The 144,179-nt window shown below is 36.4% G+C and overlaps 2 protein-coding genes across 4 annotated transcripts in view; both read right to left on the reverse strand.

The window, feature by feature from the left end:
• Window positions 1–13,146: 13,146 nt before the first annotated feature.
• On the reverse strand, window positions 13,147–109,482 carry grik1a (glutamate receptor, ionotropic, kainate 1a). The gene is given in 17 exon segments (XM_056466739.1): window positions 13,147–13,586; window positions 22,382–22,632; window positions 23,574–23,799; window positions 30,790–31,007; window positions 37,338–37,456; window positions 44,905–45,128; window positions 45,960–46,163; window positions 46,632–46,739; window positions 52,848–52,955; window positions 65,875–66,018; window positions 67,662–67,835; window positions 70,564–70,617; window positions 70,865–70,914; window positions 70,917–71,045; window positions 80,893–81,150; window positions 82,848–83,015; window positions 109,149–109,482. Coding segments are annotated over 17 exon segments (2,712 nt in total). The 5' UTR covers window positions 109,273–109,482; the 3' UTR covers window positions 13,147–13,433.
• Window positions 109,483–122,580: 13,098 nt separating this feature from the next.
• tiam1a (TIAM Rac1 associated GEF 1a) overlaps window positions 122,581–144,179 on the reverse strand; it is a 96,789-nt gene continuing 75,190 nt past the window's right edge. For 2 of the 3 annotated variants that reach the window (XM_056467580.1, XM_056467578.1), the window contains 12 exons: window positions 140,171–140,398; window positions 138,351–138,419; window positions 138,060–138,185; window positions 137,811–137,919; window positions 137,200–137,379; window positions 134,618–134,736; window positions 134,432–134,540; window positions 134,009–134,067; window positions 132,285–132,381; window positions 131,853–131,940; window positions 124,823–124,995; window positions 122,581–124,522 (listed from right to left, as the gene is read on the reverse strand). In XM_056467580.1, coding sequence (XP_056323555.1) covers window positions 124,014–124,522; window positions 124,823–124,995; window positions 131,853–131,940; window positions 132,285–132,381; window positions 134,009–134,067; window positions 134,432–134,540; window positions 134,618–134,736; window positions 137,200–137,379; window positions 137,811–137,919; window positions 138,060–138,185; window positions 138,351–138,419; window positions 140,171–140,398 — 1,866 coding nt within the window. In that variant the 3' untranslated portion in view covers window positions 122,581–124,013. Of the gene's footprint in view, window positions 124,523–124,822; window positions 124,996–131,852; window positions 131,941–132,284; window positions 132,382–134,008; window positions 134,068–134,431; window positions 134,541–134,617; window positions 134,737–137,199; window positions 137,380–137,810; window positions 137,920–138,059; window positions 138,186–138,350; window positions 138,420–140,170; window positions 140,399–142,676; window positions 142,916–144,179 lie in introns of those variants that run through there. The other variant, XM_056467579.1, reaches the window with a different exon arrangement.

The raw sequence follows: 144,179 nt of genomic DNA on the forward strand, positions 1-144,179 counted from the left end.
TACTATTTCAGTAAACAAAAAAAAATTTACAGTAGAAACAACCTTTACTATATTATTCATTTACATTTTCTAGAAATTGCTTGTAGATTTAACCAAATAGTCTGGACTATTGGAAACCAAAGCACCCATAGGAAACCTACACGAAAACAGGGAGAACTTGCAAACCCCACACAGGAAGGCATTCTGGGTCAGAACTTGAACCACAGACCTTCTTCCTGTGAGGCAACAGTACTAACTAAAGAGCCACCAGTTTAGTTAGTTATTAAATAAAGTTATTTAGGATATGATGAATTCAAACCCACATGACTTCTTTTTTTTCATAAAACACATAAAGGAGATGCTTAGCAGAATTTCCAGGCTGTACTTTTCTGTACAATAAAAGTGGAAAAGACACTAATCTTGTCACTTAAAAAACTATATTTATGTTGCTTGAATTTTTCATGATTATTTTCAAATCCATTGATAAATACTGTTGAAACAATTTTCATTCAGAAAAAAAATGACCAAAATAATTTGATAACATCATGTAAAAACTTTGAATTAATCATGACATTTTGAAGTAGAAAAATGCCAATCTTTTCTTGTAAAATTAATTATATAATATATTTATTCTACATAAATAAATCTAATATACAATAAAAAACATAAAATAAAAATAATCAAAACTCATCATTTCACTTCTGCTGTAGAGCTCAAAATGAGATGTTTATCAAAGTGTTCAGGCTGCACTATGCCAGTAAACACATTTTATGAAAAAAGTAACTTATTTTTTTCTCCACACAGAAAAAAAATGACATTAGAAACAACCTTTACTGTTTTATTATTTTACATTTTCTAGAAATTCCTTGTAGAGTCAACGAAATATAACATTTAAAAGAAAAAAAAATTCCTGCTAAACGTACTCCGTTTTTTTATTTACAACTTCGAAGTGTCGTTTTTTTCAGCGCACTGCAGAAAAAGTCATGTGGGTTTAGAAGAGCAAAAGGGTAAAATTGTGATGGTCAAAATTTCACGCTGTTGGCCTGTTTCAAACTATACAACCTCTAGACCCTCTGTGAGACAAATTGATTTGCTGGACGTTCGCCGAATGTGACTTTCTTTTACGTCCAGGTGCAATGGCTTTCGTGTATTTCCTTTTAAGTCCATCACTGCTGCGACATTCAGGTGAGATCAGCAGTGATGAGAGAAATGTTGAATGCACATAATCTGTGACCTCATTCATTCAAGATTACAATGTAGAAAAAAAGAGAAGAAGAGAGGAACGGCTTGTGGGTTTTTGATTAGGAGTTATGAGGTTAGCAGATTAGGGACAGGGAAAACGGTATTACGGCAGTCTAAACCGAATCCCAGAATTAATCAAAATACCAAAAAGAAGAAAAAAAACCTTAAGCTGGCAGTAAACATCATCGCATTCAGCAGCACAGTAATATTATGCCATCTGTGTGGATTTGAATAAAAGCTCTTATTCACTGATGCCCTACAGAAATGCAGAGATATGATGCTGATATTTGATTGGTGTAAGTCAGCGATACTTTGGTGAAATTTGCCTAACTTCCATGTTTTTCAGATTAACACAAGCTCACCTCCATAATCCCGGTGGTGTCTCGGCGATGACAGGAATGATGAGCTTGATCTTGAGAGTGTGTAGATGATTCTCCATGCTGCTGAATTTCTGAAGTTTATTAAGGTAACAGCACACACTAAACACCATCTTGACCTCATAGACTGCTGGATCTTGGGGTCTGTTTCTGCAAAACAACATCATAAAGAAGCTCAATCACCAATTTGAAGAGATAGTTTGGCTAGAAATGAAGATCTGATGTTAATTTACTCACCCTCAGATGTACAGTGAGTCCTGATCTTCAATAGACCAAGAGGTAAAAGTAATATAAAATGAATAACCATGACTTCTGACGATACGTTGAATTTTATGAAGTAAAAATTATTGGGTGGTGCAAAAAATCTAATATTATTTACAATATTTTCACCTTTAATTTCTCAGCAAAAGGGAAATCAGGTTTGACAAACTGGTTCTTTCAGATCATTGTTTTCTGGCTCAAACAACAGATTTATCAGTATGTTTAGTGGGGAAGGTTACAGATATATTTCTGCTGCTCTGAAAGTTCCAATGAGCACAGTGACCTCCATCATCCGTAAGTAGAAGATGTTTGAAACCACCAGGACTCTTCTTAGAGCTGGCTGGCCATCTAAGCTGAGTAATCGGGGGAGAAGGGCCTTAGTCGGGGAGGTGATCAATAACCCGATGGTCACTCTGTCTAAACTCCAGCGTTCTTCTGTGGAGAGAGGAGAGCCTTACAGAAGGACAACCATCTGTGCAGCAATCCACCAATCAGACCTGTATGGTAGAGTGGCTAGATGGAAGCCACTCCCGCCTGGAATTTGCTAAAATGAATCTGAAGGACTCTCAGACCATAAGAAACAAAATTATCTGGTCTGATGAGCCTAAATTTGAACTCTTTGGAGTGAATGCCAGGCGTTACGTTTGGAGAAAACCAGGCACCGCTTATCACCATGCTACCATTCCTACAGTGAAGCATGGTGGTGGCAGCATCATGCTGTGGGGATGTTTTTCAGCAGCAGGAACTGGAAGACTAGTCAGGATAGAGGGAAAGATGAATGCAGCAATGTACAGAGACATCCTGAATGAAAACCTGCTTCAGAGTGCTCTTGACCTCAAACTGGGGAGACGGTTCATCTTCCAGCAGGACAATGACCCAAAGCACACCGCCAAAATTTCAATGGAGTGGCTTCACAACAACTCGGTGAATGTCCTTGACTGGCCCAGCCAGAGGCGAGACCTAAATCCTATTGAACATATCTGGAGAAATCTGAAAATGGCAGTACACCATCGCTTCCTATCCAACCTGATAGAGCTTGAAAGGTACTGCAAAGAAGAATGGGCAAAAATTCCCAAGGACAGGTGTGCCAAGCTTGTGGCATCATATTCAAAAAGACTTGAGGCTGTAATTTCTGCGAAAGGTGCATCAACAAAGTATTGAGTAAAGGCTGTGATTACTTATGTACATGTGATTTTTCAGGTTTTTTATTTTTAATACATTTCCAAAAAATCTCTTTTCACATTGTCATTATGGGGTTTTGTGTGTAGAATTTTGAGAAAATAAATGAATTAAATCATTAATCCATTTTGGAATAAGGCTGTAACATAAAAAATGTGGAAAAAGTGAATACTTTCCAAATGATTACTTTCCAGATGCACTGTATGTAAGAGATTACGTAGGAGCCAAATATAAATTTAGTGATGTCTGTGTATGTTTGTTGACTCTGAAATTTTCCTGTAGCTTTTTTCCTTGCAATTTATGAATCCAAATAAAAATCTTCTTTGAAGCAAAGGAGTGCCATTTCCACTGTCAAAATTACCAAAATAGCAAACCATAGCATACAACGTTTTTGGACTGCTTTTACAGCAGTACAGTACCATTATGATAGAGATAGACTAGCAGTTGAATGCTGATTGGTTTACAGAGTATTCAACACAACAACAGGAAGCACTATTTTTATATACACAGCCAAAACATGACACCGTAATAATAAGCAAGAACAGGATCTTTCACTTTTGTTTTCGAGGCTTTTCACATGCTGCATCTAAATGTGTGGAAAGCACTGTGCTTACTATCTCTATTTATATGCATTTGCCATGTGTCTACATTTAAAATAATGAACGTTTGTGCAAAGAATGATGTTGATCACAACTTTCTGTCAGACACCATGCCTACCTAGTAAGGATACTATTGGCAGTAGAAACACAAGCCTGATCAAAGTGACCTGTACCGAATCATACTGTACTGCAGCGTCTGGAGCAGGGGTCGGGAATATTTTTTGCAGCAAAGAGCCATATCAAATTTTTTTGGCAAATGCATTTTTTTAAAGAGTCATTGGTATAAAAGGTCAATTTATTATTTTTTTTCTTTTCGCCATCACCACTCATTAATGTTTGAATTTACGTGTGCAAGGTTACAATAGAAATGTAAGTTGCATGCCCTTTAGAGGTGTAGCGATTCAAGTTTATCCACATCACCACACATGCGAATTGGTTGAAATGTCTTTTTATTCTTATTGTTATTCTTGTTCATTTTGCTGTAAAAAATACAATAATAATGTAATTGTAATTGTATTTTCAGTAGAAAACTGGTTTCTAGTGAGAGAATTTTTTATTGAAGGGAGACAGCTGGAGAGCAACATACAGTTTTAGTCAAAGAGCCACACATGGCTCCCGAGCCATAGGTTTCCTGCCCTTGGTCTAGAGGAAATGGGGCAAATTTATGTTTTTGGGTGAACTATCCCACAGTAATGTTACATATGGACACAATTGGTAAAAAAAAAACATTAAGATCAGAAAAAAAGAGGCTACTCACCTTACTGTTGTTCTAATCAGCTGACATTCAATGAGACACAGCATCACTACCAAATTCAAGATTAAAATGAATGATTTTGTGTGTGTGTGTGTGTGTGTGTGTGTGTGTGTGTGTGTTTTTTTGTTTTTTTTGGTAAATCAACAAGTAACAAGTAAATCAAAACCAAACTGGTCATCCAGTTAATTCTGATTCCTAAACAAATGATTCACAACAAGGTTATTCTTTAAAGCAAAATAAAAAAAACAAAAAAACATTTAAAAACAATCAGTAAAACCAGATTCCCAAAAGAATGATGCCTGCAAGCCTTTCTTTTTAGTGAAGCAAAAGCACACTGCACTCATTTAGAACTGAATTGAAGAATGAAAAACATGAGCTGGTTCTTTTTTGTGAAGGAGTCGAAAACAGTTACGTCTGATTCCTGAACAACTGACTGAACAAATCAATTATTTTAAGTGAATCATAAACATATAATACAGTGAAATAATCAAAGTTCAGTTCTTGAATGAACAATTCTTATAGGCTTTTTAGTGAATTAGAAAGATCCAGCTAAAATTGGTAAATTCTTGAAAAAACTTAATTCAAAAACACACAACCATCAGTGAACTCTAATCCCAAACGAACGACTCTTCTTTTTTAGAGTTTCTTGAAAGTGAATAAAAAATACAACACAAACAATGAATTCCCAAACAAATATAAATATATACAAACTACTTTTCTTGTGCGAATCAAAAATGATCAGCCCAACAAGTAAAGTCCAATTCCCTAATGAATGACTCTTATGAGCCATGTTTTCTTAATGAATTAGAAAAATATACAGCACAACCAGTTTGACTCCCAAGGAGTCAACTTTTTGTGAGTCAGTTCTTTTACCGAGTCATAAACCTGTAAAGTGCTAACTGGAGTCTGATTCCCTACCAAATTGCTCTAATATGTCTGTTCTGTTTATAATAAAACAAAAAATACAGTGAAACCAGTTAAATCTGATTCCCAAACAAATGACTCTAATGAGCCAAGACTAAATTAAACACATGCAGATGTAGGTCAGTGTAATTAAGCTAAACGATGACCAAAAAAAAATCAATTGTGTACAACAATCTCTCTAATAGCCTGCTGGTCACATTTGGATTCATTTCACCAATTACAAGCCAACAGAACAAGACCAAGACATCCATTTGTGTCTGAATTGCCTTTCAGCTACTCAAAGTGAATCTCTGTGCTTGATGTCCTCACAGTTAACACACAGACTCGCATTTCTCCCAAAGGTGACTGTTATTTGGCATATCATCAGCTCTAATGGAGCACCTGGACTTGTGCATGTCATCTCCCATGGCTTAATGTGTATTTGAGGCTTCCCCTGAGAGCAATAGAGAAGCCCCGCACCTGTAGTCCTCATTCAGAGTCTTAGACAGGACGGTTTTATCACAGCCAAATGGTATAGGGAGCGTGGCGTTCTGGATAACAGGGCTTGAATGGGCATCTCATGCTGAGATCAAATAACCCAGCAGCTACTGCATGCATCTGTCGTAATGTCAGACTGCAGGTGTACAGCTTTAATTTCGGTGAAAAAATAATTCCTGTATGAATCATCGAAGGGAATCTATCAATCACTAAAAATGCTGGCTTCTACACAACTGATTTGTGTTGAGACAACATGAAGAATTAAGTTAAAGGTGCTGTATGTAAGTTTTTGACTCTTCTAAAGCATGAAAATACCATCATATGTTATATGCAGATCTTTAAGAACATGCCAAATGAACTGTTAATCTGAAAAACAATGCTAAAGTCAGATATTCTGCTTTGAAAATGTGCGTTCCGTGCTGAAACGTCTGTCTTCGTTTTGTTACCTTTAACCCACCCAATGCTAGTTTAACCAATTATATTTCAGCATCCTGGGTTGCCTTTGTGGAAAACAGCATATTTCATTCATTCAGTCAGAAAGGCTTTTAAAGTATGCAATGACCATGTCTGTGACCGTGACCGAAATACGAACTTCGGTGGACAGTAGCAGACTCCGAAATGAGACGCAGATTCAGAGTTCCACATAGTTATTAAATAGCAAATGATATAAATATTTCAAACGTAAACATTAGATGAGCAGGTTACATTGTAATCCCATGTCCTAACAACTCGCTACGTGACGAGATTGGCAGTGATAAGCAATTTGGCTGTTTGCACAAGACGAAACACGACAGAAATTTAAATACAGCCATGCAGAAGCACAAAATAGTGCACTTACTGCACTCCAACAAAATTGTAAGGTTTATATCTAATTAATACATATTAAACCTCTTTAACATTATTAAATGTACATGCTGAATTATTAATATGTGTTGGTTTACACTGAGTCAAAGTTCTAAAGTTCAATTTCAAATGTTTTATCTTATTTTCAAGATCTGAGGTTAAGCTGTCTGCTGCTGCTTTCAGTAGTACAGCTTACATGTCATGTAAAAACTCACATTATTAGCATTTAACACTGAATAAAGCACATGAGGTTTACCTGAGATGATCATTGTCAGTTTATCCTGTTGTTGAGCTGCAAGAAATAGAAACTGTTTCTAATATATACATTTTTAGGTGTTGGTTAGAACACCTGGTTGCTATTTTGCTGTTGCTATTTTTATTTAAAACATTATTTAAATCAGCCTTTAGGCTCGATAGTCAGGCGCACTCCTGTTGGTGTCGTCAATCTGGCAACCTGCACTTGCATGTGTTTTGAACCAGGAATGCAATACCTAGTTCAACCACTGGGTGTCAAACTGACGTACTGCACCTTTAACTTACTAGTTTTAACAAATTTAGGTGGATTGAACATAAAACAATTAAGTTGTCCCCCCCAAAAAAACCCAAGAATTGTGTTGTTCCAGCTCCTTTTGAATAAATAGATTGAACAAACAGCAAACATCGTTTTTTGAATGTTGAAAAGACCCTCTTATTTCGCATTATAAACCTTTTATGCAATTTTGTTGTATTTTGATTGATGATGTAGTATGTGTAGTAGTATGTGTGTAGTATGGTGTTTGGACTGTTATTGGTGCCTTCTCTTGTCGATAAGCACCACATTGTCTCACTTGCATAAACACAAACCATACTAAAACCTTTTAAGTATGCTGAATCATTTTACATACAAAATTAAATCCAAATGAAATGTGTTCGGAAACATGCTAGAAATTATTTAACATGTTGTTTTGATCATGTTTATTTTTTTTTAAGTATTTGTAGTAGAAACCATTAGAATTTCTGTGATGCTTTCTATTGGTTTTTTTTATTTTTGTCATTTTACTTTTTTATTTTTGTTCTTTTATTTTTTTTATTTTGTTCTATTGTTTTTTTGTTCTATTTTTTATTTTTGTTCTTTTTTTTATTTTTGTTCTATTGTTTTTATTTTTGTTCTTTTATTTTTTTTTGTTCTATTGTTTTTTATTTTTGTTCTTTTATTTTTTTATTGTTCTATTGTTTTTTAATTTTTGTTCTTTTATTTTTTATTGTCCTATTGTTTTTTGTTCTATTTTTTGTTGTTGTTGTTTTTTTAATTTTTGCTTTATTGTTTTTTACTTTGTTCTATAATTTTTTTTTGTTCTTTTATTTTTTATTTTTGTTCTTTTACTTTTGTTCTATTGTTTTTTATTGTTTTTTTGTTCTTTTTTGTTTTTGCTCTATTGTTTTTTTTTGTTCTTTTTTATTTTTGTTCTATTGTTATTTATTTATTTATTTATTTATTATTTATTTATTTTATTTACAAAAGTTGAGTTAAAAATTTTACGTTTTATCATTATTATCGCAGAAACACTAATTCTTATCATGGGGTGAAGATTGTTTTTAATGTTAAGACATTTCCCTTCTAAAAATTTGTTTTAGAGAACACTTCATTGGTGCAAAGTCATACAGATTTGGAAAAACATTTAGGTAAAATGACGACACATTGTTGAGCTAATTGTCTATTTAAAGAAGATAATGTAAACACAAAATGCCTTTATCTGGAAAATACAGAGATTCTGAAAAGTTCACCACGCATACTGACTTTACTTGCGACACTAGGGAACAACCTGATGTCTTTGTGTCTTTCTGTCTCTCTCTCCATTGCTTTTTTGCTTGAAAAAACATGTTTGGTGTGTTTGCTTTGACATGCAGCATCCCATAGAGACGCCCAACAGAGCCTTCAACAGGCAGAGCTGGATCAGATGTGTCTGTGCAGTAACAGGTGAATGTGAAGTAGAAGAACCATTTCCTTCTGTTTTTTAAACAAAAGCTTTCAAACTGAATTGAAGGCGTTTGTCAGATCACACGAGTCCAAACTCATCACAGAAATAAAAAGAAAACAGCCTAAAAGCACTGCTGTTTTCCCAAATGCCATCCATTAGCATAAAAATATAAAGTACAAGACTGATCTGTCATTAGTGTGAAAGTGACACCATATTCTGACAGACTGATAGTCTCTGTTCGCATGTGATGTTCCTATTAATCATCAGAGAGGCACTTAGTTGCGCTCGGATCAGATCTGCTAGGTTTGTTTATTAAAGCTTATCACATCTGTTATCAGGGGACATCAATCTGACCCTCGGCTATGACGGAGATGATGTTGCGCTGCACAGACATCATATACTTGATCTAAATTTAGCAGACAAATTGGGGAGGGGGGGGGGGGTCATTTACATTTTAGTGGATTGGTTCTGATTTGTACAAAGTTCTATAAATATTTATTTAAAATATGTACTGTTACTATTACATTAGTAAAATCACGGGATTAATAAATTATTATATATGACTGAGTTACTATTAATAGAATGTGAGCTTTCAGGGGCAGGTTTAAGTCCATTAAACTACTAAAAACAATTGGATGGATGGATGGATGGATGAATGATAGATAGATAGATAGATAGATAGATAGATAGATAGATAGATAGATAGATAGATAGATAGATAGATAGATAGATAGATAGATAGATAGATAGATAGATAGATAGATGGAAGGATGGCTGGATGAATGGACGGACAGATGGATGGATAGATGGATGGACGGACAGACAGACAGATAGATAGACAGACAAACAGGTACATATATAGACAAACAGATAGATAGATAGATAGATAGATAGATAGATAGATAGATAGATAGATAGATAGATAGATAGATAGATAGATAGATAGATAGATAGATAGATAGATAGATAGATAGATAGATAGATAGATAGATAGATAGATAGATAGATAGATAGATAGATGGATAGATAGATAGATAGGTTGATGGATAGATTGATGGATAGATTTAGATATATTGACAAACTGACAGATACGGACAGATAGATAGATAGACAGTCAGAAAAAAATAGATATACAAATAGAGATAGAAATCTAGATGGACAGACAGATAGATATAGTCAGTCAGACAGACAGAAATAGGTAGACAGATAGAACTAGATATATAGACAGAAAGACAGATACAGACAGACAGAAAGAAATAGGTAGATAGCAGAAATAGATATATATATATATAGATAGATAGATAGATAGATAGATAGATAGATAGATAGATAGATAGATAGATAGATAGATAGATAGATAGATAGATAGATAGATAGGCATCCTTTTTCACTCACATTTTGTTGAGAACATTATTTAAATAATATAATACAATAAAAAATAACATCCAGACAGCACTGAGCAACACCTAAAAGCGAGGACTCTATGAAAGTGGTCACGTGTTCAGTGAAGGCTGAGGCCTTTGAAAGCGCCTGCCAGACCTGAACAGCCTAGAGCGGTCTTATCTTCTTCAGTGTGAATAGCCCTCAGCCTCTAGCGTCTCTATACGTCTGCCAATAGACCATGAGCGTCCACTCACAAACATCTTTCATGCCGAAATTACCGGAGGCCAAATATGAGCTTGAAATCGCATTGTCTTTGCCGACACGGGTGATCTGTATTTGTATAATCCAATTTACATACATTTAAAAGAAACACCATAATGTCCAAGCATACAGACAGACAGATATAGATAGATAGATTAAAATGTCTGTCCTAACTAAACGTTATTTCATTGCAATCATGTTATTTCATTCCTCTTTCTCAATCCGACTTATCGATAAAGTCTTACTCTGCCCACCGCAGCCTCCAGACACTCGGTTTCTTCTGGAAAGAATTTGTAAGCTGTAACTTTGTCTTAAAAATAGAAAACTAAAGACTTCTCAGAGAGGAAACAGACGTGGTACTACTATAGGCACTCAAGATTAATATGAGATTGGACAAAGTGAGCATGTTACACCCCTATAAGACTCATCTGATGTATTTTTGCAGAAAAAGGGTGTTTAATCTTCAGAGAGTCGTTTGTCTGGGTCATGGAGCAGGTAGATCTTGAAGCAGAGGTTGATCTTTGAACTCCAGTTGATTGTGCCTCAGTCTGAGGAAGAATATTTGGGTCATTCCCTCGAGGACATCACTTCGTGTGAAGCAGGCACAAAGTCTTGAATTGTTCGCAACTGCACAGGGACTCTCACAAGATTGACTTCAGCAGTCACCTTATTGGATGAAAAGTTGCTTTTAGGGCTGCACCCGTCCCAAGATTATCCTAGTCGACTGATAGTCATTCATTTAAATCATTTAGTCAAATTCACATGACCCAAAATAAGCACAAACTTTATGTCTTTTTGATGTTGGTTGTCATGATAAATCATTTATGACTGAGGTTCGGGGGTGAGGTGTCTGAATAACACTGTTGAGAACTGGGTACTGTGTACTGTGGTGTTAGTAACTACTATGAAGCATGTTTCAGCGGCCACTGCAATCAGATCCTATACCAATGTTGGCGACCCGGGGTTTCACAGACCGTACCAGAATGCTGATGACCAAAAAACTGATTGGGGTTTTCCGGGAGAAATAACAAAACGGGAGGGTGGCGGGAGATGAGTATAAAATACTGGAGACTCCTGGGGAAAACATGAGTGTTGGCAGGTATGGTTGTGTCACACCATCTCTAAACACTCAATTCTAAACAACTTTGAGGAATACGGACACCGTCGTCTATGCTAGGCGTTTGTTCTTGTTCTTAGCGACAAGCTTAGTACAGCGCATCCGGTAAGCAAATGTAAGCATCAAATAGCATTCTAAAGTATAGCTATATTACGTTTACATGGACACCAATACTCCAATTTTGATATGATTAAGACAATCATCTGATCAAGATTCTACCATGTAAACAGCATTTTTTGATTACCTTAAGGCACCACAGACACCGGCGTCACAAAACCGAAACGCTAAGGTTTTTTCTTTCCATTCGGTGTGCAGTATCAAATTCTATTATAACAACACTTTTCTACTAGTCCTTACTTAATACTCGCATCAAATACCTGAATGAAATGTTCCTGAATGAACGTGAAACTGCCAAACTGCAGTTAAAGTCGAAAAATTTAAAATTAAACACTTGAAATTACATGAAACTCCGGAGGAAACCTGAATAGCCTGGTGATGTAACAACGTTAATGGATCTATGTGCTATAAAATGTAAAACGGTTTCATGAAAGGAACATTCAAAAAGCAACTCATGTAAACACCTTAATCATATTACTGTTTTATTCAGATTTAGCCAAATAATTTGATTACTGATGTCCATGTTAACGTCGTCACAAGCCCCAACCCTAGAAAAAAAGTGTTCCCTGATTTGAATATTATGAATACTTTAAACTTTGATTCAAGAGTTCACACTTAGATAATGCTTGACTATGATAGCAAGCTTGGCATGCTTTCCCGGGAGAGAACCCTGAGCTCGGAGATAGATGAGCCTAAGCTTGCCGCCTGGTCAATGAGCATTAGGAGAGATACGAGACCAGGTATTTCTCGAGAGCCCTCCAGTTCATTTTTTACCTATACTTTGGTTAATTTGGTTGTTTTAATATGCATTAAGTGCTTATGACTGTTATTACAATTCGTTTAAGTACATGTTTCCAGACGGAGTACCCGGGGAAAACCACATGAACACAACCTCCGCACAGAGAGTACCGACTGGCTCAATTAGAACTTGAACCACTGGCCCTCCAGCACCAGCCACTGAGCCGCCATGTCACCCGATCATAGAATTGAGAAGGAGGGAGAAGGGAAGGATAGAGGGGGCGTTTTCCAAAATGAAGATAGGGAATGAAGTTTAGGCTGGATATTTATTGTAATTTTGGAATGATCCGATAGGCTAGCTAATGATTAGCGATAAGGATCAGCTGTAGTCGATCGTTTCATCTTCACTTGATCACACAAAATGATTAAAATATTTTTTTTCATTAAATGAAGGATTTTTCGAGAGTCATACTCCATAATTTTGTGGCTCAAAAGTATCGGTTCAGGCTCGTTTTGGCACTGGTACCGTTTTAAAAGTATCGATTTAACACTGGTATCGAAATAACCCCAAACGATAGCCAACCCTATTTATGAGTTTACTTTTGTTAAATACATTCACATGCATAATTTGTCCAAGAAGCTAATCATGAACTATAGTTACGTTAAAATGAATTAATTATTTAAACAGTCTACATTTTTTTCTTATTTTCAATTTAAAAAGTAACATTTTGGCATCTGTCAGAGGATACAATTCATATAACTGAATTGTTAGGGTCAAAATGGAGAACAAAAAGCAACAGAGAAACATTCATCCATTAAATTCCCAGTAGAACCATCCCAGAATAGATTCTTCTGCATTATTTTCTGTGGTTACGTAACATTGCAATTAATAGAACCCACGTCACCGATAACAATAGAGCAAGATGAATTCCCCAAGTGTGTGTAAAATATGTATGCTTTTATTTATGAAATCAAGGACTGCACAATAAAATGCTACCAAATTACGCCATGTGCTTGTACGTTAGTAAATATCTCAAAATAAATTATTCCTTTCGTCTCCAGTTCCATCGGCTCAAGATATTTCCAAGGTCTATGTGAAATTACCACAATCCACTCATATAAAAGCCTGCAAATTCATGAATAAAAAGCACAGAGATTGAATGAAAAACACACAGCCTCAGAGACTGATTTCACCGGCAGGTTGTGTGGCGGTTGGAGGAGGATCTAGGCCATTGTCTCTTTCCTCGGGATGCGTTTGGGGTTACATAAGACTCCAGACAGGCCTGCTCTTCCTCTGTGTCTGCCTCTCTTCCTCAACGCCTTGTGGCACCTGAGGGATATGCCCAGGTCTTCCATCACAGCACTGAAAGAGACACACTGTCAAGAAAGAACACGAGGGTTTGCGTGAGTCTCTACACACACACACTCAAACACACCCACGCACAAACTCACACTCACACACACACACACGCGCGCACATGCAATCTAACATTGTGCAGTTGAGCTTTTCCAATGGATTTGACGCTCGTAGTGTGAATTCACTGGAAAGGGTTGAAGACTTGATATGATACGTGATGGAATGATGGAAAAGAACGATGAACAGGAAATCGAGAACTTTACGGTTGGATTAGTTGGATGGTGTTGAAACAATAGGAATTGACGAGGAGAACAGGGTCGTGACTACACAGGGAATTTCATGCTATGAAACTCTCACAGGATTGACTTCAGCTGCCACCTTTTGGGATGAAAAGTTTTTCATTGGATTTTATGGCTGATAGATTTTCCTAGTTGACTGATTTTTGACCTAGTTGACTGAGTCATTCGTTTACACCATTTAGTCAGAGTTACACAACCCAAAATAAACCTGATTTTGGAACAGTCCTTTGGATGTTAGTTAACATTGCAAATCATTAATGATAATGGACCCTTTTCACATTTGCGGGTTTCTCAGTATCGAAAGTCGTCATAGTTAAGTAAACTTAGGCCCCGTTTACACTAACACGTTTTAGTTTTAAAACACATAACTTGTGCTACGGTTACGCCTTCCTTCCACTCTACCCTGGAGTTTTCAAGTCCCAAAAATGGAGCACTTTGGAAACGATGAAGAGACCGTTTTGGTTTTAAACACTCCTGCTGCATGTCAGTGTGAATGGGGGAAAACGGAGACATCTGAAAACGGAGATGTGGCTGCAGACATTCGCGCTACCTAACTGGAGCTTTTTTCTCAATATCAAGTATACAAAGTTCAGACTTGCATCCTTTTCTTGTAAGTTCAGACTTCGCAAATTTATAACGAACTACCGAGGACACATCGGGTAAATCTTAAAATGTAACGGCAGTGCACTTTTATAATATAAAACATTAGGCTCACTGTGTGGTTTTGGCAATTATGTGCTTTATGTCAGGCTATATGCACACAATAAAGATTATCATTGCATGATGAAATATGAAATAGCCGTCTCTTTTGTTAATTATAATAATCAGCAAGCTATAATTTTAATAATCCATAATAATTATAACAATATAAAGTACAATAGGTTTATACAATGTAGGAAATAAAAGCAAGCAACCAGTCAAACTTGCGGAATCATTGTTCATGGTTACATAAATCAATAGGTATATTAATTTATCTTTGCGCTCAGCCAAAATATTTTACCTGAGAACAAGTAGGCTAATAGATTCAAAAGACTGACTTGTTAGATATAGGTCTACACAAGATGAATTATAGATCGCGTTTCACAACTACAGAGAGATGAGATACAGCAACAAATTTGAGATCGACTGACCGATATTCAGCTGCTTTCTGCTGGGCAGGTGTGCTTAGTGACTGCCTGAAGCTCAGATGCAAGAATATGCTGAAGCAGCTTTCAGCGCATGCCAAAGTGTGTGTATGGTCATGATATGTGCGTTTTTATCTGTGTAGTGTCAACGGAGAGCTTTTCAGTAACGCTAGATGAAACTCCAGTGTGGACGTGGATCGATTTAAATTGTCGTTTTTAAACAAAAACGTATTAGTAAACGGGGCCTTGGAGCGCAGTGAATGGGAGAGTACAACAATCATATTTTTTTTACAATCATATTTGCTGAAATAACAAAAGAAAAACTCCACGATGGTGTTATCAAGACTTTAAGAAAAAAAAAAAATAATAATAATGCGTGAGACTGAGTTCTGCCCATAAACTCTGCATTTTAAACACCTGGGACAATTTCTAACTAGTTTTTTTATGTTTACTTTGTTATTTGATGCAAAGATGATGTAATATATACATAAACACATGTAAATGTGGCTAAGTTTTTTTTTTAATTAAAATATTAAAAACTTTCAAGGATTTAAGATGCTGATGATGGCGATGCGGTGGCGCAGTAGGTAGCACCTTCGCCTAACAGCAAGAAGGTCGCCAGTTCGAGCCTCGGTTGGGTCAGATGCCGTTTCTGTGTGGTGTTTGCATGTTCTCCCCGTGTTCGCGTGGGTTTCCTCCGGGTGCTCCGGTTTCCCCTACAGTCCAAAGACATGTCGTATAGGTAAATTGGGTAGGCTAAATTGTCCATAGTGTATGTGTGTAAATGAGTGTGTGTGGATGTTTCCCAGTGATGGGTTACGGCTGGAAGGACACCCGCTGTGTAAAACATGTGCTGGATAAGTTGGCAGTTCATTCCGCTGTGGCGATCACGGATTAATAAAGGGACTAAGCCGAAAAGAAAAATAATGAATGAAGATGCTGATGACCGTTAAACAAGTCATGACAGTCTTGTAAAAAAGGGTCTATAGGTGTCACAGCACAAATATCTAGAGTTTACTCTTGTAAAATACATTCATACAGATAATTTGATGATGAATTAATTATGAAATATAGCTATGTTTTAAAACACATTTTTATTTAAACCGTCTCCAAATTTTTTCCATATTTTCAATTTAAAAAGTAACTTTTTGGCATCTGTCAGAGGCTTTGGAAAACAATTTTTACAGTCTACTCAAGCATTTTCACTCAGGATTTTAATACTTTGTGGTAAAATGTGTTCCATGGGATTGAACCCATGATTGTTGCACTATAAACTCAAACCTCTACCATGAAATCTTTGTCCATGTTGGACACTAAGACTCATTTATTCTCTTTAGCCTATGGTGTCTCCTAAGAATAGTGGATTATATTGTTGTTTATGATCTATTGTAATTTAATTTATTTGTATTTTTTTGTTGAGATTTAGTTTGTTATTGCTTTAGATGCTATTAAATCACGGGTGGTAGAACATTTGTAGTTTTTAAATGCGCTCTAAATGTGAACTAGCAAAGCAAGCTACACAAAAAAACAGACTTATGAAAGGGCATAATTTTCCTGTTGGGTCAGATGCAACGTAATTTCGTTCTGCATTACAATTTATTGTGATGTTTTGATTGACAAAAATAAAGGAAACTGAAACTAGATGTATGTCAGAACACAGCCAAAAGTTTTGTAACTGACTCTGTAAGCAGCCATTCACACAGATTGTGATTTTCCATTCTAATGTGCTAATTTTCCATTGTTTTTCTACGTAAATACTCCTGATGGATGTGCATGACCTTTACACTCGAGTTATCTTTTAAAACACCTCGCACATTTGCAGAGTTTTACATTTCGGCATAATTTCGGCTAATACCAAGACCACACAACATTTTTGTGTTCACACAGTTTTGTAGTTAGTTTTCAGTTGTAATGATGTATAATTTTATTTCTACCCATCCTGGTCTTGTCCGTTATGAGATGCTGAAGGCATGAAGGCCACAGCGCCACTGGGCTTGTGGGAGAAAGATAAAGCTGCTTCCATGTGAGCGCTAAATTTGCTCCCAGCTGATTACGGTTATCCTGTGGGCTAATTTCAGACACGGTAATCTTAGACTTTTTTTAATTGCTCTTTCTTTTTGAGTGCATCAATATTTAATCAAGTCATTATGAAGACTCTCCTCTTGATGTCTTTTCTCATCCAAAAACTGCTAAAGTTAATTACATTTCAGGGACTGATATCACGGTTTCATGACTGTACATTCAGTATCAGGTGTTTAGGTAATAAAAACCTATTAAATAAATGGACAAAGTATTTTCCATTATTCTACTAGCCATTAGTTTCTGTATGTTTTCAATGTCAGTATTTCATTATCAAAACTGACATTACACACCCTCTATATTTATATTATACATCTCATTTTATCATTATTATTTACTATAAAACATATTTATACTTAATAAAGATAATATTTCCAATATCAATAACTATAATAACACATCAACCAGGTTGATATATTATATTATATTATATTATATTATATTATATTATATTATATTATATTATATTATATTATATTATATTATATTATATTATATTATATTATATTATATTATATTATATTATACAGTGTTTCTGCAGGTTTTATCAAGTCAAATTTAAAACTTTTTAAGACCCCTTTATGACTATTAAGTATGAAATTTTAGACTTATACAGGGTTAAACCCTAAGGATTTGTTTTTCTAATGGCCCGGTATTATAATAAGAAATCATGTAATTGTTTTTTAGTTTTCTTTCCCTGATTAGGGAATTTAATGGGGAATTTGCTGTAAGAAACAGCTGTTGTGAATTGGATCTCTTTGCAATAAAAAACTTAAATATTACAAAAAGGTTTTATTGAGATGTATTGTTGGTCATTGGATGATGCCGGCCCGATTCAGTAGCTTTACTTGGACAAAGCATAATTAAGACCTGTTTAAAATGATTTAAGACCCACAACACAATATTTCAGTGAATTTAAGATATTTTAAGACCCAGCGGACACTCATATTATATTATATTATATTATATTATATTATATTATATTATATTATATTATATTATATTATATTATATTATATTATAGCAATATTTAAGATTTAGTAATCAAATAATGATTATTTGTGATTTAAGATCTAGAACACAATATTTCATTGAATTTAAAACATTTTAAGACTTTAAGACCCAGCGAACACCCTGATTATATTATATTATATTATATTATATTATATTATATTATATTATATTATATTATATTATATTAAATTATATTATATTATATTATATCATATTATATTATATTATATTATATTATACAGTGGTCCCTCGTTAATTGCGTTATTAGCCAGCAATAGGTGAAATCCACAAAGTTTATTTTTTCAATTATTATAGATGTTTTATGGCTGTAACTGAAACCCCTCACTACACTCTTTATACACTTCTCTCAGACAGGCATTAACATTTTCACAATTTCTCTCTTGTTTAAACACTAGCGTAACTTCTACTACCTTCCTTTAGCATGTACAGAAGTCCTGAAAAAACTTTTTATGAATGTTTAGCATGTTCCTCTCCCTTTTGGGTGCTACCGCAGGTGCCTTTGAGGATGCAGAATATTTCGTCGACATTATGGGGTATGTTGGGGAGAAAAGTTGCAAACATACAGTACAGCGCTTCAGAGTCACACTGCTAGCGATCAAAAATGTATGTAAATTTGGCAAGCTGAACGCATTCTGTACTGTACATGTGATACAGCATTTGGTTGATTGACAGTGGTCTACAGCCAATCAGGACGCTGAACACAATGCTATAATCAGGACGCAGAACACAATACGCTGTATAACACTAAAATACACTAAAAATAATGATTATTTAATTAATGATTAGTTTGATTTTAGTAGCAGTTCAAAAGAGTTGAAACTGTCTCTCATGTAATCTCATTTACTAAAGTGAATGCTAGATTTGTCAGTAACTACAATAAATATTTACCATACAGTTTTTTGAATAGACGCTAGAACTGAAGAAAACTCAAATAATTGCTTTAAACAAACTTTGTTCTGTTCAGTCTCTGTACTCAAGAGTCAGTGGGCAGATCATTATCATAACCCTCATTAAAACAATCGTTACCCTCAGTAAGTAGGCCGATCATTTGAGGAAGCACCCAGAGGCAGAATTTAGGACATGTAGGAAGTTCACACTTAAAAAGTAGCCTCGAACGGCAATGATAAAATGGCTTCCACCAGTAAATAAAAGTTTCTGAGAGCACTCCATTTCTTATCTGTCTGCAGACAGAGCGAGCAAAGAGAAATGAAAGTGTTCTTCATCTCCTTGAAAAGCGTGCTAAATTTCTGAGCCGCTGGATTGAGGTCAAGGGTTTGGGCAGATGGTCTGGAAGTAACCAGTGCACGGGCGAATGGGAGAAAGGAGTTTCTATTTCTTTAAATAATGCACAGGCCTTACAGATATGAGAGTGTGTGGCTAACGCGAAGAACATATGTCATCCCCGAGGAGCCGCCCGCTCTCTAAATCTGTCGATAAGGACGTGCCAGTGGAGGAGATGGAATCGCTTCTTTGCAGCAGCTGCCGGCTTTGGTCTCCGTAAAAGAAACAGAAGGCCTTGTGCATGCAGATCAATGATAAAAATAGAACACAAAGACAAAAAAAGCAGGACAAGATCAGCAGCATGCAAATGTACAATGTGATAACCTAAAATAAACAGCAGTCTCATGCAAAATAAAATGTGTGTACAGTGTACTCGGTTAGCAAATGTAGAGTAGCAGTAGATCAGTACCTAAATGTTCTCTTCTCTACTTTAATACTACACTGTAAAACCCAACAGTCAACTTTATGAAATGAAATGAGTGTAGTTAACTCAAAATTGACAGAAAGTTAATTCGACTCATTTGAGAAGAGTTTTAAACTCAGTGTTGAAGGTAATGAGTTAATGAAATACCTCATTACTTCAACTTAAATGTAGTACGTTCACAGTACTCGTATAGATTAGTTTTTTTTTAACTCAAATGGTTTGTAGCAATCGGTTTCCTCAAACGGTTTGAGCTGCCTTAACTTTTTGGATTTTACAGTGTAACATCATACTCAACAAAAAATGTTCAGCTCAAATTTATAGCTGGTCAATTAGTACATTTATAGCTGGTCAATTAGGGATAAATTATTAGCCTTCGTGTGAAATATTTATTCTATTTCACGTATTTCTCAATTGATATTTATTGAAGCAATGAAATTTTCACAATTTTCCAATAATATTATTTCTTCAGGTCTTTTCTGTTTTTTTGTTTTGTTTTTTTGGCTGGAATAGTCGCATTTTTTAAATAAAATGAATATTGCTGCTAAATATGAAGACCATGAAATTGAACAAATCAAAACTCAAAGCTATTAATCTGCAGTAATTAAAATGACCGTTCCTCAGTATTTACTTGTAATATAAAAAAAACATTAGTGTTGTCTTACAGCCTTCTTATTAAGTTAAAGTATTTCTCAATTGACAGTAAATAAAGATTATTAAATTATTAAACACAATATTTCCAATAATATTTTTTCTTCTGGTCTTTTTGGTTTTATTTTGGCTAGAATATTTTTTTTTACATTTTAAGGTCAATAGTATTAGCCCCCTTAAACAATATATTTTTTCAATTGTCTACAGAAGAAACCATTGTTATACAATTACTTGTCTAATTACCCTAACTTGCCTAATTAACCTAATTAAACCTTAAATTGCACTTTAATCTGAATACTACAGTGCTATCTTGAAAAATATCTAGTAAAATATTATGTACTGTCATCATGAAAAAAGATAAAAGAAATCAGTCATAATAAATTAGTTATTACAATTATTATGTTTAGAAATGTGTTGAAAATTTCTCCCCGTCAAACAGAACTTGGGAAAAAAATATAAAAGAATTCAAATTTAACATGAGGGCATACAACAGTATAGTGATAAACATATCAGTATACATTTAAGGATACATAGAAAGACGTTATAATATTACTCGGATTATTCAACATCTGTGTATCTTTTTTGTATTTTGAATATAAGTAGGAATAGCAATACATAAACACTCATTAAAACATTCATGAATGTAAAAATAAGGTAGGGTAATTAAACATTTATAATTGTAAAAATGTATATTGGTATTAAGAATAAAAAGCAGTTACATTTAACAAATTTAATCATTTATTCTGATATATTGCTATATATAAATATGTATTACATTTTAATATGTATTTATAATAGTAATCCAAATATCAATAATAATCCATTAATTATAAGCTTTATATTTATTTAAACAAATTATATAAAATGAATATTGGTGCTAAATATGAAGAGAAATTTAACAAATCAAAAGTAAAAGCTGTTTAATCTGCAGTAATTAAAATAACAGTTCCCCAGTAACATACTTGTTATTAAAAAATAAATATAAAAAACATTATAGTTTTCTTACAGCCTTCTTATTAAATTCTGAGAATAGATCATACTTTCAGTAATGCATAATTATAATAATAATAACAACAACATGACAATCAAATGACATCCCATCTGGATTTAATCTATATATCAAATGAACCTACTGAAAACAGTCTAATTACAATACAAAATTTATTCTGATATTATTCTGATTATTAAATATATATTACATTTGTTTAGATTTATTATTAATAGCAATGTAAACAACAATAATAATCCATTATTATAACCCTTATTATTACATAAAAATATTACATAACATCAATATGGGTGCTAAATATAAAGACAATGAAATTTAACAAATATAAAGTCATCTATTTATTCTATTACCTACTATTTAGTCATCTATTTAGTCAACAGCCAATCTGTTTAATCTGCAATACCACAGACCTTATTTGCTCACAGCCTTTTTATTGCATTCTGAAAATATATTGTCAAATTTTAGTAGTGCATAAATAAAATAATACCAATAACAAACTCTGCAATTCATCAATTTAAAATGACATTCCATCTAGACTGAATCCATATATCAAATGAACTGTCTGAAATAGTCAAATATGGATAATGCATAACCGACATATTTAACGACTGTAATACATCACCATATTAACTTTAACGCTTCACATCAACACTGTCAAACGGTGCTGCACGTTATCATTCACTTCAGATAATAAATCTGGCATAAGGATTAAACAGTACTCATTTTTGTCATTTTGGTTCTTCTATCCCTATGCCAATAAAAGAGCTCCAGAAGAAGTCAAATGATAAACAGCATTATGCCTGCGACAGGTTCCTGACCAGCGGCCTGCTGCAAAAACATCCCACGAGTGACTTGTTTGTGTTTGCACGGCTCATTTGGGCTGTGACAGTGTTGAGGTAGATTAGACTCCACTCACCTCTTCAATATCGCTGTTTTTGTGTGATTTGTAGATGAACTCTCCGATGGCCACGAACACAGACAGCACGAGTCCGGCCGCCAGGACGATGAAGATGCCTCCGATATTCTCCACACCCAGGGCACTGGCCTCTTTGCTGTCCTCTTCTGGACAGCCATTTCCTCGCCACCATTTCTCTTTCATCATGTGCAGTTTTCCCTCTTCCTGGAGCTGCAGGATGGCGATGGTCACCTTGTCCCGGTACGGCGAGCCTGAAGAGAACAGCAGGTGTTTTATGTGGCAAGAAAACACACAGAGTAGTTTAGAGAAAACTTTAAAACAGCACAATTTATATTTAAAGCTAACGATAAATTACTTAGTGGAATGTATACAAAAGTTTTATGAAGAAAGACAAGGAGGATATAACCTGAGAGAAGAACAAAATTTTAGAAGGTTAAAAACTAGAACAACTTTAAAAAGTTTGTGTATGTCTGTATGTGGTGTGAAATTGTGGAAAAGTCTAGAACTGATTCTCAAACAATGTCAGGAGATTAATCTATTTAAAAAAGTTGCATAAATTGATATTATTAAAGGAATATAATGATGAAGGTGATTGGAAAAGGATCAAATGAGTAAGGTATGATGAAATTTCAGTTAATGGCTATTTGCAGTACTATGTATTTTTTGGGGGTCTGTTATAAAATGTAAATGTACAAATGGAATCAAACATATAAAATGTCAAAGATGCCAAAAGGATAAAATATGTCTTATGTAAAAATAAGAGAGAAGTAAAAGACGAAATAAGTTTAAGTAATAGACGAATGATGTGTGTGTTAATAGGGTGGGAAAATAATACGCTTGTGCTTCATCCCGCTCCATTTTCGACCATGTTAATATGTATTTTTTGTTGAAGAAATTTTATGTATGATATTTCTGTTCAAAAATGAGTAAATCAAATCAAATCAAATCAAAAGAACTACACACGTGCAATAAAAGCCATTTGATGTTGAGCAAACCTTTTTTTAATAAATCAAATTTACTAAACAAGCATGAAACTTCCTAGTCAACATGTGAAAAGCCTGTGTTTGCACTTTCTACAAAAATGAGGCATTCTCTGAAACGCTGTGCAAACGTGAGTCAACATATGTGTAAAAAAAAACTTTAAGCTTTAGGGAACATGCACCTCTTTCTCCAGCAGAGAGCAAACCATTACCTATCGGTGTGCCAACTCCATAGCCCTTAGAGTCGATCAGGCCTCCGACCTGTGTGAGGTTGCAGTTTCTCTGGGTGATGTACTCAATGCTGGTGGACTCCATCAGGAGAGCGTAGTCGGTGGTCAGGACTCTCGTAATACCATCCTTGCTGTTCTTCACCAGGGCTGTGTTCTTCCTGCTGCTCATGAATGCCCACATCTTCTCGTACGTTGATATTTTTGATTTCTAAAGTAAAAAAAACATTTACTTCACCTTCAACTTAATTTATGAAGCACTTTCAAGACCACAATGTGGAGACCAAAGTGCTGTAAAGACATTACAGCAAAAACAAACGTAAAATATGGTCATCGTATTCACACAGCAACAAAGAACAAATCATGAAACACTATCTAATACTAAAGAAAACATATGCGGTTTAAGTGCACTCTGAAATGTGTGCACTCTGGATGTGTTTGAGAAGTTTTCACAGACATGGGAAGAGCATTTCAAATTTTATGAACAGAAACAGTCATCTAGTGCATTTTAAACAAGAACGAGGGACCATCAAATCATTACAGCGCAAAGCCCTATTGAATTGATGCTGATTAGGTCAGAAGTATATTGTGCTGCTAAACCATGTAAAGCTTTCAAAACATAATAACACTTTCAGTAATGTACAGGAAAGCCTTGTAATTTAATAAGACCAGCAGTGATATACTCTCTCTTGGTAGCCTGAATTTGGCAGTGCAGAAAGAGTGTCCTTACTCGCACCAGATACAATGCATTACAGTAATTCAAACAAGAAGACACAAAAGCAGAAAAACATTCACAAAAGCCCTCGATGGAAAGGATGGATTTCAACTTAAATAGCTCTAAGATGTAAAAATGATTTTTAACAATAATATTTTAATGACTAAACTTGAGCTCAGATTAAAAATATTGTAATAATGTAATTAACCCCAGATATTCAGTGACATCCAACACACATCCATTTTTACCAAATAAAATAAACTAGCCAACCAACAACCTCAGCAAAACATTCATAAGAGACTAAATTGATAATTAATATGTTTCAATAGAAAATAAATATGTGAGTGATTGGAATAGAGATGTTGTTACCATCTATTAGCATCAATTGATCAAAACTTTCTTCTAAAGGAAACATATAAAAGGAGAACAAATCTGGACCCAATATTTTTAGGCACACAACATTATTTGTGTCATGTGTCAGCCCTTTCTGGCACTGATTATTTTTGACAATGAGTGATTTTGTCAATCTCATCTTTACTGTACTTTATCCTAAAGATTAATCAATCAAAATGTTATCCTAAAGTAAAAATATAAAGAGAGAACAAATCTGGACCCAAGACTGAACCTTGAGGAACCCCACAGTTTCAAAGAATAGATTCAGTTTTTTTTTGTTTTTTTGTTTAAAGCACAAGATTAAAATCATCACACCAAAGTCTTTAAATGTTTTTCTTTTATAAGCTACTATAGGCTTTTCAAGACCAATAAGTTCTCATTATGGGTAAAAATATAGATTTTTTTTTTTTATTATTCGTTCATTCATAAATTTTCCTTCAGCTTAGTCCCTTATGTATCAGTAGTTGCCAAAGCTGAATGAAGCACCAACTATTCCAGCATATGTTTTACACAGTAGATGCCCTTCCAGCTGCAACCCAGCAATCGGAAACCTTTTAGTGATGTTTTGTAAACAAATTTCGGGAGGAGCACACGCAGAAGTTTCAGTATCAAATACGTCATTGACAATTATTCTATTATCCAATCAGTTCTTGACCAAACCCCTATATATACCAAAGCTGTCTTACCTGCAGCATCTTACGATTTTAGCATCCCTCCACCACCCCGTCACCTCACCTCTTAAGCATTACAATCCCGGGGGGAGCGTTCTGGGGCCGGGCTAGATACTTCGCTCGAATCCCTATTCCTCTCTGTTTCCTGATAAGAGGAATAACTCGAGTTTGGGTGTCTTCCCCGAGCTCAGAGCCCTCTCCCCAGACAGCACGCCAAATACTCTTTATTCTGAAACTATTGCAAGTGTGAACTCGTGAAACACTCTCTTATTCACACACAAGAAATTGAGCCATGGTATCCATAATCCTGGACTAGGCCATATCCTGAGCTGATACTGTGGTTGTTATGGAGGAGAGAATGAGACTGATTCCTGAAAGACCACAGTGGCAGACAAGTTCTCGCATTGATCCTGTGGGCCAGCCTGATCACCCGACGGTGACCTACTCACATCGGCAGTTCTCCATGATGGACATCCAGTGTTCTTCAGCCTCCGGCGCCTAGACTGCAGCTCCACACAGAAAATTTGGTCAGAGGAAAAATGGTCGTGCCCAACAGAGCCTGGTTTCTCCTGAGGTTTTTTCCCCACTTTATTTTAGTCAATTGGTGAAGTTTGTTCCTCTCCACTGGCTTTACTAGAACTTCTAAGTTAAGCGGCTTTGACACGATCTACATTGTAAAAGGGCCATAGAAATATACATGAATTGAATTGAACGTACACTACAGAAAATTTAGTTCATCCAATTCACCTATAGCACATGTCTTAGGACTGTGGGGGAAACCGGAGCACCAGAGAAAATTCACACGAACACAGTGAGAACATAAAAACTCCATACAGAAATGCCAACTGATCCAGCTGGGACACGAATTAAATGTTAAATTTAACAAAACATTATTTTTCATAATTGTTTTAAATTGTTAAACTAAAAAAAGACAAAGAATCACAGCAGAAGTCACAGTAGCTAATTGAAGGCATCACTGGTGAAATTGAAGTCTAATGCGTGGAAGTATTTTGCTCAAAGGAGATTAAAGTAACGATGAGTTCAACTCGTTGTCATAAGAAAACAGTGCCCGAAAAGGCCATGACACAAACAACGTGGTGTGACTAAAAACAAGAAAGCCCACAATAATCAGTGAGCCTGTCTTCACTAGATCTGGCATGACTGATGCCCCATTTCATTTCTGACAGACTCCAAATACTAATAATATAGAATGGATCAGCAATTGTCTCTTTGCCACATTTACTCTAAAAAAAGTTTCTTTCTTTCTTTCTATCTATCTTTCTATCTATCTTTCTATCTATCTATCTATCTATCTATCTATCTATCTATCTATCTATCTATCTATCTATCTATCTATCTATCTATCTATCTATCTATCTATCTATCTATCTATCTATCTATCTATCTATCTAGCTATCTATCAATGTTAGATTTTGTTTTATTTCTTCTTTTAAATTGTAAATGAATTTAATGAAATTAACATTTGCAAAAAATGTAACATTTACGTAACATTTATTTACAATTTTACAATATTTTGTATACTAACGTACACTGTTCTTACCTTGTGTGAACTGTGTGCAGATATTAATGTTTTGTTGTTACAGTTTTTGTTACTCAAAGTAAATGTAAACAATAATTCAACATTACTCTGTAGGCTTTATTGTTAACATAATTGTATATTTTATAAATTTTTCTGAAGGTTTCAATTACCATCATTTGTATTTAAACACAGATTTCATCATATAAACCATATAAATACGGATTTATACAAACTGAATCGCCAAATCTGCCTTGCTCATTAGGGTGAAAAGAGGACAAATTGTCAAATTTGGTGTGTGAGCAGGACAGAAGGGGGAAATGGGACAGCTGTGTGCTAAATCTCTTACAGCTGATTCGATTTGTCCTGGTCTTCCACAGGCCTGTATTTTTCCAGATACATGAGGATGTAATCATAGCCTACAATCTTGGTGGATAAAGCTCACAGCGGCCTCTGTACATACTTCTGAGCTTTATCTGTCACTTGTTTGTCTTTTACTCTCTCTCTCTCTGATTGATGAATGGGGCATATGTGTGGATGGTTCTCATAAGATAGGCGACTGGATTATTGGAATTATGGGAATTTTAGATGGCTGGATTGGTAGAGGTAAACAGAGTTCAGGAGGATTCAGGCGGATTTGCATTTACTTGAGGTATTATCGGTGTCTTTCAACGAAATGAAAAGAATTGTCTTTGAATGAATGATTTCATGTGACTTAAAGGTTCATTTATATGTTATAGTTAGGGCCAGACGGAATCTGCAGATGTTTTTTGCAATTTCTGCTGAGAATTTTGGTAAACATCTGCTGAATGATTTTGGGAGTATCATCACTAAAATCTTAATATATGAAATAAAAAATAATACCTTTAATACCTTTTTAACTTTTATTTAATGTTTAAAATGCAAATCCAATTAGATTCACTTTATTCGGTAAACAAAGCAAGTCTCTCACATAATATATCTACTAAACGACAGAAAATATTACTTTATAAACTGCACTGTACATAAATCAGATGAACATATTCATATTAGTCAGTAATATTACTGTAATTAATTTAAAAACTGAATAAATATAGATTTACACACATTTACTCAAGTAAATAAACAGAATTAATGATGGGCTAAAAATCTGTGGAATTCTGCGGAAAATCTGCAGAATTCTGCGCGCGCAGATTCCGTGTGGGCCTAGTTATAGTCCATGCAGTGTCCCAGTGATGCAAATATATTTATGTTTCATTTTATGTGCTGCTATTTATTGTTTTTTTTCTTTCACATTTCAATTTCACTTGGTCAGAATAAGAAATGTTTTCAGAAGATTATTACAGCATTACTGATTTCTTAAAGGTGTAGTGGGTGATTGTCTTCAGAAACATTTTTTGTTGTGCTGGTTGAAAATCTCTTCACATTCCAATAGTAATGATTAAAGTAAATGATCTAAATGTATTTATATGTATTTTTATATTCTGGGTAAGGCATAAAACTAAAAAATGTTTATCCATTTAAATACTGTCGGGCCGATATTTCCCATAATGCCCAAACTGCTTGTCAGCAAATGTAGATTTGTAAAACTGCACACCTATTCACGCAGATCCGCCGTTTGTGCATTATGAATCAAGTTGATTCAGCATTTGTTTTTTGTCCACGTGAGAGCGGTAAAAACAAATGCTGAATCAAATCTTTTTAAAATCCTGAATCAATATTGGAGTTACTTTTGTATGCTGGAGGAAGATTGAAACCATGGCTGAAGTATTTTTTTTAGACAGGTAATGTTAGCTTATGTAGATTGTGTCGTTTTACAAATGGGCTATATGCACGGAAGTGTTGTTCAACCATTTTCAATTTTCATAAGGGACCTTTTACAGCATTCCATCATGTAGATTTTTATCTAGTCAAAACATAAGTAAATCGAACTATTCTGCCTAGCCTGCTTTACTGAAGTTGGTTTTATATTCACATCACATTAGTTCATTTTTGAACAATGACAACCTGTGACACGCTCCCTATATTGTTTACCATGCTACTCTGAATATTCGGTCTGAAATAACATTTAAGTATAGCTTAGTAATATGTGTAATTCCTGCACGCTGCCGGCCAAGCACTAAGCAACCAGTAGTCGCTTTAGGACAAAGCGCATGAGAAAGTGAGACCAGCGATCCTTGCATACAAGAAATATTGAAATTATGACAAGTTTTGCTTGCTAACTAAATAACTGAAAACATGCTAGATATAAATCAGTTTTTCATTCAGAATTATAGTATTATAAAAAACGATAAAGTTTTTTAACTGGCGAATGACATGATCTAGTGGGTCTGTGCCATCTTTAATTTGCACGTTCGTGTTTTAGGAGGCATGGCTTTGGACGGCAGGGGAGGGATTGTATTTGAAAAATATTATGCTAACCGGTTATGCAGATCACCTACTGCACCTTTAAATTTTCTCAAGTTAAAACATTGGCACTGTATACTCTAAAAAATGAATATGTATAAACATGGCCCATTTTGTCAACTCAAATATGTAGCTATAAATCAAAAAGCATAATATTTTATTATCTATGTTTTATAATTTGTATTTATATTTACATATATATATATATATACATACACTGCTCAAAGAATAAAGAGAACACAATGTAACCCAAAGTCAGTAAGAATAACACTGACTAAGTGAAATCAAACTGCCCACTTAGAAAGCAACACTGATTGACAATAGCATGCTGTTGTGCAAATGGAATAGACAACAGGTGGAAATTATAGGGAATTAGCAAGACACCCTCGATAAAGGAGAACACCAAGATTGGCAGATTTGCCACTGGCGCCCTGTGCTCTTCACAGATGAAAGCAGGGTCACACTGAGCTTGTCAGGATAAGATCCTCAAACGCCTTGTGAGACCATATGTCGGTGCAGTTGTCCCTGGGTTCCTCCTAATGCAAGAAAATGCTAGACCTCATGTGGCTGGAGTGTGTCAGCAGTTCCTGCAAGATGAAGGCATTGATGCTATGGACTGGCCTGCCTATTCCCCAGATATGAATCCAATTAAGCATATCTGGGACATCATGTCTCGCTCTATCCACCAACACCACGTTGCACCACAGACTGTCCAGGAGTTGATCTGAGGCCCTAGGGGGGACCATCCACCACCTTATCAGGAGAATGCTCATGTATTGAAGGGAGGTCATAGGCATGTGGAGGCCACACACACTATTGAGCCTCATCTTGACTTGTTTTAAGGACATTACATCAAAGTTGAATCATCTTGTAGTGTATTTCACTTCAATTTTGAGTGTGACTCCACATCCAGACCTTCATGGGTCAATAAATTTGATTTCCATTGATATCTTTTGTGTGATTTTGTTGTCAGAACATTCAACTATGTAAAGAACAAAGTATTTAATAAGAATATTTCATTCATTCAGATCTAGGATGTGTTGTTTAAGTGTTCCCTTTATTTTTTTTGAGCTGTGTATTATCAGCAAACTGAAATTAGTGCATATTGTGATTTAGCACTCTATGCAATGCATCAGCATGTGCAAATAACTGCCACAAATATCGAATGAGTTGTATTTGTACAATTTCTCTCTCAGTATGCTTTACTGGATGTGATATTTTGTGGTTAACAAACTCAAAACTCTGTGTGTGCCTCTGCATCCGATTTATTACTTTGTATCTTATCATGAGACAAGATTGATCTCTTTTTTTTCACAATTCCAAGCAGAAATCCAATAAACTCTCACTCCTAAAAGCTCCAGCTTCTCCTGTGCCCACAGCCTCTTGTAAAATTGATAATTTGCTGAGTGTTCAGACTGTTTCTGGCTGTTCCCTTTATATTTCAATAGCTTTTATGTGAACAGCATCGTCAATCCAGCATATAAAATCAGACCATGTTACCTTAAAGAAAGTCATTGTCGAGCCATCTCTCACTGCTCCATATTCAATTCTAGTCTGTTTAGCCAAATCGTCAGCCGAATCGATTGGGGAGTCCATTCTCTCTACTGTGAGGAACGCGGCCAGGTTGGCTGTGTAGGAAGATATGATGATTAAAGTGAAGAACCACCAAATCCCTCCCAGAATTCTGGTGGACAAAGCTTTGGGCATCAGCTCAGATCCTGAAAAAGCAAACAATCAAGCAACTGCTTAGCAGAACAGAGACACTGGCCCCCAAAAGTATTTGGACACTTAAGCCATGCTGAAAAAAATATTTGAATGTCACCACGATAGATAATAAAATACAAAACCAAGTGACATTTAAAGAAAGAGCTGTATGAGAAAATGACATTTAGTTCGTTTTTCAATTAAATGACAATAGATACGCCGTTTGGATGCGAGGAACACATCTGATATCTGTATTTACCAGTTCTTTACATCTAAAATGATTTGTTTTCCAGATAGACAACAAAACACAAAAAAGAAATGTATATTTATGTTTATATTTATTATATTTATATGTAGGTGGCACGGTGGCTCAGTGGTTAGCCCTGTCGCCTCATAGCAAGATGATTGCTGGTTCACGTCCCAGCTGGACCAGTTGGCAATTCTGTGTGGAGTTTGCATGTTCTCCCCATGTTCATGTGGATTTCCTCTGTGTACTCCAGTTCCCCCCACAGTCTAAAGACATGCGCTATAAGTGAATTTGTTTTAGTGTATTGGTCTTAGTGTATGAGTGAATGTGAGAGTGTATGGGTGTTATGAGTGGAAGGCCATCTGCTGCGTAAAACATGTGCTGGAATAGTTGGTGGTTCATTCCGCTGTGGAGACCCCTGATAAGGGACTAAAGGGGGACGCACAACGGATGCACCGCTCAGCATCGCACCATACAGTGCCTTGCATTTTAGAATTCTAAACATAGATTTCAATCAGGGTACACACATCGGTGTCGCAATTCGGCGGTTGTCGGTGGCGCCCAGCTATGACTCAGGACATTGTTTATATTTCTGCTGCACCACAGAGTGCCATCTGAATAGTTTCACATTAAATAACATTCGAATGTGTGCATCTGGTGTGTGATACTTCCAACTGTCATGTGCATGACCCACTTAAGCCGAATGAAAATGAATGAATGAATGAATGTTTATATATTGGTTTTGTATTTATATATAACTCAGAAATATTATTTTGGAAACCAGGGGAGGATACATTAAAACAGGGATGCTTAGCCCTGTTCCTGGAGATCTACTTTCCTGCAGAGTTCAGCTCCAACCCTGATCAAACACACCTAAACCAATTAAAAAGGACCTAAACAGCACTTGATAATTACAGGCAGGTGTGTTTGATATGGGTTCCAACTGAAAGGAAGTTAGATCTCTAGGAACAGGGTTGGTCATTCCAGCATTAAACTAAGGATTACATGAGTTTTTTTTTTTTCATTTTACAGTTCTCATGAATCACCTTACTTTATTCTCCAATAAAATTAAGACAAACTTTTTCTTGATAAGAATCTTTTCACAAAAAAAAAATCACTGTAAATAACTTCTGTCAAGTGCTAAATTAAGTTTGCAAATTGAATACAATTGGTCAGCAAGTTTTATTAGGAAGACTTTTCTCAATTTGCCAGAAAACACAGAAAGGCAGAACTACACCACATTGTATACATTTTCAGTGTTGTCCTCACTAACCCCTCAAGGAAAACAGATTCCTCTCCCTGATCTTTTATCTGCCGATGTTCAGAACAGAGTTACTTTACAACAGTGCTTTACACAACATTTCATCAACTGTTTCGCAACATTTGTTTTGTTTTTCTCTAGTACTGACAAAGACTTTCTCTTCTTATTTCTTTAAAGGCACTGCTTCCTCTGAGAAAACAACACTGATTCAGACACACACGCACCCACATATACTTGCCAGCTTTATAGACCATTTTAATGTGGTGATGTCATTGGTCCATGCACATTTCCTGCTTGTTGTAACTATTTTAATAACTGAAACGAGGAAATTCAATTATATCTCAACATTAAAACAGCTGTCATAATGTTATTTATTAATATGTGGACCTTTTAGGATTCTCGGGAGCTATGGAAATTAAAAATGTAAAACAGGAAATATGTTAGAACCATTGTTATTGTTTACATCCCTCAAAATGGTCTATAGGGACTTTCCATAGATGATGATTTTTATACTGTACAAACTGTATATTCTATCCCCCTACTCCTAAACCCAACCCTCACAGGAAACATCCTGCATTCTTCAGCATTTTTACATATTCAAAATACTGTCAAAATACAAGCCGTTTTCTTCATGGGACCAAAAAAAAAAAAATGTCCCCACAAGGTCAAAATTTACTGATAATGCAATTCTATGGGACATTTGGTCCTCGCAATGTTACAAATACAAAGTACACACCATTTTGGTTTTGTGAATTGTGGTCACATTCCATACCAAATTGTTTTTATACTGTGCAAACGTTCTATCACCCTACACGTAACCGGAAGCTTTGTGTGTTTTTACTTTCTCAAAAAAATCATTCTGTATAATTTAAAAGCCTTTGGAAATAATAGGAACATAGGGAAATGTTCTCATAAGTCACCTTCTCCTTGTAATACCCATGTCATACCCGTGACATTATACAAAATTGTGCTCTTAAACACATGGACACAAACACACATCCTTAAACAATCTCGCACACAAGAGACAAGAGTTACACACTAAATAGGTTTATTATTTCATAAGAGGCTCATATTGCTTTTGCTCTCATTGCACTCATTCTAGATGTTAACCTTTAACTAATGTGTGTTATTCTTACTGAGGGTTTTCACTGTGGCTGAATGCCTCAGAGCTTTGATAGATCGCTAGAAAATGAAACTGTCACAGGAACCATTCATTATCTTTACAAGAAAAACAGAATCTTCTTTTCTGAAAGAGCAATACTGAACCTGTCCTTATAAGCAAAGTCACGATTCAGATCAAACAGACGCGTTATTAAGATATATGGGAGGAGAGTTTCCTATTAACGGTTTAATATGTGCTAATTTTCTCATTAGAAAGACAGATCGCTAAGTCTGATGTATGATACTGAAGATGTCTTTCATGCGCGGATAACTGGGTGAGATTGTTCAGAAAGACAGCACGAATGTTCAGTATGTGCATTTGCAGGCCTTGGGCGCAACTTAAAAATTCAGTTTGATTGCCAGCTAAATTATTAGCTTTGATCTAAGCAATACACCTAACACCAGTTTTTAGCCGCTAAAGCAGTCAGCGAAAAAGCTCAACAAAACTGCCATACATGCTGGTTTTCCTTTAAATGAGCCAGTCATGAAAAATAACAGATAATATTGATTACCACCATCTTGCATTTTCCTTGAAAAGACAAAAAAGCTCAATGTAAAAGGTGGTGTTTACTGTCAAAGTGCTCTTTTAGCATTAGCGTAACTAAAAAGTGAAGACCAAAGACTAACCCTGCTACAAAGTAAAAGATATAAACAACTGAATGTTTTCGAGACAGTCAGTTTGATCTGTTTTGATGTTTTTTTTTGGCTAGGCAGCTAATCAGAGACCACTTTAAACTGACCTTTTAGTAATGCTAATAAATCCCTTTGAAAGCTACCCAACCAGCTTACATTAGCCACCTGTGGAGAAAGAGCTCTTTGACAGACACTGCGATGGGTGTTTGTTCCTTTGAAAATGCTATGTTGCAGATTGTGCATAATTAGCATGGCTAAATGCTAACTACTGACCTCTGGTTTACTCGTAAATGGCACACGTTGGACAAAGCTGTCAATCACAGTCATGATTTTATCACAGTCTAAGACAAGATTGCAATATGAATTCATATATTGAAGTAAATAATGAAGAAAATCATTTAGAAAGGTGTTGAAACGTTGAATAGTCCTCTTAAATATTGCTCTGTCAATTTAGGGATAAAAACAAACACAAAACTAGTCTTTTTTGTATGTTCTTAATGCTTTTTGTCAAAGGCTAAATAACTGGCAAAACCCTGTGGTTTTAATTGATGATATGTTTGAAAAAGATGACAAGGTTAGTTCTCTCACCTCATGTAGGAGGCTTAGTTGTGGGTTATAATGCAAAAGCACACTTTTAAACCCGCACGTGAATATGAATAAATCACACCAATTAGCACGCTGAAAGTGTTGTTTTCAGAAAGCTTGTTCATAATATTAATACGGGTTATGTCATAAATATCTGAATCACTTTTAAAAAACAAATGATAGTCAAGGTCATTTTCAAATAACAATACATTATTATGAATCAAAACTTCAATCAAATAATCATACGACATGATTCATTCATCTGTTTTCATTTATATTATTCCATGTATTATTTAAAACAATATTTTTTTCTGTGGATGTCCCAACTGGAGTACAGAATTTCCTGTTTTCAGAAATTTTTATTAAATGTTCATGTTGTTTATTTTGGTTGCATTTAATAAGTCAATAAAACTATGACTGGCTGTGTAATTTATGCACATTATTTTGTAATATTGATTTATCAGATTTATTATTTTACATCTTTTGAGGTATCAAGAAATATTTAATATTATCACAGAAATATACTATTCCTAGAATGACTGTCATGAACACGCTCAAGACTGTTTGCTGAGATTGTAGATTAAAAGTATTATTGTTGCAAATTTCCTTGGACATACTGACTGTTTTGCTTTATAATTTTATATGGCTTTATCATAGACATGGTGATATAGAGTCATATAGCATGGCTTCTCATGTGATATTGTTAATGTTGGTTCATTTAGTTCCCTTCACCCCAAAACAAATCTTTTAAATTTGCTAAAAATATTCAGTAGCATAAAAAAATAAGATAAAAAAAAAAAAATAAAAAAAATAAAAAAAAAAAAAAAATATATATATATATATATATATATATATATATATATATATATATATATATATATATATATATATATATATATATATATATATATATCTATATATATATATATATATATATATATATATATCTATATATATATATATATATATATATATATATATATCTATATCTATATATATATCTATATCTATATATATATATATCTATATCTATATATATATCTATATCTATATATATATATATATATATATATATATATATATATATATATATATATATATATATATATATATATATATATATATATATATATATATATATATATATTTGTATGTATGTACACTGGCCACTTTATTAGGTACACCTGTCCAGCTGCTCGTTAATGCAAATTTCTAATCAGCCAATCACATGGCAGCAACTCAATGCATTTGAGACATGGTCAAGACGATATGCTGCAGTTCAAACCCAGCATCAGAAAGGTGATTTAAGTGATTTTGAGCGTGGTATGGTTGTTGGTGCCAGACGAGCTAGTCTGAGTATTTGAGAAACTGCTGATCTACTGGGATGTTCATGCATAACCATCTTGTCATCCATAACCTCCATGTTTTACCAAGTATTCAAAGCAGAAAATAAAATGACAGTACATTTAAAACAAACAGAAAAGGTAGTGGTGTTTACTGTAAACAACATTTACTAAAAACTATAAACAATATCTATTACATTACACCAAAATAGTATTGCTTTGAGTATGTTTTGCTTATAGGATATTAACTTCATAACTGACAAATCACAGCACATTTCACATGATTCAATAACACCTCATTTGCATTTAACAGTATAAATGTATCACTAATAACTGAAATATCCTTTGCTATCCTATCCTGAAATGTCCTTTGCATTAAGAAATTTGAAAACCTATTTTAATATATGTCTGGTCTGAAAGTTACAATATGTTTACATTTTAACGTTAAAAGAGCTGCTTTAAGCATAATAGATTATCCTAAAATCCACCAGTGACACGAAATACCCGCTCCAGCACTTCACCATTTTTTCTGTACAATTCCTGTTAGCGTTTCTTCTTCATGGCTGAGCGGTCTCTCTGATGTAAATAAGATTTATCTAATATTTCAGCAGAAAACTCTCTGTAACGTGAGGTCAGACTACGCTGCATAATGATTTGTCTGGTTCTCCAGTGCTCATTAAGCCGCTCTTGGCGTTTCACACTTTTCTGCACACCTGACAGGTCATCCATTTTGTTTCATGCCTTCTGTAGCGGAACCAGCAAACCTCTCCTCACTAGCATCGGATCCATTACACCAGAGGAAACACAGCCAAAAGTTTGCAAGCCAGAACAAAAATCTATTTAATAACTGGTTGTGACTTATAACCATGCCAGAGGTGCATTTTCATGTTCATAGCGCTACAATTCTCTATTGTATGAATGTCACTGCATCAAATCTCCAAATGAAATTAAAAAACATCATTTTTTTGTATTCATTTAAACTGACTGGTCTCAAGGTGATTTTTAGCGAACGGATAAAGTTAGTTCCCCTTAAGCGCTTTCTCTAAATGAATGTCACTTGGTTTGATGTTGTTTTATTGTCAGGTGAAGCGATGTATTGTTGTGTGTAACGTACCTTGACGCATTAGAGCCGCGACGCCGAACCATAAACTATTCAGCAGTGTGAAGTTGTTTTCGACCACTTCAGATGAAGGGTTGCAGGGGTGTGGGTTGTACCATTCATATGGTGTGAACCTGCCAGGAGTCATAGAAAACAGGCTTTACACAGATAAAAAATGAAGAGAGCACCAAAGACCGGGTTTAATACTGCGTTTGAGAAGCTGCGTGTTTGGCAATTTCTGAACTGCAGAACACTTAAAAAAAAGTTTTCTTCTTGCTAAAGGCTATCAATAACTGCTCAGACTGAAGATTATTAAACATCCCGTTTTTGAGGAGGGAAGCCTGGAAACAGGTGTAAGGTAAACCAAAATGTGCTTCTTTGAACGGATTTAATGTTCATTAAACTCTTATTTCTAGGGTTGTCAATTTAATCTGTAAACTTTGTTATTAATTATAATTAACCTTTAATTAAAATGTATTTTAAACAATTATAAATGATGCTTTAATTAATACATGAATTAAGTAGTTTTTGCACACAGTTTAATTTAAAAGGCTGTAAATTGAATGTTAAAAAGTCCTTTTTTTAACCCTTGTGCACTGTTTGAATTTACTACCCTTTTGTTATGTAAGGGGTGAAAACATCTACCCAATTACACTGCTGTAAAAATGCATCAGACAATTTTTTTTTCAACTTCAATCAACGTTAATCAACTTCAGTCCTGATCAAAATACTAAATTATTTAGAAAATTAGAGGATTTTAACTCTTTAATTGCCAAATTCACAAATGATGTCACTGATTAGGTGAAAAAGCACACAAAATGATGTATTTTCAATATAAAAAGTAGTTGTGGTCTTGGACATGTGAACGATTAGTAGCAACATTGGCTTTGATGCATTGTTAAATTAATTTTTTTCCTCCCTATTTTACTGTTGGTGACTGTTTTTGCCCCATTGACTTCCATTATAACCACATTTGATGGTACATAAATACACAGTCTTTGTTTTTGTTTACTCTATGTAGTTCTGAGAGCTGAGATGCATATTTTGATTTTCTCAGACACATCAAGGTAAGTCATAAAGGTCACACTCACAGACACACACACACTTTAATTTGCTGTTATACTCCATATGAAATTCAGAAACTAAGCTTTTTTGCACAGGCCTATCTAAAGGGTAATGGTGCCAAGTGATGTTCAACAGTAAAAAGGACAAATTTTACCTCTTCCCAATAGTGAAAACCACCAACAATGATTTTGTAAACAAAAAAAATGTGGTTATATAGAAGTAAATGGGGCAAAAACAGCCACCAACAGTAAGTAACGGAGAAAAAAATGAAAATTAATTAAAAACAATGCATCAAAAAAATACACACTTAGGCCTCGTTAACACTAATACGTCTTTTTAAAATGCCATTTTAGAATGAAAACGATTAACATCCACACTGGCGTGTCATCTAGCATTTCTGAAAAGCCCTCCTTTCACACTATACCACTGAAAATACACATCACCTGACTACATACACACACTCTGTCATGCGCTTCAGCATATGCTCACGTCTGAGCTCCAAGCATTCAGCAGGTGCTTTGAGCAAAAAACGCCAGAGAGCAGTGCATGTCATTTATCAAGGATGTACCACTGGATCTAATCTCACTTGATATTTAATCAATATTGTCTCTATCTAACGACTCTTTGGTCTTTTGAATCCATCAGTTAACGTGTCACAGTGTCAGTACACCGCTTCAGTCTTTCGCTTTCACGCTTGTACTTAGTGAAGTTTATTTATAAACTAATTTCGAGAGGATCATGCTTATGATTGTTTGCAGCTGGTCCTGCATTATCAAATTTATGATTCACCAATCTGACCGTTCCTAAGTCACTATAAATACCCTAAGTTCCATATAACAGCCATCTTCATTTTGAAGAATCCTCCCTACTACCCATACTCCTCCTCCTTACCTAGAAGGGTGACACAGTGGCCCAGTGGTTAGCACTGTTGCCTCACAGCAAGAACGCCACTGGTTCGTATCCTTACCAACCCAGCTGTCGTTTTTGTGTGTAGTCTACACGTTTTCTCTGTGCTCACGTGGGTTTCCCCGGTTTCCTACCACAGTCCAAAAAAATACAACTTAAGTTATTGACTAATCCAAATCGGCACCATAGACGTGCTCCTAGTAAGTAGTTGTCTCAAAAGAGCAATCACTATCTGTTCATTAGCTACTACGGCAGGGGAGTTTCGAGATCTACCTGAACTCAACCTCCCCTCTCACCTTGCAAACGGGAGAGAGCCCCAGGCTCGAGGATCTTATGAGCGCAGGGCTCTCTCCAGGGACAGCATGCCAAACAAGCTTTATAATCAATCATCAGCTAAGTGTGAACACATGAAGTAAATTTTATCGAAAACCTCAGATACTGTTGGTTGGTTCCTGTTGGTTGTGCACCTTTTTTACCAACCAAGTTTGTCGACACCATTATAACAACACAGATCACCCCGCGAAAAAAGTGATTGACAAGTGGTGATTTGTGTGTAACTTATCTTTATTTATTTATGATTTGGCTATGGGTAAAACAAAGATCATGCGGGTCAGGTAGTTGAAACGGTAGGCTACAAATAATGAATTTGTTATGAATTAATTAATTATTCATAAATAATTAATTCACCGCTGCCTACGACGACGATGCCATCATCCATTGCGATGTTTCACATTAGAAATCGCACAATGCCAAATTGGTAGACATCACCCAACCCTAGTGGAACCCTGCATTTCTTTACAGTGTAACTACACTGTAAAAAATGCAGGGTTCCTCACAATTTATTCATGTTGTTCCAACACAAATAGTTTAAGTTAACTATTAATGATTAAGTGGATTGAACAAAGAACAATTAAATTATCTCAAAAAACAAAAAAAATCTCAAGAATTGGGTTGTTCAGCTCAATTTAAATAAGTAAATTGAAAAAGCAGCAAAAATCTTTTCTTTTGAGTGTATGTAAGACTAAATCAGTAACATTCCTTATAGCAGCCTTTAAGACATTTACTTTTTACACCTTACCAACTTTTCATTGCTAGAGAGCAGAAAAGAACACAATTACAGTTGCACGGCTAGCATCTGAAAGGCACATCCTCCGTCCTAGCACTCAATAATTGGGTCATTTATAAAAGCCCCACAGTGGATCGATGCCTGATCAGAACATGTCACAAGACTCATCCGTCATGCCTTGTGGTGTGCGGCCGCTCGCTCTGTAAACTGCTGTACATCAGCTATCAGAGCTGCCAAAATTCAAGATCACAGTTTAAAAGACCCCCAGCAGGACGTCACTGTGAACAAATGGGTCACTCGGCACAAATGAGCCCTCTGTAACACAGAGACCCCACCAGCTGTCCAGTAGAAGAGTCTGGTTGGACACCCATTTTATTGGCCATTTGCATTTTAATTGAAACGACCAATCATCTGGCTTGCTTCATGTTCTATTTGGGTAGCTTCTATGAACTAGACTTTAATAGGCTCGGATGCAGCCTTGTTCATCCTCATGCAAAAAACAAAACGTTACCGACTGAGCCGCTGCATTATGCACTCATTGGTGCACCAGGATGTCCATAACTGATTTTTTTACACCATTAATCCAAAACCCGTCAGCAATATAATAAAGTCTGGGTGCTGTTTATTACTTATTGATCTTTTTGAAGATCAAATCAGCATTTAGATTCTGGCAACTCATGAGCGCAGTAATATAATTTGAGAAAAAACACACTGCACTCCCACAACGCAACGTGATATCAATCGGCACGATCTGCAAAACAGCTTTAGATTGGAAATCAGACAGAAGTCGAGGGTGTAAAAACTTCTTGACAGCTTCAAAGAGAGATGTACAATGTTCCCTTAAGCAGCAGATAACAGCAATATTCTTCAAATGACAGCCTGATAATGTGGCTCTGCGTGTGATGTTAAACTATAAAACATTTGAAAGACGTTTCTGAAGAAGTGGGTCAATGTTCCTAGATCTAACAACCAATTTGCACATTTGCTTTGCGAATTTTTCAAGATGCATAAGTAATTGCTCAAAGTAAACTTACTGTAGTTTTTTTTAATGAATATTAGCATACACGTAAATGACAGCAGCTTTCAAAATGCTCGTCAATACCAGTATCTTTTTTGACCATTGTCAGTATGGGTGTACGATACTGACAAAAAAGTAATATTAAGTTAATAATTTAGTTAATTAATTGAATTAATTATTTAAACGGTTTGTTTAAAGGGCACCTATGATGAAAAAAATCAACTTTTGCAGCCTGTTTGGACAGAAGTGTTTGTAGGTATAGTGTGTCCACAGTCATAGTCGTATTAACATGTCTCAGTAGTAATGCGTATAATCATATCAAGGAGACAGGACGTGCGCAAAGCAGCTGGGACTAAAAGATCTGTTCAGCGCTCTGTGATCATCAATCATCATCAAATGTGATCAAGAATGAGTTTTACAAGTTAAAACTTTTTAAAACAGTGCCACATGTTTGTAATGAGTTTACAATATTACCGTCTTTATCCCCACAGCCACGAGTCACTACAATTACAAAAGAAGACGCTACAATCCCGGTTTGTGGATGATAAATTAGGTTTATTTTGTGCATTAACATAGCGGATATCCATACAGCAGTGAATATTAACGTGTATCCTGTCTAATTTGCTAAGCAAAAACAGTGCATGTGTATGTGTCTGCTGTGTGAGTGTGTCTGTGAACTTTGTAACGGCATTGTGTGTGACTCATCGAAAGGCTTGAATTAACTCCTCATCAAATATTAATTTGAAAGTTCTTACTGTGGTATTTAATCACAAACATTACGCGGGATCCGCTTCCTTCATGTCTGCCACTGTGTTGATTATCTGACGCAGCCAAGGCGGAGATTGAGGCACACTCTGATAGGCACGTGGGAACGGTGGGCGAAGAACTAGCAATAAATGCACAGGCAACAAAAACAGCTACATTGTGTTCGGAGTAGAACACTCCGATGTTCTGAAAGATATAATAAATTACCTGAGTTTTGAGCTGAAACTTTACAGAGAAATTCTGGAGACACAAAAGACCAATCTTAAATCTTGAGAAAGAGGTAAAATAGGTGCCCTTTATAACATATGATGATGTAGAAAAGATCATCCATGTTGCGTTAATTCCACACACATTCATCATATATTGTGATTAGGCTCTTGTGCTGATATTTAGGAAAACAGCACTTTTGCTTGTCTGATATTACGTAAAGATCCCCTGAAGTGTCTTGAAATGCCCATTGTAATTTTTTCAACGTGTTGACGTAAATTACAGTGAAACAAAAAGACAGTCTGGGACAAAAATAATGACCAGGACAAATGATGTCCTGAAATTTTGAGTCCTGTCCCACAAATTGTAAAAATGTCTATAAAAATATGAAGCTGTTATTGTTTTTTAAATATCCATTTGCATGGCTGCTAATTTCCAGTGGACAAAGATGAAACACATTTATTTATTTATTAAAATATTAAATTATTATCTTCACATTTCTATGACTGAGGATAACATACAGACACGTGTGGAGCAAAAGGACCAGTCAATTAAAAGTGAACTGCAACACTGGCCTGCACAAGTATTTCCCACTTAAAACAGTTAAGGTTAAAGATGAGTCCAGTAAAAGGATGAAAAGTCTATTTTATCCAATATATTCAGTTCTTTATGTTTAGTAGACCTAATAGTTCCTGTCAGGTAAATTGCATTATATTACTCAAACTTCCGAACTCAAACTGTTATTAGCGATTAATAGTATATTATGTAAATTATTTTAATAATGCTGAATGCATCTCTCGTCCATGTGTTTTAAATTGTCCCCCAAATTTACATCTGCTGTGCTGCAAGATAACATAAACATTTGGTCACTCAATTGACATTAAATTAAAACTATTAAAACACATTTTAACACCATTAAAACAGCTAATAGCATTTTATTATAATCACAACATCTCCAGAGGCCTTGAGGTTGATAAAGTCATTATAACAGGCTTTGACATCTAGTCAAAACTTTTGGGTTCCCAAGAGACTTGTTTTTCTGCAAAATGAGTGACATGGTTGATAATGTCAGCTTACACATTGTTAAAACAATGAAGATTTCCAATATTATTGTAAACAATTATGATCATCCACCTGTCTCATACTGTTTCTTTTCTGACACTGAGTATGTTTCAGAGCATATACGGGAATCAGAGAGTGAAATTCAATACCTTTTAAGACATTTTTTAAGACTCTTTCCATACATTTTAAGACCTCATAACCACTTTAGGTTTCAACTGGAAACAATGGCAAGATTTTAGCTAACATTTTATTTACTAAACATTAATGTAAGAAACTAATCCAAAACTAAAACATTATTCATATACTGAAATCTAGCTAATTCAGCATGTTGGCGCCTATAGATCTGTAGAAATAATGGTGTTGCCTTGGTTACTGCAGTAAACAAAGCAGCATGATGTCAAATCTAGCAGGATGCTATTGATTTCATAAACTACACAGCATCCTGATATTCACGGATTTAATTCAGGCAAACTTTAGCATACAACCATACATTGCATAATCAAAAATGATATCAAATTTAATACCTTGCAAAATAGCATTTAAGAGTTTATAATACTTTTTAAGGGCCTTAAATTTCTCTATATTGATTTATCAACTTTTAATACTTTTTAAGACCCCGCAGGCACCCTGTGTTTACATAGACACCAATACTCAGATTTTAATATGATCAAGACAATACTTTAATTAGGAGTCTACCATGTAAACAGAGATTTTTGATGACAATAATCTGACTAAAGTCATAATCATATTAAACACAAATCCAAGTAAGACATGGAATATTCCTATTGTAGTCTAATTAATAAAGTGCAGTACAGACATGTAAACACCTTAAACTATTATAGCCGTGTAGGACTTTTTCGCCGCATAATGTGCGACAGGATAGTCCATACACATGCACGACTGTTTGACACTATTCTCTATGCCTTCCAAATCAGTAAAGGACCACAGACATACACATTTCCAAGAGCACACACAGAGTGAACTCCTGGAAACTCGTCACACCCGTTATCATCATCACTGAACACACTTTTATGCTGAAATTATTCTTTCAATTTGGTGTGCTGTATTAAATTCCATTGAAGCAACACTCTCCCACCAGTCTTACTTCATTCTCGCACCCATTACCTCAGAGTATGTCAGGCGGCATGAATGAAATGTGGCTGAATGAAAGTGAAACTGCTGAAATGCAGTTAAAATCAAAAAATTTAAAGCCAAAATTACAAGAAAATCCAGGGGAAAACATTAGATAGCGTGTCTATGTGGTATAACATGTAAAACTGGAACATGAAAGGAACATTCTAAAAGCAACTCATACCTTAATCATATTGTTAGCTTATTTAGATTAAGGTAAATAATTCGATTACTGATGTCCATGTAAACATAGTCACTGAATCAACTCAATTCAAGTCACACAAACTTTATGTACTGTATGCCCTCCAATACATGAAAACCCAAGTGTGCTTTGGTCTTTAAGCCTAAATCTCCAATCGTACCTGGCAATCACAAATAGCACGCAGCTCACTCCCAAACAGGCCAACAGCACGTACATCCAGATATCTGGGGTGAGGGGGTTGAGGAAGGAAAACACCCCTGGATTGGTTCCGTTTGGTTTGCGGTACAGTATGCTGATCCCCAGGGTCATGAAGGGTTTGGAGAAGTCAATAACCTTCTCTCTGACATAAGTGATGGTCAGCGGAGCAACAGCCAGGTCTGCTATCTGAAAAGGAAAATAAATAGAACTAATTTCAACTGCTGGAAAAAAAAATGCAGATAGATGCAGCTAATATTGAAGTTCACTTCACTGACATGTAAACAAGTGGCGCCTGCAGGGATCTATCCCACAACAGGGCTTTGATAAAAAATGACTGTCTGTTTGAAGCCTTCTGTTGTTTGACGGAGTTCATTTAAAGTAAAATGGCTCTACTGTAGACAGTGAGATGTTTTTCTCCTATCATACTGGCAAATAAAATAGATTATGAAGGTCAAAAAAGAAAAATAAGATACAAAGCTATTTTTAATAAAATATAGAAACAGATTTTTTTACAGAGAGATGAAAGCACAAATGTCATTATTTATTTATTTATTTGTTTATTTATTTATTTATCTTATTATTTAAACATTGGGCTACTTGCACAAAACATGAAAGAAACCAAAATATTTTAGCTTTGAAAAATTATCAAATTACAAAAATCATTTATCACAAATGAAAATAGCTTGTTTAATTAGTTTTTACATAGCAATAAATCAATAGTTCAAACAAAAAAAAAAGCAAAAAGAAAACAAAAAGCAAAAATCAAAAACAAAATGACTTGTGGCATCATAGGATGTTTTTCAAACAAAACAAAACAAAACAAAACAAAACAAAACAAAAACAAAAACAAAAACAAAACAAAACAAAAACAAAAACAAAAACAAAAACAAAAACAAAAACAAAACAAAACTTATGTGGCACCATGGGCTGTTTTTCAAACAAAAAACAAAGCAAAGCAAAGCAAAGCAAAGCAAAAAACAAAACGACTGGTATTTGTGGCATCATGGGATCACTCACGTGGTCGATCAGCTCCCGAACCATGCCATTCCACTCGCCTTTGTCATTCTGAGCCCCGTATTTGCCATCAGTAACCAGCTTGACTTCGTAGGTGAATCCCAAGATGTTAGAGAGCTCCTTCAGCAGGTCCAGACAGTAGCCCTCAAAGCGTTCATTCCCATATAACACCTTGTCTGACTTCTTATACATAACATACGGGTTCTCCTGTTCACAAGATAAAAAAGCAAGTGGTGTATGCAAATGTATAGCGCATACAAACAAAACAGATCTCCAAGGTATAGTTAGCTGACCAAATGAGATTTTAAGAGAACTGCTCAAAATTACTTTACATTGCTGTTATTATACGCTATTTTTTAACAAGCTTCTATGTCTAGTTGAGGTTAATACCTTTACTTTTTATGCAACTAGTGTGTTGAAATCTGAAACCAAATCCAATTTAGCTACTTGAAATCAAATGTTTGGTAAGATTTTAAGCTATTTTCAAATACAGTATTTTTAATTTTCATATTGCTTATACAGAAAAACAAAAACTATAGACATTACTGTACACAACAAAACACAACAAAACTCACTAAAATTAAAGCAAAAACACAAAATAAAACAAATAAAAACAAGTGAGAGTGATGAAATCATAATTTACATTAAATCTGATTGTGTTTTTTTTTTTTTTACCAGAATTGTGGTGACGATAAGTGTCCTGTTGGCCAGAGAATCGGTGATGTTTTTATTGTCTTTTATCTCAGTCAGGTTGAGGCCCGTGTACGAGTTCCACACTCCAATCTAACAATACAGTACAAGAAAAAGCACATGAGTATAGACAGTCTTAGTCAGTGTAGACTACTGTTTAATAATAATAATAATAATGAATAGTAAAATAGTAAAATAGGCCAGGAAAGGAAAGGTAAAAATGACAAAATGAGAGAAAATTAAAGAATCTAGTCCTAATTCACTAAACCTACTTAATTGTATAATTACTTCTCAAAATCCCAGAAAAGCACTCAGGCACTCAGCTTTCATTTTAATACATGTTTTATGCATAAAATATTAAATCACTAAGGAAGAATTATATTGCTTCCTTTTACTTTAAAACATAAATATTCTGAATATTTTGTTTAATCAATCAATCAATCAATCAATCAATCAATCAATCAATCAATCAATCAATCAAATCAATCAATCAATCAATCAATCAATCAATCAATCAATCAATCAATCAATCAATCAATCAATCAATCAATCAAATCAATCAATCAACCAACCAATCAATCAACCAACCAACCAACCAACCAAATCAAATCAATCAATGTCCACTAAATGGATGCTAACAATAAATGTAGTGTCTAACATGCACACTTAAATAGAAAACACAATGACATAAGTATTGTTTGAGATATAGATGCAGCATCATGCTGTAAATGGTTCAATAATGTAGGACCTATGTCTGCTGTATTAAAAGGTGAAACAGTTGTTCTAAAATTTAAGACATATTCTATATTTCTCCAGGGCAATAAGGTAGAATAAAAGCTTCCCAGTAACTGCTTTTCGGCAGTAGCTTTTCTGTAACTGACAGGTCTTTCTGTTATCTCCATCATTATTCAAATGAAGGCCTTCAAACATGAATATGAAACACAAGAAGCATAAGGACATGAAAAATGTGTAAAGATGTGAAGATTTGGGAGCATGTCTCTGAAAGGTTTTGCCTTTTGAAGTGCCACAGATTCTCGAAAATGATCATTTATTTGTTTTAAAGAAATAGTTCAAAATTAACATTTACTCACCCTTAACATGTTTAAAACCTGTTTGGGTTTCTGTGTTCTGTTGCACACGCAGACTGTAAAAGATATGGACGAAGTATCCGTGACGTCACCCATAGGGTTCTGAAGAACGCAAAAGAAGCTACAAGTAGGCGTGGCCAACCGTCACCATTTTGTTCGCGCATCATCGCGCCGACCGGGGGACACCAAACAAGGGCAAAGAGGCAGAGCGTGAGCGGAGCTACAGACGCCTGCTAGCATTTTGCTTAGACTGGCTTTTCTTTGGGAGAAATGCTTATTACTTTATTACCTGCGACTCGTTTGTGTTCTGACCACGTGTTTGGTTGTACACTATATCAATAAAGTGTTTAGACTTTTATAAAACAGTGTTCTAATACAGCGATCAACTAAGCATTGTTTTTATGATGTTTTTCTCCAGGCGCAAAATGCTAATTACTTCCAAATACTATAAATATAGCTTGTGTTAGTAAATGCAAGGCTACTTCTGAAATCCAGGCATAACACAGTGTGAAAATGGAGGGAAATGGAGGCAACATGAATGGTTTGTGAGAACAGTTAAGTGTACACAGCATGCCATATCATCTGATAATTGTAGGAAATTGTAGGCAACTGACTGTGTAAAGCCACATAAAACAAAAAAAATATGATGTATTTGCTGAGTCCGCAGCTAATCAGCCAAAATCAGCTGAGGTGAAGTGATGGCGACCAGCGAGACCTAGCAGTCACTCAAGTGGCCATGCCCTTAAATATGAAGACTTAATATAACTAATTAATATAAATGGATGAGTTATTAAAAAAAACTTCACCTCCTCACAGTTGTCATGAAGGGCAATATTAGCTATATGAACCAAAATCGTTCTTTGTACCAGGCTGTAAACACCTTTTTTCTGCTGTAAAACTGGCCGTTTTAACAGTGGGGTCAATAGAAATTTGCTCAATTATGGAGCCAGGACTAGCGGAATTTGATGAATTGCAGTTTCAGTTACTTCCGTATTGGCTTAAAGAAGAAGAGCGGGAGATTGTCGCTTGGTTGCACACAAAAGAAGACAGTTGCTGGGACCCATTAACTTCCATAGTGTTGTATTTTACTGGAATTCGATGAATGGCAGCAACCAGCATTCTTCAAAATATCTACTTTTACGTTCAACAGAAGAATGAAACTCATAAAGATTTAAAACCACAGGATGGAGAATAAAGGATGAGGTAAATTTCATTTTGGGGTGAACTATTCCTTTAAAAACTGATTTAGAATAAGTAAAGAGTTTATTGTTATTTAAAAGTAAATGATTTCATCACAAAAGAAAATTATAGCTTATACATAATCACTTTTATTTAGGCTGAAAATGCATTAAAGGAATCAAATCTTTTGAGGGATTTTTTTCTCTCACACCTTTGCAAGCTTAAGTTCATAAATAATGTTCAATACAAACAGCCATTTGGGATTTTTTCCTAATCTCTTTATCTTTTTGAAGCATACTGTTTAATGTTTTGTTCATTTGTGTTGTAAAATTGAACAAAAGTTTGCAAATGACGAAATGATGTTCAGTGAAGCCCATTCATTTCTAATTATCTGAGAGAGAGTAAAAAGTGGCTTGTGAAGCTAAAAAACTAAAAATAACAAAAACAAAAATATGATCCCGTTAAAAGAGAAAGCTTTAAAAGAATTAAACTGCTTGACGAAGGGCTTGCCTTTCTGCGTTCGATAAACCCTTTGTTAGCACAAGCCTAATCTAGTCTGTGTTTATGTATGCCACTTGTCACACAGACTCGTACGGGTCTGAAATGAGCGACTTATTCAAATGAACTTTAAAAGTAGATTAGAACGGCTCTGCAAATATCTGCCTGAGGATTAATGCACGTTTTTTTTCTGCACGCCTGAGCTGGCTTTTATGGAGATGTATTACTTATTGAGGCATGAAGCATTGTGGGAAAAAGAGCGTCCGTTTTACAGTGCTGGATATGGAGCATGCTGATTTAACTGTCATAACTATAACTGGCACACATTATGCGTCTCTGCAAGGCGTTTTGGCAGAAGTGACTGGCATAAGGATTTTTCTGCAGGGAAAGGGAAGCCGATGAAAGGGCAGCGGGTTTGCTGAAGTGAATTTCACACAGGGGAGGAAATCCAAGCTCTCTACAGGTCTTAATCACAAACTCAGGGAATGAAACCAAGACTGGAACAAACCTTTGTCCATAATTTATTGGGTCGTAATGCGCCATCAGCCACTCGCTTTTAGGAAGAATTGAAGAGTCGTGTAGTCAGCATGAGAGCAGCAATTTCAAAACAAATCAACCGGCTAATACATACTTCTGATGTCAGAACGACACAATTAAGGGTCAATTCATTTAACCTCTTAACTGTCACCAGGTGGCACATTTTTTAGTAAAAGTGCACCTATTTTCTGTAGATTTCTGAACTTTTTTTCAAACAAACTATATATCTTAAGTAGAGTCAGAATTATTAGCCCCCCTGTTTATTCCCCCCCCCCCCCCCAATTTCTGTTTAACAGAGAGAAGATTTTTTTTAACACATTTCTAAGCATAATAGTTTTAATAACTCATTTCTAATAACTGATTGTTTTATCTTTGCTATGATGACAGTAAACAATATTTAACTAGATATTATTCAAGACACTTCTATACAGCTTAAAGTGACATTTAAAGGCTTAACTAGGTTAATTAGGTAAACTAGGCAGGTTAGGGTAATTAGGCAAGTTATTATAACGATGGTTTGTTCTGTAGACTATCGAAAAATATTATAGCTTAAAGGGGCTAATAATTTTGACCTTAAAATGGTTATTAAAAAAGTAAAAACTGCTTTTATTTTAGCTGAAATAAAACAAATAAGACTTTCTCCAGAAGAAAAAAATATTCAAAATATTAAAAAAATATCAGACATACTGTGAAAATTTTCTTGCTCTGTTAAACATAATTTGAGAAATATTAAACAAAAAAAAAAAAAAATCAAAAGGGGGCTAATAATTCTGACTTCAACTGTATAAAGTATATAGGGATGCACTGAATTCACAGCTGCAAAGAGAAATATGCTGTGCCGCCCTGTCCATCAGTGTTCAGTGTGCTGGTTTTATTCTCCCTCCAGCCATAACTGGGCAGTGTGAAGCAGCTTTCACATCAGATGCAAAAAACTAAGCACTATGAAACCCATTCATTTCAATGGCGTGCCAATGGGTCTGCTCTGTCTAATGTGCAAGAGCAGCGGAGCACACTGTCGACTTGCTTGGAAATGTGTCGCTGTCAAATTTCAAAATAGCTCAATATTATTCAATATGGATATTCCACTCATGTACAGATGTTATACATACAGTATCTATGCATGTACTGTACCTGCTCACCAAAAAGATAAAGCACTAAAATAACGCACTGACAGGGAATTTCTATGTAGTATACTTGTTCATCCTGTTTGTAATAGTGCTACTGTGCTGTCACTGGTAAAATGACACCTCTCGACTCAACACTGTTAATAAAATGTGATTATTTTATTGATGTTTTATTTTAAGCAGTTTTTTTTTTTGGAGGGGGGGGGGTCTCCTCATCCACCACCAGTGTGCAGCATCCACCTGGATGACGCGACAGCAGCCATATTGCGCCAGACCGCACGCCACACACCAGCTGATTGGTGGAGAGGAGACAGAGTGATGAAGCCAGTTATCATATGGGGATGTTTAAGAGGCCATGATGGACAGAGGCCAGTGGGCAAATTTAGCCAGGATGCCAGGGTTAAACCCCTACTCTTTTTTTTTTGAAGGACATCCTGGGATTTTTAATGACCACAGAAAGTTAGGACCTCGGTTTAACGTCATCAATATTCTGGGGTGTTAAGACTCACACAGACCGCAGGTTGAGCGCTGACTAAAACCACTTCCGGCAGCAACCTAGCTTTCCCATGTGGACTCCCATCCAGGTACTGACCGGGTGCAGCCCTGCTTAGCTTCAGTTACTTTACTCTTAGATTACTCTAGATTATTTCATAAAATAATAAATAATTATTGTGAAGCATTTCCAGTTTCTATTTTGGTTTTCAACCAAGTGCATCCAGAATTTTTTATTTCGGTGCATCCTTTCATACATCATAAATCATTTTCAGGTATGAATTGAATAAAAAATTGAGTGACAGTTAAAGAGGCCATATGAAGAATAGTTCAAACAAAAGCAAAACAATACATATATACAAAATATGACAACTCAAAACATATAAATCATAAATTTGTCTGTAGTAATGCTGTCCAACAGTCTGATGTTGGTCACTAAAAAATGATTGAAGTAAAGTCATGAGAGAGGAGGCAATAGTTGCATTACACTATAAATTTGTTTTGGTTCATGTAATAAATCCTGCCTCAGTTATTTGTAAATTGCTCTGTTTCCAAACCTAAATTAACTAAATAATGCCACTCATTCTGTTACATATCATTCCTCTAATAAAATAAAACGTGACATTATCAGAAATCTGTTTCTGTTGGCTTGAAAAATTGGAAATCTGTATTAGAATCAGACATCTCAATCTCACAAGGAAATATAGCTATTTTTTTCATCTTACCAGAAAAGTGGCCAATTCATACAAATTCAGATGACTTTATTCATGCAATCTTTAAAAGAAGGTTTGCCCACAAACCCCACCCCTAAACATTGTAAAATGTACAAATGAGATCACACAAGCTCATACAAATTAGCCACTTTTTATTTTAATTAGCCACTGGAATCAGTCAGTTTACTTCTGCAATGAAATTTTGTCACAAATTTTATTGTCATGTCCCTCAACTGGAGGTATTTTAATTCAAAATAAAAACAGATTAAATGTATTGTCCCCAAGCATAACAATAAGTGACATTTCAATGCCATTTTAACCACTGAACTAGAAAATCTGATCACCATACCATAAATAAACAAGACCGGTGCACCACTAAAGAGACTCTTTATGGAAAACTATAAGCTTTGTAACTTAAATCTTACACATGCTCATACAAAAACACTAGACAGGCTCATGTGGCCTCTATAAGACACTTGAAGTCCCCAGTCAATGGTGTTTCTGTGTAAACCATAAGAGCAGCAGCAGACGTTGACCGTCTCTCATCAGTGTCCAGCATAGAGGACTCACCTTGGCCGTCCCATCCTCCTTCAGGCTGATGAGGTCTAAGTTGAACTCTTTCCGCAGCCCATCAGTCTTGTTAAGCACTATCCGTCCTGTCAAACCATCCCACTGGGCCTGAGGCACAAAAACATTGTACAATGAGAATGATGCACAACAATGCTTTCACTACCGTGTCTTTCAGTCATTGTGATAATAGAATATCATGCATCCTGAGGGTTTAGTCGTCTGTTGACAAAAAAAAAAAATAAGCCTCAAGAGTTTTAGCGAAACATTTTGCTTGTCAATTATATCTTAGCTGAATGGATTTTGTGGTGATAAATAGCCTGAATAAAAAACTTGGATGATGTGCTTTAGGTTTGGCTAAATGAAAAATAAAACTGTACAGCATATTACATCAAGTCATGCAACTGTTTTTACTGATTAGGCTGTGTTTAAATTTAGCAGATCGAATGTAAGGGAAAACAGAAAATGTAACATCAGTATCACAGTAGCTGCTATTTGTACTGACAATGAAATTATTATTAAATACAAGGGAAAACAGTAAGATTTAAATATGACATACAGGAGTCAAGTAAAAACGTCTCCCTTCTGTAGTTTAATATTTACTATTTTATCATTTACCCAAAGTGATGGACAAATAAGAAGAACAATAGAAACAACTAAATATGATTAATACATCAAAACAAGTACATTCAAAATGTAATTAAGAATTATGAATGTACTTAATAAAAAAATACAGTAAACGCAGTAATAATGCATTGTTATTGTACTTTTAAATAACTTTTTTTTTTTCAAAAATGTTGATTACAAATAGGCTGATACGGTGGCTCAGTGGTTAGCACTGTTGCCTCACAGCAAGAAGAATGCTGGTTCGAGTCCCAGCTGGGTGAGTAGACATTTCTTTGTGGAGTTTGCATGTTCTCCTAGTCTAAAGACATGCTCAATGGGTAAATTGAACAAACACGCTGGATAAGTTAGCATTTTCCCCCTGATGAATAAAGGGACTAGGCCGAAGGAAAATGAATGAATGAATAATTACAAATAAGATTATTTGCAACAATGATGTCTAACTTTAACTATAACTTGAATGTCACTACTGATCCATTCAACGATCAATAAATTAAACATTTTATTCTTTAAAAAATTCTGAATGGAATTTATAACTATTAAACTGCCATCTTATGTTAGCTTTTTTCTTAGGCCAGATTTCATACCAATATTATACAACATCTGCTTTATTTGATTAAAGTTAATGTAACAGCGGTTTCTAGTACTAGTTCATCTGCATGAAGATATTGCAATAACAAATCCAGTATGAGAGGTAGATTTTAGACTATTTTCACGTATCAGCACTTATAATGTATCTAAAAGATAAGTGTTTTTTACCATGCTAAATTTATATTTATTAACAAAGCTCATTTTAATATTCCATTTCTTAAAGAAATAGCCATACTGAAATAGCAATACTGTATTTTGAAGAATGTTGGAAACCAGTGGCAACTGACATCCATAGTTGGAAAACATCATGAAAGTCAATAGGTTTCCATCATTCTTCAAAATATCTTCTTTTCTTTGTGTGTGTTCAACAGAGGAAAGACATTCAAATAGGTTTAAAACAAGTAATAAATGATGACAGAATTTTTCATTTTTGGGTAAACAATCCCTTTAAGAGGTGTCTATCCACTTGTAAGTCTTGACGTATCAGTGATGTATGAAATATTGTTTCCGGGTCCAAGCCGCTACTCATTTGAATTCAGAAAATATTTGTTTATGGGCACTTTTTAGTCATAATCACACATTAAAGTGAATTTTACATTAAATCATGGTGTACACAACAATCTCCTGACTTACTGCATCTCAGATACTGAGGGCCCTATCATACACCCGGCGCGATAAGGCACAAGACGTGTTTGCTCCAACGTGTTGCTATTTTCACACCTAAATTTTCCCGTTTTCTGCCATGTTGTTTAAATAGCAAATCCATTTGCTCCACTTTGTGGACTCATGGGTGTTTCGGTCTAGAAAAGAGGATTAAAAAATTATCACTTGCTACATGAATATAAAAACCACTGCCTCCACGCCTTCTTCATCTCGGGGGGGCTTTTTGTTTAGTTTATTCATAAAAACTTGCTTTTGTATAATGTTATTATTATGATTAGTATTATTTATTATATCCACATTTATATTTGTTTTTATTAAAAACAAGCTTAGAATTGTCCACCTGTCAGGTTTTGGACCAGATGGGGCATAGAACATGTGTTTGGATATACGTTTTTTGAGCACACTTCGTTATTATTTAATTTATTCATTTGCTGAATTTAGAACTGAATTTAGAAATAGTTTTGAAACAAATCTTTGTGCGTAACAAACAAAATTAATTATGTAGGCTAATTTGATGTCTGTGCGTAGCTTACAACACCGTTTCCTTATCCACAAAAGAGAGAAAGTGAAAGTAAAGGCCAATTAAAGAAGGCTCTTTCTTTATCCTCGTGCTGCTGATACTCTGTTTATCTGTTTTCTCGCTAGTGAAGCGTTCAGTTTTTCCACTTACAAAGTGCGCCATGTAAATAGCAAATGTGCCATGGTGTGACTCAACTGACTCTTAAAGGGAATGGGAGATGAGACTCTGATTGGTTTATTCTCAAAACACACCTATAACTCATTAAGAGAATAAGCTCAACCCAGCATGGGCCGAGGCGCAGAGCATATTTTTCCGTCCTTAAAATAGCAAAGTGGATTCGCCCTTAACGCTTTAGCGCCCTGCACATTAGACTTTGCGCCTAGATTGTTAAAATAGAGCCCTAATACTTTAACAATTTATAACAAAACATATCACTTTCTGGCCATCTGATAATAGGCATGGATATATATATTGTGATCGTGATTTTCGAAAGTATTACATTGCTTTGTAAACGTTTATTATTACCATTTGTTGAGTCTCCCCATAGTGTTTGATATGGCGCTTGGACCCGGAAGTTGCTTCACGTGACATCACACTTAATAAGCGGATAGTCTGACTATTTGTTGGATTTGACTTTAGCATAAAATTCATTCATTCATTTTCTTTTCGGCTTAGTCCCTTTATTAATCCAGGGTCGCCACAGTGGAATAAACCACCAACTTATCCAGCACATGTTTTATGCAGCCGATGCCCTTCCAGCCGCAACCCATCTTTGGGAGTTAAAAAAATCATCTTTTTTAATGAACAGGGTTTTACATACTGTTTTTTATTTCAAATCTAATTCAAGCACTTTCAAGGATTTCTGTTTGTTTTTAAGTACTTTCCAGGCCTTGAATCCATCTGTCTGAAATTCAAGTACTTTCAAGAAGCTTGGGAACCCTGAATAAATCATGTCACAACATTTTTTTGTATACTGTTACCTCTAATTACCAATTGAATTAATTAAAAGTTAAACATACTGTATAATCCACACAGAATACAATGCAAACACATTCATGGTTGAACAAAAAATCAAAAGCAACATTTTCTGAATTATTGTCAAGCACTCTTCTCAACACCCTATACTGTAGTCAGGCCTCACTGTTTATTGTTTCCCCCCAAAACACCAGGAACATTAAGCTAGTGTACCGTCATTTCATTTCCCCCAGCTTTTGTTGTACCAGAAGCGAGAGAAAACAATCCCAGAATTCAATCAGCAGAGGCAACTAAGGAAGAGTAATAGCCCTGTTGGAGCCCTCTCTACCTTTGATAAGTGGCTGGCAGATCAGGAAAAACACTTGTGTTCTCAAGGTTGCTGCGTTTCTCTGAGCACGTCTCAAAATAAGAGGCAACGGCTGGCCTTCAACACGTCACCAGCCCTGCTCAGGTGGATACAGCTCACTATTTCCCAGAACACCTGCAGACTTCATACTGACCTCCAAGTGAACCGTTTCCACCTTTGCAGGAAGCTGAAATAATGGAGCCGCTGGAGACGAGTGCTGCATTGCATCCTAATGCCACTTTTTATCTGTTTAAAATGCTTTTGGTTTTAAAAATGACATTGGAAATTTACTGATGTGTCATTAAGTTGACCTCTGGAGCAACGCAGGTGCCTTTGCTCTAGGCCAAAACAGAAAGAGATCATGGAGAAGTTCTTGTGGGGTATGAAATCATAACCTTATGGGTTTTCGATACACATTCATCCACAAGCCTACACCAGCGCTTCTTAGATATAACATACCTGTCTGGGACTTTCAGCATCTCGACAAGATCAAGCCATGTGGGTGGAATACTGGTCTGTTAGCATTGATATACTGTCATCTCCACTGAAATGCAATGGTGGCTAAAAATGACCAGATGACCGGTTACTATAAATGTCTCTGCTTGCTGGGCTGAGGGAAGAAATGCTTACAGCAGTGGGCTACACATAAAAATAAATATATTATTTAAAAAAAAAAATGGAGGGAAAAACATTTGCATAAAATTAATATACTCAAGATTGAAACACTAATGAATCCTGGAATTAATTCTTTAAAATGTCAATTATTAATGATTTATTGCTTTTAAATAGCATTTATTATACTTAGTTGAATTGTTAGTGGTCAAAAATATTATGAATAAAATAATTGTTTATTCATTCATTTTCTTTTTTTGGCTTAGTCCCTTTATTAATCAGTGGTCGCCACAGCGAAATGAACCGCCAACTTATCCAGCATATGTTTTACGCATCAGGTGCCCTTCCAGCCGCAACCCATCACTGGGAAGCACCCATACACTCTCATTCACACTCATACACTACGGCCAATTTAGCTTATTCAATTCACCTATAGCAATAGACTGTGGGGGAGAACATGCAAAACTCCACACAGATATGCCAACTGACCCAGCCGGGGCTCGAACCGGCGACCTTCTTGCTGTGAGGCAATTGTGCTACCCACTGCACCACCGTGATGCCCCATAAAATATAATTATAATTAATATTTTTTAAATTAATATATTCATTCATTTTCCTTCGGCTTAGCACTTTTTTTCAGGGGTCACCACAGCGTAATGAACTGCCAACTACTTCAGCATATGTTTTACGCAGCGGATGCCCTTCCAGCCACAACACACTAGTGGGAATAATCAATATATGTTTTTCTAATATATTGCATTTGTTATTACAATTCACTTTAATTATTAATTGTTTAGCACTTTTTAAACATGAAAGTAAACATTTTAGGATAAAAATAAATTATATAAATCTAATAATTTATATTTAAGATTCTGCACTATTTCTAGACCCCTGATCAACTAAGCAAGTTTTTATTTGGGAAAAATGGAATAAAATGATATCTGAGACACTAAACTTTGTGGAATTTCTTATAAAAATAGTCATTATTTTTATAATTTCTAATAATTAATACAAATAATTTTATTTTTAAACATTAAAAAAAATTGAATGTTTAAAAAAAATTAAATGTGTTTTTTTAATGGGAAAAACTTGATTTAGGATGTTTTAATGACTAAAATAAATAATCAGTGTAATTTCAAAGTTATTGCAACTTTATTGCAACTATTTGCAACTACTTGATTATTGCAACATTTAAATGGCACCTGTTTTAACCCCTTTTCAAGATTTAATATAAAACTTTTGAGTCTCCAGTATGTGTCTGTAAAGTTTAGCTCAAAATACCCATCAGATTATTTATTATACTGTTATGACAGTGTAGCTGTTTTTGTAGCTTGTGCCTTTAATGCGAATGAGCTGGTTCTCCCCGTCCACCGTTCCCACGTGGCTGTCAAAGCCATAGCCTTCACGTAGGTAAACAACACAGTGACAGACAAGAATGAAGCAGATCTCCCTTACTACAGTAAGAACTTTCCCAATGGTTATTTGTTATATTTGTTGTGAAGTTAATTCAAGCCTTTCTGCAACAATGAGTCACACACAATGTTGTTATAAAGTTTGCTCGCGTGCACATACACGTTAATCTTTGAACTGTTTTTGCACGACAAATGTGATAGAATACTCGTTAATATGCTGTATGGACATTCATTATGTTAATACACAAAATAAACCTGATTGAAGTTCACAAACCTGGATTGAAGTGTCTTCTTTTATAAATCTACTGACACTATGTGGCTGTGGTGAATTTTACCATCTTTAATACAAACATGCACTGATTTAAAAATGTTTTAAACCTGAAAAACTCATTCTTGATTACATGTGATGATGATTGATGAACACAGCGAGCTCAACAGGTCTTTTCATCTCAGTTGCTTTGCGCACATTCTGTCTTGTCGATATGATTATACACATTACTACGGAGACATGTTAATATGCGTCTGTCAATCAATTTGGTGGGCGGGGAAACTGCACTCCATGATGGTCAAAGAAATCGAAACATTCTTTTCACCCCAATGCAATTTAATAGGGCACTATAAAGGCTAAAGACCTTAATTCTTTTATTTGCTTTTTGCAGCCTATGGCTATACTTCTCACCAGGTATCTTTTCTAAAACATACAGTATAGTGTAAAAGCATGTTTATTACTAAGAAAACTAAAACAAAATTATATTTTAATTGAACACATCACATCACATAAGGTACACATACAGAACTGTCTATTTAGTATTGTAAAAAGGCAAAGCTGAAAATCTGTGGTTAAAGCGCGGTCAAAAGCTGCTGGCGCATCAACTACCGCCGCCGCTGTGGTATGAATGGCGGCAAAGGGAACAAATTGAAGTAGTGACATCTGTACATCACATTGCGGTGGGCCTATTTTAACATCAGGGAATTAAAAAAAAAGACACTTATTGTCTTTATATCACACCAATATGACAGTGGACACACTATACCTACACACACTTCTGTCCAAACAGCTTACAAAAGTTGATTTTCATCATATGTGCCCTTAAAAAAAAGAGCTCTTCTGTGGATTACTTGATGATGACAACTTATATCTCTTACAGGTTTTGAAATGCAGAAGGTGGTAACGCAAATATGTGAGATCACAAAAATATGTAGTGCCAAAAATAACATAATGATACTTATTTTTCACTTCAACCCTATAATTTTCCCCCAAGCAGGAATAAACACCATGAAAAACCTCCACTACACGTCTAACTACAGCTGAGAGTCTCACATGCGATGCCCTTTCGGCAGAAATCATATGCACTGTAATACAATCAGTGCTCCTTAAATGAAGTGTAAAAACATTTCTCCCCTTCGCCTGCTAAAGTACAGGAGCGGTATAATTTGAAATTATATGGCACATAACCCATTCTGTAGGTTATTTCCTAATAAAAGCCGAACCAAAACAGCACTGATCAGCATCTCCTGCCCAGCGGGTCGACATAAACAAATACTACATTTATACTCGTTCAGCCTGCTGTCACAGTTGATTAGCGGCGCTGAAATACACATTATAGTACTTAAGTGAGTGAAAATGACGTAAATAGACAGGACAAGCAAGAACACAAGTAAACGAAATGAATAGGGCTTTTTTTTCATCCTGGCAATCTTTTTAAAACACTCCAGAATTTCAATGTCTACAGCACATTGAGGTAATTTTGCACCCGACAACATTTCATACATTAGGCATTCTCTAGCTTGGTGTCTGTGCTAGAGAGCCCCTTACAGCATAGTGTTTTATGGCTTTAATGGTGTTGTAATACAGAGTTTATGGGTCGTTAAAATGGAGCATCTGGACTCATTAGTGTCGTGTCTCGGTGTTGGCATGTATAGAAACTAACTCCGAGCTCGCTCAACTCAAAACAAGCCTAATTAGACACTTACACACACTTGAAGTCGAAGTGCATCATTTTTCAGATGCTCTGAATTTTCTCTCCATTCCCAGCTTGCCATGCGGAAATGAGTGATGCCTTTCAAAGGTTCATTTCCCTCAAAAAGTGTAAACACTGTGGCTCTGTGCCATTTTTAAAGCAGTTCTGTCTAATTGAGCATCCTGTTCTTGCCGACAACAGCAACACTGGCTCAACCCACAGGTTTGAGGCTAAAGCTGTATATTCTTTATGAAAGCGAAAATTGTTCTAGAAACATGTTTGATAACAGTAGCTACACGTTTGCGGTTTCATTTGACGATGCTAACAGAAGTCTGTTTCAACGATCTAGGTGCAAAGTCTAAAGTGCATGGTGCAAAAGCATTAAGGGCATGTCCAAATCCACTTTTGCTATTTTGAGGACAGAAAAGATCTGCGCCGCAGGCCATGCTCTAACAGGGTTGTGCTTATTCTCTTAATGAGTTTTGGGTTTGATTTGAGCATAACGTGCATTAAACCAATCAGAGTCTCATCTCACATTACCTTTAAGAGTCAGTTGCGTCATTTGCTATTTACATGACAGACTTTGTAACTGGAAAAACTGAATGGAAAAACTGAACGCTTCACTAGTGAGAAAACAGTTTAACAGACCATCTGCACGAGGATAAAGACTAAGGCTCCTCCATTCGGCCTCTTTACTTTACTCCTTTACTTTCGTATATAAGGAAATGGTGTTGTACGCACTCCACTGAAGACATCCATTAGCCTACATATTTAATTTCGTTTGTCAAGCGCAAAGAAGTGAGGTCAAGAACCTGATTATATCCAAACACACATCCTATTCTTATGCTCATACGGTGATGCATACGTCTCCAAAAACTGACAGATGGACAAATCTAAACTTGTTTTAAGCAAATATAAATATGCATATAATAAATAATACTGCTAATAATATGTCATGAATAAACTAAAAAAAGCCCCCCGGACAACAATGTGCCTTAACACACCTTATTTATAGACCAACACACCCATGAGTCCACAAAGTGGTGCAAATAGATTTGCTATTTAAACAAAGTGATGCAAAACATGAAAATTAGGGTTGCGTTGGTCTGAAAATAGCAACAAATCACGCCAAACATGCCTCGTTGTGCCAGGTGTATGATAGGGCCCACAGTGCGACATTCATTTCTGGAGGTGCTCAGGTTTGATTACTTACATACACTTACATACAGTCAAAATTATTATCCCTTCTAAATCTTTTACAAATACTTCCCCAATTTTGTTCAATGGAGAGTGTTTTTATACGCATTTTTAAGATAGTAATTTTACTAACTATATTTTATAAACTCATTTATTTTGTTTTTGCAATGGTGATAGTAAATAATATGTTTCTACTTATTTTGCTAGATACAAGTATTCAACTTAAAGTGCTATTTAAAGACTTAACTAGGTTATGTTTACTAGGCAAGTTAGGATAATTAGGAAATTTCTTAGACAAAAGTGGTTTGTTCTGTAGACAATCTGAAAAAAATATCTTAAGGAGGCTATTATTATTCACCTTAAATTGTTTAAAAAAATGTAAAACTGATTTTATTCGTCAAATAAAAAAAAATAAAACTTTCCCCAGAAGAAATAAGTATTATAAGTATTATTGAAAAGAATAAAAGTTTTACAGGAGGTCTAATAATTTTGACTTCAACTGAATGTATTAAAAAAAATCCCGGAGAAGATTGCAGAGATAGTTAGCAGGTTATGAATAGCTTTTTACGTGATAAGTAAAACTGAATCTGGTATTTAATCATTTGAAGTTTACGAAGAAGCTTTTGTGATACACCACTGAGAAGGGAAAAGACGAGACTAGACAAGTACGAGATGTAACTAGCGAATTTACAGGAACAGCTTGTACTATTAGCTGTAAGAGACAGTGAAAGGCAATTAATACTATGATACTACTCTGTCCGTATCCAGACTGTTAAAAGGATAGTTCACCCAAACATATGTATTTACTCACCCTCAAGTGGTTATAAAACTTTCTGAGTTTCTTCTTTTGAACACAAAAGAAGAAACTTTAAATAAAGCTGAAAACCTGTAACCACTGACCTGCATAGTAGAAAAAATACTAAGGAAGTCAATGGCTACAGATTTCACAATATCTTCTTTTGTCTTCAAAAAAAGAAAGAAACACAAACAGGTTTGGAACAAGTCAAGGGAGAGTAAATAATGAGAGAAATTGAAATTTTGGGTGAACTTCCCATTGATCTGATGGAAAGGGTGAGCTAACAGAATTGTTGATAGTCAGATTGTTAATTCAGTACCCATTATTAGGATCTCAGTTTCATCCATTCATTAATTTTCCTTCTGCTTAATCCCTTTATTCATCAGGGGTCGCCACAGCGGAACGAACCGCCAACTTATCAGCATCTGTTTTACACAGTGCCCTTCCAGCACACAAAAACACTACAGCTAATTTAGTTTATTCAATTCACCTATACCGCATGTTTTTGAACTGTGGGGGAAACTGGAGCACCCGGAGGAAACCCATGCAAACACAGCAAGAACATGCAAACTCCGCACAGAAATGCCGACTGACCCAGCGGGGACTCAAGCCAGTGACCTTCTTCCTGCGAGGCGACAGTGCTAAACACTGAGCCAGCGTGTCACCCTGGATCTCAGTTTCTTCATACTTAACTTCAACAAAATTGCAGGTACAGTCAACCATGATTTAATTTTAAAAGAGCAAAGCCAAAGAGAAGAGGGTAGTAATGTTGTAGGCTTTGAAGACAGACAGTTTTAACAAAATGTTTGAACAGTTTGACCTAAAGAATATAAATGCTTAAAAAGACAGAAAAGAGCCCGAAACTGATGAACACCATGAGTTATGTGAGAAATCTAAAATCAAAAACCTTAAAGAAATTAACCTGATAAATAAAATCTAAAGAGGAAATAGAGGGTAAATAGGAAATACCATGGATTTCAATGGTCTCTCAATTAAAATATTGTCCAAAACAGCGTTGCATAGTACAATATTATAGGCAGACTGAAAACGTTCAAACAAGTTATTAAGCCTTTATCTGACAAGCAGTTTTTAATTTCAGAAAAAAAGTGTCAAATTTACCTTAAAATCGTATATTAATACTTTTTAAATTAATACAGGCTAACATGCACAGACTATTTTCTATTGTTCCTGTTCTGTTGAGTTTAGGGCTTTCACAGAGGCATTCCTAAAAGCTAATAGCAGCTTTAAGTCTTGTACCTTTTTGTTGTCTGCTACTGGCACCCTGTGATCATGATGCAAACTGAGTGCAGAGGACTCAGGGTTCCAGTTCAAATACACATGAAAACTCAAGCATGCAAATAAATTCACCCTCTGCACCACTAAGCCACACCATGGTGCCCCTTCTCTAATGCACTGTGGCACTTTTCCTTTAAAAACAGCCATGAAGCTCCATTTCTAAAGCTTGCAACACTCAGACTGCCGAGACACTATGCAAGTGGAACTGAAAGCATATCTAAAAAGGATGTTGAAAAAACTATTCGGAACAAACTTTTGTTCCCTTAGACAACCATTTTGAGCTCTCATGGGCATCCCATTTTGTGTTGTCAGAGTGGATGAACATGCACCCCCACACTCCGACATGAAGGAGGAGTGTTATGACCCCTCAGTTCAAAAGCAATGAGAGCATCCAACAGTGATCTGGAACTTAAAAAGATCAAAACGCAGTGGAAGCAGAATCCATGTTTTTCATCTACAAATATATTTTTATGTAACCTGTGGGTCAAAATCGGAAGAAAACATCTAAAGTGTTGAAGTCTAAAAGTGTTTGATAAATTTTCCAACGTGTCAAGCAGCATTCTAAAAAAATGACAGAATTTATAGTGGAGATCAAATTGATTGAACCTGTTTTATTGAACACTTTATTTGTATTTACTTTTGTAATAATGAAATAATAAATCAAACAGTAATATGTAATATTCCTCAAAACAAAAGCCCTTTATTTTGTGGAAAAACTTGTGTGTTTAAAATTAAAATGAGCGCAGCAATGATTGTAGCACAAAGAAAGTTTACAACTTAACTGTTGGAAGGTTGTAGCAGTCAAAAATGAAAGAAAATATAGAGAGCCTTGCTTTGAATGACTACAGAACATCACTAATCTCTCACACTGCACTGTTGTGGTCTTGATCCGTTCTTCAGCCTCCACAGTTTGGTGACTGTTTCTTAACTATAACTTTGTCACCAAAGTGTGTCAGTACTCTGGGCTGCCTTTTCATTATGTCAATGTTTTCAGTTTTAATTTTGCTGTGTGACAGTGCTCATTTTCCTGCATGAAAATTGCTGGCTGGTTGGATGATGAACAGGGAAGGAACTGCATGTTGCTGAAGAAGCTTTTGATAAGTGAAGTTTATTCATAAACAAATTTTAAGAGGATCACGTGCTTATTATTGTTCACTGTAGCTTAAGATTGATTTACCAATAAGACGATTCCTAACTCACTATAAAAAACCAGAGTTTCTTATCTCAATATCTTTGTCTTAAAGAATCAACTTCCCCTACTCCCCCTCCTTTTCGATGAGCGACACGGGGGCCCAGTGATTGGCACTGTTGCCTCACAGCAAGAATATCTCTGGTTAAAGTCCTTACAAAAAAACAGTTGACATTTCTGTGCAGAGTTTGCTCGTTTTCACCGTGCCAAACAAGCTTTAGTATCAATCATCAGCTAAGTGTGAACTCTTGAAGAATTTGGTTAATATGTTTCTGCCATATAGCTCTAGAAGAGGCCAAACTCCTGCTCCAAACATCCCCCATACCATGACATGTCTTCCTCCACATTTCTGTAGACACTTCTGTCTGTACCCACTTTTTGGTTAGCATTTCCCCAATTTAAAGATGAACAAACAAGGGATTGACTGCATACAAAAAAAGGAAGCTGCCACCACACATTTGTTTTGTGTTAATCTGATTATTAAAGTTGTTAAAATGTTCATTGGTTTCAACCTCCTTTTTACCTTGAATTGTGAGTTTTACACCGTTTTTTATACTGTGTTTCTGAATATATGCAACTCCTGAAATATGGTTAAAGGCTTATAAATTCATATAGGACTAAGCCATGACATCAGAATTTAGGAAATTGTAGTTCCTTAATTTTGATCTCAACTGTAAATTTTCAAGGTGAATATTTAAACATTTAAATGTAATGAATGGAGATATTAACTGTGAAAATATTTCACAAATAAACTGTCAGCACCTCATCACTATTCCTCACAGACATAATCTAGTCTACAAATCAAATCAATCAAATGTGTTTTGCTACATAAAGCACAATATCCTCACCTCTTTAAACAAGTTCATGAAGCGCGGGCCGTACCTCCAGGGTTTGTGTCTGTGGCACTGCAGGGAGCTCACTGTCATCTGTGTGGCCCGCTGAGATGCCACAGCAACCATGAACACTGCGTCATACATGAGCGCAGCCGCTGTCTGTGGAGAAAAGATGATTTTACACACAAAACATACTCTTGGTATAAACAAATTCCACATTAATGCATTACACACAGAAGGTGTTTTTGTTTACCAATCCACAATACATTATGTAATGCCATTTAAGTTTAATTTAACCGAGAACTGAGCCCCTCCCTGGTCCCCTGCCACACATACCTTATGTTTTTCTGAATGCTATTCAGTGCTAGAATGTGACCTGGATGGTAAAAATAGATTTGAATAAATCTCCCGATGCTTTCTGCTTTAAGCCCTTCATGCATGTCTAATAAGTCTGAGTGTGCTAGCAGTATCTACAGTGCCTTCTGGAGGAAGGGTAGATTAGTCAACAGCGGTGAGACTTAATCCTGGTTATTCTAATTGTGAACGAAGGTCATGGGAGAAGTTAAAAACTGGTTTTAGTTATGTGAATGAGGATTTTGATCAGTGTGACTGTGCATTTACACTGCCAGTGTTTGGAACCGATGTGACTGAATCGACCTATTCATGCAATTATAAAGGATCAGTATGAACAAATAACTGAAGATTAAGACACTTTTCTATTTTTGCATTCAATGGTATGACTTGATTACAGCAAATGTAACCTAAAGGCAAAAGATAAATGATAAACAGAAAAGGGCCTAAAACAGAGCCCTGAGGTGCACACTATTTATGCGAGTTATAATACTTTTAATTTGAACAAACTGCAACCCAGGCTCATTTTGAAAACGTACCGCTTTATATATTTTTAGAGAATGTGAAATACGTCCCAGGAGCTATGTTTTTTTTGCAGGTTTTGTTTTCACAAATCCACCAGAGGCCGATGTGTATGCTTTTTGAGATCTCAAATTTCTCTTGATAATGCCATCCCTGTCTGCTGTTCTTGAGTGAATCCACCAGAGGCCGCTGTCAAGTGACTGACTGACTGACCAATCAACTGACGCACCCTCTTCCTTCCCTAAACCCAACCAATAGTGTTTTCAAAAGCACAGATTGAACCGTCCACCCACTTCCCTAGACCCAACTGACAGTTTCAAAGGCAATCCAGAAAAAGAAAAGCCCTTGCCAGATTTTTACCACATTTTCAGATTTTACCACATTCTCACCCTGTTATTTACTTATTTTATTTTTTGGATTCTGTTTTTTTCTGTTCTTCACCAGACTCGAACCCCGTCGTCATGGTCAACTACTCTCTGCGTCTCACATCCGCCAACCTACATGGCAAGCTAACTGGACAAAAGGAAACTGGACAGGAAAGCCGCCCATACAGAGGTAAGTGGTCAGCTAGTAAGCGCGAAAAGGAATGGCATCTAACCGCTCCATAGCATTCATTTTAAAGATGAAATGCATCCATACAAACTTCTGGCTACATAATTCGCAATCTCCAGAAATGTATATAGGGCTACGTTTTCAGAATGAGCCTATGTTGACAAACTGAGTTTAAACCTAATAAATAAGATCTAAACCAGGCAAAGGAATACTAATAAATTCCAAACTCTCCAATAAAATAATGCAAAAAGAATGATTACTGACAAAAGTTCTGAATCAGCAGCCATAAATAGTTTTTGCATTAAGTGAATAAGTAAATTTTTATAAATATTGTACTCAAAATATGGACTACAGCATGACAGCAGGCCGATCCTCACAGTCATGATGCCGCTCATCAATCCGCTCTCAGGTTTAGGGGGTGCCAGCTGGCGCTCCATGGACCACTTCTGGATCACAGAAGCCACATACGAATCATCAAGATTCAGGAGGCGGAAGGCAGTCATGTTGACTCCACTGTAGCGGTACGGCTCAAGATCCAAAGCAAATAGATCCTGCAAGGCAATAAGAGTTTGTATAGATTTAGCCTTAAGAGCTTTGCAAAACCTGCATGATATATATATATATATATATATATAGAGAGAGAGAGAGAGAGAGAGAGAGAGAGAGAGAGAGAGAGAGAGAGAGAGAGAGAGAGAGAGAGAGAGAGAGAGAGAGAGAGAGAGAGAGAGAGAGAGAGAGAGAGAGAGAGAGAGAGAGAGAGAGAGAGAGAGAGAGAGAGAGAGAGAGAGAGATTCTTCATGGTTTCTACACAGTAAAAGATGAAAAGTTTGGTTGTGCAGCCTTAAACCCCTGTTTATGAGATCACAAATCAAGACTGAAAAAATTCTACAGCACGTTGACTTGGAATTTCATTTAATAAAAGTAGAATTTACAGAATTTAACAAGTGATTTCTTGACAAAATGAATGTGTTTGTTTATGTGTAGATCAGTGAAATGATTAATTGTGATTAATTGCATCCAAATTTTTGTATTTAAATATTATAAGTGTGTGATTATTTATGATGTGTTATATATGTTATATAATACAAAAATAATATTATAAATATACAGTTGAATTATTATCCCCCCTTTGATTTTTTTTTTCTCTCTTTTTAAGAGTTCACACTTAGCTGATGATTGATTATAAAGCTTGTTTGGCATGCTGTCCCTGGAGAGAGCCCTGTGCTCATAAGTTTCTCGAGCCCGGGGCTCCCTCTCGTTTGCAAGGCGAGAGGGGAGTTTGAGCTCAGGTAGATCTTGAGAACTCCCCTGCTGTAGTAGCTAATGAACAGATAGTGATTGCTCTTAAGAGATAACTGCTTACTATGAGCACGTCTATGGTGCCGATTTGGATTAGTCAATTAACTTTAAGTTGCATGTTTTTGGACGGTGGGAGGAAACCGTGGAACCCGGGGGAAACCCAAGCGAGCATGAGGAAAACTTGCAAACTCAGCACAGAAACGACGGCTGGCTTGGCAAGGACTAGAACCAGTGACGTTCTTGCTGTGAGGCAACAGTGCTAACCACTGGGCCACCGTGCCACCCATCTAGGAAAGGAGGAGGAGTAGGGGTGGAAGGGGGGGATTCTTCAAAACGAAGATGGCTGTTATATGGAACTTAGGGTATTTATAGTGACTTAGGAACGGTCAGATTGGTGAATCATAAATTGGATAATGCAGGACCAGCTGCAAGCTAATAATGGGGCTATGGGGCTAATATTTCCGACCTCAACTCTATAAAAGACATTTATAACCCATAAAGATTTTATGCTAGAGCTGCAAGATATTTAAACAATTTGACATTGCAATACTTTTATTTCACCAGATGACCTAAATAGCTCTATTTAGAAAATATTTCATTAATTCATTAAAAGATTGAGTGAGATGATTTTTTGGGAAGTGAAACATAAATATATTTTTATGTAATTTATTATATACATACTGTATAATAAACAAATTACATAAATAAACAAATTTGAGCAAATATATAAGCGAATTAAACTGTGGTTTTTGGTTTTCTGGGAAGAGTCTAACAGTATTTGGTTGCAGAAATTGAATGATCAAATGTAAAATAACATTGCAAAGTCTTCATCATATTAATTAATTAATTAATTAATTCGTTCATTTTCTTTTCTGCTTAGTCCCTTTATTAATCTGAGTTCGCCACAGCGGAATGAACCACCAACTTATCCAGCATATGTTTAATGCAGCAAATGCCCTTCCAGGTGCAACCCATCACTGGGAAATATCCATACACACTCAATCACACACATACACTACGGACAATTTAGTTTACCCAATTCACCTATAGCACGTCTTTGGAAACAGGGAAACGGGAGCACCCGGAGGAAACCTACGCGAACACAGAGAGAACATGCAAACTCCACACAGAAATGCCAACTGACCCAGCCGAGGCTCGAACCAGCAACCTTCTTGTTGTGAGGCTATTGTGCTATCATATAAATTATTTAATAAAATAAATCTTTATTAAACTTCGCAATTAAAATGCTTCAAACTCTCTTAAAATACTCAAATATTCACAGGCCTTAAAACACATGCAGATGACAAACTTTCACTCTATCATGGTTAAATTCTGCAGTGTCTCCTGTGCTTTGACCTGTGGTTTCTGATCAACTATAATCCCAACTCAACATTGCATGTATTGCAATTGTGGACAAACACATTGCGATATCGATGCTAAAACGATATATTGTGCAGCCCTATTTTTTTGCTCTCGGAGGAAGCATTCATTTGTTCATAAATAAAGGAAAACTTGAATTATCATGAATTATGATTATAGTTTACAATAACTGATTTCAACTTTAGTATATTTTAAAATGTAATTTATTCATGTCATTCCTCATTATTCATTTCGAAAAGACAAATGCCCCTTTATTATAGCCACAGCAGACTCAAGAAACTCGAAACTGCTTTTCAACCTTTTCCAACATTACAATTGTCTGCCACCATTTCAGTTTGATTTGTCAATGAGAATGTCAGAATACAATTCGTGATATTTAACACCCATGGAGTGCTGCCAAACATAAATTAGGATGAACATTGTACAGTCTGGCATGAAAAACAATTGTTGCCCAGGGCGCATAAGGTTTTCCTGTCAATGGGGTCATACCATACGATCTAACAAGCACCAATTACGAAATTACAGAAAAAGAAGCCTGCTCATCATCTAATGTTATGAAAAGCCCTGATTAATAGCAAGCAGAGAGCTTTTCAGACTCACCAATGTAGTGAAGAAGAAATGATAGTACTCCGTCATCATGCCCATTGACATCAGCTGCAAGAGACAAACACAACAAACCATATTTTGGAAAGAATCCGGAAGAGAAAGAAAGGGCTGAGTGTGAATTAAGTCAGTTTCAGCAGAATTCAGAAATAAAGGCAGCATGGCACACTACTGTATTACATTTATCTGCTTTAAAGTACAACTCTGAAATCCCGATGGCTCTCAGCACGCAAGAGCACTTCACTCTCATTTTCAATCCATTTCAAACTGAGTTCAGGAAAAGTTCAGAACGCCGAACCTGTTTGAGAAGCTCGGCGGCTACTTGGTAGGAGCAGTCGAAGATGACGTAAACTCCTTCTCTTTCTTCATCTCCTTCAGAAGGGGGCGACTGTCGCCTCCTCCCGACGGCAGCTGGCGGATACGGATCTTCAAGTTGTTTTTAGATGGAGCTTTGATCAGTTCCTGCATACGCATTAAACCTTGAAACGGCAGAACACAAAAGAGCGATAGAAGGTAGGGAGCAATGGAAGAGAAACAAACTCATCATGAGCCGCAGTAATTACACTTTTGATTTCCCCAGTGTGATAGCAGATGTTTACGGGGACCATAAATTGGGACTCATCTATTCCGTTGATACATAACAATCAGATTCTTTTTTTCTTTCCAGCTTCTCTTTAATCAAAGCACTCAGTCTATAGTGGTGAAAAACGATGCGCTCAACTGAAGCAGGTCAAAACGTTATCTAAAAGTCAAACAGACCTGACAAAGGCATTAGTGAGTAAGAGTCACTCAGTATTATTAGATAATAATGTTCACCTATGATACTTTCACAAAAGTATGATTGGAGACAGCTCTAAATCGCTCTAATAATTCCATCAGACCTGAGAATAGCAGTGAAGGCTGAACAAATCCAGAAATATCCTTTTAAAAAGTAGCATGGTGAAAGCCTAATGGCTCCGTCTATGCTGGATCAAAAGACCAGAGGGCTGTGGGTTTCAGACATCCACAAAGCAACATGATGCAATGGCCTCCGAAAAAAACACAATCACAACCGCTGTTGGGCAGTAATGCCTTACTATAGTGAGTATTTTTAAAAGCTAATTATTGTTAAGATTTCAGCAACAATGTTACTGTGACTATTATAAATCAGCTCATTACGCATTATTTTTGTTGCCTCAGCTCCTGCTGATCTGAAACCCAACAATAAAATCATTATTCATTTTCATATCAAAAAGCTTATATTTAGAAGCATCTGGTTCAAAACATGGACATTTTGCTTTACGGAAACAACTGTTGTGAAATGTAATTTGAGGCAAACTTTGGCATCACGGCTTGCCCATCAATATCCTTTTGATTCCAATATATTATATACAATACATGACAAAAGTATTGTTGCCTATCCAAGTTTTAGGAACAACAAATAATAACATGACTTCTAGCTGATCATTTGGTATCAGAAGGGGCTTTTTTGAAAGGCAAAGGCCTCTAGATTCTCTTTATTTTACCAAAAAAAAAAATATGATCATGCCTTGATTTTTAATTATTTGATTAGAACAGTAAGGTCTGAATTTGCTTAACCGAAATATGTACAGTTTAGAATATCAAGTCATGGTGCAGTGGAAAAAGAATTATTATTGTGCATGAGCTTGAACGACTGCATCTATTCATCTCTGCAATGGCTCAAATATCTAAATAATAAAGTCATCTAGAATAGCAAAGAAAGCGTTCAAGCAGGACTCCCAGAGTTCATCAAGATTCTTTTAATTCATCTTCAACGCCTCCTCCTTTATCTTACCCCTAACATTCTTAATAATGTTCATGTCTGGTGACTGGGCTGGCCAATCCTAGAGCACCTTGACCTTCTTTGCTTTCAGGATCTTTGATGTGGAGGGTGAAGTTTCAGGAGCGCTATCCTGCTGAAGAATTTGCCCTCTCCTGTGATTTGTAATGTAACGGGCTGCACAAATGTCTTGATACCTCAGGCTGTTCATGTTGCCATCCACTCTGCAGATTTCTTGCATACACCCACACTGAATGTACAGTATTCCTAAGCCATGATTTTTCCTTCACCAAACTTGTCTGATTTCTGTGGGAATCTTAGGTCCATGTGCGTTCCAATAGATCTTCTGCAGTATTTGTCATGATCAGGATGCTGTTCAACAGATGATTCATCTGAAAAATCTACCTTCTGCCTCTTTTCCAAATAATCAACTAGGAGTCAAGTTATTATTTGTTGCTCTTACAACTGGGATCAACGACCAGACTTTTGTCAGGTAGTTTAGTTATCTAAAGGTTTTCTAGAAAACAAAGCTAAACATTTTCTAACAGCCTTATGTGAATTCTATTGTATTTCATGATACATGTTGTCAATTACACTAGCAGGAGACCTATATTTATAATAGTTTGAGAGTAATATTACACTTTTACTTAAAACTCCATAGTGGTTTGGAGTACTTCCAACTGCAATCTAATGTGGATTTTGGCTATATGATAAGGCAGAAATATGTAGTTTGTAGCATGTTATTTACAGTTCACAGTACAATATTTTTACTTCACTACTGTACTTATTTTTTATGTATTGTTTGAACATTTAGATACTTTCTTTAATGTCCATTATTTGCCAAGATAACACATTTCTGAATGTAATATTTTATAGTTTATTTTAATTAACAGCCTTAATTAACAATCACAACATTGCTTTAAATGAGCAGCCGCTGCATTAAAGAGGCTCGATCACCAATCAGTCAATCAAATGTAACATTTGCACATTAAAATGTGACAACACTGTGAATAAATACTGATTGTTTAAGACACTAATTTCCTCCTTATTAACTCATCAATTACTATAGTACATTAACAACCAGACAAGCTCAGATTCAGATGTTCATCTATCAAGTTTAGGGGTCCCTGTACACTGAAAAAAGTGTTGCATGCAAAACTGTTGCAAACAATTTATTTGTGTTGAATTTAAACAAACAAATTAAACTGAGCATTATTCAACTTAATTTGTTTGTTTAAATTCAACACAAATAAATTGTTTACAACCACTTAACGTAAAAAAAAATTGAGTAAATCCAAGGAATCATCTTTGAATAATTTTTTTCAGTGTACTCTTCAATGAGAGTCACAAAGCTACAATAAACTTCAATTCGATTTTTTGGGTTACACTACGTATATTTTAAGGTGACATGGTTACATTGTAACTATTCATTTAAATAACTTATTAACAACATATTATTAACATGTAATTACTATGTGGTTGAGGTTAAAATGTGAGTTAAGTTCAGGGTCAGTTACATGTAATTGTGCATGGAACATGTGTAACTTACCCATTTTTGTTTTTCTAAATATTATATGGCGGTATAAACTACTAGGGCTGCACAATATTGGAAAAAAACTGACATTGCAATTTTTTGTTTTTCTGCTGTATACTGTATATTACGATATGAATATAAGTTACCCAGATGACTTGCATTTCGAAATAATAGTAATTTTGTAAAAAAAAATATTTTTAAAACTTTTATATCATCGGCTTGCAATGATTTTGTAGGTCAGTGAATCTGCGTGAAATATAATAAACAAATTGTATGCATAAATATATAGAATGAAGCAAAAATAAATAAATAAATGAAATAATGTTTCATGTTTTTCTGGAGAGCCTAACTGGATCATCAAGGGGCCTTCTGCGCCTACTGGTAGGCTCAGAAGGCTGTTATCATCCATCCACATGGTTAATCAGCTATACTAATAGAGAAGATTCCAGATCCAGATCTGTTTGTACATTACTGTGAAGGTTGGGTTTAGGGTAGGGGTAGATGTTAATAAAATACAATTAACAGGAAAAATGTATACATTTTATATTTTATAATTTAAATAATTCTTGTTAACCTCCAGGCAACAGCCGTATGTGATCTATAGCTGATTAACCATGTGGATGGATGATAACAGCCATCTGAGCCAACCAGCCATATGTATCAGCTGATAACGGCCATTTAATCGAGTGATAACATTTGAATCGGATGACCAGATTCAGGTACAGAAATGTAATGATCAGATGTAAATAAGTTACACTGTATAATCTTTTTTTGTATAAAAAAAAATAATACAATTAATCTTTGTTAAAGCAACAAATTTGTTTGAAAATACACAGTTACAAGTCTTAAAAACAGAATTGATTGAAAAAATAAATAAATAAAATAAAAAAAATAAATAAATCACTCTATTAAAGTTAAACTTCACAAATGACGACACAATGTTTTGAATTGGTCAACTATAATCCCAACTCAACATTGCAGATTCTGCGACTGTTCCTGATGCACACATTGTGATATCAATGTTGAAACGACCATATAAACCATAATTAATAAACCATAATTTATGTTACATATTCATTCATACATTTTCCTTCGACTTAGTCCCTGATTTATCAGGGATCGCCACAGCAGAATGAACCGCCAACAATTCCAGCATATGTTTTACATAGCAGATGCCCTTCCAGCCACTGGGGAACACTTATACACTCTCACATTCACACACGCACTCATACATTATGGCCAATTTTGTTCACCCAATTCACTTATAGCGAATGTCTTTGGACATACATCACATATCCTTAACATAAATTTAGATAACATAAATAAACTTTCCAACTAGTACAGTTTGTTTCTGACATGAACATAACTATACACAAAATCCTCAAATCCTACCACTGTCGTTTCCTAGCAAAAGCAGTGAACAATTGGCAGATGATGCAAACATATTGTGATACAGAATGAATTGAACACGAATTCCAACCAGGCAATCGAACCTAGTGTCAAAGCATTCTAACACATTGTCCATTTCGTACAGCCTTCTAACCATTTAATAATTAATGTGGCTTTAATAATTAATTCTAAAATTCAGTAACCAAACTTCAAAGGCCTCTAAATTGGATTACAGAATAAAAACTCTATATAATTTCGAAGAAAGTGTTCCACGCAGTCCCCCGTATTGAAAATTCAATAAAACCAGTGGCAAACTAATATTAGAGACATGAATTTCTTATGAAGGCAGTGCTACTACACGAGTTCAGAGTAAATGACATGGATAAAGAAATATGCCAGTCATAATCGCACAACCAAAATGCAGATTTGGAGAACAGGATTGCTGTACTCCAGAGCAAGAAGTTCAATTTCTTTGATGCTCAGAAACAACGGAGGTATGAAAGCCTTTTATTTACAGACAACAGCTATTTGCCTTGATTTAGACTTGGCCATATAATGACATGCTTTCAAGCGATGATCATAAATCATGCTATCAAATAACATTTCCAGACATAAAGTTGTGCGTAATTTGTATTTTTCAAACAGGCGGACTCACAGGAATCCAAGACAAATCGCACACTACAGCTGAGACTGTGTGATGTGTAAATACTAGGGTAAATTTGAGCTGGCATCTGTTCCCTGAGCTCTCCTAATGATTTCGATCCAAGTCACTGGCTATGAATCAGACGCGCTAATCATTTTGAAACTGGTCAATCTGACACAGACTCTATCTGTTGCAAGCAATTTTACAATGGCTCTTGTGTCAGCATGTTCATTTTAAGCTGTAGTAATAGAACTGTTTGCCAGACAGTTTTCCATTTGCTTTGACTTGTGCTTGCTATTAAACTCTAGGCTTGTCTGTCTGCATTTGATTCACTCACCAAATTAGTTTGATGCCATCAGGGGATCGCATGAAGTGTGTTGGCGAATTTGCATATAATATGATTATTTTTTGATGCAGTGTGTTGGTGTTTTTAATCAACAGAAGAAGAGGAATTGACTTACAATGTGACACAGGACAGATGTTCATAAATACATAACATAAATACTAGAGCTGGGTAAAAACTAATTGCTGTTAATTGGATCCAGAATGAAAGTTTGTTTTGACAATTTATGTGTGTATACTGTGTGTATTTATACATACACAGTGTTGATTGGTTGGTTGGTTGGACAGACGGACTGTTGGATGTTGCTTTTCCGGGGCTGGGTCGCAGGGGCAGCAGTCTCAGGAGAGACATTTCCTCTGTCTCCTCTGAGCGGATCCTGGGTTGTTCCCAGGCCAGCCGAGAGACATAGTCTCTCCAGTGTGTCCTGGGTCTTCCACAAGGCCTCCTCCCGGTGATGCCTGTAACACCTCCCTAGGTAGGTGTCCAGGAGGCATCCGAAACAGATGACTTCCACATCAGCTAACTTCTCTCGATGTGGAGGAGCAGCGGCTCTACTCTGAGCTCCTCCCGGGTGACAGAGCCTATAATGGTGCACCCTGCCATCCTGCAAAGGATTCTCATTTTGGGCGCTTGTATCCGAGATCTTGTCCTTTCAGTCATGACCCAAAGCTCATGACCATAGGTGAGAGTGGGAACGTAAATCAAGAGCTTTGCCTTTTGGTATATGATACAAATTATATATAAATTTAAATATTTATGTAACAAAATATTTTTGTTTCTATGTATGTGTATCACATATACATTCATTCATTTTCTTTAAGGCTTAGTCCCTTTATTAATCTTAGCTCGCCACGGTGGAATGAACCGCCAACTTATCCAGAATATGTTTTACACAGTGGATGCCCTTCCAGCTGCAACCCATCACTGGGAAACACCCATGCACTCTCACTCCCATCGCTTATTTAATTCACCCGGAGCCTGAGCACCCGGAGGAAACCCACTCAAACACAGGGAGATCATGCAAACCCCACACAGAAATGGCTACTGACCAAGCCGAGGGTCAAACCAGCAACGTTCTTGCTGTGAAGTGCAGCGCTACCCACCGCACCGCCCATTATATATACATAATAAATATATATAATACACGCACATATATGTCAAAACAAACTTTTATTTTGGATACAATTAACTTTGATTAATTTTAATACATCATAAAATTGCTTTCAAATTAGGGCTGTGCAATTAATCAAAACTCAGTTTCGATCTCATTCATTCATTTTCCTTCAGCTTAGTGCCTTTATTCATCAGAGGTTGCCACAGTGGAATGAACCGCCAACTTATCCATAATATGTTTTACACAGCGGATGCCCTTCCGGTCGCAACCCAGTACTGGGAAACCCCCATACACTCTCAAATGCACACACATACACAAACATAACAGTTTTATAACTCATTTCTGATTTATTTTATCTATGCCATGATGACAGTAAATAATCTTTTCCTAGATGTTTTTCAAAAATAAAGCCAAAATAAAGCAAAGAAGACTTTCCTGAAGAAGAAATATTATCAGACATACTGTGAAAATTTCCTTGCTCTGTTGGGCTAATAATTCTTACTTCAACTGTACATGGTTTTAAATAATTACAATTAGGGATGCAATGATGAACTGATTTCACTATTAAATGCAATTTAATTCTTCCCGGTTAATTAATCTTATTCTTAAGTCCAACGATAAATGGACTATTGTTTGTATATTATTTTATTTTTGTGCTGTATTATTTGATTACGGAGCAGCAATAAATAACACTTAAAAATATAAGGAGTTTTCATTTGATTTTCTAAACTAGTTATTGTTTTGTCATTAATGAATGCATAAAAATCATGATAACCGCGAAACCATGATTATTCCTCAGACTATAATTGTACAACCAAAATCTATAAACGTTGCATCACCAATTACAATTATGACTATAATAATCATGATTATGATTTTTTCCCATAATCAACACCTCTATTAAAGATTATTGTGTTTGGAATAATATAAGGAGTGAAAGATTAGCTATTATATTTTATTGGATAGATTTATATTTCTCCATCTGTGTGTCCTTGATTACATCAAAACAGAAGTCATCTCAGAGGCAGAGAAAGTTATTACATTGTGATGCTTTTGATATTCTTTAGTATAATGCTGAATTATGCATAACACTGACCAGAGAAATGTATCAAAAAAATGTCACACTTGATGTCATGTTGATTTAAATCTACAGCTCTTGTTCCATTATTGTGGTAGAGGGTGCATAATGGGCACATTTTATCACCTCTATGAGAGAAATAATAATTATGATTGTGAATAACCATTTCAATGCTGATTATTTTTGGAATCTGTTGAACCCGAAGTTTATTAAACTCATGACTATAACCACTAGTAAACGACGTGGGAGGAGATGTTCAATATTCAGTCAATATTTCACAGCACCATTTTGATTTAGAAAAGGTCACAAAGTCCAAAAAAATATAGAAAATGAAAGACGGTCTGATGCTCAGTCAAATGGAAATAAACTGATAAGGGCAAGGGTGACGTAAACCAGAGTGACCTAGAAAAACAAATGAACACCTCCCTCTTCAAATCATGCTTTAAACTTGCCAGAGCCGCATCAGAAACGTTTCGTCGCTGTGCATTTCAATGCTTGGATTTAAAGTCAGGATGTTAAATGTAAAGGCTGTGAGTGACAGCTCCCTGCTAATTAAAGAAAAATCAACATTTACACAGTTATGAGCTCTGGCTGTGCGCAATCTCTCACCTTTAAGTTTGCTGTTATCAAAGCGGTTACAGAACTGTCCATTGGCAAAGAAAAGAAAACCCAGGAGATGATTAAAAAAAATCTAAGTTGACACAAATGTATTAAATGCATGAGTGGATCCTCTCTGAAATATACATTTATACCACTATGGATAAAACAGTGAGAAGATATTGCATGGATAGAGAAATCTTGACCCAACTAGGGGGATCTGAGGCATCCGCTGGCCATAAATTATTTGACCTATGGCATTTTTGTTTGAAGTAGCCTAGCACTTATTTCTGGTTACTTTTAAGGATATTTGCACCTTAATGACAACGCACAAAATTAAAGAACAAAGATGTAACTTCTTATTTACATACTGACTAGTGCAATAAATGTAGCATGTGTTTTCTTCTCTACAAGTGTTTAGTACATAGCGACAGTACAGTTTTAATACCCAATAGGCAGTTTGTTAGTAAATCTTGACAAAATTTGAACAGGTATGAGGTCAAATGGGATTTATTTGTTTTCTGTGGGGCAAAAATTGTACATAAAAGCAGAATTTATTTTTTTTACCAAGATCAAGATTTAATACTGTAAAAAATGCTGAGTTCCAAACAAATTATTTGTTAAGGCTAGGCAATAAATTGATTTTATCAATTAACTCAAGTGTGAAGCTTACATCGATTTGTTTGAAGGAACGTGGCTAGACAAGGAAATGCTTCATAAAGTTACAGACTAACAAGAGTCTTTGTGTATGAGGTGTCATTATAATCCTGGAAATCAATCAAGAATCAGCTGTGTCTGTGTAATCAGGGAGAGAACAGTAACTGGTGTGTGAGGTGCATGATGGGATTTGTAGTTCTCCATTGATCTGCAACTGCTAGATCGCTGCTGATCGTGAACACCTACGATCTAGGAATTAAGTTAACTTATTCGTTTGTACAATTTTAAGTGGATTGAACTTAAAACAATTGAGTGTTCCCAAAAAAAAATTCAAGAATTGTGTTGTTTCGGCTTCTTTTAAATAAGTAGTTTGAACAGAAAGCAAACATTTTTTTGAGTGCATTCAGCCTAAATCTCCAGTTATAACTGCATGAAAAATGACATGCAGTATGCTATTTAAAACAATGTATGCTAATTAGATGGTAATGCTCAGCTAAATTATGCAAACTAGAATTTTGAAAATAGGATCCATGATGGATTAACATCTATGCTGATCCTGGAAATGTAATCCATACTTAATCCCTACCCCTAAACCTAACCCTAACTGTAAATTATTCCTAAAATTACATGGGAATAATAGTAGGATAACAATGATGTAGAAGCACATAACCATAACTGTAAGCTAAAACTTACCATAAACTCTAAACTGATCCCTTAAATCTGATTGGCTGATTGGAATGTTGTTCCAGGATCAACATAGATGTTTGTTTGCCCAAAGTTTATAATGTCTGTGGTTTAACAGTATGCCGTATATTTCAAAACTTCAACTTTGAAATATACTTTTTAATATATTGGTGTCTTTATGCTGGTTTGATGTTCAAGAAAACTTGACCAGCATCCAAAACAGACAACTGCAGTAATGCTGGGGTTACTATTTAATTCAGTCGGAATTACCATTTGTTTTAAATATAACAGAATGTGGACATCAGTCACTTTTTCCAGTAAAAAAGAGAATTCAGAATAAATTTCCTGGCCTGCCAGCGTCTCATTTTAAAGCTGCTGAAGCACAGAGGTGTGAAGATCCCACTTCAAAAAGCCTCTCAACAAAACCTCAAAAAAGCACATTGAGCCGCCCTTCAAATAACCCTTTTCCAAAACTCACACATTTCTAAAACCACAGCAGTCACTTACCTGTGCTGTCCTCATAAACCACAGTTACACACTTCCATTTGTAGAAAATGACAATGTCCAGGATAGCCCTGCTTATGGAGGTGTACTCGGGGTAGAGGTTAATGTAAAAATTGTCTTTATTGTCCACAGACGGGTGTTTCCAGCGTGTCTGGATGTGCGGCACCTCTAGGGCATTGCAAATGGATTGAACAGCACTGACTGAGGAGCTGTGAGAGGGGCCGAAGACTGCCGCAACCCCCAGGGTCAACTGGTCACACACTGAGATGAGAGAAATGGAGAGAAACAACAGATTGAAGAAGACAGTTGACATGAGAAAACTTGTGATAGAGACAGAAAAGAGGAGAGCACAGAACAAAGCGTGCAGATACAGATTGAACTAGACCATAAACACACCTTCCATGACAATGTGTACAGTTTCTGTTATTAAGGATTAGATGCAAGTAAACTACATTTTCAACCCAGGCTCATTCTGAAAGCGTAGCCATATGTACATTTCTGGGGAGCACCAAATACGTCCCAGGAGCTACGATTTTTTGCAGTTTTCGTTTTCGCGAATCCAACAGAGGCCGCTGTGCATGCTTTTTGAGATCTCAAATTTCTTTTGCGAGTGCCATTCGCACCTGCTCTTCTCTCGTAAATCCACCAGAGGTCGCTGACCAACCGATCGATCGATTCACCCACCCACCCCCTTTCCTAAAACTAACCGATAGTGTTTTAAAAAGCACCGATTGACCTGCCCACCCACTTCCCTAAACCCAACCGACAGTATTTTGAAAAGCAATCCAGAAAAAGAAAAGCCCCCTGCCTTTTACCACATTTTCAGATCTTACCATATTCTCACCCTGTTATTTACTTAATTATTTAATATCTGGCTTTTGTATTACCTGCTTTCTGGAACCATTCTTTGCCGGACTCAAACCCCTTTGTCACAGTCAACTCCTCTCTGCATCTCAAGTCCACCTATGTATGCTGCGAGCCACTGGACAAACTGGTAACAGCGGGAAAGCAGTCCATAAGGCTACGTTTTCAGAATGAGCCTATGTTGAACAATTTCTTTTTGCCATCTTGACTTTGAGAATTTAAAATGACTATATAATTTAGTGAATAAATATTTATTTATTTTAATATACATCTTCTGTATTTTCAATAATATAAATCTCATTTTTAATCATCAGAAATGTACTTCAACATATCCAAAGTGGCTTAAATAATCCAATTAAAGTCAAACAAGAAAAAAATACTTTTGGAATGGAAGTGAATGAGAAACACATATTTGTGTATCTCAATTTCACATAAATAGCACTAATTTCACTTTGGCATTATTTTTTAAAATTGCTATTCATAATACATCTTGTTTACAGTGACTATAATTTCAGACAATGTCTTACATTGTCCCATTAGCTTTTCTGTTTTAATACTGTTTAATTTAAAGTATTTGTTGTGGAGTGAGGGGGAATAAAATACATCTTAAAATTACTGTAAATATTTTCTTTTCTTTACAGATTTCAGTTGCCAAGTTTACACTGTTTCGAAATTTAATTACAATCTGTGATTAATCTATTTTTGGCCCAATGCAAGTTATAGAAAGCTGCAACATATTATATGGGAAATATGGTAATTTTAAAACTTAAAAAGTAACTATAGACACAATTTCTACACATTTTATAACATTAAAATCAAATATACTGTGCTCATCATATATAAGTACACGACCACAAGTCTATCTTCTAAATTCATGTGTACAACAGGATGCTGTACAATATTATATTTGAGTATATACATTAGTTTAGTCAGTACTAAAAGCCAAATCTGGAGCTTATCTAACGAAATAACTTACAATAACAAATTAGCAGCCTAGTTTAATATGTTATGGAAAACTCAAGAAAAGAAGGTATATTTTTTAATTACTCAAAACTAATAGAAAGCCAAAAATAAAGATAATCAGAGAGTCTTACCCCTTCTGGAGGCTTCGAAGCTGTCAAAGAGGTTTACTCTCTGTATGTCATAGGTCAATGTGGTGTTTGGCATCAATGTTCTGTTTCGATTGATACTTGTAACAGCAAATTTAAAGGCAAGTTCATCCATACTGACAGGCTCATTTTCCCGTGTCTCAAAGATGCCTCCTTCAGCCAAAATAAAGAAGAAAACATAAATAAGCAACAGGAAATAACCAAAATACTTTTTTATGAATGCCAATAAATATGGAGTTTTGACTCATCTTGCTTATAGTAGCTGTCTAAACATGTGCTTTAAATATGCAATATATATCAAAACCAGCATCACAATAGTGTACTGTATGAGGAAAAGAATCCGGGCCATTGAATTGTTTGAAAAATAATGCACACCTAACATGTTGATGTTGGAAACTTTGAGTGTGCATTATTTTCTAATAATTCAATGGACTAGAGTTAATTATTCTGCTTATACTACGGTTACCACATCGAAAACACTGTTCAGGTGATGTTTTTCAAGATATTTGGACCTCAAACAGCTCCTGTTTGTAGAACAAGTTTCTTACGCATTTCATTCAAAGCATATTGTTTGTTTTAACAAGATTTTTGGTTGTTGCTGTGAAACAACAATGAAATTTAATTTGGTGTAGTGATATGGAACTGTAATACAATTAAAACCTGCATGCAACAAATTTAGCCGTGTTTTTACCTGAAAATAATTGCACACATTAGGAGCCAATCAGAATCAAGCATTCAGTATAAGTTTGAAGTGAACTGGAAGTTGCTGAGACGTATTTCAGTATATTGATATAGTTCCAAATGTAATTAAATATTGAGTAGGGATGGAACTTTCTTTTTACACATCCTTTCCTCATAGCAAACTAATGGTAAGAGGGGTGTGGTTAAAAATATTACAAATAATTAACTATTAATTAATAAAAAATATTGTGACTGAATCATTAAACTCACTGAGAAATCAACTGAGAAGGACCGCCACTCCAAACACAGAAGCATGTGGTCAGACTTTAATTGAAGAAACATTTTGTTTCATTAAATTAACTTGTTTGGATTAATTGTTCACCTAATGAATAACAATGTGCACTACCAAATAAACATTGAGAAATTTGATTCCACGAAGACCTTAAATAATTACCTGGTGATGCATACATTTCATTAAAATCCCCTTCTGCAACGAGCTAATAATAAATTCACACCAAATCACACACAAGCTAATGTTTAAACAACTAAAAAAGCTACATTAGGCCAAAATATGCAAAAAAAATGCTGGATTTTTTAAGTAAATTTTGCTGTAATAATTAATAACCCTTGAGCGATGGACACCATTTACAAAAACTAATTTTGCCTTGAAGAATTTTTCAATTAAATAAACATTGTCAGTAAACAGTCTGTAATGAAACTAAGAACAAAGAAAGCAATTACAAGCAAAAGAACAAAGAGTGCTTTGAGTCTTCAACATCAAACAGAAGAGGATTATTATTAAGTTACATAAGTAAAAATGAGTGTTTCTTGTCAGTGTTGTGGTTTGATTATTATTCAGAGCTAAAAAGACAGTGACAGGTCTGATGCTCATGAACATGTAAAAAAAAAAAAAAAAAAATCAAACCTACAACCTTGTTCTGAATGCATAAAGAGATTACAGCAGAGTGCTTTTGAATAATTTCCTGTATCTGATCCATCTGAAGTTAAATCCATATAAAAAAGTGATGTTCTCCCGAACTTTAGCAATGTTCTCAAACAGTTCTTCAAAGGTTTTTAAAATCCCAAAGCTTTACAGAACATGAGGGCATTACCTTTATGGTTATGTTTTGGTGACATGAGAACGTTACAAAAGAGAAATTTGGGATGTTACAGAATGTTCCCATATAGTCCAAAAATAAACCTAAAAAAGAATGTTCTGTGAACCCAAAATTAATTTTCTAGAACCAAGACAACGGACAGTTCTGCAATGCTGCAATATATCGTTAACTTAAAAAGTCGGAGTGACAACGGAGGTGAGGGTACAAATGCTTTTTATTAATTCTGAGTCAGACAGGCAGTGGTCAGAGCAGGAGCAAACGGAAGCATTAGGGTAATTCAAAAGCATAGTCATGTTAAAGGTAAATACAAGCGGCAAAACAACATAAAGAATGCAAGGGTCAAAAGCAGAGCAAGACTAGACAAGGGAACGCTTAAAACTGTTACAGCAAACAAGACTCAGCACTGTGTGTGTACAAGTGTGGTGTATTAATAGTCAAGGATATCAGTCCATGATAAGCTTCCAGCTGTGTGTACGTAATCAAGGGTAATCCGGAACTGGTTTGTGAATGAAGTGTGTGATGGGAAATGTAGTCCAGTTTGGTGGCAGAATTGTAGTTCGGGTGATAGTGAGTTTTTACAGCAATCTGCAAGGGCTAGATTGCTGTGATTGTGAAAATATCTTCCTAACTCTTGATTCTATTTATTTTATTGGATTTATTTTTTCTGGAATACTTTCAGTTACTGCAGGTACGGCAGTAAACTTTCTTGATTATTACGCCAGAATGAGAGTATAGTTCCTAACCATATAAGCCTAGAAAACAGCAAATTTTCATTAGTCTTATTTATTAGTTAGTCTTAGTACATGATTTAACTACAGAAGAGTCAAGATTTAATATAATATTGAAACTCAATATTCAGGTAATTTTTTGAGTGAGATGTTAATGGTCTAATCTTATTCAATGATTATGTTAAACTAAGCTAACTCAACCGTTAAACTGTAGGGGGGGGGGGGTGGGGGGGGTTGTAAAATTAGCTTATTTTCAAAAAAAGTGGACTGTTCCTTTAATAGTATGTGATGCCATTAGCTAAACAGGTTATACCGGGTTATTCAACAATCCTATAACATTTGGAAAATCAGAAATGGCAAATCATTCCGATTTCTCTGCTTAAGAAATGGGGACTAATTGGCCAACACAGAATTTGACCTTTAGCATGCCATTTTTAAATAATTTCCCTCACCGCCAGAGAGACTTATTCTCACAACCGCATGAGGTTAATAATCAACATCATCTCTTCTCAGCGTTCACATGCAAATCAGACAATCATGAAGATCCAAACAGAACGTTCACTCCTGAATCAGCAAACAATTATGATCAAAACAACAGACTCTGTTACTTAATATGCCAATCAAGACTCCATTTAACCCAGTAGGGTGCCAAGTCAACATTACATAAATGTCTGGACCAAGCGGTCATTCAAGTATATCTCCAGAATTATGCATGGGCATCTGTTACCAAGTGCATTGTCATCACATATTACTTTTAAAGACACAAGAACTGCATAACACGCAAACACAATGCAAGATCTGTCTGGAGAATATCCACCTGAGATCCCTCTCTATTCATAGATGGCCAACAAACAGGTCTCGGCAGGAAATAATGAGCCATTAACTCGCCAATAAACAGCCAACCTCCAGCAGTGAAAGTGACAGATTGGTTCTTTAATGAAAAGACTGTGAATGAAGATAAGAATAATTAAATGGAAATGTTAATGTGTGTGAGATGAAGCTCATCAGTGTGGATACGAGCTTCTGTGAAAGCCGGTCTCAGTGGCTTGTTTTGGCTGTTTGAAAGCTGAATTGGAATGAGCAGGACTTAAAGCAAAGCCAAAAAGTCCTGCTGTGGATAACACTGTCTGATGTTCAGATAGTCCCTCGGGGAGAGAGCGCGGGCCGAGAGCTCCACAGAGGGAGAAAGGAGAGGAGATCTCGTCTGTGAAAAACTGATTGCTTTCATATAGAGCGAGATGGTCAGACTGGGTCCGATCGGGGGGCTTGAGATGAGAATGAAGCCTGGAGCTTTTTTCGAGAAGAGGCAGATGCACTAACATCAAGGAGAGTTCATAACAATGAGTCTGGCACCAAACAAGCCTCGCTTCGTTTTTGAGGAACTATCCAATCGCGCTACGCTTATTTACTCTGTTTTTTTTTAGCTATGACTAAAAAGTCTGAGAGATTGATCTCTTATTATCCTGGAAACGCCAAATCAATCTGGCTTCACTCCTCCTTTAATTGCAATGTAAAAAGTCAACCACTGGAACCAGATAGATTTATACTGTCTTTAAGATGTCAGGCAGAATTAAAGTGGAATGAAAAAGCAGTGGGAGCGGGATATAGACAGTTGTGTATGTGTGCGTAGGCAATGATGGTTACTCGAAAATGCTTAATGCTTTATTTCTATTCATTGGAAAATGGTCCCCTAGGGATGTCCAAAGCCTTTCTAGTTCACCTTGGGAGACTGCAACTTTAATGAATCCATTTTCTGTCATGATGTTTGTGTCATTACGTGCATTCTGCCCTTGCAGTAAACATTGGAAGTTACGGGCTTTGGATCTGCACAATGTGCTTTTACTTAGGCATAGCTTTGCATATTTTTATGAATTACATTATGAACATATAAAATAATAGTCTGTAAATGTGTTATTTTACACACTGAAATGAACACCAAACTGAGAAAACAAATACATTTATGAATGTAAACTATATGGTATAGATTTGGACTCTTCACACTGAACTTAAATTTATTTTCTCACCATTTACTTGTTCCAAAATAGTTTTACTTTATTTCCTCTGTTGAACACAACAGAAGATATTTTAAAGAAAGTTGAAAACCTGTAACCACTGACATCCCTGGTAGGAAAAATCTAATAATATGGACATATTTGGTTACAGGAGTGGTTACAGGTTTTCAGGATTTTTCAAAATATCTTCTTTTGTCTTATCTATCTTATACAACTATTCACAATTCTAAAGTTGAATTATTATGTTTATGAGACAGACATATGCTTGTCATTTGTCATTGAAAACATTATTACAGGGTATATACAAAAATCAGAGATTGAAATTCAGTACCTTTTAAGACCTTTTTTAAGACTCTGCATACATTTTAACATACATTGTCACCACTTCAGGTTTCAACCAGTAACATTGCCAACATTTTAACTTGCAGTATATTTACTAAATACTGATTGCAAGAAACGAATCCTAAACTAAAACCGTGTTCATAAAAATTAATAAAAATGCTAATCCTGCAGGTGGCACCTTTACAACAGCAAGAATAACAGTGCTTCCCTTGTTACTGCAGTAAACAAAGCAGCGTGATGTCAAATCTAGCAGGATTTGTTTGATTTCATGAAAACACAACATCCCAATATTCAAAGATTAAATTCAGGTAAACTTTAGCATACTGATACAACATTTTATACCTTGTGAAATAGCATTTAAGACTTTTTAATACTTTTTAAGGGCCTTAAATTTCTCAAAATTGATTTATCAATTTTTAATACTTTTTAAGACCCTGAGGCCACCCTGTATTGGACCATTTTTTCACGGGTAAAATTAAATATTTGTTATTCAGATTTACATCAGCATCCCTCTCGCATTATATTCAACATTATGTAGGCTAGAGTTGTTATACTAACTCAGTAAACATTTATTCTCATGCACAACACTTTGTGTTCACTACGAAAGAAAAAACATATCAAATGCTTGTCGTACACATAATTCCAAAATACGACATGATCATTTAAATGTGCGCGCTTTCGGTTTCACTTTCACTTTCAATGAAAAAACATACATGCAAATCATACTTCCCAAACGATCGCTCTGTACAACAAACTGAACGTTATTTACAACTTTATTACCTGTTATTCACAATCTATGCTGGTGTTCACTAAAGTAGACATCACTGGTGGGCACGTGCGCATCCTATTGGTACTAAACAAACAGTGCATCAGCTCATGCATGTATTCGAGGAAATAAATACGTCATTACATTAAGACAGAAATTACATTTTGGGGTGAATTTTACCTCATAAATACAGTATGTGACACTGTTAACACCATTTGGAGGTGTCTATGTTGCTGAGCAATGTATATAAAACAACATGAAGATTTATGTGACCGCCTTTATGCTTCTCCCGAACTTGAAAATATAATTGGCTGAACCGTAGAAAAGCAGAATTAAGATCATGTGTAGAGTCGAATAGAGATCGCAATCTTTTTTCGATCAATCGTGCTTTCATACACCCAGCGCAATGCAGCATCAGGCACAACACAAGGATTTTTTACAGGTATCATTTTCACAGTCTCCCCACATTGTTTAAATAGTAAATGCATTTGCACCCATGGGCATGCTAGTTTGAAAAGTAGATGTGTAAAAACACATTGTTGGCACGTTGCTATTTTGAGGCAACTGAAATAGACAGTGCCACTGGCCAACTAAAAGCCCTCCAGTCAATGGCACAGGGTTTTTTTGGTTGTCGTTGTTCAAAGTGCACATTAGTGATGTGTGCCTGAAGGTCTGCTTCTTCACCTCAGGGGGCTTTGGTGAAATCTGGCTCATTCCATAGATGGTCTGTTCGCGCATTTTAACCTCGAGCAGATCTGTTTCCTCGCTAGTGAAATGTTCTGTTTTCAGCTTACTTCAGCAGGGAATGGGAGATGAGACTCTGATTGGTTTAATGCACGTTACAAAAACAGAAAACTTGTTAAGAGAATAAAGTGGACCTGTTTAGACTATGTGTTCGGTGCGCTAATCATTTGATTCCATCCTTAAAGGTGCCATATACTGCATTGATTCAATAAGTTAAATTGTTCTCTTATATCTACATGTGTGTGGCTTAAGTAAGTTAAAGAAAATATCCAGAAACGATTTTATATGCTCATTTATTTCCATAAAAATATCCCTAAAATCAGAAGATCCTAATTGACCATATTTGGATCGGTCGTGAAAATTAATGAGCTCTGCTCTGCTTGCAGCCTGCTCTCTGTTTGTGGATAAAATTTTGGCTCAATTGTAATTAAACTCAACAAAACAAATCGACAAAGATGTATCATGTTGCATTGTGAAAACTGAAAACATAGCTAGGAATTACTGTCAACATCTGCATAAACAGAAGACATTTAATAAAGTATATTGTGGTACTTTAACTTCAGAAAAAAGACAGCAAGAGTTGAGTGATTGACATGATTCCTTAACGTGTATTCACATACTCATCAGTCTACTGTGCATGTGTTTGTTAAAAATAACTTAGCAAATTTCACAATAAGCATGATCAATTAACACAAGATACAATTAAGCATACTTTATGCCTTTTCAGGGTAGAGCTGAATACATTTATAATCCGTATATGCCATATTTTGCACCTGATGAGGATGTAAACAGATGGCTCAAGGAGTCGTTGCATAGCAATGTATAGAAAAAAATCTGCATCTCTCATTTTCAAAATAAAAGTCCTGCATACTTAGTAAGTATGATATAAACTTAGATAAATATAAAAGTCCCTAAGGGAGGAAAATGATCATTGTTGTCTCAATAGGAAACTTTGTGGCTTATCAAACGTAGCCTGGGGTATGCATATTAATGATACATGGGTTCCGTTCTTCGTATGTGGATTACTCAATTAGCTGGATTTGGTTATTGACGATTTGACACGATCCAGGATCGTTTGTTCTTCAAAACGCATCCAAGAGTTGTTGTCATAGCAACAGTTCTGGTAGCTCAAACCTAATCAGGTTTTATTCCATATATATTTCATATAAACAGGATTTGATCGGCTCATTTCAAGCAAAAGTAATACTGAAAGTACGTACCGAATGCTGATATTTTCTTACAGTATAGTAACTTAAAGGTTATATACACTTGGGAAAAAAAGTTAAATAGTTCTAAAAAGTTTGTATATACACATTTATAATTGATAATGACTAATAATATTTAATATTAAATAATTAATAATATTTATGTTTATATACATATAAGTTTAAAAAAATATATAAATAAAACTTAGTAAATAAAAGTACAACAACGAGGTGGTTCTCCCCAAGGGGATCATAGAGGACATTTATTTATATATGGATTTTTTAGATACAAATGCGTACAATATAAAGGTACCCCTCTAGCTTTAGCACAATTTCTGAAAGATTATAGACATAAACAATATTCAACTGTTTTTTGTTTGTTTGTTTTTTTTTATAAAGGAATATTAATTCATGCAATCATGCAAGTTTTGACCACTAATTTGCTGGTGATTTAGAAACTAACTGATTAAGAAACTAAAATAGGCCTAGGCTACTATAATAAAAAAAAAAATCCAATCTAAAATGTAAAACTAAATAAACTGCCAAATACTCTTGACACATGAAAGTGTAAAGACTGCAGCTCACAACAAAGGTAAAAAGATATTACATATAATATTTAACAAACCTTTTACGAATTTTGTCATTTTGCTCACATGGATAATTGAATGTTAATCAGATGATGTCATTTTACTGCTGTGCCGTCAGCCAATGGTTGCATTGCTGATCATGATTTCGAGGATCGATAGACCTCACAGTGATCTCAGATCAGTTCATCCAGACATTTTAATCTGATTCGCAAACTTGGTTGAAGAACCAAATTAGCCAGACATCAGTTATCAGGATAAAAAGATCCAGGATCTGTCAAATCATCTTAGATTTGAGTGAGGTTCGAAGAGAGGTACCAAGAACAGACCCCAGAGCAACATCAGTCAGTGTTATGGCTGCTGATCTGATGACGCTGCAGCTCATTAGGTCTGGATGACGTGAAAAACATGACCTTATGTACATGCAAATAATGAAGGCATGCCCCGTGTGGCACGCAACAGTCTGTTTTTTTATTTTTTCCCCTATTTTTCACTGTGGTTTTACACTGAGGCTCACAGTATGGCCATTTCTATGTACTGAGCACTTATTATTCGATTATGACTAGGTATATGCAGATTTTATCAAAATATATCAAATCATCGAGTATAGTAATCATTGAATATTTTCTGGTTAATTTAGTAATATGCCATATATGTACATGACAATAATTTCAGGACAAAAGCATCCTGAAAAAAGGGTCTCATTGATATTTTATCACAGCCCTGGTTCAATCATAGCTTGACATACTATACACCGGACATTATCCACAACAGCAGCGAATATTCCCATGGGACAATGCATTTATGCAGTTCATGGAAGTTTAATGAAGAACACGTCCTATCTCCTCCCAGAACCTGGGCGGCTGACAGGTGACATACGCATAATGCAGTATGCAATGCCTGCTCTCTGGCTTTGATCAACAGACAGTTCAAAGACTCCAAGTGCTGGTCTTAGCAAGTGGGAAGAATGTTTTACCAGCCAACACAAACTCCAGTGTTTGGCACAAATTATAGCCTACAAGTATTGCTATAGGACAGAAGTTTACAGTCTCTTAGATCAACGAATCCCCCAAATATGGGCAAAGTAATTTTTTTTTTACAAATATAAAATGCTCAGTATGTTTTCATTTATCAAGATGTAATTTTATTGTGTGAACATAATATAAATGTGTAAAATATTATTTGGAATATATTTAGTTTCTATTAAATGATTAAGACTTTTTTATCATCAGTACAACAAAGTAATTAGAAATATAATATTTATTTATTTATAATATATTTTATTATTAATTTTAATAAATTGTATTATGTATTAAATCAATTCAATTTATTCATTTATTTAAATGTATTTATAGTTTATCAATCTTTTACATTTTTCTATTTTTATAGAATATAGACCATTTCAAAGTGGTGATGTCATTGGCCCATAAACATTTCCTGCTTCTTGTCAAACTATTTCATAACTGTAACAAGAGGCAATTCGATCGTATCTTAATGTTAAAACAGCTATCATAAGAATATTTATCAATATGTTGACATTATTGGATTCTCGGGAGCTATGGAAATGAAAAATGTAAAGAGGAAATGCTTTAGCACCATTGTTATTGTTTACATCCCTCAAAATGGTCTATAGGAATAGCAAATAAGATCCCAGTTTGAGTGCAGACCAGATATCATAATACAGGAGACTAAAAAGATCTTTGAAAAGGCCTAATTTGTCAGAGTGGAAATATTTTCTTCAAAGTTTTTTTTCTCATCAAAATTCTTTACACAAGAACAATAATGGTTCAGAGGTTAGGCAGTTATTACATTTAAACTGATGCAAATTAGCTGAATTGTGTGTAATTGTTGCCATTTCCGAACTGTACTCAATGTATTGTCTTTTTGCTTTTTAGCTCACATTGTGTCTCTTTCTCATTCTTGCATATTTATTCATTCTCGTTTTCCTTCAGGAACTGGGTGATGAAAGAAACAGTAGGTCTTTTGATTTATAAAATGGCGGGGTTTTTTTAGGTAATAGCTGTAATATACACCCTGATGAAGCATGTGTGCAATTAAAGTCAATTGCTAAGATCTCTCATCATTTCATAGCACTTTACTAAAATTTAAATCTCAAAGGTCTTTTGGAAATTACGTCTGAATACAGCCCTGAAATGCTGCTGGTCTTTAAGTGCCTTCATTTATTCCCCCGCATATTGAGCTCAATGAACTTTAGAAGATTACACTTTAAGGACCAATATTAAAAAAAAATGGCACAAAGTAATATAAACGTGCTCTTTTTGATCACTTAAAATGCATGTTCTATACAGTATGAATGTACAGTGTGCAGTTGTCACAGCGGCCCCCAGTATGTTGTGTTTGCCTTGTCCCTATAGAGAGCAATAAGTCAGCCCTATTGAAGAGCAGAACATAAATAGTGCCACTGAACCAAGAAAATCTTAAATATTTTGCTTTACTGCTGATGAAAGTGATCAATTTTTGTCATATATCTTGACCTTACTAATCAGTCAAACTAAAAAAAAACATTTAGAGTAAAGATAATATAACAAATAACAAATAATATAACAAATCAAGCAGAAGAGAGCCTATTAAATTCAGTTTACACCTTTTTACACCGAAAATGACACCTTTTCTTGCTTACCAAGTGTGCTTTCACACCTGCCATGTTTAATCACACTAATAGCCCCTTTCCACTGAGTGGTACGGTACGGTACAGTTCGGTTTGGTACGTTTTATGGCCGTTTCCACTGTCAAAAAGTGTACCAAACCGAACCGTACCACTTTTTCGGCACCCTTTCGAAAGGGTACCAAACACGAGAAAGTGTACCAAAAGGCGGAGCCACACGCGCAGCTGAACGCTATTGGTTTACAGAGATACGTCATTCGCTTACGCAACAAGCCAGAATGAAAACAAAAAACCTGCCATGTTTGAAATACACAGCGAGAGATTATAGCGGAATTATAAATACATATAATAACGAGCCATGGTCGATCTGGGCTCAAACAAACCTTGTCGTCATCTTGATGAACAGCCACAAAGCCAAGAAGAAGAGCAGATTTACCCTGTGCCCCGTAGTTTTTTATGAGCCAGTCTGAGGCGCGAGCGGTTTCGCTTTCTTGCTAGCGCTCGCGCGCGTCTAAAATTATATCTGAAATAACAAACTTCTTGAGCTGATGATAATAACCTGCGCTTGATTATTGACGTGCTTTTGAAACCCGATCCTGTCAGACACTGACAACCGCGAGAGTTAAGCGTGAAGAAACAAAGGAGAAGCCGGAAAAAAAGGAGCACATTATTTTTTAGCAAACATGAACAAAATGCCATGTATAACTAACTTATTATCTTCACCTTTTGGACTAATATGAACTGGAAATGACGGAATTACTCTCTAACAGAGGCTACATGTGCTGCTGAAGATTACATAAACAGATAAGAGGTTTTCACTGACTGTGGGCTATATTTTGTGTTGTTTTGAACCTAAATACCGACGAAATGTCTGCTGTGTGTAGTTCTTCTGTAGTTGGTAACATATCGGAGACTGTAAGGGGCTGTATGTGTTTATATATGTTCATTTATTTATTTATTTTATATAATTACAGACGTTACAGTAGGCTGTTTAGCACTGTCATTGATCTGCAGTTATAATCAACTCATGTTCATTGAAAAGTTAGTAATAAACATTTCTACACAAGTATTTATGTGTATAAAGCATCTGTTTTGTGAGAAGTGCTTTTCATATGATATGTGAGTGACCCGTACAGCTTTATTGTAGACATTTCCTCGAGCGAGAATGACGTCGACTGAAACTTTCTGTCATACACCAAGCCCACCAAAAGGGTACCCTTGTTAGTGGGAACGCAAGCCTGATAAAGGTGACCCGTACCAAACCGAACCGTACCGTACCGTACCAGTCAGTGGTAACGAGCCATTAAGTTAGCTTTCCTATTTGGTAGGATTCATTAAGGTTGATGTGAATGGAGCAATCACACTCTAGTGCACACCAAAAGCAGACCAAACAAGTGTACGACCTAGGGATGGGCAACGTCTTAATGTTTGCAATATAATCTTTTTAAATTATTATTTTTATCATTATTATTTTATAAAATTCTTCAGCAACAGCTCAACTGTAGCTTGCGGACAAACTTCTGAAATCATTTGCAGTTACATTGTTTTCAAGCAGCATCTGTGCTTAATTCTCAAAATGTATAGTTTTTCTGAAGGGATGCATGTGTACAATGACCAGGGCTACAATCAATACTAACAAACACTGTGTGGTCTGCCAGCTTTCCCCCTTTCTTTGTTTCCTTCGGGTTCTCTGAGAATATTTTCGTACCTACAAGTCTTTTGGTGCAAAATATAATATGCAGTTGATTTTCAACGCATCAAAGTTTGGTTTATTTTTTGAGTCTGCTAAACTGCATCTGACCTTGTAATTCCATGAAAGATCACACAAATTGCTTTGTAGTTTAAGTCAGGTATTGTTTTTTATGTTTTCTCCTGGATCATTCTGGGAGATGATCAGTTGAGGAGTTTCAATGTTACATATCTGTCAGTCTAACAATATATCATTGTCAACAACCACGCTGCTTTTGTCCTGACTGAATGCTCCACTCCGTATTCCTTGAATGTGACATACTGTAATAGTTTGAAAAAGCATGATTTGTAAGGGTTTTTATCCAGCACTTCTTTATTATTTGGCAAAACAACAACTCAATTTTCAAAGAGATTGTAAAAAGCCAAACATAGAGGGCAGAATGTGGCTGATTAAGATAATGTACCGTTGGATGATTAAAATTAATATTTAGTATTGATGGTGAGCTCCCTTTGCTCCACTCAATGAAATTATTAAATTTAGAAGTACAAATAATCATAGTAAGTTCAAGTTAAATGTGCACTTTATATTTTATTTGTGCGGCTCTTCCTCCTCAAGAGAAAATGTAACCATTTTATGTTTTGGCAAATTTTCATATGCATTTCTCCTCAAGCCCTGTTCAAATTAACCATTAATTTGCCAACAATAAAATAGCTACACTGTAAAAAATGGCCATAATTTCAACGGTAAAAAAAAACTGTAAAAATGCTACAGTTCAAATCCGTAACCTGGTTAACGGTATGTTTCCTTAATATATACGGCGAATAACCGTAAATTGACTTTCCCAGAATTCCCTGTATGGCACATCACTTTTTATGCTTTTTCTTGACATTACTATGGATCTTTTTAGTTGTTTCCCCATCAGTTACGTACATTAGTGATCCATGTTACATCTAATGTTGATAAACAATGTTTATTTCATGACTTTCATTTTATGCATGTTACCATACTGGTGTTTAGTAGTTGTGTGAATGACACTGAGCACCTTCTCTTCTACCACAGCTATTGATACACTTTTCTGCTTGTGGGAAAAGTTGATTGTGATGAGCATTGGTTCATTGGATCATTATGTAACTTCCTCATCACCACCTGCATATGGGTGTGCTAACGTGTCTAACTGTAACAAAAGATGTGTAGATGTTGGTAATTCAAAATACAGACCTATTACCTCTTTAAATTAATAAAATACGGTAGTATTTTTAACGGTAAAGTACTGGCAACCACAGCTGCCGTTTTTTTACCGTAAATTTTACGGATTTATTTTTTACAGTGTACATTTTCCTGTGAGATCAGACTGAATGTACGGGACATCTTTAAGCACAGTACCTTTGACTTACTAACAATTAAAAATTCAAACCTTTTCCAAATATTCCTAAAACTAAGGAGATGGTTATTGATTTTAGAGAAAGAGCACAAAGCAGAACTCATCCCACATTAATTAATGGGGAGCAAATTCAGTTAGAAACAAACTATAAATATTTGGGTGTGCTGTTGGACAATAAACTTAAGTGGGATGTATGGACTGACTGGAAGGAAAAAGCTTCAACAGAGAATGTACTTCTTAAAGAAATTATTGTATTTTAATGTTGACAACACATTGCATTGTTGATCGTGTTTTATAGTGCTTTTATTGAAAGTATTGCAACATTTTGTGTAATCTATTGGTATGGAAATGCTTCAGAGGCCCAGAAATGATCACTGGAGAAGGTAGTAACAATAGCCAGTAAGTTGTTGGGAATAAAGTGAAAGCGTATTAAAGAGTGCTATCATGATTGTCAATGATGAGAGACATCCTTCATCATACACCTTCCAATTGTTACCATCAGGTCATTGATATTGTGTTCCCAGATGTGTAGGAAACAGTATAAAATTGATTAAAAATCTTTAATACCTTAAGCAATTCAGTTTTTAAATTATTTTTCTCTTAGTAGCAGTTGATGGCTAATAGACTGGATATTTATGTAGAGGTACCATGTTTTTTAATTGATTTATTTATATAAATGCCAAATGTGAAATGTCAGATGTCTCTGTGAGTGCAAATGAAATTTCCCTATGGGGACAAATAAAGTTAACCAACTAACTAAAACTTTAATTTCTCTATCATGTCTCTATCTGCGTCTCAAACACCAGCCAAAAATTCAAATTTCTTGAAACGTTATAAAAACCTGACCAACAACATTTCCTCAAATGTTAACGTAACTATCAAACAGCTATCTCAATGAAGAATTTCCTATTTCTGATATCTTCTAGTAAATAATGCTCCAATAACATCTACAACTTTGAAAAATATTGGTTTACACACAACATAGATGCCTATTTAAATGATATTTCCTAAACTATAAATTGTATTGATCATTCATTCATTTTCCTTCAGTTTAGTCTCTGATTTATCAGAGATCTCCACAGCGGAATGAACCAACAACTTATCCAGCACGTTTTACGCAGCGGATGCACTTCCAGACACAACACAGCACTAGGAAACAAACATACACACTCATGCACACACATATACACTACAGCCAATTTAGTTAATCCAATTCACCTATACCGCACGTCTTTGAGATTGTAGGGGAAAACGCAGGACCTGGAGGAAACCCACAAGAACACGAGGAGAACATAATAACTCCACATAGAAATGTCAACTGACCCAGTCGGGACTCCAACCAGCAATCTTCTTGCTGTGAGGCGACAGTGCTAACCACTGAGCCACTGTGCCATCCCCTGTATTGATCAAAACCTTTTAATTTGTTAAAATATTTTAAGCGCAGCAGCATCATTTTATCGAATACTTACTGCCATATTTCAGTAGTTCCAACATTCAATGGTTTGCTGCACATACTCTGGCTCTTAAGATGGAATGTTTACAAATGTTCCTCATTTGTAAGTCAATTTGGATAAAAGCATCCGACAAACGAACAGATGTACACACAGTTCTTGATGAATCAAAAAGGTAATGAATATAGAACTCTTCAAAAGCACAAATAGACATGACAACAAATGGTGCATGCACACACACACGAACACAAACCTGCACACAAGTGACTGCTGAATTTCGGACACAATCTCTTGTCTTTCTGCCTCTGTCCTTCCTTTCAATATTTCTGCCACTGTCTATGATGCATTCCACACACTCCTCATAAAGACATCACAATGATTTCTGCAAACACACAGGCCAAATGCATCATCAAAGAAAAAACCTTCACTCTCATTCAAATTCATGAAATCTTGTTCAAACACATCCCTTCTGACAAACACAAGAAAACACAAAGGGGATAAGGAGTCAGCATGCATACCAATGCTCTCGCAGAGAAAGAAAGAGCCAGAGACATTAGCTATTTCCAAATTTCTGTGACCAAACCGGTTCATTTTCTCACGGGATTCACTCTAAACACTGAGATTTGCTTGCTGTTATTTCACACTCACTCAATCAGAGGTTTGAGTATGTTCTGATGCAAATATTTACCACTTGCATTAGTCGTTAAGCATTTGACTAACACTTTGTGGATTGTTCAAAAAGACTGGCTTGGGAAACCAGATTATTCACCATATCCATACAGGCTTCTGCTGACGGTCAAAGAGCAGTGCCATTTCACAGTCCTGCTCAACTTCTGAGGTCACACGGATTCAAATCTAAAAGGATTAATTTCCCCTCATGGCCTCTGAAATACTCCCAGCACATTCCCTCAGTCAACACTTCCAGAGTGCAGAGATTATTTTAAAGCACTCGCACGAATGAGCTGATGCAGCTTCATGATCTCAGTCAAATACGCCCCAAGATTTTAAAAACAGGAAGGGTTTATTGAGATCTTAAGCGAGACTTTTTGGGGTAATATTCCTGCTCGACACAGTTGGACCACAGCCAGTGCTACAAAATTGCTTTCATACAGTCACACAATCTGTGGGATGGTAAATGGTGTCCGCGGACATACTATATGTGCATGTAGATCACAAGCCAATTTAATTTGCTCCTTCTGATAGAAACCTGCATCAAAGCACTTCAAATCAACTAGGACTTACCCAACTGGACACAGCTGACAGTAGTCTGGTTTCCATTACAGAATTGCATAAAACTTTTACAATATTTCACTCAAGTACTGATAAAACTGACAGAAATTACAGAAATCTATTAAATGGTTAGTTCACCCAAAACATACCAATTTTTGTCTGCATGATTTCTGAAATTACTTGTTGATAAAAAGTATTTTTAATGAAAAAATGGAAAAAAAAATTCATTTTTGAAAACGAATGAAAACATTCATTAAAGTCGCCATTAAACAAGTTAAGATTGTCCTTTTTTCCTCTGTCGTGATGTAAATCCACTTGAAACCTGAAATTAGAAAACAATGTAGGGCGGTGCATGACTTCATCCTTTGGGAACAATCTAGGTTGTTGGAAGATATCGATAACAAAATGAAAAAACATTGACAAATGGATGAAGGCAGAGCAGAAACAAAACACGCCCCAATAGCCCCTCCCAAAAGGCATTCCATGTGACCAGAAGTGAAAAAAAGACATTTTGAGGGGAAGAAAAGGTTATGATATTTGATTAAAATGGGCAAATTATTTTTACAAAATAATGAAGTGCACATAGAGTTTTATAACAAGCACTACTATATAAATATAAAAATAGTACATTTTTATTTCATACCAACTTTAAAAGGTTAGTTCAACCAAAAGTGTAAAATCTGTTCATAATCAAACAAAAAGTGATCAGGTGTAGCTTAAATAATGTGTCGGTGGTCAACTGCAAAAATCAGTCCAAGGCACTTGAAAAATGTGGAAAAATATTTTAAATATTAAAAAGCCTTTATTGACATGGCTATTCCTTAAAACTGTGCCTTCGCGTTTCTGCAAACACTTGCCTACATCAGGGTAACAGTGATCAGGTGTGTCTGGAGTTTCTTTTGAAAACTATTGTGTCATCACTCATTAGAACATCTAAACTAGAATTGCTAATTTCGGTTAACTTTGCCAAACGACAACTTCCGCACGTTAATCGAGTATTGACGGTTAACTGGTCAGATTAATATTAAATTATTATTTAATAAAAAAAAAAAAAATGACGTGTCTATTTTGTGTGACACATTAAATATTGTAAAATTTTTGAATACTGATTTATTTTATTTCCCAGAGATGGGTTGTGGCTGGAAGGACATCCGCTGCATAAAAACGTGCTGGATAAGTTGGTGGTTCATTCCGCTGTGGCGACCCCAGATTAATAAAGGCACTAAGCCAAAAAAGGAAATGAATGAATGAATGATTTATTTTAACATGCGGACAACAGCATACAGAACAACAGAACATCTTCACGCATCTGCAGTTTTCCCGTTCCAAACACCCGAGGCTCTTTTTATTTCACTAGGAAACGACGGAATCAGCTGACCCATATAGTGGAGTGTTGCTGTCAATGTTTTTATAATTGCAATATTTAATAATATCGTGATATTTAAGATTAATAATAAATATTTTAATCATTTAACTGATACGTTACAAAAGCACTCTTTCGGTGAACAATTAATCGGTTATTTTGAGCATCTCTAATCTAAACTACACTAAAATAATTGTATACCGCGGTTTGGAAAAGTCAAAGTTTTAAAACAGCCAACATTTTCTGCTATACCCTTCCTAAGGTAAGTGTAAGGTTTTTGTTTGTTTGTTTGTTTTTTTAACAACAGCATCTAAAAATGGAAAAGATCTCCAAAGAATTAAAAAATTTGAATGATTTAGCCTGACATGTTTACGGTTCCAAAATGTTTTAACTGTTTCTCAAAATAAAATTAAATTTGTTCAAAGGGGGAAAAGGTTTTAGTTTTTTAACCAGACATTTAAAAAGAATTTATTTTAGAGCAGTAATCACAATACCATAAAACTGTGATGTTTTTATCCAAGGTTATCATACCATCAGAATCTTATACCAGCCCATGCTTAATCTGCAGTAAGGAAGATCTCCAGGAACAGGGTTGAGGACCTCTGATATGCAGCAATGGTCATGATATGTTCAAAATCCAAAAACATTATAACAATTTTCCATGTCACTTTCTTGTTTCAACTGTAATCATTAGAAGCTCCAAGAACACCTTTGCGCACCAAAAACAACAACAAAAAAATGTAAAAATAACTTCACTAATGTCTTCCATGTCAGATCAGAGTGTGCATTTATTATATACGATGCTTGCGCTTCTGACTCTGTCATACAGCCTGTAGTAAACGCGCACCCTGATGTGCCTTTTCTGGACTTTGAACATCTCAGGCTCATTGCTGTCAATGGAGGATGAGGGAGCTCTCAGATTTTATCCAAAATATCTTAATTTGTTTAATATCTTAATTTTTCCTTCGGCTTAGTCCCTTATTTATCAGGGGTCGCCACAGCGGAATGAACCGCCAACTATTTCGCCATATGTTTTATGCAGTGGATGCCCTTTCAGCCGCAACCCAGTATTGGGAAACACCCATACACTCTCACATTCACATGCACACTTATACACTACCAATTTAGTTCATCCAATTCACTTATAGCGCATGTCTTTGGACTGTGTGGGAAAGCAGGAGCAGCCAGAGGAAACACACATGAACTCGGGGAGAACATGGAAATTCCACGCAGAAATGACTGACAACTGGCCCAGCTGGGACTTGAACCAGTGACCTTCTTGCTGTGAGGCAACAGTGCTAACCACTGAGCCACCATGTCACCCTGTAATAGAAACATTAGAGTTCATTTTAATAGAATTTCCAAATGAAAAGATCGATCTTTTTGAGTTGTGCAATGCAATATAGCCTCTTCTAGCACCTGCTGCATCATGCTCAAGAGAGCCAGTTTCTAAAAATAAATCCATAGCCATATCTTTAAAAAATTAGGTGACCTGTAAATGCAAAAAAGAGCTTCTTTTGCAGGTTAAATATTCCTTTTTGGATCTGCCAGAAAAACCAGCTCACGCAAGATTAAGTTTTTGTGACATCTGGTAGTTTTTGCGAAACTGAGAAACTGACACAATTCCAATATCTTTTCATATTTGATAAAACTAATGATGAAAAATGTATACAAGAGTCTATTAAATATGTCTAGACAAAGCAGGCAGTATTCACCTGCTCCATTTAAATAAAATCATCTTTAATTATGTCACTAATACAATTTTTTCATGATAATAAAATCTTTTTTAAAAGGTTTTCTTTTTTAAATTTTTGGTTTCCTCCACAAGTCCAGAGACTTGCGCTATGGGTGAATTGGGTAAGCTAAAATTGTCTGTAATGTATGTGTGTGAATGAGAATGTATGGGTGTTTCCCAGTGATGGGTTGCAGCAGGAAGGGCATCCGCTGCGTAAACCATAAGCTGGATTAGTTGGTGGTTCATTCCACTGTGGTGACCCCTGATTAATAAAGGGACTAAGCTGAAGTAAAATGAATGAATAAATGGTTCTTTTGATCAACTATTGGAATGAATGAATGAATGAAATAATTATTTATACAATGAAGACTAGGGCTGGGCGATATGGCAAAAATGCAATCTTGATTAATTCTTTTCCATATTGAACAATAAAGATATATATTTCGATATCATTTGTTAATGCCTCCAGTTTTAAAAGAGTAGCCCAACAATGACTGAAGCCACAAAAAATAGAGGGTCCATTAAACAGCATAACCCATTTTCGGTGTGCGAATTTCTGGCGGCCGAAAATTCTGTGTATCTCTAATATCAACACACTTCTAGATTCCCATTGTTGCACATTTCTGCTGTGTGATTGGCTTGTATATCAATATAGAGTAAAAAAAGTCCAGAGCTTATCATTGTTATTGACATAAATTTCATCAATTCGATATAATATCGTTTTCGGCCCAGCCCTAATGAAGACTATATTAACATTTCATTATTCAATTTATGTACTTGAATTCTTCCCAAATAGATCTCTTTAAATCAACTACAGGAACTGTATTTGTACTGCAATATAAATCGTAGAAACGGCGAGGCGTCACTGTGGCACAGTGGGTAGCACGATCGCTTCACAGCAAGAAGGTCGCTGGTTTGAGCCTCGGCTAGGTCAGTTGGCATTTCTGTGTGGAGTTTGCATGTTCTTCCTGTGTTCGCATGGGTGCTCCAGTTTCCCTCACAATCCAAAGACTCGCGCGATAGGTGAATTGGGTAGGCTAAATTGTCCGTAGTGTATGTGTTTGAATGTGTGTGTATGGATGTTTCCCAGTGATGGGTTGCAGCGGGAAGGGCATCCGCTGCATAAAACATATGCTGGATAAGTTGGCGGTTCATTCTGCTGTGGCTACCCCAGATTGATAAAGGGACTAAGCCGAAAAGAAAATGAATGAATGAATGTTTAATAGCATTTGTACTCTAAACAATGTGTAGTTTACTGGCATGAATTTCACCCCTGAATAAAAGGATGATAGTTAATTATCATCCTTTAATTAATTAATTAATATGAACAACTAAAAATGATTGAGCATCTTTAAAAATACAAACCTTGCAAATCTGTTTTCCTTATTTATCAATTACATTTATGAATCTGACAGACACTTTTATCCATAGCACTGAGGGTACACATTTTTATCAATTGCTTTCCCTGGGAGTCAAATTCTTAACAACCTTGGCTTTTCGAGCACCTTGCTAAATCCACTATTTGAGCTACAGGAAGGCAATATCACTGATTCTATTTTTAGTTCACTCTCTGCTCATCACCAGTGAAATAGAAACAATTTCTGTACACAGTCACAGTGTTGACTTGTGAAAAACAGAACAATGTCAGTTTATCCATTATTGCTCACTGTTATGCAAACCAAGCCAACCATTATTGCATGATGACATTCACTTTTTCAGATGCCAATCTTCTCATCCAAATGACAGATATTTTCATATTTTAAGAGCACACTAATACGGTCACCAGAGTCTCCAGGTGGATATACAATGTCCTATCAAATCTATGTGTATGTGAAAGAGAGTGTTTATCTAACAATGCGATTCATTGCACATCCATCTAAAAGACAGATCACTGTGTGTGCAAGACGACAGAACATCTGTAAAGCTACAATATCTGATAAACTTTGACAAATGTCCCTGATACAGAGAGTCCGCACATAGTGTGGTCTAAACAAGCTCCCCCGGGGACAGAACTGATGAAATACCTGTGGGATCAATAGGGCAGTCCGGAGGTTACATCGCAGCTAAAGTACAGTAGTCTTTCATTCAGCTGCAAACACAAGCACACATCCTAAAACATGACCCACACCAACAGTGGATCTAGAAGTTAAACTCAAATTTCGATGATCTGATTATTTATGGGTGTAAATTTCATGTCAAGTTTTGTAGAAATAAAACACATGTAATAAAATGTATTATTATGTTTTTAGAAAATGCATATAATATCTTTTTAGTCTTTTTATTATTAAGTCGAAACTTTTTAAAAATCCTCAATCAATATTTGAGTAACTTTTGCACTCTTAGACAGGTTATGCTAGGTTTTAAAACTATTTTTGTCACGCAGAGCTGATGTAGATTGGGTTGTTATGAATGGGTTATCTGCACAGCAGTGTTGTTCAGCCACTGAAATCTTCTGGTGAATTATTAAAGTGACTATTTTCAGTTTGATAAGGGACCTTTTACAGCATCGATAATGTCGATTTTTATTTCATTTAACAACAAAACATCAGTAAATAGCGCTATTCCGCCTAGCCTGCTTTACTGAGCTGAGGATGGTTTTATATTCACATTGGTTCATTTTTTAACAATGACAACCTGTGACACGTTCCCTATATTGTTTACAGCTACTCTGAATATTCGGTCAGAAATAGCATGTAAGTATGGCTTAGAAATGAGTGTGATAATAAGTGTAATTCCTGCACGCCGCCGGCCAAGCTTTAGCTGCTCAACACATAAGAGAGGGTTCTGCTGTCATCTTTAAGGTGCTAGTGTTTTCAGGAGGTGTGGCTTTGAACGGCAGGGCAGGGACGATGTTTCAGAGACTTATGCTAACAGGCTAGCATTGTGGCAGATCACCTACTGCACCTTTAAGTCCCAAATAGGGATGCAACGATTATAGATTTTGGTTGTACGATTATAGTCTGAGAAATAATCACAGTTTCACGGTTATCACGATTATTATGCATTCGTTAATTTCAAACACCACTGGTTTAGAAAATAAGATGAAAACTCATATTTTACAGTGTTATTTATTGCTGCTCAGTAACCAATTAATATGGCACATAATAATAGTAAAAACAAACAATAGTCCATTTCTCTCTCAGAATGTTTTTGACATTTAAACATAAATAATTTTACACTGTAAATAAATGACAGAACAATGAATAAATAAATAAAAATCAATAAATAAACTGTATTTGTATTATACTGAGCTTGAAATGAACTTTTTTTTACCTGTAGCACCAGTGCTCCCAACTTAAAATATGTAGGAGCACCAGAAAAAATCTATGAGCACCCACCAAAAATGAATGAGCACCACTGCAACTTGTATATTAATGGATTTATTGTATTTGAAAACAACATCAATTAGGACTAAAAAAACAGAAACAACTATCTAACTAATGCTGTGATGACTTATTGATATTTGTGCAATAATTCCAAAATGAATGTTTAATAATTATAAAATATTAATGATGACGAAGAAGACAATAATACTGACAACGAACTACATTTCTTATTATCATTCTGCCTTAAATGTGCTTGAATGAGAGTTATCTGCTATAAAAAGTCCTACATTATGAAAAATAAATCTATGGTTTACATCAAACAAAAATGAAGCATTGCAGTAAGAAATATTTATTTTGCACTATTGTTTTAATATGCATGTCAATTTAAGAAACGGAATGAATGGACAAAAGAAAGGAAGAAAAGTCTCACTTCTGCACCTTTTTAAAAGTTTTCATTATGGTTTGGTCATTTTCAATGCTCAGTCTTATTATGCGCTGATTTATATTTCTTTGTGTTTGTGGAATAAAGCAGGCGAGTCAGCCGGCCCAATATATAAGCGGAGCAGAGCAGGATTCTCACGATGACCACTGACGCAATACCGTTCCTTGTCATGAGTCGCAGTTTCATTTTAAACTTAGTAAAGACGAGCTTCTTTATACATGATGTGTACAGTGTTAGACTGTAAATTTAGCGGACATTTGCGCTGAATGCGCAGTGAATGCAACACATTGATATTCGGACCATTAAACAGCTGATCCACCGAGTCTTTCAGCACTCTCTCCGAAAACGCCACATCATGATCGCTCTTATCGGCGGCATTATTTGTAACTTTAAGTGGGTTTGCACATCTGTGTATTTTTCATGTACTGTTTCTTCCTCATACTTCAGACGTTTGCAGTTCCCGCAATCACAAAAGCCCCCTGTCATCTCAACGAGGTGCGTCTGAAAAGCGTGAGCGCGTTGCGTCGTATGCGGGTCCCTCCATTGGAAATAACGAACTTGCACGAGCTTGCCTTAGTTAATAGCCTCAGTCATTGTTAATCTAGTGTGCGTGGTTATTAGTCTCAGTGTACAAACTAGTGCACCGTTAGCATAACTGTTTAGTTGCTGCAGTTTTGTTCTATGCAGAAACGCGGTATTGAGAAGCATTTACGATTAATTAACCCTGAAGAATTAAAGCGCGGTTAATAGTGAAACTGGTTCATCGCTGCACTTCTAGACCCAAAAAGGCAAGACTTTTTGCAGAGCACGTGAGACTGTGGGAGTGTTGACAGGTCTTGCGCACACAGTAGCTATGAAACGTGTAAACAAGAGAAGATTTTCCACTACTTAATTGATCGCAGATGTTTGGTTATATTGGGCAGATATGAAAAAAGTGTAAAACGATGATAATAATTAGGGATACTCCGATCGATCGGCTAGCGATCGGTTTCAGCTGATAATCACATTTCAGGACTCGATCGGTACTCGCTAATCTCATCGATCTCGTGAACCGATCCCAAGTGTTTGTTTATGAGTTTAGGCAGAGTACGGGCCTGATCACACCGAACGCATTAAAAGGTGCATCTATTTAATGGTTTACTAATGGCTGCGAACATCAATTATGCACTCCAAACTTTTTTATGTTCAATTCTTCTTCCATCAATTGCAGTAATTCCAAATTGCATAGATAGTTTTCTTACCAGTTTTTTGTTTTATCTATTATTTTCTGTAAAGCTGCTTCAGATCATGAAACGACTACACTAAATGGCTATAAGACACGTTTAAGGGATTATTTGCAACATACTTCATTTATTCTCTCAGGTAAAGAGAGATCTCCACTTAAGTATCATACTTTGAGGGAAAATGTGCTTAATGCATTATAAAGCTTGAAACATCAGAATCAGTTCTCAGTATCGGCTGATCCTCATCACAAGGAATCGTTACTCGGTATCGGCTGCAAAAATCATAATCGGAGCATCCCTAATAATTAAATATACTTGGGCGGCCATTAATATACCAAGGTGGTCCATGCAAGTAAAGTCAATGTGTGGGAAGCACTGGTAAGTTTATCATGTATGTATGTATCTATCCATCCATCCATTCATCCATCCATCCATCCATCTATCTATCTAGAAAAAAACATCATTTTATTAAAGGTTGTCACCAAGGAAATATTTTTTCTTTTAGTTTAATTGCTTAAATGTTTAAAAAGAAATAGAAATCAACAATGCAGTATATAGTAGGGATGCTCCGATCGATCAGCCGAAGATCCGTATCTGCCGATAATCACATTTTATGACTCGATCGGTACTTGCCAATCTGGCTGATCTCATTGACCGATCGAAGGTGTTTGCTTACGAGTTTACAAATCACACAACACAATGAAACATAAACACCATTATTATCTACTTATCTCACTATGTATGAATGTAGCACATCAATAGTCAAATTAAATTAATATAAATATATTCATTATTGTTTTTCCCAAAATTTATATGAAAAAGCAAAACAAAAGTTAAAAATAAAAGATGAATTAAAATTATTGAATCATATTCATATTATAGATTACAGTATCTATCTATCTATCTATCTATCTATCTATCTATCTATCTATCTATCTATCTATCTATCCATCCGTCCATCCATTCACCCCAGAGAAGCAATATGCCAAGCCTTCTGCTTCAAACCCATGAAGCTCCATCTTTCGGAGAGGAACATCAAATCAAGTCTTGTGTAGGAAAGAGGATTAATGTAGGTTGTTAAAACTGCTTTGGGGATTTACAGTGATGCCAAAATCAGACCACAGCAATCATCAAACTCTACTGTCCTCTATGTGAATTACAGGAGGCTTTATCCCAATAACACGCAGCACAGAGTCAGTGATCAAATTTATCAAATCTCATTGATGCTGCTGATGGTTTCATATTAAATTAGGAATGCATTGTTTGTGTACTTTCAAGAGGTCCTGTCACAGACACTTCTTATGTAAAAAGGTCAAAGCATCACAGCTGACTTTGAATAACCTTTTCATTGTTTGAGTTTATCCCATTTTATTGAAAGAATTGACCCTTAGCGCATTTAACAATAGAAGCGACTATTGTAGTAGCTACCAATAAGGTAGATCATAAATTAACTTAATACTATATTCAACAAAATGCATTTTAAAGATCACAAAAACACGGTATATTTTGAAAGAAGCAATAAAAACACACGTCAGTATTGAAACACTGACATTACAGAGACTATAAGCCCTTAAAGTTTCCGATTCTGAATGAACAATTGCAGGTGACAACAAATGAGTAATCATAGACAATCACTTACCAATTCGTATGACCTGCTGTTCACTAAGGTAAAACTTTGCCATCGAGTAAAAAAAGAAAAATAACAGTCTTTTGCGCTTCTCCATGGCTCTGCTATCAAAAGAGGTTAAAAGCAAAAACTTCATGTCATAAAACTGGATTTAAGGAACCATACCGCGCGCCCATTAACTTCCATTCACCTCCCATTGCGCGAAAGGGAAACAGCTCCTCGTAAAAGCCAGTTATTGCCTCAAAAACAACACGTTATCATTTCCTCAGATATCCACGATATGAAGGAATCTTCAAGGTATTTCAGGTAAGATTTTGTGCTGATATTCCCTGTTCATCGCTTCAGATACTTGTAGCACACCGTGCGCGCGCCGCCGCGAGGAGAGTAAAAGCGCGCGCCCCTGATTGACACAATCCAGACGCAGGATTAAAGCAAAGTCTGCTCAGCGTTTGGCTTCCTTCGCGATGTTATTATAATTTTTTAAAACAGCACAGACGGCACACAAGTTTTCTGGCTCTGAAATTGTTGATATGCAAGTTATACCAAATGCTGTATATGCTATTTTCTCTATTTTTCAAACTAACCCTTTGAGGTAAAATTGAGAAATGTTGTCACGTGGAGTTGGATAGTTGCTCTAATTAAGCTTAAATTAGAAATACACGTACTGTATATCATACGCATTGGATTCCACAGAATTAGAAGCAATGTATTTCTAATTACATGAAATTGTTCTTCTGAACCGGTTCGTCATGACTCGGTCAAGCAAAGATATTTGTAATACTGTGAAATATGGAATATTAACTGTTAATATATCAATCATATCAACATATTATATTCATATATAATAATATTTATTATTATTTTTTATAAAATATTTATTGTTGAAACAGTATAAAACCACATTGGATGCACAGCCTAACAGACAACAGAAAAAGGATAAGCAATAACAAAAAATCTAAACACTGCTGTAAACTATATAGAGTGAAGTCTCTGTTGACTTTGGTCCAAAAAAAAAACTTGCTTGACTGGCTTTTTTATCAAACGATAGAACACACCGCCATCTGTTGGACAAATTGTTTAATAGCCCCTTTTTTTACAAGACAGAAGCAGGACATTAAAAATGGAATATGTTATATGTAATGCTGTATGTTTTGATTGTATGTTTTAAGTTTTAGATAAAAACAAACTCTGGTGCAACGGCTTTGTTAGTCCAGTTCAACTGAATAAGGGTCAGTAGACTGAGAGCCCTGAAAACTTCTCTTTCTGCTTTTAAACAAACTTCGGTGAAATGTATCATTTATTTTTTTGCGAGAACCCAAAGAGTCCACAGTGGTACCTCAAAGCTGCTTTTTAGTGCTCAAATGTGCCTAAAAAGTACCTTTGAGGTACCATTATGGACCCTTCAGGGACAAATATGTATCTTCAGAAAAGGTGACAGTACCTTTTTTCTGAGTGTTTGAACAAAGAGACAAAAACGGTTACATAAATAAAATTCCAGCAAATTAAACCAGTTTAAATGATTTACACCAAGAAAGAGTTTTGCATGCAATATAATTGTTTGAGTCTTTTAGGGAGTTCACATATAAATCAATGTCCTTTCTGAAAATAGGAAGTGAGGGTGTTTCTTTGAAAATGTACATTTATGGATGTAAAATTTAGCCAAAAAAGTAAAAGTAATAAATTAATAATAAATTTACAATGAGAAGGATCTACATTCAGAGAGTAACCAAAGAATAATTTTTTGGGAAATACAAATATTTGGAAATAAGAATTTTTTAAAATAAAATTGGAAAAGTCAACCCAAAACACTTTACAGTAAGTACACTCCCAAAATAAATTATTTAGTGTTTCATCACATTGAGTACAAAATGAGCATTTAGGGCAAATATTATTATTAAATTTAGCTAGTTTGGTATTTATTGGGTAGCAATTATGAATGATTTTGACTGACACTTCAGCAGCTTTATTAGATAAAAAGATTTTTTTTTCCGGAAGAAACCAAAACTGTTCCCAATCTATGTCATCAAATATATTATTCCAAAAACCAATGCAAGCAGGTAAAGAGATCAGAGAACTATTAATAACTAAGCAAATATCTTTGTTTGACATAGAACTGAGAAGAGTTTGGTCAGCAAAAAGGTTTGTGTTGTCAAAAATAAAAGAATATAAAGAACCTTTAGGGCCAGATATGACTAAAGGTATAACACAATCAGGGATTGCACCAAAAACAATGGCATATTCCTTGAGGGGAATAGGAAAAAAAACTGATGCATACATTTTTCATATGACAAAGGGACACCACAGTCATCTAACTAATTTTTTATTTAACTATGTAAGTCAATGGTTACAGATTTCTAACATTTTTCTAAATATCTTCTTCACATATTCTTTGTTTTCAACAGAAGAAATAAAGTCAAAGGTTTGAAACAAGTAAAAGGTGAGTAAATGAGTAAAAAAATGTTTGCTGAACTATCCCAGCTAGCATAGCTGTTTTTTTTTTTTGCTTGATGATTTAAAACACTAAGCAGGCACCATAAATACTACATCTTGCAGCAGATCTTACAGTTCTTATGACAGTGTGAGCACTATGTCAATTAGGACTTGAGTATCAATGCTATACGTAGTTGTGGTTATTAAATTGAGACGAAAGACCCAACAGAACTGAATTACAAGTGTGAACAAGCCATGAGCAGACTTTAAACTGAATATCACAAGAACAAAACTGGTCTCATCACAGCTGATAAGCTTAATGGATTGTCAATATTCTGAATTGTTGGCAATATCTATGGACATTCAAGTTGTAGTCAGTTCTTTTAATTGTGATGCTTTAATAGATTTTTTCATCTCTGTGATTTTGAGAAAGAAAAAAAATGCTCACTTCAAAATGGTTTTGATATTAGCCTGCATATGTGATAGATATAGTTGGGAGCTTTGAAAGCATCTTGGGGAAACTGCTCCATACCTAAAGATACTATATTTAATAATTGTTTTATGTATTAATATTCACTTTTTTATTCCCAATGTGTGAAATAAGACGCTGACTAGTTTTTCTATAAACGCTTGATTTCTATAATATGTGAAGGATGAAATTGGCACTAAAATCTTTATTGGCATTGATGAATAAGTGAGGCGACTATCTACACTACCTGACAAAAGTCTTGTCATCAATCCCAGTTGTAAGAGCAACAAATAAAAACTTGACTTCTAGTTGATCATTTGGAAAAGTGGCAGAAGATAGATTATTAGATCTGTTGAACTGCATCTCAATCATCACAAATATTGCAGAAGACCTATTGGAACCCGCATGAACCCAAGATTCTCACTGAAATCAGTCAAGTTTGGTGAAGGAAAAATCATGGTTTGGGGTTACATTCAGTATGGGTTGTGCGAGAGATCTGCAGAGTGGATGGCAACATCAACAGCCTGAGGTATCAAAACATTTATGCTGCCCATTACACTGCAAACCACAGGAGAGGGCAAATTCTTAGGCAGGATAGCACTCCTTTTCATACTTCAGCCTCCACATCAAAGATCCTGAAAGCTAGTAAGGTCAAGGTGCTCCAGGAATGGCCAGCCCAGTCACCGGACATGAACATTATTAAGCATGTCTCGGGTAAGATGAAGGAGGAGGCATTGAAGATGAATTCAAAGAATCTTGATGAACTCTGGAAGTCCTGCAAGAAAGCTTTTTTTTTGCCATTCCAGATGACCTTATAATACGTTATTTGAGTTATTGGAAAGATGTATGGATGCAGTCCTCCAAGCTCATTTGCCTTTCATATAAGTCACTTCTGACACCAAGATCAACTAAACAGTGTGTCCACAATGTTGTCACTGTAGCTGGACAACTCATAGATTCTGGTTTAACCTGCTCTGCTGATTGGGCAAGAATAGCACTGCAACAATCCAGCCGTGCATTGTAAACAGGGGGCCAGCCAGCCTACACACAGAGCTCCCCCCATGTGGATCCGACTGGAGCTCAGACCACGATTGGGATTGAGGATACTGAGTGCTGTCCAGGACACAGATGTGAGAGTGATGAGTGAAGCGAGCAGGTGCAAACAGGCTGCTCCAATCATACACCACCTGGCACTGACGGGACGGGTGCACTGAATGCTCACCAGCGAACAGACCCATGCAGCCGCAGCCAGAACCAAAGACAGTCACACAGTAGCAAGCTGCTGACCACGGGCCTGGATCTAAATAGGCTTTGCATGTAAATGAACTGGCATCATGGCTTATGGAACATTTAGTCCACACACAGTGCTTCATATTCAACACATGATCTGAAGCATGCTGTCAGTTTCCACCTCAGAGGTCCCATGATCACCACTACCAGAAGAAAGTACAAATCAAAGCTGCAATATCAACACAGAGAATTCTTACTGGCCTCAGTCTGATGAATGTTTCATCTGTGGGATTCAGCAACTCGTCCATGATTTCTTCCTCCTAAAGCTACAGTGTCCATAAGCAGCAGAGCTAATATTGACAGTGGTCAGGCTGTGTGGCTGGTAGGAGAGGAGGAGCAGAATTTCAATCTCAGTCCAAACAATGCACGGTCACATCTCCATTTCTCACTTGACTGTATTTATTGACATATTGATGATTTATTATTTATTATAATTGACCGTAGTCGGCAGGCAGCAGTGTGTGGGAAGAATAAAAAAAAGGACAAAATCACAATCATAAAGCATAAAAACAAACAAAAAAAAGCACGCACGCACGCACACACGCACGCACACACGCACACACACACACACAAATTGCAGCAAACAAATAGAAGAGGTGTGATCTGGAAGTCCTAGTTTTACAGTAGGTTAGCTGTTAAAGTCGCAATGAATTCAAAATGTACTCTTCTTATTATTATATGTATATAGTAGTGCTTGTTATAAACAATGTATCCGTGTACTTCATTATTGGAAGGCTAGGATAAATAAAAACACAATTCAGGTGTTTAGAAAGAGTATATTTCATTTAGTTTGACCTGCAAAATCATCTGAAAACAACAATCTAAAAAGTAAACTTATGGATAGAAAGAAAACAAAAAAGCTGTTATAATCTGCTCATAATAAATCACGGTGGTCCGTGTTGTTCTGAATCTGTGTTCTGTCGATTTGTCCAACCTTGTCAGAGTGTCCTACCTCCACACACAATATGCTACCCATCAGACTTTGCTACCAGTGTAAATTTGAATGTGGAGTAGTGTGATATGAAGCTGTAATACGACCCTAACCTACTTAATCCCAAACCCCTACCTCCAGGGGCGTAGCAACCGTGGGGGACGGGGGGGATACATCCTCCTCACTTTTAGAGACAGACCATTTAGAAACAGGTGATTAATAATTCGTTCGCTACGCCTCTGCCTACCTCAGAACCATTCAAATATAGTGTTGGTAGCATAATATGATGAGGGATTAGAATCAAATGTCCCTGGATACCCGCTACAGGTAATATTCACGTACGCAAACCGCAAAGAACTACATCACAGACGGGCCCGAGTGAAGCATCTAGGCTTGTGCCGGTATTCGGTAATGCGATAAATCACGGTAATGAATATGCACGATATTGTTATCGCGGGCACTTCAAAATACCGTGGAAAAATAATAGATCCGAATTTATATTCTTAGAACGCGCCTTAGCTTATTTTCCATCAACCGCTTGAAGAAACACTGCGTATATGCTGCGCAGACCTGATGCGCACTCTGATGTAAACAATCCCCACATGTAGAAGCCCTGTGTGCGCGGCGCCGCTGCCACCGCACTATAATCCTCACACGCAGACCGGGCACTTTCCCGGTGGGCCGACGTACTTTTTGGGCCGGGCTGATCATCGTCTTATGATTTGATTGGCCCATAAAAGGCTTATCAGCCTATCGTTTTTTTCTGCCTTATTGATTGACGCTGCTGTGATCTGAGACTCTCTGAAAGTAGATGCTTTTTTTCCCGGACAGACAGACCGGGCCGGTCCATGTGACACTCTGCAGCCCATTGGTTCTTTTCGGTATTGACATTGGGCTGACCCAATCACAAACTCCTATTTTGGACTCCGTGTGAGCGTGCGTCATCTGTGTGTATTTGTCAAAATAGTCGAGAGAAGAAACGCAAGGGAGGCGCAGAGAAATCGCGGGAAATACACCGGCGTTTCATTTAGCGATTCTGAAAAGTTCTCTGTTCATTCTAGTACACGGCTAAAAACGCAAATCACGTGACCACACACTCTCTGCCCAGAGCTGCCAGCCACTAGTTCAGCGGGTCGGCATAAACCCCAGGTCAGAGTATAGTGCATGTCAGACAGTTCATCTGCTGGGTGATCTCATCTCACTATAGTTGTTAAACGTGATATTGAATTCATCTTGTTGTCTCTATCTAACAATTCTTATGTCTTTTGAATCACTTGTTCTCAGTTAACTGTTTTGGCTGAGTGCAAAGATAAGCTAATATATTAATTTATGTAACCACATACACTGATTCTGCACATTGACTGATTGCTTACCTTTATCGTTTAAATTTAATGTACGTTATACTGTTATAATGGCCATTATTGGTTATTAAAACTGATATTCTGCAAAAGAGACAGGGTAAAGTTCATTCTTTTCAATGGAAATGAAAGGAGACAGTTATATTTAAGCCCTGTTTTGTTATAAATATGCAGTGTGAAGATGATGCTCATAAAAATATGCAGCTACACGAGGCTGTTTGGTGTCTGTTAATCATAATATCAAAATGAAACAAATTTGACTTATATTATGTTTTCATTGTTTAGATAGTGAAACAGCAAGCAGGATGAGGTGAAAGAGGTTAAAATGTAACACTGTTCCCTTTGAAGATTTACCCATGCATTAGCAGGCAGTTTTTGTTATGTTTATTATTGAATAAGCTAAATTGACTGTAGTGTATGAGTGTGTGTGAATGAGTGTGTATGGGTGATTTCCAATATTGGGTTGTGGCTGGAAAGGCATCTGCTGCATAAAACATGCTGGAATAGTTGGCAGTTCATTCCACGATTGCTGATCGAAGACGGTTTCCCTTTGCACATTCACTTGGATATAATTGCTCAAGTTTACTTTTATATTGTGTATTGTTTTATTTATATTTATTTGTATTTAAATGTTTGAAGTACTTTTAGTTAATTAAAAAGTTATTAAAGTTACTAAGTTGACGAAACTGAAGTTTTTTTTGTGTTTTTTTACCTGTTTCTCTAGTAAAATTACAATATCGTGATAATACCGTATACCGTGATAAAAGCTCAATCAATTAATCGCAGCATGAAAATGTGATACCGGCACATGCCTAGAAGCATCACAAAGTGGACTTCTTGAAATTGGTGTGGCTCTACTCGTACTATCGGTATTGAACTTACCTTGGTCAAGTACAAATAGCAACACTTAGAAAGCTGATAAAACTGAGAGAGAACGGTTGAGCTTTATGCAGATCGAATTTTTGAAACGCGACGTCACTGGCTGAGAATGACGTGAATCTCCTTATAAAGGCTGAAGAGTTTAAGATAGATTGACAAACACACTCCCAGGTGTGTGTGTGTGTGTGTGTGTGTGTGTGTGTGTGTGTGTGTGTGTGTGTATATATATATATATGCACACAGACATTTTTTTTTCTCAATAGCCTACATTGAAAGGAATCTATTTGCTCAAGCCCAGCTGAAAACATCATTAAACTACAACAACAATAGAAACTACCAAAGGGACCCATGTGAACACAGCCAAAATTACTAATTTGAGCATGCACATATTTGTCATTCCAATGGTTTTCATATACATGTAATTTTGGAATTCTACAAAAGCTGTTCGGCATTTCTTATTTTGGCTGATTTAAACCATTATAAACAACATAAAACAGAAAGATTTTGATGTTCTGATAGCGATTCCTATATCGAAGTATCCCTTCCCGCCCTGAATTTAGCACGTCGTCAATGACGTCATGTCAAAATAACCTTTTGCAGTCCAAATTCAAAACATTGGAGTGTTCTTTTTCTGCCAAAGCAACACCGGTGCTGATATAATTGGGAAAACTGACAGTGGGCGGAGTTACACAGACCAAAACAACGACAGACAGTCCAAACACACATTTTCAAAGGAGAATCACTGACTTTAGCATTGTTTTTCAGATAAACAGGCATGTTCTCAACATGTTACTGAAATATCTGCACACAGTACTAGGCTATAGTATTTTTATGATTTAGTAGTGTCAATAACTTTCAAACAGCACCTTGAAACATTTAAAACTTATTATTCTTACTTTCCCCAACACACTGAATAGAATCTGACCTGGGCAGAGAAGGAAGTGTTTGAAAAGACTGTATGATCATACATTTGCAAAGAGACGTTATGATGTAGGACAACTGTCACTGAGCCCTCTCGGTCTGATAGTTACCTGATATAGAAATGTGATATCCTATTTAGCAAATAGCACATCATAACACAGAACTGGTTATGAGTGTTTACATTTACAGTAAACACTGCAAATGGTGCATCATTTTCTACATCAAAATGGCTTTCTTTAGAGCAGAGCAGAAAATGGCTCCCTAATGTTCTGGTGCACTAGATGTTTAAAACCTGGGGTCTGATCTTCGTACCTCGCTTAAATGATCTAAGATGATTTGGCAGATCCTGGATCTTTTAATCTTGATAACTGATCTCTGGCTAATTTGGTTCTTCAAACAAGTTCGCAAATCAGATTAAAATGTCTGGATGAACTGATCTGAGATCGCTGCGTGTGTTGTGAAGAGCAGATCTATCGATTCTTGAAATCAAGATCAGCAATGCAACGATTGGCTGACGGCACAGCAGCGTAATGATATCATCTGATTAATATTCAATGGTCTATGTGAGCAAAATTACATCCAATTCACGGTAAACGGTTTGTTAAGTATGACACGCAATAACATGTGGGCTGCAGGCTTTACTTTTTCATGTGTTAAGAGTATTTAGCAATTTATTTAGTTTTACATTTAGAGCCGATTTTCTTTATTATAGTAGCCTAGGTCTATTCAAGTTTCTTAATAGGTGTAGGGAATGGCTGTTTAAATACTGCATCAAAAATCATTTTGATATGGGTATAGGTGTCTGCAACTTTTGTGAAGCATCAAATCATTGATGGTTCAGCATATTAGCTGTCAAAACATGTGTACGAATGCATAAATTATTATTGCTTAAAAAAAATTATCATTATACACAAATTGTACTAACACTGGGTCAGTACCTTAAAATAGTATGCGTTTGTATCTAAAAAGTCCATAATAATAAATGTTCTGCTTGGGGAGAACCACCCCGTGACAGTGTTAGTACTTTTATCTCGGAGTGCAGATTGCATACGTTTTATTTATATATTATTTTTAACTTTAAACTTAGACTGAAACTATATATTTATATAACTCTTTTACTATTTTGCCAAGTGTATATTACTTCTACTGTAAGAAAATATCAGCAATCGGTACAGTATTATCTTTGCTTGAAAATACCCAATCAGCCCTGTTTACATTAAATAAGCCTGCTCCCTAGCAGGTGTGAGCTACCAGACCTGTTGCTATGACAACAACTCTCGGATGAGTTTTGAAAAACAAATGATCCTGGATCGTGTCAAATCATCAGTAACCAAATCCAGCTAGCCGAGTAATCTACGTACAAAGAATTACTGGACCCCTGCTGTCCAGATGAAACCATACAAATTGGAAAACATGATCAAAATTGGTAGTAAAAGAGTATGAAGTTTATAAAACATCCATGATTCATAAATGAAAGAATGTAAGCCAAAGATATAACTATGGGTACGCTACATATGTACTCACATCAGAAAAATAAAAAACAACTAATGATGGTTCAAGCTAGCTCTTCTTGATTTATTAATGCATCGAGAGCATTTAAACTACAAAAGTGGTAGTGCATAAACATACTGTTGGTCCATCAATACAAGGACAAAAATAACCCGCAGGAGAGGAGAGGAGGAAATGCAGGCACTGGCTGTGCGACCATTAAATATGACTCATTTGCACCACTTGTGAAAAATCAAAAAAAAATATGTAGACCTTTCATTTTGTGTTGTTAACGTCATTGCGCATGTTCGGTTTTTTATCAGTGTATTCTGATATTCTCATTTACTGCATTGCTTTCTGTGGATCATAACTGCACACATTTTTTAGCCCACAGAACTGTTTTAAAAAACAGAAAAGGCACAGATAAATGCAGAATCAGTGCAGAAATGCCAAGATTGTCCAGACTGTAACCCTGTGGTGATGATCCGGGTCATCTTGCTTATGTAACATGCTTATATATGCGATTATTCCCTGTAAGTGAGTTACTGTAAGGTTTACCCTAACCATGGGTGACCAAATCTGTGAAGTCCACAAACAGAAAAAAGAAACGTACCTTTAAAGATAGAGTACAGTCTGATCTGCAAACAGCAAAAGGGAGTAACAATTCAAAACAAATTGACAAGTCTGAATAGGAGAACAAAATCTTTGGCTCATTCTCAGCTAGTTTGAATTCTGTAACAGGCCTTCAGCATGTACACCGAAATAGCAGCAAGTTTACCCTGGAAACTAGTGATAAATCTGTTGAATGATGTTGAAAACGCTTTCCTTTCAAAATAGGTAAATAACAGCAGTGGGCCTGATCATTTCTGTGGACATTAGCTTAATGCCTGTGTAAAAGAACTATATTTTTATAAGTTTGCACCTACTTTCTTGAAAGTCTTTGAAGCACAACCCTAAGGTGTGAAAGAGTAAGTGGTTGTCTCAAGTTCAGTAGTCCCTATTGACCTTATTCTTCAATGCGGAAGTGTGCGCGTTTTTGCGATTGTTTTGGAACTTCCGATTCAGTTGCCTATGGGAAAAATAACTAGGAATAATAAACGGCCAAAAACGGTCAAACTACTTACTCTACAAACAAGTGTTTGAATTACAATACAGACAAAGTAGAATAATATAATAAAAAAATATCAGTTTTCAACACCAAGCAGCCAAACGAGCTGTTTTTAACGTCTAAAAATGAATGAAAGTGAATGAGACCGGAAGTTTCGAGCCAAAATGATTCAAATGGCTGCGCCCACTCGTACGCGGAGAATAAGGTGAATACCCTTAATGAATTTAGACGAGTTGGGAGAAACCACACAAGCAATTGCGTCACTGTTTGTTTATGAGTAGCTGACACAGCACTGCAGTGCCACCTTCTGGTTATACTTGATAAGACAAGAATAATTATGTAAACATGTTGGCGATGTCAAAATCTGATTCACCATGAGATTACATCTGCGTTTCATCCCTCTGCCCTAATCCCTTTAAATGGTTTACCTCTGGAGTGAAGACTTTGAAGGGATAAACGGCAGGCCTATAGGGGACCAAAAAGATTCTGACTGCATCTGCGTCAAAAATTTATCATGTGGAAAAAAAACACGGGGTGTGTTCACCACTTTCTCCTTCATTCCCAAGAGTCATCTGAAGTTTTGAGCTAATCATTTTTAGGAGGTTGCTCATGAATATCCCTACTTTGTAACAAATATGTGCCCTTGATGTGCACTTCTACAAGCATCTACTTGGCATTTAAAGTGATACTAATTTAGAAAGGGGGCAGCATGGCGGTGCAGTGGGTAGCATGATCGCCTCACAGTAAGAAGGTCACTAGTTCGAGCCCCGGCTGGGTCAGTTGGCATTTCTGTGTGGAGTTTGCATGTTCTCCCCGTGTTTGCTCCGGTTTCCCCCACAAGTCCAAAAACATGTGGTATACAGTAGGTGAATTAGGTAGGCTAAATTGGCCGTAGTGTATGTGTGTGTGAATGTATGGATGTTTCCTAGTAATGGGTTGCGGCTGGAAGGGCATTCGCTGTGTAAAACATATGCTGGATAAGTTGGTGGTTCATTTCGCTGTGGCGACCTCAGATTAATAAAGGGACTAAGCTGAAAATAAAATGAATGAGTGAATATGTTAGAAAGGAGCAGACAAAAGGAAGATGTTTAGGGCAGGTTGTCAACCCTACTTCTAGAGGGCCATTGTCTTGCAGAGTTGACAATGTCACAGTCTAGGAGGGCCACTATCCTTCAGTTTCTCTGTGCATTTCAAACATGACATATCGCACTTTGAAGGGCACTTCAAAGTGAACACACACCTGGCTGCCATATTGAAGTGTCGTTCCAAACTAAAGTGCTAAAAAATGGCCACTTCAAAGGGCTCTTCGGAATGAAGGATTTTGAAAAATAAAATTGATGTACACTTCGGGACACTTTTCTTTGAGCAGGGAAGTTGTTCGGTGTCACAAACATTCAATTCAGAAGGGTTCATTTCTATGCTCTAATCACTTTAGAGAGACCCCCCGGATGGATTAGGCCATAGGGATGAGCCCTTCTAAATGGATCCCAGTGCCACTCCATCTCTCCTCAAACACACCTGCCTGTAATTTCCATTATATCTGTTATAATACTCAGGTGTATTGAATTAGAGGCCAGACAGTGCAGGACAGTGATGCTCCAGGTACAATTCTGGACACCCCAGTTTGGGCCATTGTTTTCATGCTTAAGTCCTCTTCATGGGTGGATTTACTGTGTTTGGAATATAGCATATGATCCCTTGTCAGGATTAAGGCCCCTATACACTTCAAATGAAATTGAAGAATGTACTGAAATGACATAATTTCAAACAAAATCCAGTCAAAAGCAGTTTGAAGCAGTTTGAAATAACTGACTGAAGCTAACTGTTTTAGTGTGTGTTTTGGCTCCGTAACACCTTTTAGCTACCATTGTCCCATGGCAATTACACAATCGGTGGGGCTATGCCTTCATTGATGTGTGATTAATTCGTATCTCATATACATGGAGGTCAGACAGGAGAACATCATAAAGTTAGCAAACATGAATACCTGTGATCACTCCCAGATAGATTTTAAAGTCTCGGACGCTAGACAAGAAGGCCACAGCGTTGCACCAGGTCTTTTAAAGTTCTAAACTAGATACTTACGCATTGTAAACTAGGAACTTATTGGTTCCCCTTTCAGAGCCGCCATTGTTGTTGTGTTTAGGGGTACATGCGAGCACTGTGACGTACCTGTAGTGTTGGGAGTTGAGTGTTCGGAATGATTCACGCCACTATCACTCAGTCTTTTTGGCCTCACATGTAGAACAAAAAAAATACTTCATGTGAAGTATATCGGGACCTTTAGAGTGGACTTTAGAAAAAGACAACAGTCAGGCAGGAGATTTCAATCCACAAGTGCCAATCAGACGCAAAGGAGTCGAATTTTTACAGTAAAATTTCAATAAGACCCACTATACATTGTGTGAAACCTGAAGTCTGTTCAGCTTGTTAAACCGCTATAACATCTCAACCTCCCCAAGCTGTATTATTCTCAGAAGAGGAGCCCCTGTGTTTACAAATCACACCAAACTTTATTTAAAACACTGCAAACGGGTGTCGTGTTGACAAAAAACAGACCACGTACACAGTTATTTGGATAAAACTGCAAATATAAATTAGGAAGATTTATTTTAGGTTAATAAGTATTTCCACAGTATGAACATACACAGTCTCAAAAAGGCAGAGGATAAAAGTATGGCATTTTTACACTGTTTTTAAATACAGTCAATTTCACTAAAAGGAAACCATGGCTGAGTGCAGTGATTGTATTTCACATGGATGGGTGTTTCTGGTGTTTAAAATACACTTGGAGTGAGTAACATGTCCAGCTTTATCCTTACCAGTGTACAAAATACCATAAAAATCAAAATCTCATTCTTAGCCAGACAAATCTGCTACATTTATCACTTTGCAGGGGGGCTTTGAGTTATAATGCTTCATTTATGCGCCTAAGCACACCAAAGCCCATAGACAGAGGATCACGGGTAGTTTGATTTCCTATCTGAAATAACGAGTTACATTATTGCAGTTCTTTCCTCACAATTCAAGTAGAATAATATTTCTCTGTGTGTTCAATAAACAGTGATATTTAATACTGGGTTGCTGGTGACCTATGAAGAAAAGGGAACGCAGACAGCAAGCAAGGAACGATTGGATTTGTAAAAGGAACAGCATTAAACAGCTGGCCAAAACTAGTCGTGGAAATTCAAGGGAATGTTGACGTGCTCCACGAAAATCACCTGCTTCCTGGCGGGCACCTTGATGTCAAAACAACATCCAAAAAACACGTCAAAGTGCAAATCAATTTGATGTCCAGACCTTGACGTCCATACACTGATGTACTTTTGACCACTAAAATAACGACACAAGAAAAATGATACTAGAAGAAATATTTTATTTATCTGAAGGCTTCAACTATAAATGTATGAATCTGTTTCCCTACAATGCATGTAAACTACCTTGATGTTTAAATGACAATGTTTAAGTGTCAGAAAAGCACATCAAAAATCGATTACAGGACTGTAATACTGGATGTATTTTTGACACCAATTTTAGATGTCAATCTGACATCAAGGTAGTGGATTGACATCAAATGGATTTGCAACTTTGGCGTGGGTGCCCTCAGGGGTGTAGCCATTACGAAGAACAATATACGAGGCATTAAGTCACAAATCCCTGAATAAAAAGGAAGATATGAAGCATGACCAAACAAACTGACCACCATTTTGTGTTCCAACCAAAAACATCAGCTAAAAGAACACGTAGCTGCCTGATGTCTGTCAGTATGAAGCCACTATAAATACATGAGCTGTACAGTTGGCATCTTCGAATGTTCCTCAACTCGATCTTGTATTGATATTTCAAGTGGCTTGAAACATCAAGAAGCTCTTCAGTTCTGGCTTTCTTTCAGTAGGATTGTCAGTGCATCATGTCCGTGAAAGCTCGGACTCAGTCAGTGTCTGCCTTATTCTGGCACAAGTCTGAAAATAAAAGCGTCACAGCTTGCATGTTCCCTCTCCGCTCAGAAGATGTCGCTGTTGCAGCTGTTTTTAAAATCGTCTCTTCGAACCCAAATAACCTCACAGTCCCTCTCAGAAGAAACTCCCTCCACTGCGCATTGCTTTCTCAGAAGGGTCAGTTTTAAGGGGGCGTGGGATTTCTTCGATTTGTCTTCGGAGAGCCCGTTGAGACCCTTGTCTTCATCTCCTTCCACTGAAAGAGCCTCAAAGGACTCCTCCAGGCTTGGGTCAGAGGACGGGGCTCGGACAGACTGGCAGTACTCATCGTCATCACTGAGGATGTCCGTCTCTTTAACGTCGTCCTGGTTTTCGTAGATCTGAAGGTCAAACTGATCCTCCACCCAGCGGTCGGTGTCCCGGATGGGCTGCTGAGGTTTATGAAATGGGGGTTCTGTAGGGGTGATTGGTGATAGATCCTGATATGAGTCATCATCAAAAATGACACCTGTGTCTATGGTAATACGATTACGGATCAGCTTCCTGTGACCGAGGGTTCGAGATGGTGCTGAAGCTGTGGATGAGTAGAAAGAATTGATGTGAATGCTAACTATAATTCGGTGGACAGTTTTGTCTTTTAGGAAAGAAAGCAGCAATATCATTTGATGGACACTAGGATTTTTTTTGGGGGGGGGGGGGGGGGGGGGGGTTACATAATAATCAGCTCAGCCTAAAGCCTGAGATAAAAACTGCAGCATTAATCATGTTAGAGACTGAAAGGCGGAGAGCCAAACGATGAGATAGTTTGAGGAATAAAGAGAAGTGTTAAAGAGAAAAATGATCCTTCAGTTTGCATTAGACATCCCAAACTTACCCGCTCTGTTCATGGTGGGTCGTGAACCCTTTAGAGCACAAAGCCGCTTCCCTCCAAAGGGAATATACTGCTGATTTGGAGGTAAACTTTCAGTCTTCATAAGCTGACGTCGTTGTTTGTCCCTCAGGATGGAATGAACAGTCTTTAAGAAGTCTTTTTTACTCTCTGGAGAGCTAAAAAACAGCAGGTTTAGATTTTTTACTCTGGAAGAGAATGGAATGTACCCAAGTAATGGCCTTAAAAAGTATTTGGACCCTTAAGCCATAAATGGATAAATATGTGTGTATTATATAACAAACTTGAATATGGTGTATAGCATGGCACTTATGTTTAAGAAAGAGAGCACAAGAACTCTTTTCAACAACTTTTATTTGGGCAACATTTCATTACTATTTTAGTTTTTAAGTTCCATTATAATTCATTCATTCATTTTCCTTCAGCTTAGTCTCTATTTCAGAGGTTGTCACAGAGGAATGAACCACCAACTATTCCAGCATATGTTTTACGCAAAGGATGCCCTTCCAGCTGCAATCTAGTCCTGGAAAATACATTATAATTTATACCTCTTATTATAATACTGCATTAATGAATAAGTTTAGACATTGACTTTTTTTTGTTTGTTTGTTTGTTTATCAGGTAATACATTTTTTAATAAAGTTTTCAAATCATCTTTCATGTTGACATTATGGGGTTTTGTTCATAGGATTTTGAGGGGAATTTTTTTTATCTATTTGTAAATAAGCCAACAAACTGTGGAAAAAGTACTGTAAATAATTTTCTAGATGCACTGTTTTTGTGAAATTGTCTTTATTATAATTAAATTAGGGTAACACAGTGGTGCAGTCGCCTCATAGCAAGAAAGTAGCTGGTTCAAGCCTCAGCTGGGTCAGTTGGTGTTTCTGTGTGGAGTTTGTGTGTTCTCCCCGTGTTCACGTGGGTTTCCTCCGGGTGCTCCGGTTTCCCCCACAAGTCCAAAGACATCTGGTACAGTGAATTGGGTAAGCTAAAATTGTCCGTAGTGTATGCGTGTGAATGAGTGTGTATAGATCGTTCCCAGAGATGGGTTGTAGCTGGAAGGGCATCTGCTGTGTAAAAACATATGCTGGATAAGTTGGCGGTTCATTCCGCTGTGGCGACCCCAGATTAATTGAGGGACTAAGCCGAAAAGAAAATGAATGAATTATTAAATCAAATTTAAATTTGTATTTAACAGTTTTTGTGTACATTTAGAACTATTACATTTTAATCCATTATTATTTTTTTTTTCCTTCTCTATATTCATATAATATACTCATGTTAATCATGAAATGTTTGCTTGTTTTATACTTTTATTTATAAGAGAATATTTTTCTCTATACTTTAATTTTTATTTAAAATACATGTTTGTTTGTTTTTGCTGCCATTGTAGATATATTTCTAAATCTTCATATCACAGGCATATAAAAACAATAATGAAATGTAGGTCTGAAACCTGTGGGATTTTTACTTTGAAAATCCATTCACCCAAAACTTTGTGTTGCACACAACCTTACTGTGTGTCACGGATTGGTCAGGCTCTCACGATCCCCACTCACGAAGATCACCATCACCTGACTTCTAATGAGCACACAGCTGCATCACATTCACGAGCACCAGATAAAAGCACAGCACTCCAGTCGCTCATTGTCCGGGCTCGTCTCGACGAAAGCGGACAACTGAGCGACCACTCAGCGTAGTCATCCTCAGCTAAAACAAACGCTTTACTTACCTGTTCTCTTTGTATTCCTCCTAGTCTTCCTGGTCCACCCGAATCGTCCTGTCTTCCAGTCCTTCCAAGTCTGTGTCATCCTCTGTCAGCTGTATCTGGTGTGTGCTGTCCATCCTCGTGTATTCCTGTTACCCAGCCACGGAGGAAAAGACCCCAACATCATTCCTGATCCTCCTGGCTATCCTTCATGTGCTCCTTGTTGTCATTTAATAAACACCCTAACGTTTCCTTACCTCTGTCTCCTGTCCGCTTCATAACAGAAGCCCGGACCAATAACGACGACAACATGAGCACCCCCGATCACTTTCAAGAGCTGGTGGACCAGTTGAAGCGGATTCTACAGCCACCAGCTCCACTTTCCAACGCACCACCAGCACCGAGCACTTCCGCCTCCACAGTTTCTTCTTCGGCCCTTCCTTCCAGTCCCATGGCCCGACCAGCGCCCTACTCAGGCGGAGCGGGGGAGTGCAATGGTTTTCTGTTACAATGTTCCCTCATATTCGAAATGCAACCTTCTCTATATCCCACAGATAAGTCAAAGATCGCCTACATCGTATCACTACTCTCTGGGCCTGCACTTAAATGGGCTGAGACGATCTGGAACCAAGCCGGGCCGGTCATGAATTCCATCACTACCTTCACGGAGTATTTCAAAGAGGTGTTTGGACGTTCTGATGGGGAAGTAGCCGCTGGAGAGCAGCTGTATCATCTAAAGCAAGGTACTCTATCTACACAGGAATATGCTCTCCGGTTTCGCACTCTAGCAGCTGCAAGTGGATGGAATGAGAGATCGTTGTTGACCACGTACCGGCTCGGCTTGGAACCCACTCTCCGAATCCAGCTGGCCACATTAGATGATACTATGGGTCTGGAGAGATTCATCCAACATTCTCTCCGATGTTCCGATCGTCTCCGTTCCTATCAACAGGACACCATCACCCCCTCGTCTGCACTCCTCCAATCGCCTGAGTCAACAGCCTCTCCAGAACCAGAACCCATGATAATAGAGTCTGGAAGACTGACATCAGCGGAACGACAGAGGAGGCTGACCCGGGGTCTGTGTCTATACTGCGGTGTCAGTGGACACACCCGTATGGAGTGTCCCCTTCGTCCCATTCGGACTTCAGTGAGTGTATTCAGTACGAATATTGAACAATGTAAACCACTTACTACCACCGTACAAATAACTACTGCCTCTATTTCTCTCCTTGTCACAGCCCTCATCGACTCCGGGTCAGCAGGGAACTTCATCTCCCAATCCCTCTGTCGTCAACTCCACCTACGTACTGAGGCGTCCTCGCATATATACCAGATACAACCGATAACCCAGTGCACTCGATCTTCGACCCGTATCCATCGACAATGCGAAGACATCCTTCTTCAAGTGGGGTTGTTACATCAAGAGAGGATTCAATTTCTGGTTCTGGAGGGTGCAAATATGGACATCATTCTAGGGCGCCCGTGGCTGGTGAAGCACGATCCCATCATCTCTTGGGGCACAGGAGAGATAAAGAAATGGGGATCTGGATGTACACCTACCTGTTTTCCAAATCTCCCTCTTCAAGGTCGGAACCCCATTTCTTTGTTTACAACATCGGTCGAGAGTCCTCCTGAGAAGCAGTCTATCCACATTCCTAAGGAGTACAGCTCCTTTCATGATGTCTTCTGCCCCAAGAGAGCTTCCCAGCTACCGCCGCATCGGCCATGGGACTGCGCGATCGACCTAGTTCCAGATGCCCAGTTGCCAAGAGGTAGGATCTACCCGCTCTCGCTTCCAGAGAATCAGGCAATGGAAGATTACATAAGGGAGGCTCTGAGTCAGGGGTACATACGTCACTCAAAATCACCAGCCGCCTCAAGCTTCTTCTTTGTGGCCAAGAAGGACGGAGGGCTGCGTCCATGCATCGACTACAGGGTCCTAAATAACGGTACAGTAAAATACCGATATCCCCTTCCTCTGGTACCAGCCGCTTTGGAACAGCTCCGAGAAGCTAAAGTCTTCACTAAATTGGACCTCCGCAGCGCGTATAATCTGATAAGAATACGTGAGGGGGACCAATGGAAGACAGCATTCGTGACCCCTACTGGCCACTATGAATATGAGGTCATGCCTTACGGTCTGGTCAACGCCCCCTCCGTATTCCAAAACTTCATTCATGAAGTCCTCCGGGAGTTTCTTCACCACTTTGTAATAGTGTACATAGATGACATCCTCATTTACTCCCGGAGTGAGGCCGAACATCGCCAACACGTTGCGGAGGTCCTACACACATTGAGAGAACATCACCTCTACCTCAAAGCGGAGAAATGCTCATTCCACCAGAAGTCGATTCATTTCTTGGGATACATCATTGACCAAACCGGTATACGTATGGATGGGAAGAAAATTGAGGCTGTTCTATCCTGGTCAGAACCCACTTCCATTAAGGAGCTCCAGAGGTTTCTTGGGTTTGCTAACTTTTATAGACGGTTTATCAAGGACTACAGCAGGATTACATCACCTCTCACTAATCTCCTCAAGGGTAAACCCAAAGGACTGGAGTGGACCAAAGAAGCAGCCGCAGCCTTCCGCCTTCTTAAGAAGGAGTTCACAAGGGCCCCACTCCTGACTCATCCTGACCCAAATCTTCCTTTCGTGGTGGAAGTGGACGCATCCACCACCGGCGTCGGGGCAGTATTATCCCAACATCATGATACACCGCCCCGACTGCATCCCTGTGCCTATTTCTCTCGGAAGTTGAGCCCGGCGGAGCAGAATTACAGCATAGGAGACAGGGAGCTTCTAGCAATCAAGCTAGCCTTGGAGGAGTGGCGTCACTGGTTGGAGGGAGCCAAACATCCGTTCCAGGTGATCACAGATCACAAAAACCTCCAATATATCAAAGAGGCCAAGAGACTATGTCCACGTCAAGCCAGATGGTCACTTTTCTTCTCACGTTTTGATTTCTCCATTTCCTATCGTCCAGGACCCAAGAATCTAAGAGCAGACGCTCTCTCTCGTTTACACGAGCATCACGATCATGAAGAACTCCCAACGAAGATTCTTCCCGAACACATCTCCATTTGTCCGATCACCTGGAACGCTCCTCCAGTCGTTGCCACTCCGGAAGCCCCTGCTCCGCCGGGATGCCCTCCTCATCGGCAGTTCATACCACCTGAACACCGGGTAGATCTGATCCACTCCTTACATACCTCGCTAGGCACTGGACATCCAGGGATCAACAATACTCTCTCGCTAATATCCCAACGATTCTGGTGGCCAAACATGGCAAGGGATGTGAGGCAATATGTTCAGGGCTGTAAGGACTGTGCCCAATCCAAGAGCCCACGTCATCTACCCGCTGGAAAGCTCCATCCCTTGCCGATTCCGAACCGTCCCTGGTCACACCTAGGAGTGGACTTTATCACTGACCTCCCCTCGTCAGAAGGTAATACCTGTATTCTAGTCATCGTAGATAGATTCTCAAAGTTTGTCAAACTAATCCCTCTGAAAGGTCTTCCCACAGCCTTTGAAACAGCCGACAATATCTTTAATCAAGTCTTCAGGTCATTTGGTATTCCAGAAGATATTGTGTCGGACAGAGGTCCACAGTTCATCTCACGTCTATGGAAAGCCTTCTTCAAGCTCCTAGGTGTGGCCGTCAGCCTCTCTTCTGGATATCATCCCCAAACCAACGGGCAGACAGAGAGGAAGATTCAGGAGGTGGGACGGTTCCTGAGGACCTTCTGCAGTGGTCACCAGAGCTCCTGGAGCCAGTATTTGGGCTGGGCAGAATATGCCCAAAATTCACTGCGGCAACCCTCCACCGGACTCACGCCATTCCAGTGCGTCCTGGGCTTCCAACCACCGCTCTTTCCCTGGGATGGCGAACCATCTGATGTCCCCGCAGTGGATCACTGGTTCCGGGAGAGCGAGAGAGTCTGGGACGAGGCTCATCAACATCTGCAGAGGGCAGTCCGTCGAAGCAAGGTAACCGCCGATAGAAGAAGGTCTGAAGAACCCAGATACACACCCGGACAAAAGGTGTGGCTATCCACCCGGGACATACGCATGCGACTGCCCTCTCGCAAGTTAAGTCCCCGATTTGTTGGTCCCTTCACCATCGTGGAACAGGTTAACCCCGTCACCTACAAACTACAATTACCCTCTCACTACCGTATTCACCCTACATTCCACGTATCACTCCTGAAACCCTATCACGATCCTGTTCTTCCCTCCACAGAGCCTGACCACGAAGAGGAACCCCCTCCTCCACTGCTCCTAGAAGAAGGAGCCGTCTACGCAGTGAAGGAGATCTTGCGTTCCCGACGTCGTGGTGGCCAGTTGGAGTACCTGGTGGACTGGGAAGGGTACGGCCCCGAAGAAAGGACATGGGTTCCCAGAGCTGATATTCTCGATCCTAGTCTCATGGTGGAGTTTCATGAGAGCCACCCTGAGTTCCCAGCGCCTAGAGGCAGAGGGAGACCACCACGGCGTCGGAGGTGTCGGCCCTCAGGAGCGGGCCCTGGGGAGGGGGGGACTGTCACGGATTGGTCAGGCTCTCACGATCCCCACTCACGAAGATCACCATCACCTGACTTCTAATGAGCACACAGCTGCATCACATTCACGAGCACCAGATAAAAGCACAGCACTCCAGTCGCTCATTGTCCGGGCTCGTCTCGACGAAAGCGGACAACTGAGCGACCACTCAGCGTAGTCATCCTCAGCTAAAACAAACGCTTTACTTACCTGTTCTCTTTGTATTCCTCCTAGTCTTCCTGGTCCACCCGAATCGTCCTGTCTTCCAGTCCTTCCAAGTCTGTGTCATCCTCTGTCAGCTGTATCTGGTGTGTGCTGTCCATCCTCGTGTATTCCTGTTACCCCAGCCACGGAGGAAAAGACCCCAACATCATTCCTGATCCTCCTGGCTATCCTTCATGTGCTCCTTGTTGTCATTTAATAAACACCCTAACGTTTCCTTACCTCTGTCTCCTGTCCGCTTCATAACACTGTGGTCACAAAGCCTTACACAACGCTTACTGTGCTCTATGTATGCATACATTACTTAGATGTGAATAATCCATTTGAAGATTTCTTCTCTAAGTTTATAAACTTTTTGAAGCATCAACATTTGAGGTGAATGGACTTTCAGTGGAGGAACATAAATCTCAGCTTTCCTTAATAATTATGAAGATGAACTTGGGTGTGAATAATCATATTTAATTTGATCACATCCCTTTTGCCAGGTCTGAAAACTCACAGATAAGTCAATGCATGCGATGTTCACAAGCACATCTAACCTGCAGCAGATGTGGAAAGTCCTCTCAGGTCTGCCTTCAAATTCTGACCTCACATGAACGATCTCACACATTGCCGACCCCTCTGAATCTGAAACCAAACAAAGTCAGGTTAACCGTATGCTAGCAAAAGAACTGTGGGAAAGCATCTTTAGTGGTAATTCAGGACAGGGCTAATGAACCTCAGGGAAGACAAACCATGGGACAATGAACCAGAGTGCAGACCCCAAGTTCCTGTAGGATGACTTTCAACCCCCTCCATCAATAGGGAATAACAACAATCTGGCAAGAGCCCATTTAATAGCCAAAAGCAAGCTTTACTCAGCTCATCGAGTGTCATCAGGGCTTTTATGATGTTAAATGCATTACGCTCTTTCTTAAAGCATGAGCCATAGAGCTGTGGAAAAACTATTTAAACAGTACACCATTACTTACTAGGGAGGTTGCGAACTTGGAGGGCATCTGTAGAGATCATGTGTCTAAAACGAAACGGGTCTCTCTCATCAAGGACTGATACTCTGTGAGGTCCACCCTGAGGCAAAATAACACCAATAAATGGGTTTGTAAGGAATAAATGGCATAAAACTTCTAATAACAAATAGTAAAAATGTTGTCAGCCAATCGGATTTGTTTAAAGAAGCAGATGACAAAAATGTAGTGTGCACATGTAAACAAACAATATCATGTGTTGGTGTGGAATGTACTATAGTTATGGTTTTTTGGGGGTGAACATAGGGGTCGTATTGAAATATTTCAGCCAAAATTTTAATTTGATGTTAATGTACACACCCTCAGGCCATTCAACATGCGAATGATGACTATAGGCACTAACTTTGAGAGTCAAAAAACATATACAGGCAAAACTAAATTAATACAGTGGTTCCTGACAATACATTGAGGTTTATAGCTATGATTACATCAAATATGCAGCATTTTAGGGTTATACAAGAACTGTGTATCATTAGGAGTTACAGGCATTTATTTAGATTTCTTAAATATGTTTTTTTGACTATGTGGTCTGGTACACCATAAGCCAATGCCAAATAACTAGCACCGACTAAACCCAACTGTGTTGTCACCTTGCTTTGGCTCTCGTCTTGTTCCATCTAGACCAAAAAGCTGCCCCTGATCAGAATTGAACATTTCATTGGGAACGAAAAAACAGACTGCTGCCTCTCATGGTGCAGAAAGATTGAACTGATGCAAGATGTGAGCCGATGCACAACAACATCACAGTTGAGTTTCATCTGCGTCAATTGTTTGGTGTTGGTTTGGTGTGTCCAGGCCCTAAAAGTGTCGCTAACTTGAACTGTTTTTAATCAACCATGACCTCGGCTTGATCTAAAAATCTTTTACAATTTTTTACTGCATAAAAAATTAATCGACATCTTGGATAGCCCGGGAGTGAGTAATTATCAATAACCCTTTAATGCACAAGCTATGCGAGACCCTTCTAGACCACAAAATGGGTCTTAAATGTCCAATGTTAATAAATATTTTACTCATGGATGAATGATTCTTTGCTAAATGTTTGAAAGAAATGTATTTTACAATTGATTATTTGAAATATTTATTAAGAATTATCAAGATTTATTAAGAATCTAGTTTTTAATTTACACAGATCATCACATTACATTGATATATCCTTGTTTTTTGTATTTATACATCAATATTACACATATGGGTAAAAAAACAAAGCAAAAAAGACAAAGTTGGATGGAAAAAATGGAATACTGAATTAGTAATCTGTAACTTGCAAAGCGCTAAGAATTGAGTCGTGTCACTTTAGATCTGTGTTGTGCATCAAAGGTTAAAATGTTTAATGATGGGCACTGGAAGAGGGAAGTAAGGTCAGGGACCCTTATTATAGATTTATAGGCAGGTGTTTTATATGCAGTATAAACACTAAATTGAGAGGCAACATCACAGACAACCGAAAGATCTCTGGCCACAGTTTGTTGGCCATCTGAACTAAGCTGATGAGACAGCAGAAATAAATCAAGTACAAGAGAAGGGCGTCCCTATTTCACACTGGAAAATGCGGCCTTCAATAAAAAAGTAAAACTACACCTCTTAAAAGCGCTAGTCTGCAAGCACTTTAAGCCTGTGTGTCACATCTCCATTAATGAATAATGAAAAAAAGGGGAAAAGGCACTTACGATTTTTTTCTTGTGCTTGGAAAAGTCTTTACACACAAAAACAACCGCTGTTCTGAAAACTGAAGAAGAGGAAAAAAACATTAAAGCAAGACATACAAAACCACACAAGTCTAAACATTCACAATACAGATGCTTGCTTAGGGCTTTTTTTTTCAGTTTAAAATGTGACCTGGTGAAATACAACTAACTTCAATGGCAAACTGACCCATTTTTTTGTTCTAAAATGTCTCAGCCAAAGGAAAAAATAAATAAATGCAACTTTAATGCCTTAAGAGCCATGGGACAAGGTGGTTCCTCTAATGCCATTGTGCCCAAAGACACAGCTGGCCTTTACTGATGTAGAAAACCATTACTGCAGGGAACAGGCTACTGAATAAGAGAACGCCATTCTATTTCTGGAAGAAACGCTTCTTGTGTACCCACCAAAAGCAGCCAGCTCTGGGTCTCTCTTCCCCTTTATCAGAGAGGACGGTGGGTTGATCCAGACCACTGTGTCATACAGCAAGAGGTCGCCCATTGACAGATCAGCAACCTGCCATCAAAAACAGTCGATTTCAGTGTTAATTTAGAAGCATCAAGCAAGTGCATTTGAGACTAGCGTGATCATACCTCTTTCTTTTCTGAGCTCTGTTCACTGATGAGTTGGTCAAACACGGCTCCGTATTCCTCATGAATCTTCTGCATCTCGTTTATGTGACTGGCCACTTTGTTCATGGCTTTCATGGCCACTACAAAAAGACAAAAGACTTAATAATCTGCAATTAAAGACAATTACACATCACAGTGCAAAGCTGCAAAGCCCAGATGGAAATGGGTTCATTTTTCCAATTTCATCTGTTACCGTAGCATCTGTAAATGACCTCTGATTGGTACACTGTAAAAAATAAACATTACTTTACAAATAATTGTCTGGATTTTTTTAACAGAATTTTCCATTTTTTTCATTACACAGTGAAATACCTGTTGTTTTACAGATATTTTCTGTAATTAAAAATTCTGAAATTAAATTGACAGTTATTGCTTTTGGTATTACATAATTTTCCTGTTTATTTAAAGGAATTTTTCAGTATTTTCAGAGAGTAACACGTAATTTTACATTAATATTTACAGATTATTCCTGTAAAAATGGATACAAAAATTCAGTCAAACAGTTTTCAGTACTATTGAAGATAGTAATCATATGAAGATTAAAGTGAGGTTAATAGTGTCACATAATAGCCTCTCTCTCTCTCTCTCTCTCTCTCTCTCTATATATATATATATATATATACACACAGTTGCAGTCAGAATTTTAGCCCCCCTGTTTATTTTTTCCCAAAATTCTGTTTAACGGAGAGAAGATTTTCTCAACACATTTCTAATCATAATTGTTTTAATAACTCATTTCTAATAACTGATATATTCTACCTTTATCATGACAGTAAATAATATTTGACTAAATATTTTTCAGGACACTTCTATACAGCTTAAAGTGACATTTAAAGGCTATAATTTTTTATATTATTTATTTTTACTATTTTTACTATTTTTTTTAAATTATGTTTTCCTCACAAAGGGCTGGACTTAAACTGCACAGAACTGCAGCTCTCTAGGAACCAAGTTTGGCACCCCTTATTTCAATGTTTTATTATATTATAAGTTTAGTTTTTTAAAGCATAGTGTGTGAATGGCTCTAAATAGCTGTTCCTACTCTAAAAACAGTTTATGGAAAAACGGGTTATTGTTAAAAAATTAATCAGTGTTGTTATGCAAACTGTTGCGATCTAGCAGCATCAGATTGCTGGAGAACTACAAACATGCCACGTTAACGAACTACAACTCCCACCATCCACCTTGCACACACCAGTTCCGTATTCTTACAGATTACACACGCAGTCAGAAAAATTGTTATGGACTGATTTCAAAAACTATACATATAATAATAATAATAAGAAGAAAAAGAATATATACATATAATATAATATATATATATATATATATATATATATATATATATATATATATATATATATATATATATATATATATATATATATATATATATATATAAAAAATATATATATATATATATATATATATATACAGTTGAAGTCAGAATTATTAGCCCCCCTGTTTATTTTTTCCCCCAAATTCTGTTTAATGGAGAGAAGATTTTTTTCAACACATTTCTAAACATAATAGTTTTAATAACTCATCTCTAATAACTGATTTATTTTATCTTTGTCATGATGACGGTAAATAAAATTTGACTAGATATTTTTCAAGACACTTCTATACAGCTTAAAGTGACATTTAAAGGCTTAATTAGGATAATAAGGTTAACTAGGCGGGTTAGGGTAATTAGGCAAGTTATTGTATAACGATGGTTTGTTCTGTAGACAGTCAAAAAAATTTGCTTAAAGGAACTAATAATTTTTACTTTAAATGTGCTGTAAGATGTCCCTTGAATGCTTTGAAAGGCGCCTATAAATAAAAGGTATTACTGTTAAAATTATTATTACAATCCTATTATTCAATTTACCTTTACATTTATTCATTAAGCAGACACTACATCCAAAGCAATAGATGTAATGTTAAAAAACTACAACAACAATAATGAAAACAGTTTACTGCAAAAATTCAACACTATTTTTATGGTAGACTTAACTGAAAACCATCAAGGTTTTTATCACTTCTCATAACAAGTTTGCATAGAGAAATGGAGTATGTTTCAAAAACCATACTACAGTATATGTCACCCAAATTGAAAGCAAATGCCGAGATGAGTTTGTGTGGAGCAGCATTTACTGTGAACCTTTGATTTACTGTGATTTACACTCTGAGCCACTGAAAACTCACAAGTAAATGCTCACGTATAAATGAACACAGTGCTTGAATAAAAAAACACAGAACTTACAAATAAAAGAAATAACGGTAGTCTTTTTCATATATAAAATGTGTTTTTTTTTTTATTAATTGGACAACCCTACTGATGGCCCAGTTATATTAATAGTAAAAAAGGAACTGTACTGTAGTTTACACTAAATGATCTGAGAAAGGGACATGTTTCAAAAAAGCAGGTGAAATCCAGTTTTTCATGACACAGTCCTTTTAAAACCTGCTCATCTTGCTCAAAATAGGAGAGCTCTAAATAGATTCACCTACAGCCTAACATTGTGGTCAATGTACAGCATGTGAATCTCCACATTTACCATCCAGGTGGTAGTGCTCCTCGCTGTCGGGGTCGGTGAGCGAGTAAAGCTCCCTCAGGAGCAGTGGGTATTTTAGGACTCTCTGAATGGGTTTGATCAGGTAGGACTCCAGCGTGGAGGAATGCTGCTGTCTGGGGTTTCTCTCAGCCAGAAACGCCTTGAACTCTGGGTCTGTTTTAGCTGCATCAAAGTGTGAAGGAAGAAATTACGGGATAGCTGAGGAATTTCAAATCAGTTTCATACTTTTCTTCACTTAAATATACTGGTATTCAGCTTCTTAGCTTTCTCAGCAGAGTCATATTTATGGAAAGGTTTATACTTGAACAGATTTAACCATAAAAATATCTGTCAGTCAGTTTGGGAAATCACTTTTTTTCCAGTTTTTACCTTAAAAATGAGCATCATCTTTCAGTAAAGGGCTTTAGGGTACATCTTTTCTTTGTCCAAGAGTAAAAACACCCTCTAGCTTTAACTGAACTCTGAAAACTAGCCTTCGGCAGGTGATAATGGTTCAGAAAAAGAACTAAGAAAACAAACTTTCCAGTCACTGAACACTGAAATCGCAACTAAAATACCTCAAGGAACAGTCTCAGAGAAAGCAGTTCCATTACCTTTGGTAAGGACCTTGGGGACTTTTGTGTGACTGGCACAAAATGCACTGTAGATCTTAAAACGGTCTGCATAGTAGAGGAAAGATCCGCCAAGAGAAAACAGAACTTTCTGAAAGTTCAAAATCAATCAATTAGAAAACACAGAAAGATAAGTATTATAAAAGTGTGCAATTATTAGACAAAAATGACTTTTTAAATATGATCGGCACCAAAACCGATTTAGCAATTTCATAACTAAAATAACCGCACCTTGAACTGATCGACTCTCTCCAGTTTGTCTAAATCTGGAACTAATCTGGTTCCATCTTCTAGAGTTTTCAAAAACTCCACTTGGAATTCCACCATCTCCGCCAAGTTTCCGAACAGCACATCCAGCTATGAGTGTAGAAAAAAAGAACCTTAGAGGATTTTTATGAATAGATTTTTCTGAATCAAGCCTGCACCTATTTATTCAAGAAAAAAACTCTATGTAATACAAACATTTATATTATTTTGAAATTAAAGAATTATAAAATAAAAATATAGAATATAGTGTCTGACCTCATCCTGGGTGAGGAAGCTCTCCTTCTGCAGGGGGTTCAGGTAGCGCTCTATTAAAATGTTCAGGTCCTGTGGAGACACACAGCAAAAGAGAGGCACATTTTTTATCCAGTATTTTTAGTATTATTATCGTTTTAGTAGCAAAGTATTATAGTGGTGTATGAACATGAGGGGCCTATTCCATAAACCAGGTTTAGAGAAAAAGCCAGGCTTATTTTGGTAAATCAGGTTTATTAATGGCAGATTCTGTTTCTTAAATCAAATTTACGAAAGTTCAAACTTCTGGAACCTTTGGCTGCAAAACTAGCCTGGTCCAGGGCAGGTTAACTCGCAGGCTAAATCCTAAGTTCATGCTCAAGTTCATTCATTCATAATCAAAGTAATGTAACATTTACCTGCCGTAATTTGATGCCATTTTAATTAACTTAACCTCTTAATAATGATTAAAACTTTAAAGTCACTTAGTAAATATATATACACCAAACATCTTTAAAAACAGAACGATAATACATTTAAATTTAAATAAGTTACTCCAAACAAACAAATACAAACTACAACATTTCAACTACATTTTATTTTATTTTTCCTGTAGATTTTATTTTGGACTGTGATCTGAGTTTATTTTTTGTTAGATTAGCTCCAAATTTTGCTTTGGTACTGAATAATCTAATGTATATGCACATTGATATTATTGTAAAGTATCCTGTAGAAAATCTTAATTTAAAAGAGAGATCTATGAGGGGTGTACTTAGCTTTATATATATTTACAAAGATTTAATAAGAAAATAAAATTAAGAAAGCACTGACTGATATAAAGAAGTAGGCCACATTTCCTAAAAAGTGACTTTAAAGCTGCAAAACCTGAGTGGAATAGTCGGGCTGAGCAGTAGACTCACTTTAATATAAAGATATTTTCTCACGGGGCGCGGGAAAACACATGTGTCAAAGGGAAAGCAGCAATGCCATGGTAGCACACAACATAATCGATGCATCTGTGCTCGACCTTCAGGGTTTCACGACAGTAACGTGCACGAGCAGTTATCTAGATTATTTAAACTGAACTCAGATTAGTTACAGTAGATCAAATGATCTTCAACTTGCTGTTATGGAACTAATTTGGTGGACGGTTAGTTTGCCTCATTGAAGTCAGGTTTTTTACTTTAATGACCAGCTTTGCTAAATGACCTTTTATGAAACAGGCCCCAGGACTACACAATACTGAAAACAAACTGGCACTGTAATATTTTTTCCTGTAATATATATACTGCTTCAATAAGTTGAATAGTTTTCTTTGTAAGATTACATTATTTTACAATGACTACTGTGATTTTGTAACATGCATCTGCATAAAATATAAACAAAATACAATTACAGATAAATACAATAGAACAAAGATACACAACAAACATTACTTTATGTTTTTCTGGGGAGTCTAAAAGTATCCAGCAAAAGAAATTGAATTACACTTTACAGTAATCACTGCACAAGTTAAATACATATTTTTTTCATTAAAGCTATAAACATGATCATTTATTGAGCCTGAATGCTTTAAACTGGCTTGAAATGTTTTAAAAATGTGCAAATGACAAACTTTCACTCGGCTGTGGTTAAACATTGCAGCTACCACAAGTCACATGTTCCAAGATGTGGTGCCTCGTTAATTATGATTCCTACTTGACATCATAAATCATGAGATGTTGCATATTGCAGTGTTAATGTTGATATATTATGCAGCCCTAATGGACTAACAAAAAAGGTCAAGATTAACATGTTAAAACAGAAACAGAATGCTTTGAAAAGAACACACAGAAAACACTAACCTTAACATAGGTCCTCTCAGTGTCCACCAGTTCACTGATGACCTTGCGGAGTTTATCTGCGTCAGAGAGCTGGCGAGGGGTGAAGAGACCAGGCAGCGGAGAGATTGGGCTGGGCATGCAGGATGAAGATGAGGAAGAGGTGGAGGAAGATGAGGAACAGGAGACGGGACCCTCGTTGGAATTCATGTCATGAAGGTTGCGGCAGAAGGCGGTCACCTGTTCTGTACTCTGTGAGGAAAAACAAATCATTCAAATTAACACTAAAACAAAAGACAAGATTTTAAAATGTGGAACAGACTTTAATGTTCTCCGCATCTTTTATGTGTGTGAACATTATAGAAAAAGGCTGTATCTGAAATCATTTGGCTTCTCAAAAAATAATAATAATATAATAAACAAAAATAAACAAGACTTCTTATCGTACTACAGGAATAAGAATGGCTAAATTTCATACAGGAATAACAGCGCAATCTGTGCATTAGCATTATCCTTTTATTTACTTTCCTTGGCGATGGCGTAATGATGACGTATTTACTTTTAGCTAGGCTTAAAGGCTTAAATAAAAATGGTGTTTCCAAATGAAGATAAGAGTTTGATCAAAGGTTTACGAGAACTTTGCGTTTTATTTGTAAATTTCCGACTAAAAACTGGAGAAAAGGTGGACTGGATTACTTGTTGGCAAAAATTGATCGCACTGGATCAGTATGTCGTGTGGCAGGTGGTCGTCCATGCACTGCTCGTACTGTTGAAAATATCATCACTGTCAAAGACATGGTACTGAGCCAAGAAGCCACTGACCCATCGCACTGTTCGACAGATTGCACGGGATTCTAGCAATTAATGACTCTGATACGTTAACCTTGCTTTATTTCTGTGCCTGCTCATTTAGTTTGCAAGTAATAAAATTGAAGCGTTCTGTCAATATTTGGGTTTTTGTTTAACAAGGTAATGCAGAGATATAAATCAGATGAGGTGAAAAATGTATACATATCCTACAATTTCATCTATTTGCCATCTAATTACAAACTATAATTAAAGTCGGAGATATTTAGACAAAATTCGAACAGAATTAATTTTGCTTGGATTTTTTGAGACAGTTTGATGGAGCAGGCATTTGTTGTGCTGTCTTAAACCATAGTGGATGTTCTGAAGTTCACTCAATCAATCCCACAATGCACTGTAAAAACGATTGTACAACCCATGTAACACCCAACAACTAAGTGCTCAGATTCACTCACTCATTTTCATTCACTCGTTCAAGGGATCTATATTAGTGGACTAATGTAGTGAATGAGGGTATAGCGGCCAATTTTGGATACATATTAGCAGACTTTCAAGTAATCCCAAACAGAAACACTGATGCACTATAAATGAAAACAATATTTGTTCTAAAATTGACTCCAATCATCACGATTGATCTTTTCCGACAGGCTAAAACCATATTTTTGACAACACAAATAAATAATAATGTGCAAATATATAAATAAATAAATTAAGTTTTCCACACAGGCTATAAAGTTTTTAAATGTAAAATGATAACTGAAAATGACTAAAATGTATTATGGATTACAGTGCAGTAGCTGGCAATATCACTTTACAATTAACAAAAGCTCATCGTACATATTTGTTTCTACCATGATGACTAAAGACACCCATTAAAATGTGATTTAGTGAAACAATAGCTTATTATCCAAAAATCTTGCCTGATATATTCAGTATTTACTGTATATGATTAATATAATGTTAAACATGTACTATTATATTTAGAGAGTCATAGTGCAGTCCCAAAATGTAATTTTAAACCTTTAAACTTCCAAAGATTTATCAAAAGTGACATATCAGTAGAATTACAGTGGAATAATCATTAGTATATTTTATAGAAAACTCCCTGACATGTCTAGTAAATATTTTGTCAGGTCGTCTTGGGCACTAAAAGTTTACATTATAAATCAAGCAATCCAATAAAGCCAAAACTCACAAGATGAAACCTTTACAACCTTTACAGTCTTGATCATATGAAAACACCAGCAGCAGGCAGGCACACACCCACACAGGTATTCTGAAAATTCAGGAGAAACATTTCCAGTTCCAAACACATGTATTCAGCGAGTTTCTGGCTGAACTCTAAAAACAAGGCACATCATGCTTTATGGATTGCTGGGTGATATGTAATTACACAAGTCTTTGCGGTAATAATTTTAAGATGGTCTAGATCTGAGCTCTGAAAGGAACAGTTCGTCTCTTTGGGAAATCTGGCACTGGGAGGATTTTTCCATCAAGAAATGTGTCAACAAGTTTTCAGAGAGAACATTCTGCTCTAAGACAAGATTATGTTGCCTTCCCACCCTTTCAAAAAAAATGCCCAAACACATCTACAAAAACCTCCTCCTCCTAGTAATGTATTGTTAATAAAAAGACAGATTACACAACACACATTCATATGCACCATATAGCTTTTGAATACCAAAAAGAAAAACAATTTGCATCCATCTAAAAAGGCACAAACCTGTCCAAAACAAACAGGTTTCAGTCCAAAGATCTTCAAGCTCACATCTGAAGGTTTAAAGCAAGAGTTTCGGGGATCATCAGCGTGGTGTTCAGGAGGAAGTAAAACAGATTCACACAGACAGGAGGAGCAGAGGACAGATGGGGCTTCTAGCAGCATGAATTCACCTCTGATAAACACACAGTGACGGACTGACAAAAAGCCCGCACACCACGACATGCCTTAACTGGCCTGGACAGCCTGTACAGAGGTGGAGCGACGCAGGGAGGTAGAAATGCAGTGCTTTGGTGTTTTTTTCCGGGTTAAAGACAACATCTGTCCCATGTAGAAATCTGATTAAGACGATATGCAAATTGCATATATGACATACAAGTTCATGTTTGCATTTCATATTTATAAAATTTGTAATTCCAAAATATTGCAAAAATTGCAATTTGCATGTATTTTTCTTTACAACAATTGTGATTACAATGATGTACATGTGGTGAAATATATTAGATACAATTTTCGTTTGAGGTGGCATGTTGTTGATCACCAATGACAACTGATTACTGTTGTTCCTTGTACTGTAAAAAAAACAGTACTGCACTTGTAATTTAAGCCTACAGGGCAAGTTTTCCAGCTGGTTTTAAAAGAAAGGTGAATCTTAAAAATGCATGAACTGAAACCTGATCTAAATCAACCTTCTGAGAAGAGACTTTTCAAGGATAATGAATTTCTGATTATGTGCTACAAAACATTTTCGTGATATTTTACAAGTACAAAAAAGTCTATAGTCTTTTGAACAATGAAGCATACTGAAGTACACCTTGCATAAAATTCACAAAATTTGCTAAACCAATTTGAACCTTCTGTTAAATGTGTGTTTTCACACAATTTTTTGATTAGGTGGATCCATATTGAAACTCATACTCAAACTGAATCTCACCTGTTTCAAGTATATCAAGTGCATCTTTTGTGGAGGGACTATCTTCTAGGCAGATCAATTTTTGCTTATGCAATGCTTTTTTTTGTCATTTGTTTTTGGGCTACAAATTAGGGATGTCCAGATTCGATCACATCTATAGTTATGCGGTGGCACAGAGTTGGACCTCTTTCGTGACTTCACACAGAAATAGCAATGAGTGCGGCATGACATCACTTTGTTGCAGAGACGCTATTGGTTAAACGCCGGAAGTAGAACACAGAAGCAGCTTGAAGTGGAAAGCGGAAGTATGTTTGTGGTCTGGAGATACTATAAAGTTAATGACGACAACATTGCCATAGCGAACTGTGAGATATGTCAGCTTGGGATTGCCTGTCGGATGTTTTAGGTTGAGGTGATATTTGTTTTTATATTATATTTTTGCACTAAAGTCCAAAACTGAAGAATTTATGTTATTTATTACCTGATTGTTCAAGCTACCTACAGAAGTGCTCTGTTTTGAGTTGTTGAATGTTATAATAGGGTGAGTTAAATAAAAACTAAGGAACATCCTGGATCTGTTTCTTCGCTTATTTTTA

The sequence above is a fragment of the Danio aesculapii genome, chromosome 10 (assembly GCF_903798145.1).
Source record: "Danio aesculapii chromosome 10, fDanAes4.1, whole genome shotgun sequence".
In the NCBI taxonomy this organism is placed as follows: domain Eukaryota; kingdom Metazoa; phylum Chordata; class Actinopteri; order Cypriniformes; family Danionidae; genus Danio; species Danio aesculapii.